The sequence below is a fragment of the Rhamphochromis longiceps genome, linkage group LG22, assembly GCF_057381845.1.
Source record: "Rhamphochromis longiceps isolate RC_006_pf linkage group LG22, R_longiceps_female_GT1.1, whole genome shotgun sequence".
In the NCBI taxonomy this organism is placed as follows: Eukaryota; Metazoa; Chordata; class Actinopteri; order Cichliformes; family Cichlidae; genus Rhamphochromis; species Rhamphochromis longiceps.
Genome location: NC_140577.1, coordinates 1,941,471 through 2,058,199, shown reverse-complemented (window position 1 = coordinate 2,058,199; position 116,729 = coordinate 1,941,471). Strand labels below are relative to the sequence as shown.

The window sequence follows — 116,729 nt, the reverse complement described above, 5'->3', positions numbered from 1 at the left end:
CCAAGTTTGTGTTCCAGAGGGTGATGGGAGTCAAAGAGGAGGTACTGGTCCGTGTGTGTGGGCTTCCGGTAAACTTCAATGTTGAGGTTGCCGTTCTCTTCAATGTGCACGGCGCAGTCCAGGAAAGGCAAACAGTTGTCCTTTGTGTCTTCCCTGGTGAACTTGATGTTTTTATCCACAGCGTTAATGTGCGCAGTGAAGGATTCCACTTCTTGTGTCTTGATTTTGACCCAGGTATCGTCCACATATCTGTACCAGTGGCTGGGTACTCTTCCTTTGAAAGAGCCAAGAGCCTTCCTTTCCACTTCCTCCATGTAAAGGTTGGCTACAATGTGATGCCAGAGTCAGCCTCACACCAAAGATGACCCTCAGAGCGGGCCGTACAGTTTTATACTACAAGAAGAACATGTATTATTATGACTATGTTCTTCCAGAAGCGGCGTGGCAGTCTGCTACAACTCCTCATTCACTCCACGTCTGCTGCTCCCTCGACCTCCTATCTGCTTCTTTTCCTGGAATCAGAGACACAAGGACACAAAAACACACCCTGCGTAGCCTTGGTTATCTAATGTTGTTATTTATTGTTCTTCTACTGATTCTAAGGTCTGGAGGGACACAGCTGAGGGTGAGTAAGTGACGGGCAGGTGAGGAAGTGACGGACAAGGTAAGCGACTCATGTTGTAACTGACGTCAGACGCCGGAGATTTTGGCGGAAAATTAAAGCAAATGGTAGTTTAGATTTGAACAAATTCATTTAAGCTTCAGCATTACCAAATACACTTATCAATTGTCTTATAACTAACACTATTTGTCTAAATAATCTCCAACACCCTGGAGAACAACGAGGAGAGTTTAGAGACTCTCCAAGATTATATTGATCAGTGCTTTCAGGATCTCGTGATGAAGAAGACCCCGTGTGCAGCTTCCCCGGCCAAAGCTGAGACGCCGTCGTCGAAAAGACAACGCCCGGCAGATTCCCCCGGCTCAACATCGCCAGCCGGCAAAGATATTGCCGACATATTGGAGTCAATCGACAAGCGATTGTCCAGTTACGACGCAAGGCTGTCCTTGGTGGAGATTCTTCACCGAGAATTTAAATGCTTGCGAGAATCCCTGGAGTACAGCCAGCAGCAGGTGGAAACGCTTGCTGCTGAAAATGCCACGCTAAGGGAGTCGGTGAAATGTCTCACAGATAATGTTACCCAGCTCAATAGAGAAAATAAAAAAATAAAAGAAACAGTTATCGATCTACAAGCTCGTAGCATGCGTGATAATCTGGTATTTTCTGGTATTCCAGAAGCCGCTGGAGAGGACGCGGAGACCACGGTAAAAAGCTTCATCAAAACCCACCTGAAGCTGCCGGAGGACACTGTGAAGAACATCGTCTTCGATCGGGTACATCGCCTCGGCCCCATTCGGGCTACGGCCGGGAGACCACGTCCTATCGTGGCCAAATTCGGCCACTTCAAACAAAAGCAACATGTGAAAAGCCGCGGCAGGGAATTAAAAGGAACGGACTTCAGCGTGAACGACCAGTTCCCCAAAGAGATCTTGGAACGACGCAGGGTCCTCTTCCCAATCCGACGCGGCTTCATCCAGAAGGGCTCCCGCGCTGTCATCGCTGTGGACCGGCTGTACGTGGACGGACAGCTCCACCGCGACCCCAACATCACTCCGTGGCTGTATTAACCTCACACCAGATAAGAATCAGCTGCACCCTTTCCCTATCCACTCACACTAACTTGCATTAACATCTGTTTAACTTACCAGCATCAAATCGCATCTTAAAGTGTGATTTCATAGCAGAATTAACACCGTCACTCTCCGTCAGTGATTTAATTGGAATGTTTACGTTTTGTTTTTGTTTGTTTTTTCTTCTCGTTTTTTCCCTCCTCTCTTTTCCCCCTCTTGGTTTTATGCTGCTCACCCCTGTCCTTGGTTTCTTTCTTTATTCCTTTCACTGCCTCGATCACCTGCTTCGACACTCATCCACAAACATCCTTTATTTCGACACATACACACCATGCGCTCAACGGCAGCACATTTACATCAGTCAGACAGCGCACACAGTCATATAAGATACACACACACACTTAAGCCAAGCCTACTCATATTAGTAACTATGCATACACAAAGTCAGACTCAGGGAGCATCTCGCCACACATTTTTTCTCTCTCTCCTTCTCTTTATTTATGAACAAGTGACGTACTCTCTCCACCTGGCTAAGCGACGCACACAGCATACATCCCTAGTTATACACAAACATCTATGGGTACACTGAGGTTCATTACATGGAATATAAATGGAGCTGGCTCCAGAGAAAAGAGGTTAAAAATATTTAACCAACTCAAAAAACTACAGGCAGATGTTGTCCTATTACAAGAGACCCACAGACCTCTTAGAGGTTCGAATGAACTAAAAACACCTGAGTTTCCTAATGTGTTCTCAGCTTGTTATAATTCTAGACAAAGGGGAGCAGCAATTTTAATACATAAAAATATTAATTTCACAGTACTCGATACAGTTATAGATCCAGAGGGCAGATTCTTAATCATTAAACTATCTATACGTGATAAAAAGCTATGTATTGCAAGTGTATATGGTCCAAATGTTGATGATCCCTCATTCTTTCACGGTTTTTTCAGTGCACTCTCTGAACACTTAGATGGCACACTTGTTCTTGGAGGTGACCTCAACCTTGGACTAAATGAAGACATGGATAGGCTCAATACAGCGGGAACTCAGCGTAATTGGCAGTCCACAAATATAATCAAACAGTATATGAGTGACTTTGGTCTTTGCGATGCATGGCGCTCCCTTCACCCCACCAGTAAGGAATATACTTTTTTCTCACATGTCCATCACTCCTACTCTCGTCTGGATTATTTTTTGGTCAGCAGCTCACTGCTGAACGACATTTCAGACACTGAGATTCACCCTATAGCTGTCAGCGATCATGGTCCTGTATCTTTAACACTAATGCACAAGAATAACACTACGCCAAGAAAAAACTGGAGATTTAATATATCACTACTTAAAGATGAAGACTTTATTAAATATTTTAAAAAAGAGTGGACTTCATATTTGAACTATAATGACACTCCCGAAACATCAGCTTCTGTTCTATGGGAAGCAGGGAAAGCTGTGATGAGAGGTAAAATAATTTCTTTCTCATCACAAAAAAAGAAAACAAAAATATTCAGGAATTAGAAAAAAACATCAAATCACTAGAAGAAGCCTACGCGTCCCACCAAGATCAGGAAACATTGAACAAAATATGCAAAACAAAACTAGAATTAAATGAGATAATTGATAAAAAAACAAAATTCTTAGTACAAAGACTACGCCTACAAAATTATGAACATGGTAATAAATCCGGTCAATTTCTAGCAAACCAGCTAAAAATAAATAAAGAAAAAACAACTATATGTGCTGTTCAAGATTCATCTGGGAACACAATATATGATCCGATACAAATAAACAACATTTTCAGGGATTTCTATAAAACGTTGTATTCACCACAAATAAACCCATCTAAAAAAGAAATTGATCAGTTTTTGGACAACATAACTCTTCCAAAATTATTGGACACTCAAGCAATGGCACTGGATTCACCACTGACACCAGGGCCCTGTTTCAGGAAGCCGGTTTGGAAAACTCAGAGTGAAAAACGACACTCACGGTTGAGTAACCCCGAACTGTCCAACTCGGAATATTCCGTTTCAGAAAGGCTGATAACAATTAGTTCAATCAAGGCGGAGTTGCTTTAACCCCAAGTGAAGCGCGCGGACGAGGATACATAAAGCCCTGATAAGCGGAGCACAGAGTAAGCGAGTCACCATGGAGACGGAGGGAAAGAAGGCGCGGGCGACGTATTTCACAGCGCTCGAGGCGGAAATTCTGATGGCAGCATATGCCGACAGCATGCACATCATGCAGAAAAAAAGCAACACAGCCGCAGCTGCAAAGGAAAGGGAGCACGCATGGCAAAACATAGCCGACAGAGTCAATGCGTGAGTGTTAATATAAACATTGATCGAGGGATTTCCACCCATTTAACACGTTATTTTATCATATGTTATTTTATTTGTTATTTTATACATTTTATTTTGTGATGTGATGTGAGCGCAGGTGCAACCCAACAGGCCCCAAACGTACCTGGCAGCAAGTAAAAATGAAATACAAGAACATAGTCCAAACAGGTGAGGTGTAATTGTATCATGAGCCATAGTGCTTGGTCTGTGTGTCCTATGTAGATCAATTGCAGTTAGAGGCCACAGTAATTTCCCCCCTGTGAGCACTTATTGAAACTATCTGAGCACATTACAAGTACATACTTGCTTACTCTGTATGCTCAAATGTGTGCTGTCACAGCCAACAGAAAAAAAGCGGAGGCCCGGAAAACAGGTGGGGGTCCTCCACCACCACCACTCACAGAGGCTGAGCAGTTGGCCCTCAGCCAAAACAGTGGGCGCCCTGTGGCTGAAGGCATCTCTGCGGGGACATCCTCTGAGTCAATAACCCCGCAAGACACAAGTGCCTACATAAGGGGTAAATCCAAAACAATACATGGCGTGCACACATCCATTCTGCACAGTCACCATGACCAAAATGAACTATGTCGCAGTGCAGTTACTGTCCTACTGACAGAGAATGACAGTCATCAAACAGTTAGGTGAATAGACAACACTGAGACACTTGGGAACTGTTAACGTGCTGCACGGGTGAGGGCCCAGGGAGAGACTCACACACACCGAGCTGCAGTGGTACGTCTTTATTATGTGCATAGCGGTGTCCGTTAATTTTGCATACATGCGTGTGTGTGTGTCAACCCCCCACAGGGTGAGCTCCCTGTTCCCAGAGACAGAGCGAGTAGTACATTCCGTACCCTCCCCAATGAGTGTAACATATGAACATATACCTCAATGCAACATAGAGCTCATAAAGGCGTTCCCACCCTGACACCTACTGATTTTGCCTTCCCTCAGTGTCGGTTGTCTCCGAGAGCACACTGACAATGAGGTGTATGGTGATTGGTATGTCTGGTAATTGCCATTTGCGCCCACATAAGTCATGAGTGACCTGTATGAACCCCATATTCCCCCAGTTGACGGTGATGGTGTACTGCATCTGGTGCAGCCCCCTGTTGAGCCAGACCGACATGCAGTTGTGAGTACTCGTAATACTCCACAGACTACATGTGTCAACAGTAGAACAGCAATGTTGTTAAATGTCTCCACCACAGGCATATGATGACGACACAGTGACGGCTGCTACAGAGGAGGCCGCATCAGTGCCACACTATGAGGTATACAGTGTACAGTGGAAAATATAACAACTGACTACAATGTGGCACTATGATGACACCATGGACCTACTATGTCCCCGGCAGAGTGATGCTGCAAATGAGGAGGAAGAGGGTCCAGCCACTCCTACAACGAAGCTTTCCGCAGTGGGTTGTCCAGCACACATTCACAACCAACCTAAGTAGGCATGTACTATGGATGCCAATGCTATGTCCTTTGTTGCAATAGCTCCCTGTGAAGCAGCTGTATAGAACATATCTGGCCAGGAGGATAAGGAAGTGTGATATGGAAATGGTGCACCTCCAGCTGCAGATCCAGAAGTCGAAGCTGGAGATTGTACTGCTGGAACAACAGTTAAGGGTGGGTGGAGTGATCATAGATGGACGAATCATGTCAGTGTTCGTACAACATACTAATATTCACATTTATTCATTGTGCACAGGACATACAGGGTGACCAATAAAACAAGTTGACCACAGTATCTGTGTATTTGTCTCGTGACATGTTGGGTTGCCGGGTCACAGGAAATGGTTGTGGCATATGGTGTCTCTGACTGCTCGCCCATCCTGTACGTTCGTGGGTGGGTCAGGATGTTCATCATGTGGATCACTGCTGTCGTCTGGTTCAGCTGGACACTGTTCACCTCTAATCGTGGCAATGTTGTGTAGGATCACACATGCCACAATGATGTCACATGCCCTTTCTGGGGTGACTCTGAGTCCACGAAGGCACTGGAACCGGGCCTTGAGCATTCCGATGGTCATCTCAACTCTGGCCCGTGTCCTGCAATGGGCCAGATTATAACGCTGCTGTGGGCCCGGTTCAGGGTCAGGGTAAGGGGTGAGCAAATAGGGTAGACATGGGTACCCCCTATCACCGAGCAGGTGGCCAGTGAACTCTCCTAGGACAGAAGAATACATGTCAGTGCAAACGTCCCTGTGGCAATTGGTCTCTGTATATTTCACAGTTACTTCGACCCACCATGTCCAAATCTGTTGCTCAGTGTACATTCTCGGAAGATCCGTGAGTCATGGACAGAGCCTGGCCACTTGGCTTCCACATTTGTGATGATGTTGGCAGCATCACATATGATCTACACAGTGCAGAGTACACATATTAGCATCCGTTACCATGATGCCATCACTTGTTGGTGTGAAATGCTACAGGGAATTATGTACCTGTACATTGATGCTGTGGAAAGACTTCCTGTTCACAAAGTCTCCTTCATTTGCTGAGGGTGCAATGATTGGGATGTGGGTGCCATCTATACAGCCAATCACGCCTGGGAACCCTGTAAATTTATGTACCATTTAAGTAGTAGTTCAAGTATCACCACATCATACATTACGTTTAGGTCCTCCTGATACCTGCAATTTTGTGGAATCCCTCTTTGATGAATCTTGTGGGTCTGTGACCGGGGAACACCACAAACGAGTGCAGGAGACGTTTCAGTGCTACTGTGACATTCCTGACTGCCCGACAGACGGTAGCCTTGGAAACGTGCTCAGCGTCACCGATATTGTACAGGAAGCTCCCGTTTGCAAAGAAACGGAGTGCGGTACAAAGAATATGTAATGGACTGAGCGCATGTCCGCGATGTGTCACATGCGTAATATATGGCCTGAGGATGTTATCCAAATAACTTATTGATTGTGCTGAGAAACGGTAACGTTCGCACAGGAAATCATCAGGTAATGATAAGATGTCCAGACGCGCTCGAATCACTCTCTCCCGGCGGAGAGCTCTGCGGAGAATTTGGGCTTCGATATCTACCGGCTCTTCAAGGAAGGGACACGCCATGTCTGACACTTCCTACTGTCAGGTTTCCGACAAAGGGGCGGAGACAGTCAGGGTTAGTTGTGGTAAACCTGCTAGGGGGCAGGTTAGCTTCACGGCGTGTGTCGTCATAGTGACTCACTCAGGCTGCAGCTGAACTCGCTTTGTGAAACCGAAAACCCAGAGTTTTCGTTAACTCAGGGTATACTTACTCAGTTTTTCCACTAAACCGGCTTCCTGAAACAGGGCCCTGGTGAACTCCAGGAAGCCCTGATAAGTATGCACAATAATAAGGCTCCAGGTCCAGATGGCTTTCCTGCAGAATTCTACAAAGAATTCTGGTCAATTCTAGCACCAGTTTTCTACAGAACGTTGTTGGAAATCAAAGAAAAGGGCAGACTTCCATCAAATATGAATTCTGCAAACATTAATCTCCTGCTAAAACCAGGCAAAGACCCTGTATATCCCTCAAGCTATCGTCCAATATCCCTTATAAATGTAGACCTTAAAATAATCTGCAAAGCTCTCTCAAAGAGACTGGAGAAAATAACCCCCCTCTTAATTCATCCTGACCAAACTGGTTTCATAAAAGGTAGGCACTCATCAACAAATACACGTAGATTACTTAATTTGATAGACTACTCATACAGTAAAAACCTAGAAACTACAATATTCTCTTTAGACGCAGAAAAAGCATTTGACAGAGTTAACTGGAAATTTCTATTTGCAACTTTACACAAATTTGGTTTTGGATCCTCTTTCATAAACTGGTTAAAAATATTATATAATTCCCCAACAGCTTGTGTTAGAACAAATGACCAGACATCCTCCAGCTTCTGTCTCTTGAGGGGCACCAGGCAGGGATGCCCCCTCTCCCCATCACTATTTGCAATTTTTATTGAACCACTAGCAGCAGCAATTAGACAGAATTCAGTAATTAAGGGCATAAAATGCAAGAACGTGGAACATAAAATCAGCCTTTATGCGGATGATGTGTTACTCTTTCTCCAAAATTCACAAACCAATATCTCTGGGGTGATTGAATTGATAAACTCTTTTGCAAGAATATCAGATTACTCAATTAACTGGTCAAAATCTACAGTCCTACCGATTAATTGCTCCTTCCATAATTCCTCTTCTACACCACTGCAATCGGGAAATATAAAATATTTAGGTATTAATGTTTCTCCCAAGCTTGCAGATCTAACTAAATTAAACCATATCCCACTTTTAAAGAAGGTAGAAGATGATCTGGCTAGATGGAAATGTCTACCCATATCACTCATGGGAAGGGTTGCCGCTATAAAAATGATGGTCTTACTAAAAATAAATTATTTATTCTCAATGATCCCAACTAAACCGCCACAAGATTGGTTCAGATCTCTAGATTCATGTATGTCCAAATTCCTTTGGAAAAATAAACCCCCACGTATAAGCTTAAAAACACTACAAAAGACCAAGGATAAAGGAGGACTAGAACTGCCTAACTTTCAGCACTACTTCTTAGCCAACAGGCTTCAGTTTATCTCAGGATGGCTAAAACACACCCTCTTAGATGAACCTTGGCTAGATGTAGAACAAGCACTCTGCAATAATCTAGAGATCTCAGACCTACCATTTATCAGCTCAAACATCCAACGACATGAATGCTTTAAAAGCATCAACATCAGCTCTTCTCTGACAGCATGGTGGGAGTTTCTAAAATTGACGGCGTCTTCATTAATCCCATGCAAACGTACACCTATCTGGAACAACCCTGACATATTACAAAACAATAATATGATAAACTTTTCAGATTGGAGTGATAAAGGAATCAAATATTTAGAACATATACTAGAAGGAACAGAATTTATTTCATTTGACGGACTAGTTACACAATATGGGATCAACAAGAAAAGATTTTTAGAATATCAACAAATTAAATCCATAGTAAAAAAAGAAATTTAAACCGGGTCAAGTTGAACTACAAACACCACCAAGTGTGGTTCAATTTCTTACTCTTAAACCCCCCAAATTACTATCCAAAATATACAGAATGCTTTCTAAAACAGATGAATCAATATCACTTCCTATTGCAAAATGGGAAGCGGATTTATCAGTTAACTTAGACCTAAACTTCTGGTCTCAGATTTGCTTAAAAACCTTTCATCTAATTAGAAATCCCAGTCTTCAATTAATTCAATACAAAATATTACATAGAGTGCACTATACAGGTCATCGGATGTTCAAGATGGGCTTTACGTCTACCAACAACTGCTCACACTGCCAAACCAATTCACCGGACAATTATATCCACGCTCTTTGGTTCTGTCCACCAGTTCAGAAGTTTTGGCGCGAGATATGTGAAAACTTATCAAAGTGTCTGAAATGTAACATTCCAACTTCCCCCTTAGTGTGTTTGTTGGGCAGCTTAGATAATGTCACTTCAGAAAAGAATATCACCCATATGGTTTTCACTGCCCTATGCATAGCCAAGAAAACAGTCCTCATGAACTGGAAAAATAAAAATAATCTTAATTCTAACCAATATAGAAATTATCTATTAGATTACATTAGTCTTGATACAGCCTCTGCCACCACATCAGATCAATTGCTCTGGGCTCCTTTGATCAGCTCCATCAACTAGTGGGGGTGGGGGGTCATAGTTTGGTCCCGCCTTCACTGTTGTGATTGGTGTGGGGGTAGGGACAGGCTTAGGGCGTCGGGGGGTTCCCCGGAGGCATCTTCCTTGGGGGGCTCAACCCGGGGTAGCGGTCATGTCCGGTTAGGGGCTCTGTTGGCTCTCCGGTGACTGTTTCCTCGCGGCTGCGTGCAGCGGGGCTAGGGGAGGGTCTGTGCTGACGGACGTGGGTTACTGACCTGGTAGCCTGGCTGCCCCTGGGTGGGTCCGGGATGGGCGTGAGGTTCTGGGGCGCTCCGTCTCTGGGCTGGGACCCGGACCGGGCCTCGGGGGCTTGGGTCCTGGTTGGTGTGTTGCCGGGGTTGTGGGCGGGTGGGTGCATGGGGGCCCAGCCCTGGAGCAGGGTGCCGCCGGTGCGTCGAGCCACCTGGGGGGCTCTTCAACTGGTGGGGGAGATTGTCACATCTTGCAGGAGCTTTCCTCTCCTCAGGAGCTGCCTCTGCAGGAGGGGGAGATACAGGAGAGGTGGAGGAAGATCTCAGCCTGGGTGTTTATTGTCTTATGTAGTCTGGAAGATGAGTGGATGGTGGGGTGGGTGCAGTTTTCTCTGTGGTGGGGTTGGGTGGACTGTCCCGGGCTCTGTGGGGCCGGGCGGCGCTGCTGCACTGGGCCCGGTCTGGATGGGCCTGGGCCCCCTTTCCCTGGCGGGTCGCGGAGTATGGGGGTGCCTACTGGGGTCAGCGGGGGAGCTGGCCCCAGGGAGGGGTCACCTGCCCCTCCCTTCCTTCCCTCCCCATCTCCAGCTGCCTCCCTCTTCCCGCTCCACCACAACCACCCACACATGCAGGGCCTTGGAGTAGGGGTATGTCACCAGGGTGCAGAGGAGGCTACCCCCCCCCCCCCCCCCTCTGTCCCCTTCTGGCTGCCTCTGCCTCAATTTTATCCCACAACTTAGACATTCACATTACTCACACTCTCATTACACATACATATAGGATCTTGGGGGTGGGCACGATACACGGAGTCCAAAGTACCATCAGGGTGTACACCCCACCCCTGGCATCGTTGCCCACCTCTCAATTTTAAATACACGTAGACATTGAGGGCTAGCAGGAGGGACCATGCGCTTACCTGCTGCTCTCTGGCAGGTAGCTCCAAGCCCTCCTGGGTTTTAAATGCACCTTAGAACACATATGCATCAACATTACAATGAGCGGGTGGAGGGAGGTTCGGAGTCTTCTCTCACCCCCGTTCTCTGCGACCTGCTGGAGCAGGGGGGCTAGGACTAGGAGGAGGAGTTGGCCGTCCGACTGCGGTCTGGAGTGTGGAGCCTTCCTGCTGCTGCGGAGTCGGGGCGGTCTGCCTCCCCCCACCGCAGGGAAAAGGGAAACACCACCTGGGTCTGGGTGCAGTTCCCCCCTCCAGGGGCGGGGGCACCTAGACCCGGTTTGTAGAGTACGCTTGGGGAGTGTGATCGTGTGTACAACGTCTCTTTATGTCTGTCTCCACGTTGGTTGAGTGTGGAGTAAGTGCATATGAGAGCATGAGGGTGGGAATGGATGTTTGTGTCTGTGTGTGCCTGTATGTCTGTGTCTATATGTCAGGTTGGGTGTCAGGCGCCACCTCTCTGGGGACATCTCAGGCCCTCCAAGGTTTGGAGGCCTATCTCCCCCTACCACCACTTCCCCTGCCAGTGGCGGACCCCCTCAGACATCGGTGCGTTGGTGGTTCTTTGTGTCCGGGGATGGGCGTCCAGGTACACACCGGCTCACTCCTTGGAGCCTGGGGCTCGCTCGGGCCACTTCGGAGGTGGGGTGCCCCCGGCCTCTCGGCCTGGGGCTCGGTCACTCAGGCACGGCTGGCTGCCGGCGGAGCTCACGGGCGCGTCACTGCAACTCCCCCTGGCTTCTGCTCCGCGGCTGCTGAGTGAGCCCTCATCTGGGACTCTCCTCAGCTCTTTCTGGGACAGTGGCGCGGCTGCCCCTCTGTTGGTCTTCCTTGGTCTCTTGTGTTCTGGGGGCCTCTGGATGTCTGGAGTTTTGATCTCCTCCATACCTGCTTCACGCCCTGGAGGACGGGGCTGTGGCCCCCCCACACCCTCTAGCAGATTATTACATGAAGGAACCTTTTAAAAAAACAAAAAACAAGCGCGTCCATGCTCACAGGTGTACACACGGGTGATCACACCCACAAACTACACCCTTTTTGGCTCCTACCTCAAAGCACACTGTGTTCTGTTGATCTTATGTGCTGCACAATAATGTTTAACATTTAGTATTTACTGTCATATTCCCATATATCATTGTGATGTTGTTTATTCTATTACTCTTGTTCTCTTCTGCTTGCTTTCTTTTTTCTTTCTCAGCAGGTGATCCAGGTGATTGATATATGCATTTTTTTTCTCTGCCCGTTCTGTTGGTTTTTGTCTTTTGCCCTTCTCCCCCGTCCCTCTTCTCAGCTGTTTCTCTTTCCCTCTTTCTTTCTCCCCTTCTTTCCCCCAGTCAAGTCTGTCCCGTATTCAGTAAGTGAAAATAAAATAAACAATAAAAGGTGAATCAAATGGACCATTACGGCAAGGCTGGGATGGTCAGTTTGGTAAAGTAAATCCGTTGGGCATCTTTCTTTGCCTTTAGACAACAATTCTGATGCAAAAGAGCCAAACGGGACAGGCCAAAAAAAAAAAAAAAAAAGAAAAAAGAAAAAAGAAAGAGCCAAGAACCTTCCTTTCCACTTCCTCCATGTAAAGGTTGGCTACAATGTGATGCCAGAGTCAGCCTCACACCAAAGATGACCCTCAGAGCGGGCGGTACAGTTTTATACTACAAGAGGAACATGTATTATTATGACTATGTTCTTCCAGAAGCGGCGTGGCAGTCTGCTACAACTCCTCATTCACTCCACGTCTGCTGCTCCCTCGACCTCCTATCTGCTTCTTTTCCTGGAATCAGAGACACAAGGACACAAAAACACACCCTGCGTAGCCTTGGTTATCTAATGTTGTTATTTATTGTTCTTCTACTGATTCTAAGGTCTGGTTCAGGATACCTAGTTTGGACTCTCTGACCCAGTGTCACAGCTGGTGCAGCTATCGTGTGGTGGCGTGAATGGGGACCCGAGTTGCAGACAGTGGTGGAGATGCGAGTGAGGTTTATTTACAGTGCTCAGTAACAAAAGTGAGGGCGGAACTGAACAAAACCCTAAACTGGGGAGAACTAAAAATAACAAAACACAAAACCGTAACTCACAAGGTCACAATCAGGGAAACACATAAGGAGGTGAGCTGGGAACAAAGAGCAGGCTGTGGAGCAGAAAGCCGCAGAACAACAGAGTAACACAGACGAACCGATGAGGAACACAGGCAGGCACACACTATATATACAAACACAAGGTAATCAGGTAATGACACACAGGAGGGGAGCACAGATGAACCTAATTCACAAGACGACAGGAAGACACAAGCTGACACAGTGATAACAGACACAGACCTTCAAAGTAAAACAGGAAATTCACAAAGACAAGCTCAGGGACACGAACAGAGCACAGGAGGGAGAACACTAAAGCACTAACCACACGAACCAAACCCTAAGAACTAATACAAAATAAGAATGAACACAACACATAAGATGACACCAAAATGAACACAAAACGCTGGGTCAACGACCAGGACCATGACACCCAGAGACTTACAGAAAACCATTTTCATGTGTATGTAAGCGTTGCTGCAAAGTCCCCGTGCACTCTGTGTCTCTAAGCTTTCGACCTTCGAAAGACAGAGTGCCAACTCATATGAGCACATTTGCATTGTGTATAACAAAATAATTAAAACAGCTGCATTCAATTTTCAACCCTAATAAACTAACTCCAGATTTCCCTCAGTAATCCTGATTCATGTTGTCACAGTTCACCTGGTGAAGAGCACATTCCCAAAGGATTCTTTTTTCCCAGAGCATTTTAGCATGACACTCTTTGATTACCTCTCCATCACAGATATTTGTTTTTATCACAAAGCTGCTCTTGACAGTCCTGATAGATTTGAAACCATATTGGAAAAGATTTGTGAGAGCTGTTGTAAAAACTTTATCCCACCTTAATAGATCCATCACTAATGCACTGAACTCTTTAGTAAGAATTGGGAGCTCCCCCCCAAAACTGTGTCGTTTTCCAATCAGCTGTTTGTGTATAAAGTGCTGTCTCTTTGAGACATCTGTTATGTTCCCTGTATGTCCCTCTGTGAGCTCCAGCTCGCTCTTGTTCATTATATATCTGGATGTTAAAGACTTCTTTTTATTCTGAGTCCTGCGTTCGAGTCCTTCCCTCTCTTCCACACCTCGACCTGACAGTTATGTCTTAGACTGCATCTCAGCACCTGTTTGTATCACTTCTGCTGATGCTGCAGACCGCTGTGTCTATTTTATATTTGAATTGGCCTTTTATATTTTCTTCTACTGTTTCTATTTTGTCTTATTTCTGTTTAAGAAAGACATGGTACAGAGAGGGTGGAGCTGCCTGCAGCTGTCTGTGGTGCTGAAGCTTTCAAACATTGTGGGGCGATCGTGGCTCAAGAGTTGGGAGTTCGCCTTGTAATCGGAAGGTTGCCGGTTCGAGCCCCGGCTTGGACAGTCTCGGTCGTTGTGTCCTTGGGCAAGACACTTCACCCGTTGCCTACTGGTGGTGGTCAGAGGGCCCGGTGGCGCCAGTGTCCGGCTGCCTCGCCTCTGTCAGTGCGCCCCAGGGTGGCTGTGGCTACAATGTAGCTTGCCATCACCAGTGTGTGAATGGGTGGATGACTGGATATGTAAAGCGCTTTGGGGTCCTTAGGGACTAGTAAAGCGCTATATAAATACAGGCCATTTACCATTTCATACCAACACTGACTACAACTGTGACCACAGGGGGGCAGCATAGAGCCAGAGAGTGTTAGTGTAGCTGTTCAGCCCTATAGTAAGAAACAAGAAGACAGATGAAGGAAAAGCTTCTTCCACTGGTGTAACACACAGGTTTGTATGAAGTCACACTAACTAACCAGCAGTAACCCACATTTGATCAAAGCAGGGGCAGAACTTTAATAACAGGTTATAATGTGTCATCACAGTTGTTGTCAATCCAAACACACTTTCTGATTGTTGCTGTTTATTGTAAAAGAACAACACACTTGTGGTCTGACCTAATGCTGTAGTGCAACAACAACTATACAAATGTGAGCTCAGTGCAGACTATGCTGACTCACTGCACCATCCTGTGGTACAAAGTGGTATTACATGAGCGTACAGGCTGACATCAGCTGGATGCTAACTTCAGTTCATACGTAGATGTGTTGAACATGACGTCAGAGATGTTTTCTTTATATTCTGTTGATGTTTTGAAATATTTCAAAGTGTCTCCAAGTTAAATGTTGAGCCTTTAATATAGCGACACTTAGAGCTCTGAAGCCGTTTTCTCTCTTTTACTATTCAACCAATAAGTTACTGAGTAAGTTATTTTATCTGTAATTAAAGTCATCAACACTTAAAGCTTTATGTGAAATATTTGTTTTTCAAATCAAAATACAACTTCCATATAAAATGCAAAACTAAATATATATGACTCACATAACACAATTAACATTTAATGTCTTTCTGTCACTTTCACATACACAGAGGTATAAAAATGTCCTTCTGATGTTCCAGCTGATCAGAACCTTTAAAATTCTTATTAATCAAACATATTTTTTGCTGCACTTTTAGAAACAAGACATTTACTGAAGTTTTAGGACCAACAGACTGACGAATAAACCAAGTAAACCAAAGTAAAGACAAGCTGCACTTTGACTTTTATTAGAACAATAAAACTGAAGTACAACCATCAGTGCTGCCTGTGTGTGTGTTGGTTGTAAATGTGTTGCTGGACTGAAGTCTGATTAAACTTGAAGTGAGCAGGAAGCCTGTTGGAGCTGCAACAGCAGGAGGCTGACTGGAAACTTTCAGGTGAGTTGAAGTTTAAAATTACACACATTATATTTGTTACACAGCAGACGATATTTAATATATTTAAGGGACAATTTACATTAAATGAAAGAAAAACTTGTGGTGACCAGGAACATATGCAGATGTGATCTGACAAATGTTCATTAAGGACCCATAAATGTCCATAACACCAATTCTGGGACCAATGATCAGCCTGTCCACCCGTCCCCACCTCTGACTGCTCCAACAACAAAGCACCAGTCAGTTTGTAGCGCCTCCTACTGGCAGAGGGCCCACAGTCCTGTTAACACAAAGCTCAAGGTGGGATCCTGACGTCACGTTCATTATTGAGGTGAGTCTTGTTTTTCTCTTCATGGAGGTCACACTTGTTCACACTCATCCTTCGTTTATATGTTTATGTTAAATCTACACTGACCTGTACCCCGTGCTGTGACCTACATGGCAGCCTGTGACCAGAGATGTAGCAACACGTTGCACAACGATGTTAAAATGCACAAAACATCTTCAGTTTAGAGCTGACACGTTTGGGATGTTGCAGACGATTACAGATTTTGTTCATGTGCATTTTGTCTAAAGAGTGAAACATTTCAAATCTGACACGACATCAAAATATTTATGCAAACAATCAATCTTGTTGCTGAACTTTGAATTAATCTTTGACAGAGGTCACTGGTGGTGATTAGACTCTTATCTTCCAATATTTATTATATTGGGAAATATAATGAATATTGTAAAAATAATGAAAAAGCATTAAACTAAAATTTAATGGGTAAAAAATCATGAAAATATTTGAAGTTGAAAAACCTGAAAAACACCCAGAACTGTAGTTTTAGGACCAACAGACTGATGAATGAACCAAGTAAAGCAAAGTAAAGACAAGCTGCACTTTGACTTTTATTAGAACAATTTGCTGGAACTACAGAGTAATGAAGTACTTCAAGGTTTTGTGTGGATGACTTCCAACCTTACTGTACAGCACAGAGCACAGAGGGACAATATATGTAATCAATATATGATGCAGAATGAACAAGTAAAGACTGTAAGCTGAGTCTGAGGCTCATGCAGGACATTTCATAGTGAGGTGTCTTTGGTTGGATTATTCAAACATTTACATCAAAGCACCAAACTCATCTCTCACAGATGAAGGTCATGTACACATAATTATTATCATAATTATTGTATTCAAGTGACCGTCTCCATTTCCCATCACGGTCACAGCAGACTCCACGGTATCCAGAATAAGGATCTGACCATCCTTCTGCCCAGAACCTGTCAGAGAGATCAAATCTGATATGAAACTGGACTAAACTCATAACTATTGTCACATTCATATAAATATGCGTCTCTTTTGGAATATTTCCAATATTTGCTGTATTTCTTTCCCAGGTTTCTCGCCCACTTTCCCTCCTTTAGACTTTTCTCTGAGAATCATCATGCACACTAAAACAGCTTTCAAGCTTTGATGAATATGAAATCTTCCTGCTGTAAAAATGGAGAATAAAAAGAAGTCAGAGCTGACTTTCTGCTGTTTGAAACTGTTTTGTCAGCTGTTTACAGACATCACTTTGAAATGTGTGTCTATCAGGTCATATTTACTGAAGCTTCTTCCTTCATATGTTCTGAAGTTTTACAAACACCAAAGAAGAAGAGACAGGAATTCTCTGAAACACTTTTTGTTCTGTGAGAAAAGAAACATTACAGCACAAAAACATGAAGACAAATTGAACAAAGTGAAATGTGTCGGTCGCTGCTTTGAACATGTTTCAATCCTGATTCCTTCAAACTGACTTGTTGTAACTGAACGTCATCACAGACTGCAGATGAAGAGAGTTCAAGCACAGCTGTTCATTCAAAGGAGGATTTCTGCTTTTCTTTACATTCAGTTTGTGGGGCTGTTGGAAAATAGCTCAACTCATGTATTGCTGATCTATCTTCCAAAACATCCATGTTTCACTTCTAAATAATAACTCTGGAATAGAAACAAACTAATGTCTCACGTTTCTGTCAGCGCTGATCCGTCCACCCATTCCCATTTATATCCTCCTGATGTCTGTTTGGATCTCAGACCAATCCAAGAGTGTCCTCCAAATTCATTGATAAATTCCTGTTTGAGAAGAGACACAAATATTGTCTCCAGTCATAATTCAGCACTTCTGTTGTAGTGACATCATCTTGTGAACATGTCTGAAGGAAGAATAACTGTGATGAAACTTTTCTTCCATTGTGCAGAAATCAGAAAGAGCCAAAGAATCGATGAATATCAGCTCCTCCTGTAGCTCAGTCAGTGTTGCAGTGGAATCAGTGTTAACAAATCATTTGATTCAGTTGGATTGAATCAGAAAAATAATCTGGATTATGAGGATTTCTCTCATTTTATAACATTTCTGTGTAAATTAAATGTTTGTCAAATGTGTAAAAACTTTACGTTTGAATGTGTCTGCAACAAAAAAGGAGAATCCAAGAAATCCATCAGAGTGGAGACAGGAAGCAGGTCACAGACTGACAGCAGGTCAAAGACACAAGTAACAGATGACTGTCAGCTCCATCAAAGATCACACAGACATGAACAAACACACCCACCTGTTCCTCTTTGCTGTTTATCATCACCAGATCAGCTCCTTTATCCTGACAGGCTCTCCTGCTGTCAGACCAAGTTTTACTCTCAGTGGATTTAAAGTAACAGCTGCTTCCAAATCTCATCCATCGATCTGGACACTTCTCTTAAAGTCAAACACATGTTTTAAAGACAGACTTTGTGTCCTGTTGTATCACATGAATCTTTGGTTCCTGTCATTTTCCCTGTAAATGCTTCATTTAAACTCAGGTTTTCTCTCTTATTCATAATGAACTGAAACTTACATTTATACAGAGAAACTGTTACACAGCATCAAACATTTAGGATTCAAAACAAAGACACAATCAGGTTATCACTGTGTAACACTGATGTTTTCTATCAGTTATTCAAACTTTATTACCTTCTATCTTCTCCTTCAGCTTCTTCACTTCTTCCTGTAACTGACTGTGGTTTTTACTCAGTTCATCATAACGGCTCTGTAACTGAGTCAGGCTGGTTTTTGTGTCTTTAGAGAAAAAAAGATTCAAATTAAGTTAAAATGTTCTACAAATATATCTGTGATATAAGAACTTGGTGTTTGCTTACCTTGAAGTTCATCCTGCAGCTCAGTGTGATTCTTTTTGGTGTCATTGTAAACGTGGTTCAGTTTGTCACATTTAGCATGAAGTCTTTTGTTTTCACTCTTGTTCAAAGCATCTGAAATATTTCAGTGAAACCAAAATAAAATAAAATAAAATAAAATGAGTGAAACGTTGAACAGAAATAATCTTCTTCCTCTGCTTTGTCAAATATCAATAAGAGTCAGAAACTTGCAGCCATTGTTCTTTAACATGTCCTGTGGGTGGAGGTGTTAGAACTACAGGAAATCTGATGAGCTAAATACGTATCAACTGTGAACAAAAACCACTGACAAGATTCAGAATAATTGTGCTTCAGTGTGGAGGAAGAAGGTGAAGAGTCAAACAGCATTTCTACACCTGTAGTCAGAGATGTTATCTATATGCTTTGAAAGAATAGATTCGGACTCATGTGACATGTGCCTGTTCTCACTGAAAATATGTCTTTTTACATTCAGTCAAAGCTGCTCTGAGGCTTCAACACTTCCTCTTTCTGCTTATTTATAATTAATAAATGTTTCTTCCTGCAGCTTCCAGGAACTTCCTGCTTTCAGACGTCCTTTTGCAGGCGTCTCTGTTCTCACATCATAGATTTGTGATGTTTCTGCTGATCCAGCATTAAGTCTGTCACAGCTCCACCAGGAGCTAAAGGTCAGCTGAAGATCATCAACTGATTTAAAACATAGAATCAAACCACCTTAAAATCCAAACATCAGCAGCTGCTGGGAGTTTTCTCTGTGTTGTTGTTTTTGTTATTGTGGAGTCTTTACCTGATAATATAAAGAACCTCGAGGCAACTGTTGTTGTGATTTGATGTAATAAAAAAAGATTCATTGATATATCCCAGCAGATGAATGGAGCTAACATTAGCTTGTTAGCTACCTGCTTAATACACCAAGTGAACTAACTAGTCGCACAATGACAGACGGCCACTGTCTAACATAGTGTGGCTGCACCTGCATCAGTCTGCAGCAGATGCTGCTGCCTGTCTGCTTTGTTGATGTAATCACAGAATCACCGTGTTGAGTGAAGAGTTTGAAGGAACAACAAGAACATTCACTCCACAACACACACAAGATATGAGCCAGGAATCATGCACACAGACACACACCTGCTAATCAGTGCTAAGTAACAGACTGATGAAATACTAGAAGCTCAGTCAGCAAAACCAACGTGTTGGTCAGGCTGTACCACACAGCAGCTCATATTATTGATCAGAGAATTCCATTTAAAATGCCACCGTGCAGTTTTTATGAAGAGGAAACTATCCTTAGAGACCAAAACTCATTTGGTCCTGAAGGGAAACATGTTTTTACTGCAGCAAAGGTGCTCATTTTAACATGGGAGTCTGTGGGGACTGACTCGCTTTCAGCATCAGCCTCCAGTGGTCATTAAAGGAACTGCAGTGTTTGCTGCTTCTGTGTTGGCTTCATGTACTTCCTGTATTTGCTGTGGCAGAAGGACACGTTCTGGTTGTGAAGCTGCATGTTTGTTGGCTGCTGGGATTCAGTATCAGTCATACATTCATTTGCAGGAGAAGTTCAGAGGTTGTATCTTATCTTACAGCATATGGACAGGATGATGATCCCAGCTAACATCAGGAGGCACAGCACTCTTAGACCCAGTGTAGCACATCTGAAAGAGCCCTTCAGGACTGAAGGAGGAGTCAGAGTCTGTGGTCCTGTTAGAAAGCAGTGTGGATGTTGGTCTGTGCTTATTTCCTGTCACTCTGTGATTAACACATAGTGGTCACTACAGGCTGTTGTCTTGTATTTGTGTCAGTGTTGATGGTCTACTTACACCTAAACCACTACATTGGACACTGATGCGTCACTCCATACCAAACACTTAATTTCAAATGTATGTTGTCCACCTAAGTGGACATGTAAAAAACTCTTTGAAAAGTAATTCATGCACGAAAGGCTTAATAGACCTGCGGTTGAGGTTGTATCAGCTTAGCCAAAAACAAAAGAAATATAACATCTGCACTGTGACTAAAGTGTGTAAATAAATTTCCCGTTCACAGAGCTCTACAAACTCTACAGTACATTTGTTTTTATAATTGACTTACCTCCTTCCTCCGATTGAAAATGATCATAACTATCTCTGATCTCATCTGTACTCTCGTAGATATCCACCTCCCTCTGCTCCCACTCTGCTCCGTCCTCCTTTCTGCTGTATCTCACCTTCTTTGATAGATCTGGTTTGGCATAAATATCTGAGGACATGTTGAGAGGACTGAGACGCTGAGCAGGAGTTTAAGCTGTACTCTAACAGTTCTGCAGTACTGACCCTGGTAGATATCAAGCTGTTCTGTACTGATGCTGCTCTCAGTGTTTCTTGTCCAGCCTTCTGTCTGCTTTCAGACAGGAAGAAGCTTTGAGGAAGTGGCAGCATGCAAAGAACCACAGACCCAAACTTTCATTTAATTAATGTGAATAAAAACCTCCAGTGTGGTGGAACACACAAATAGAACATTTCATTGTATTTATATTTGCAAAGCCACTCAGAAAAGTGTGAAAACATTTTGCATGAAACAAAAATAATTTCATTTTTCTTTGTTTAACTAAAGGTGAGCTCATGGTGAAACAAACCACAACCACATTCACACCTCATGCTCACAGTGTGCACAAAGCAGGAAATGTCTCTTTGTCAGTAACACCTTTTTCTTTTGCCTGATAGAAAAACATGTTAAGTTTTAACACTTGCTCTTGACGAAGGAGGTCGCACTTTTCTCCTCCCCTCCTCCTCCTCTCCCTTAGCTTCCCTGCTTAGCCTCTTATGTCCTTCTCTAGTCTCGTGTTTTTTGTATTACTTTCCCTGGAACATTCTCTCACAGTCTGTTCTCTAAAACGTAAAAGAGGAATTATGGATTTGATCAACTGGTCCCTGAATGCAATTGACACCCTTTTCTCAACGAGAAGTCTGGGCTCGGGTGAGCCTGAGTGCTGAAGATATCTACCTATTCGGAACCATGATAACAGGGTTCTTGCTGATCGGAGCTGGCTTGGCCCTGACTTATCGAAGAATTAAGAAAGCGGAACCGGCTGTTCAAACCCCCACAAGGCTGCCCGCTGGGATTGAAACGATGGGACGAGGCGTGAGTTTCTCAAAATGGGCTCATTGAGTGCAGCATGGATAAGATCTCGGAGAAGCTTACGGCTGCCGTGAATACTCAGAATAAGACCTCTGAGCACAAACTGGATCACATCTTGGAGAAGCTCACTGCGGTCGTGAGTTCTCAGAATCGGCTCTTTGAGCACAAGAATGACGACATCACAGAGAGTAAGGTTGATAACATCATGGAGAAGCTCGCAGCTCTCCAACAGGAGATTGAGAGACCAGTGTTGGACTGTTACAGCAGCTTTGAAATTCATATGAGCTGTTCGCACTAAAGTAAAAACCACCATCACTTCATGCGGAGACCCCTTCGGCGCCAGCTGTGGTCTCAAGGCTGGAGCTGAACAACAACACCCTGATAACGACTGTGTTTAGACTGTTCTTCCCATTCCATGCAAGGCCACCTGGGTTGGCTGGAAGACTGTTTACTTAGCCTGGCAGGGCGAAGGACACTGTCTCAGCTGAACTCTGGACACACACACATACAGACACAGACATATATACACATGCAGATGTACACTCATCCCCCCTCCAAACGCCTTTGACGTTTATTCCCCTCCGATGCTGACGGTGGATCAAGGAGACCAGCGCACACAGGCCCGGATGTACTGTCTACACTAGCTGTCTCTCACCCTTTACCCCCCCCCCTGTTTCTTGTCATGTGTTTCTTTGGTGTATTAAGAGTTTTTTCATGTGCAGAGGTGTTTTTTTCTGTTCTCAAACTGATCTCCCTGTTGGAGCTCAGTCTGGGGGGAGTTATTTTTTTCTCCTTATCTTTCCTCATGTGGTGCATTTTCCATGTTATACCTCTCTGACCTGTCTTCCCCATGTGATGTTTTGTGTAATGTATGTATGGTCAGAGGGTAAGATGGTGCTGGCAAAGGTTGGCAGCCTTAACCCAATTTCCTTCGGGGTCAACCTTCAGGATCAATAAGGTTTTATTGAATTTAAGATTTCATGTGACCAAAGTTACTAAATTGTTTTTTCAGTTTTTCTCAGTCCATAATTAAACATCAAAAAGTTTTCACTACGGTACGTCACAGTGTTGTGAACCAAATATTGAGAATGACACCCAAACGACATATCAGCTTCATGTCTAATTGAACAGAATATTAAGTCAGTTTTGTAACATATGGTCGTTTTATGAGTAGGATTATTAAGGGTCTGCCTACTGGCTAATGACTTGTGACTGATTGTTAGGTTAGCCTGTTCTTTCCTCAGCAGTTTACTCAGATACATTCCACATCCTGTTTCAAACACATTTCATCCATCAGGTGAAGTCACAGTGGCTATAGCCATCTTTTACTCCAGTAGTTTAGCCTACACTGTTAAAAAAATCCGTAAATTTAGGGGTCCCTTTACCGTGGATTTGCTACGGATTCGCTCCGTTTTGCGAAATACGGAAAGTTTGCTGTTGCGCAAGGCAGAATTTTCTCCCCCAGCCAGAATATTCCGACGCCATTACTTTCAGTGCGGTCAGTGCCTACCTAAATTTCTGCAAGTCACAAGGAAAGTTGGAAACAGGTTGGTTGTGTGGAATGAGAATGAGAATGGAGTGCCACCTTGTTCCCCCTCGTACATTAAATGGTCTCGATAGGCAGTTGGTAGTGGTGTGTATGTGAGTGGACGTTTGCTGCTAGCTGCGTTAGCATTAGCCAGCCGCCTGCGCTTCGTAAGTACATCAAAAACCATTTTTTCCCTCCCTCTTACATGAAATTTGGTCTCGATAGTCAGTTGGTAGCCGTGTGTGTTTCATGGTAACATTTGAATGTGTGGGTTTTGCGTTATTTTGAAGCGTGGTTTGCCCAACTAAAGTTAACGTTAGCCCATAAGTTGGATGCGCGCGCTTGTGTGTGTGTGTGTGTGTGTGTGTAAATTAGCCACATGTGTGTATTGTTATAGCTCGCTGTGTTACGTTAGCATGCAACTGAACATGGTAATAATTAAAAGGGGTGATAGTTAAGTAGAATCAGATTTCATTGCAGAAAACATTGCAGCCCAAAGAGAGTGGCCCATGCAGCCCAACGCAGATTACTTATTTGAAGGTACCTGAAAAGTGAATATGCTTCACTGTGCTGATATAAATTTATTGTTTTCATATTGATTCTGTTCTGATTCTGGCTATCCGTCAATTGGCAAATTCAATCTCTTAAAAATGTTGACTTGTAACATTTGTGGCTTTAACGCTCGGTCTTCGACTGATTACTTGAAACACTGCCGAACACACAGAAATAATAATAATGTATCTTTTTTATGTGGCCATAGGGATTGCAGAAGGAAGTTTAACACATACAGTAGCCTTGCTGTGCATATGTCACGAGCTCATGTAGACAGAAGGAGCACACAAACATGGAACCGTAATGTGTCTGTACAGTTAAGGTGCTTGTTTAATTTTTGCAGCAGTGAATATGATGATCTTAAAACTTTAAAGTGTCATTTGAGTGGTCACATAGATGAGGGTTTGACTGTAACGTGTCCCTTTGATGGATGTTCTAAGACATTCAATGTAAAGTCATCCCTAACGCATATTTCCAGATACCATAAAGGGTGGGATGTTACCAAGATAGCCCCAGTTCATATATGTGAACTAACAGAACGGTCTTTCCAAGGTGAAGGATCACATGTAGAACCTGAAGAACCTGAAAGTTTTAACATTGATGCAGAACAAAGTGATAATTTCTGCAGTGATCAAGTGAAAGACAACTTCACAGAGAGTCTTGCTCAGTTTTACTTGGGTTTACAGGCAAAATATTTGGTTCCAGCCTCCACAATAACAGAAATAGCAAATGAAATGAGAACTATAAGTGATATTCAACAGGAATATACTGTGGATGCACTAGCCTGTGAACTGGGGCAGTATGGTGTTCCAAGGGAGACTGTAACATCTCTTGGGAATAGTATATACGAGCAGAGCCCTATGCACAAGGCATTACATTATTATTTTAAAAGTTGCATTAGGGCAAGTAAGAACTTCATAAATGTAACCAAGTCTCTGGCTGAACGGCACCAGTTGCTTCAGGCTTATCAGTCTTGTGGTACCTTGTTTCGTTCCCAGGTTCATGTCTCAGACTCAACACGGTTCTATCCAGAGCTCTATGACCAGAACATAAAGACAGTGGTTGGAGAATTTGATTTGAACTCAAGTAACTCAGTTGTCACAGAGAGTGTGCAGGTTAAAGGCACTACATATGCAAATGGAATGCTGGTCTTACTGAGCTACGCAAAAGGACTACTGCAGTTAGGACAAATAGCAAGCATTTTTGTAAAAAATGAAACTACTGTCCTACTTTTGCTTTGAGGGAAAACTGCCAGCTGGATACCTGATCTTGGACTCTATGAACTTGATGAAAATGCTTCTGACCTGTTCAGTTGCCATGATTTGAACAAACTTGATGATTATCATCCACTTTATTCTTACCAGAGAGGTACTCGGTGGCTCATTCCTCTTAAACACACACCAACATGGAACTTGTGAAAAACTATGTCAAGAAAGCAATGCCATCGCTCAGTAGCGATCAGATGGATACACTCATGGCTAAACTGGAGGAATTAGGAGTTCTCTCTGTAGATGACCTGAGCCTTGTGGACCCGGAGGACATTAAAGACACTCTGCCATTCATTCAGTGCAAAAGATTCGTCAGAGCTGTCAAAGCATTGGAAGCAGGTGAGTTTTTGCCCCTCTGTTTTAATGCAAGTTTTCTGAAACTACAAAGGTTTATTCCAAAAATGCAAAAAAAAAGTTGCCATCAGCTGTACATGGCAATAATTACTCTATAATTGGTTTTCATAATTAGGTCCATTTGTATTCCTGGTTGACCCAAACTGGACATTGAGGACCAATGTATTAATTGATTTGCAACAATTGTGATGTGTTTAATTTATGGAGATGTTTGTCATGTCATCCATAGATTCACAAACTCCACCGCAGTTCACCCGGCCTGGCCCCTCATCAACACCTGAACCACAGAGGTTTCAGCTGCCCTCAACACCACCTGAGACAGCCGACTCCCCATCCCAAGACGCATATTCTGTACCATGGCACAAATTTCCCTCAAAAGTCATGGATGAGTTGCGTGAAAAAAAGTACATAATGGGGAAAGACAGACGAGAGATGGTTTGGATCGTCGCTGAAGATTACCTCCATAAACACCCAGGAAGACCTGGTAGACAAAAGCTGAGGGAACTCGCCAGTATGATTGTAGGACAATATCCTGCCTCCTTCAAGCTGACAGAGCCGTTTGGAAACAAACCTTTTGCAAAAGATGGTTCTGAAACTCTCTTTCGTCAGCTGGAACACAGAATTGAAAATATGAAGAGGCCACAAAGCTCACTGAAGAGGCAAGCAGGGGGTGAAAATTCAACAAAGAAAAGGCCCAGGAATTCAGATCTGTATGGATGTGTGGCGTGGGATCCAATCATTGAGGGGGCCGTGTGTAGAGAAGACCTGCTGTCTAAACGAGATGAGTTGAAACGTGCCTTTCAAACCCAGGATCTTCAGGTGGGTCTGCAATCATCCATTACAGATACAGAAAGCTTTATTAATCCTCGAAGGGCAATTCGGTTCCTACAGTCCACCATCTAGACATACAACCATTCACACAGCAATAGTATATAGCAGGAGTAATGCGATAAGGTCTGGGTCCAAGTACAATTTAGGACACATTGTGAAATTGTAGATCGTCTGTAGATCACTATGCCCATAGTCAATTGAAATTGATACCCTGTTTTATTATTTTAATTGGTTAGTTTGACTAACTGTTCGACTGTTTGTCTAACTGCCTCATATCTTTAGGAGTCATCTGTTCGAAAATTGATGACTGAAACATATCCCATTCAGCGTGAAATCCTCAACGATGATGATACCACTATTGCCGTTGTAAAGGACGAGTGGCCGTTCCTGTTTGAAGTTCCTCACCTGTTTGATCATGCATCTAAACTCCTTGGCTTCTCTGTACAAAACAAGCTGGCACAGGTGTGTTGTTATTGTTATTATTATGATTGTGCTGTGCTGCTCCATATGGAGAGAATTTTGTCTTTATTAATCAATCAGAAAAAGATTTGCACCCAAAAAGAGAGTTGAGACCAAAAAAGATAAACTGGCAACCAATCAAATAGAATAACTTGGATGAACAATCAAATGGAATAGATTTGAGACCAAAAATCAGGAAGTGACAACCAAAAAAGCAGGACATTTGAGATCAAAACAGAACAGGTTGCAAATGAAAATGAAATAATTCATTTTTATTTTTATTTTTTTCAAAATTCTCTCCATAGCTCCAAACGAAAATGAGTGTTAGTCTTATGTACTTGTACAAAATTAACACCTTGAACCTTGAACAGGAACTTTCCAAAAAAGAAAAGGGGATCAATGACTTCCTTGACTCCAAAGGGATGAAGATGGGCGAAGGTCCAATACAGCTCATCTGTGGCATTTCAAAATACTTCAAGGAAGACTCTTATAAACTCTTCCACAAAAAAGAGGTAGATGTTGTAGATTTTAAACTGTGTGCAAGATAATTATTTGCATCCAGTGGTGAACCAAGTAACCAACCACAGTAGGAAGTATAGATTCCCCTAATTGTGCTGCTGATATTCTCTATAAACTCTCTATCTATAAACTATTTACATTAATGTTTTTGCATAATGGCTACCTCTGTCTGATGAAGACACTAGCAGATAGTCAATTTGCCAGCAGGTTTGTGTGTACTGGAAACATTAATTCATGTATCATGTCTGTCACCAAAACAGATCTCTGCAGATCCTGAAGTCGAACTCCCAGTGACCCCATGCATCCTAATCAGAGGTTTGTAGTTAAATCTTTTTTTGTATCCCAGCAAGCTGTTGTTAGCTGTTGTTATAAGCTGTTGTTGTGTCATATTTATTAAAGAAATGTTTTGCTTGCCTTAAAATATAGGATTTTTTTTTTTTTGTAAATGGTACATGGTTTTTATCTGTGTTTAAGGTGACCAGCAATTCAAGATTGCTGTTGATGGGTTACTTGTCAATGACCACATCACCTCTCCCATTGTGGCCTTGAGCTACGTCTTCTCCATGTTTTATGTCTGCAACGTCCAATACCCACCGGAGATGGCTTTTACTCTCGAATTCATGCAAAGGTAAGCACTCATTGTTTGGAAATACTTTGTAAATGTGACTTTGCCGTGCCTTTCTGCACCTGACCTGCTTTTTGTCAATCTACACTAAACCCGTTTGTCTGAGATGTACAAGCTCAAAATGTGTCGTCACATGCTGTGAGCTTTTAGATCAGCTGTTATTGGCTTATGATCCCCCTGAATATGGATTTGTTCAGAGATTTTGTAGCTCCCTGTTGAAGACTATTGTTGGAATAAATGTGTCATATCTTTTTAAAGGGCAGGTAACATGCTTTTTGCTTTAAATAGTGTCCTAAGTCAATCAATAACAAAACAAACATAACATGATTCCAGTTGGGAAATGGAGCAAAAACATATTTTTCTCAGAATGGTTTGTTGACACAAAATTCGTTTGAGCTATCTCTTTAAAACCATTAGCACCTGAGACCAGGTTATGTCAGTGGTGGTCAAACCTTTTCATGTCAAAGACACACAAACTGAAATTTATTTGGCTGCAGACCCCAAACTCAAAATATGTTGTTCCAGGGACCCCCCCCCCCCCCCCCGAAGGAAAGACTAAACATATTAATTTAAAAAATACTACATAGTGGATTCATGCCCAAATGTTAATACTTGTACTGATGTGTAACGTGCACTGAATGTCACAGTTTCTCCACTCCATGTTTGAATAACCCCCAGGACAGTCCGTGTTCAAATGTGCTGTTACACCTTTTGATAGGACAATGTCAACTGTGTTTTCTATCCCCTTCTGTGTTCTGTGCATTTATAATATCCCTGCATACACATTGAGGATGCATGCTGTCATGTGTTGGTGATAAGCAGACTTCTCACCCTTGCAAACATTTCTGTATATGCACAGTGTGAATGCATGTGTCTTGAAAAGACAAAGGAAGAGAGCTTAGCCACTGGCACCAGCACCACAACAACATTGGGTTCTAGACAGATGGTCAACTAGAATGATAGAGAGGTTCACACATAGGGGCATATTGAAGAAAACAAATGTAGGATTTTATTGAACTGCTCCACTCCTGTCAAGCCATACTACATGTGCAAACTTTGTCTGCATATCACTATTGTTTTTTTTTTTTTTCCCTCAGAGTTTTCTTTGGGGTCAATCCTGAGCGAGGCTCCAAGGCAGAGAAGAAGGGGAAGAAACGGCACTTCATTCCTCCACAGGTGTGCAAGCTGGTTTCTCAGCTGAAGGAATTTGAATGCAAGCAGAAGGAATCTGAATGGGCCATTTGAGCTGTTCTCAGAGCTCAGAAAATACCTTTTTGGACTGAATGTACACACACACACACACACACACACACACACACACACACACACACACACACACACACACACACACACACACAAGGGCAAATCCAAAAACATGGGGCTTGGGAGTAGAAATACAGATTTTTACAGTATTAGGTGAGTTCAGATGTTTTAACTAGATGCCCACAACACACATGCTGCAGTTTCAAATCCCCCATGTTAAGGGGGAGGGAAGGTGGGCGATATTTGTCATTCCAGTTAAGCTTTTCCTGTCATTGTGGAGTTGGAGGTGTAAGTTTTAATTTTTTTTTAGTTTTAAGTTGTTTTAAGAGTTTTAAAAATCTCTTTATGGCATGTTGCACAGTCATCCTTCTAAGGTCATGGTTGTTATTGCTGCACTGATGTTTTATAGAAAAGTTGTATAATGTAATACTTCTAATGTTCTATTTGTTTTTTGTAGAAAGGTCAGCCACTGGTTGCAGAGCTCTGCCTGTCGGTGTGATATGTGGAGTTGGAGGTGTAGGTTTCTGCATCCTCCTGGAGGGGGCTCCTCATTTTGCACTGACAGGTGAGACAGCAACAGCAATGCTGGCAGTTTTATTGTCTTATTTTGTCATTGTCTTTAACAAATCAATTTGTTATTAATGCCTGTCAGCCTGTGGATGCTAAAAAGTTGCTAGATTTGGCATCTCCCTGTTAAAGGACATGGCTGTACTTCTTTGAGAAAACAGCTGGTTTATGTATGTAAAATTTCTCTGAATGTGAAGGTGATGTTCTGAATGTTTTAATGGTTGTAGTGTAAATATTGCAAATCATTCACCACAAAAAGTGAAATCACTTTAAAGCACTGGCAGCTGTTAAAGGAAATAAATAATTGCTGTGATTCTACATTTGTGCTTTATTGATGGTAAACGGTATAGAGAATGGTACAGAATTAAACATTTTAGGATGACTGAAGTGTCCGTAAATGGTATGGATTGAGTACTTAAATAATACGGAATATTCCATTTTAGGTTTGATGGAACTGTCCGTAAATGGTAAAGAAAAAGTCAGGTAAATCTACGGAAATATCTGTTATAGGGTTTACGGAATTGTCTGTGCAATAACGCCGAAATTTATGGAAAATACGGAATTTTCCATTTTAGGTTTGACGGAAATGTCCGTCAATGGTACAGAAAAACTCGGGTAAATCTACAGAAATATCCGTTTTAAGGTTTACGGAAGTGCCCGTACAATAACGGAAAAAGTGCTGGTAATTAATTACCAGCACTTTTTCCGTTTTATAACGGAATTTTTTTTAACAGTGTACATTCATATTTTGCACTATTGATTGATGCCACTCAGTTGTTTTGTTTTATTTTCTTTTTGTATATGGCTAGAGCACAGACAACAAGAAGTCTGAAAGAAGAAGAAGAAGTGAAAACCTGAACAGAATCTTAATAAAATGCTCCTCCTCATCCTCACTTCATGCCTCATCTCCTGAGCTGAAGTCAGGAGTCTAACACATGAAACGTGCATAGACATACTTGTTTTTTCTTGATATTGTAACAATTACTTATTGTCAGCAGATTAGACATGCAACCCTCTCATCGCAAAGGAACTATCAACATTTCAACCTATCTTCAAACCTCAGTATGGCTGAGCTTCCCTGACTCCTTTCACAAAGTTTTATGACACTTTCCAGAGTAAATAAAGATTGATGTTTATCACTCATTGACAGCTGAGGAAAACAGTGGAGTGTCAGCCTTCCAAAGATAGGAAAAACTGTGGGCAGATCCGGTCCAACCACTGGTAGAAGCATGCAGGCTGCCTGCCACTGTTATGGGGTCCAATCTAAATGTTATGTTTTTGTCTCACTATAACATGTTTGTCATATAGCAGCCACTTCAGCTATAACTATGCACTTGAATATAATCAAAGAACTATGAGTGGTCTGAAGCAACCATCGAACATTTACTCAACAACAGAGAGCCATGCTGTCAAAAGCCTGTAATAAAAACATGTCATGGTTTGGGTCATTGTGACCCAGTGTTTTTGAGTTCTTGTGTTTTGGTGTCATTTTTGTATTATGGTTTATGTTTTAGGTTCATTAGCAGTCTTTATGTTTGCCCTTGTGTGTATTTATGGCTGCATCTCCCTCTGTCCTGCGTTGCGGTCTCCCTCATACCCAGCTGTGTGTTCTGTTCATAGTCTAGTTTCTAAGTCTCTGTCTTTAAGAGATTCCTGCAGTTTAACTAATTGGTGTGTGTTATCTGGCTTCATGGACAGATAGAATTGGGTGTCATCTGCATAGCAGTGAAACTGTATGCTATGTCTTCTCACGATCCTGCCTAAGGGTAGAGAATTCTAACAATTAGTATAACTTGGAGGTGTTGATTCATTGAAACTAATATAATCATCCTGCTGTAAACATGTTTCTGTAAGCCAGAGTAAGACAGTTTTGTACTCACAGAGATTTGGAAGAGAGACACCTAATGTTTAATAATCCACATTCTTCATTTGTTTTTTGTTGGTTTGGGTGCAGACACAGTCTCTAAGTACATGGGGTTTTGGAGAGATAACACAACATGGTAATAAAATTTCTCACAGCGTGTCGTGATTGCGGCCAGAATCAGCAGATACAGCACTCCCAGGTTCACTTCAAAACCTCCGAAACTGCTTCGTTTCCCAGCTGGAAGCTTCTTCTGAGTGTCAACACCTAAAAGGGAAAAAACCCAACTTTTTTATATAATAATATTACTGATTTCTTTTTAATTGAGATTTTTAATACTGGAGCATGCCTTAATTAAATGGATCTGCCTTGTAGTAATAATGATATCTCCAACAAGTTGATCTTGTATATTTGAGAATTACAGGAAATCAGGTAAAATGTTCTACTGGAGGAAAACATGGTTGATATAATTTGGTGCAAAATCATATCTTTAGTTTATTCCCACATGTATTGATTCTTCAACAGTGTCTGACAAACCTCTTTTAAAGCAAAGGACAATATTAATAATGATAATTATGAATAATCTTCATAATTTGCTCACAGGAAGACTTATTTTGAGATGTTAGGTCCCAGCCAAGCAGGCATAGAGACCACTTAATGATGGCCAGTTTAACTCATTGGTGTGTGGCTTGATAGACAGATGAAGGTGGGTATCATCTGCATAGCAGTGGTAATGTCTGCTATACCTTGTGATGATACTGCCTAACAGAAGCATGTATAATGTAAACAAAACTGGTCCTAACACTGAACCCTGTGGAGCTCCATAATTCACTTTTGTGTATGAAGATTCTTCTTTAACATTTACCTTCAAAGTAAAAGTTGAACCTTTTGTACAAACTGGCTTTAGCAACTTTAACCCTGGAGGTAAATGTTCTCTGTTTCTAGTTTGCATCGCACTCGATGCAACACACTTGATCACTTCCACACAAACGTTGCAAGACCAATCTACCAGCAATAGTGTACGAAGGCCACCAATGGGTTACTAACTTGTGTCTAGGCCTGTGTCACTAAATCCTTGGAAAAACCTAATATTATAATTGGCTCTGTTACACCCCGGCCTAGGCAACCGGGGTGCAACGTAGAAAAACAAAGATAAGGAAAATAAAACCACGAAGAAAAACACTAAGGCTCTCCACCAAAATCCCAAAACGAAAGTGTCTCAAAACAAAAGTAGTGACAAAACCCATTTACAGCTATTTACAACAAACTATTTATTTACAACAAAACACCAAACTATTTACAACACGGGGAAGATCGCGAACATGACACACTGAAACACAGGGCTTAAATACATAGAAGGAGCAATCAGGGAATGGACCACAGGAGGGAAACACAGCTGGGGCAAATTAGACCTGACGAGACAAGGAAACGTAAACTGAACACACTAAGATAACACAGACTTTCAAAGTAAAACAGGAAATACATGACAGTCACGGAAAAACAAAACACTGACAACACCGAATCGTAACAGCTCTGAAAACAATACGTCAACTTGTTTTCTGAGGTTATTTGTGCTCCACACAGTTTCTAGCAAGAGTTTGTTTTTAAACTTCTGTTGCACCACCGAAGAGCTCCTGCTGGATAAGCCATTAGAGTCATGCAGCACTTCCCTCCTTCATTGTAAACTTTTCAAATGTTTGTTGCTTCCTACTTACCAGCTTCTTGTATCCCAACATCAGGATGCTGCTCTCCATCGTCTATCATCTGCACCTCGCTGTACTCTCTCTGTCGTCCATCACTGTGGGTCCTTCTGCTGTATTTCACTCTAAAATCTGCTGCAGCTTGAATTTCTGCGGACATCTTGGTGGGTGAGAGTGTTTGACGAGGCTTCAGTGTCTGTCTGGTTTGTTTCTGAGTCGGGCAGCTTTTAATAGACATCAAACAGGAAGTAGCAGCAGACCAAACCACCAACAGAGGGGCCAACTTCATTTCTGCTTTGCATTGTGGTTAGCAAACTTTTTACTGAGAGTTTGTTTAAAATAAAAAAAGAAGCTAAAAAGTTATTTATAAATATAAGTCAGCAGCAATAATCTGCACATAATGCCTTTTTCATGAGTCTTCCTGGTTTCATGACTCTGTACACATCATAAGTACATAGAAGCACATGAGTGTCACAGGAAATATGAGGTCGGGCCCTGTGTCACTGGTGTGTTTCTCTCAGCACAGACTGGCCACCACAGCCTCTTCAGGTCACACACTTTATTTTCCAGCACACACATGAAATGTTTCTGACTGAGCTGCTCTGCTGTTGAGCCCGACTGAGGGAAATGTGTTTTATAGGATTTAGTTCCAGCTTCTCCCAACCGGCCACAGTGAGCTTGTCCACTTACTGCGTGTGTCTTCAGGTCTTAGACACCACCAAAATAGAGATGCAGTCACTCTGTTTTTCAACTGAAGCTTGTCGTGTTCAAAATGTCAGAAGGAATTTCAGGAGAAAATATCTGTCTATTAAAAAGATTTCATTTGCTTTGGTATTTGAAATTCCAATTTTACAGCACTGGACTGTGATGTGATGCCATAGTCAGCCTCACACCAAAGATGACCCTCAGAGCGGGCGGTACAGTTTTATACTACAAGAGGAACATGTATTATTATGACTATGTTCTTCCAGAAGCGGCGTGGCAGTCTGCTACAACTCCTCATTCACTCCACGTCTGCTGCTCCCTCGACCTCCTATCTGCTTCTTTTCCTGGAATCAGAGACACAAGGACACAAAAACACACCCTGCGTAGCCTTGGTTATCTAATGTTGTTATTTATTGTTCTTCTACTGATTCTAAGGTCTGGTTCAGGATACCTAGTTTGGACTCTCTGACCCAGTGTCACAGCTGGTGCAGCTATCGTGTGGTGGCGTGAATGGGGACCCGAGTTGCAGACAGTGGTGGAGATGCGAGTGAGGTTTATTTACAGTGCTCAGTAACAAAAGTGAGGGCGGAACTGAACAAAACCCTGAACTGGGGAGAACTAAAAATAACAAAACACAAAACTGTAACTCACAAGGTCACAATCAGGGAAACACATAAGGAGGTGAGCTGGGAACAAAGAGCAGGCTGTGGAGCAGAAAGCTGCAGAACAACAGAGTAACACAGATGAACCGATGAGGAACACAGGCAGGCACACACTATATATACAAACACAAGGTAATCAGGTAATGACACACAGGAGGGGAGCACAGCTGAACCTAATTCACAAGACGACAGGAAGACACAAGCTGACACAGTGATAACAGACTTACTTAGACTTAGTTCCTCCTACGCCGGGCGGCGCATCGGGCAGCTAGTGATCTCCATCGATGTCGGTCAGCAGCGACTGCTTCAGCTTCGTCCCAGGCAATGTCGACAGTTCTCAGATCGTCCATAAATGTTCGACGCCATGTGGTCTTTGGTCGGCCTTGCTTTCGCTTGCCAGTGCGTGGATGCCATGTCATGGCAATCTTAGCTGGGCGATGAGGGGGTAGGCGTAAAATATGTCCTGCAAAGCGGAAGCGCCTTTCTGCAACAACATCGGCTAATGGGCGGGTGCCTGCTCTTCGTAGGACCTCCTCATTTGTTATTCGGTCCCGGTAGGAAATTCTCAGGATTCGCCCCAAGCCACGTTGTTGAAGCACATTCAGGTGTTGAATAATTGCACTTGTTGAGCGCCAGGTTTCACTAGCGTAAAGTGCAGTAGGGAAGACGATAGAGTTCAGTAGTCTGATCTTGACCCTTACATTCAGGGAGGTCGAGTTCGAAATAGGTTGGAGACGTCGCAGGACACCAACTGCCTTCCCTACTCTGGCGTCGACATCCCGATCAGAGACCCCGTCATTCGAGATGATGCTGCCAAGATATGTAAAATTCTCCACCTCTTCAGCACGTTGTTGGTTGATCATAACAGGAATGCGGGCACGTGCATAGCCAACTCGGAGTACCTTGGTTTTTTTGGTGCTGATTCTTAATCCAACTTTCGTTGCCTCCCTCTGCAGGGCCGTGGTCAACTTTTGGAGGTCTTCCTGAGTCGAGCCCAGCAGGGCGATGTCATCTGCGAAGTCCAAGTCAGTGAGATTACGCGCTTCGTTCCATGGGCACACCGATGCCATCTTGGTCAACTGATCGTCGCATGATGAAGTCAATTACCAACAGGAAGAGACCAACGATGGGTCGAACACTTCCACGATACTCTGAACCAACCTGAGCCACCCCAACGGTTCGAGGCCAAAGACCTGGCACCTTCCATGGATCTTCTTCCTGTCGATATCGGACAAATCAGCATCACTGAAGTCAAGACAGCGATCCGACTCCTCAAGAGTGGAAAGGCCGCAGGCCTGGACGAAATCCTCGCCGAAATGCTGAAGCATGGCGGACCCCATCTTGAAGCCGCCCTTACAAGACTCCTAAACGCCTGCTGGTCAACATCACAGTGATAACAGACACAGACCTTCAAAGTAAAACAGGAAATTCACAAAGACAAGCTCAGGGACACGAACAGAGCACAGGAGGGAGAACACTAAAGCACTAACCACACGAACCAAACCCTAAGAACTAATACAAAATAAGAATGAACACAACACATAAGATGACACCAAAATGAACACAAAACACTGGGTCAACGACCAGGACCATGACACCCAGAGACTTACAGAAAACCATTTTCATGTGTATGTAAGCGTTGCTGCAAAGTCCCCGTGCACTCTATGTCTCTAAGCTTTCGACCTTCGAAAGACAGAGTGCCAACTCATATGAGCACATTTGCATTGTGTATAATAAAATAATTAAAACAGCTGCCTTCAATTTTCAACCCTAATAAACTAACTCCAGATTTCCCTCAGTAATCCTGATTCATGTTGTCACAGTTCACCTGGTGAAGAGCACATTCCCAAAGGATTCTTTTTTCCCAGAGCATTTTAGCATGACACTCTTTGATTACCTCTCCATCACAGATATTTGTTTTTATCACAAAGCTGCTCTTGACAGTCCTGATAGATTTGAAACCATATTGGAAAAGATTTGTGAGAGCTGTTGTAAAAACTTTATCCCACCTTAATAGATCCATCACTAATGCACTGAACTCTTTAGTAAGAATTGGGAGCTCCCCCCCAAAACTGTGTCCTGTTTTCCAATCAGATGTTAGTGTATAAAGTGCTGTCTCTTTGAGACATCTGTTATGTTCCCTGTATGTCCCTCTGTGAGCTCCAGCTCGCTCTTGTTCATTATATATCTGGATGTTAAAGACTTCTTTTTATTCTGAGTCCTGCGTTCGAGTCCTTCCCTCTCTTCCCCCTCTCATGTATTATTTCCCATCCACTAGTCTGAAAATAATAATGCTGCTCTATGTTCACTGCATCTCAGCACCTGTTTGTATCACTTCTGCTGATGCTGCAGACCGCTGTGTCTATTTTATATTTGAATTGGCCTTTTATATTTTCTTCTACTGTTTCTATTTTGTCTTATTTCTGTTTAAGAAAGACATGGTACAGAGAGGGTGGAGCTGCCTGCAGCTGTCTGTGGTGCTGAAGCTTTCAAACATTTCATACCAACACTGACTACAACTGTGACCACAGGGGGGCAGCATAGAGCCAGAGAGTGTTAGTGTAGCTGTTCAGCCCTATAGTAAGAAACAAGAAGACTGATGAAGGAAAAGCTTCTTCCACTGGTGTAACACACAGGTTTGTATGAAGTCACACTAACTAACCAGCAGTAACCCACATTTGATCAAAGCAGGGGCAGAACTTTAATAACAGGTTATAATGTGTCATCACAGTTGTTGTCAATCCAAACACACTTTCTGACTTTTGCTGTTTATTGTAAAAGAACAACACACTTGTGGTCTGACCTAATGCTGCAGTGCAACAACAACTATACAAATGTGAGCTCAGTGCAGACTATGCTGACTCACTGCAGCCTCTTGTGGTACAAAGTGGTATTACATGAGCGTACAGGCTGACATTAGCTGGATGCTAACTTCAGTTCATGTTTAGATGTGTTGAACATGACATCAGAGATGTTTTCTTCATATTCTGTTGATGTTTTGAAATATTTCAAAGTGTCTCCAAGTTAAATGTTGAACCTTTAATATAGCGACACTTAGAGCTCTGAAGCCGTTTTCTCTCTTTTACTATTTAAACAATAAGTTAGTGAGTAAGTTATTTTATCTGTAATTAAAGTCATCAACACTTAAAGCTTTATGTGAAATATTTGTTTTTCAAATCAAAATACAACTTCCATATAAAATGCAAAACTAAATATATATGACTCACATAACACAATTAACATTTAATGTCTTTCTGTCACTTTCACATACACAGAGGTTTAAAAATGTCCTTCTGATGTTCCAGCTGATCAGAACATTTAAAATTCTTATTAATCAAACATATTTTTTGCTGAACTTTTAGAAACAAGACATTTACTGTAGTTTTAGGACCAACAGACTGACGAATAAACCAAGTAAAGCAAAGTAAAGACAAGCTGCACTTTGACTTTTATTAGAACAATTTGCTGGAACTACAGAGTAATGAAGTACTTCAAGGTTTTGTGTGGATGACTTCCAACCTTACTGTACAGCACAGAGCACAGAGGGACAATATATGTAATCAATATATGATGCAGAATGAACAAGTAAAGACTGTAAGCTGAGTCTGAGGCTCATGCAGGACATTTCATAGTGAGGTGTCTTTGGTTGGATTATTCAAACATTTACATCAAAGCACCAAACTCATTTCTCACAGATGAAGGTCATTGAATTAGAATAATATAACTGTGTCCATCTCCCATCACGGTCACAGCAGACTCCACGGTATCCAGAATAAAAATCTGACCATCCTTCTGCCCAGAACCTGTCAGAGAGATCAAATCTGATATGAAACTGGACTAAACTCATAATTATTGTCACATTCATATAAATATGCGTCTCTTTTGGAATATTTCCAATATTTGCTGTATTTCTTTCCCAGGTTTCTCGCCCACTTTCCCTCCTTTAGACTTTTCTCTGAGAATCATCATGCACACTAAAACAGCTTTCAAGCTTTGATGAATATGAAATCTTCCTGCTGTAAAAATGGAGAATAAAAAGAAGTCAGAGCTGACTTTCTGCTGTTTGAAACTGTTTTGTCAGCTGTTTACAGACATCACTTTGAAATGTGTGTCTATCAGGTCATATTTACTGAAGCTTCTTCCTTCATATGTTCTGAAGTTTTACAAACACCAAAGAAGAAGAGACAGGAATTCTCTGAAACACTTTTTGTTCTGTGAGAAAAGAAACATTACAGCACAAAAACATGAAGACAAATTGAACAAAGTGAAATGTGTCGGTCGCTGCTTTGAACATGTTTCAATCCTGATTCCTTCAAACTGACTTGTTGTAACTGAACGTCATCACAGACTGCAGATGAAGAGAGTTCAAGCACAGCTGTTCATTCAAAGGAGGATTTCTGCTTTTCTTTACATTCAGTTTGTGGGGCTGTTGGAAAATAGCTCAGCTCATGTATTGCTGATCTATCTTCCAAAACATCAGTGTTTCACTTCTAAATAATAACTCTGGAATAGAAACAAACTAATGTCTCACGTTTCTGTCAGCGCTGATCCGTCCACCCATTCCCATTTAGATCCTCCTGATGGCCGTTTAGCTTCCAGACCAATCCAGGACTTTCCTCTCAGGTTCAGTTCATTGACAAATTCCTGTTTGAGAAGAGACACAAATATTGTCTCCAGTCATAATTCAGCACTTCTGTTGTAGTGACATCATCTTGTGAACATGTCTGAAGGAAGAATAACTGTGATGAAACTTTTCTTCCATTGTGCAGAAATCAGAAAGAGCCAAAGAATCAATGAATATCAGCTCCTCCTGTAGCTCAGTCAGTGTTGCAGTGGAATCAGTGTTAACAAATCATTTGATTCAGTTGGATTGAATCAGAAAAATAATCTGGATTATGAGGATTTCTCTCATTTTATAACATTTCTGTTATTTCAATGTTTTGTGTTGACTTGGTTTCTAAGGATCATCTGAACTGGTTCCCATTTAATCCTGGTTCTTTAACTGCTTTGAATTCCTCTCCTTCATAATTCAATGTGAATCTCCAGTTTGCTGTATTGTAATCGATCCACCTCCCAAATCCTGCAATCATTTCCTGAATGGATTCTCTAATCTTCTCTCATCGGTTATTGTTCATAAAGTCATTTTAGTAGATGAGTCTAATTTACTTATTGATGATCCCTCTAACAACACTGCCACACAATTGATGAACACTGCAGCATCATTTCATGTAGTGCATCATGTTGTCGGCCCCACACATAACGCTGACCTTCCACATGTCTGACCTACTATCCAATCACAGATGTATCATCTTTGACAGGCTTACAGTCAGTGTTGTCTTCCCAGAGACAAACTGCTGTCACTCCCATGTCTTCTAATGACTGTGGACATTTTTAGATTTCTTCACTGGCAACATCAACAGTATCAGGTCAGAGTTCAAGTCTGTACCTCTTCAACCGCCCCAAGTCTCTCCTCCAGTTCTGTTGTTGGAGTTCAAACTCCTTCCTGCTGCCATCTCCCCCTGACTTCTCTCTATTAGAAACCAGTCCCTTTCATTTCAGCTGACTTTCAAACAGCCAGAGTCTTTGTGAGTGGGATCAACCCTCCTTACATCCCACTGTTTTAAATCAAGTTGCTCATCAGCTCCTTCAGATCTTTGATCAATTCCAACCTGGTTCCAGACAAACCACAGCACTGAAACAGCTTTCATGAAAGTTACTAACCAGATTCTTCTGCGCTGGGATAAAGACTCCATTTGAGTCCTGCTTGACTTCTCTGCAGCCTTCATACTGTTGATGGTGCTCCTCTTATTAACACAGTCAAAGGAGCTTGCAAAGAAAAGCGTCTGGACTTCTTTAAGTTACTTGAAGACGTTTCACCTCTCATCCGAGAAGCTTCTTCAGTTCTAAGGTCAAATGGTGGAGAGTCCCAGATATAAACCTAGTGGGAGTGACCCCCCACAGAGGGACAAAAGGACCCCCTGATGATCCTCTAATCGCCTGAGCCAAGGTGTGGAACTGGGTGTGGGCCCCAATCAGCCAGAGTTTCGGGTGGGTTCATTGTGACCAAAGACCACAACATCACTGTTTCACCAGCTGATAAGGGAAGATGCACCGTGGTCCTAAACACTACAGATTACCACACAAAGATCACTACTCTCCTCAGTGACAACAATACCTACGAAGCCTTAAAGCGAGACCCCACAAGCAGCTACAAAAAGAAAGTTATAGCTTGCCTTCAAGACTTTGAAAAGGACAAAATTATTGACCGCCTCACATATCACCGCCTTTACCCAGGGGATGCCATACCCTGCATCTACGGACTTCCTAAAATCCACAAGGAAGCTGTCCCACTCAGACCCATAGTCAGTAGCATAAACTCAGCCACTTATAACATTGCTAAACACCTTGCTACCATCCTTGCTCCTCTCGTGGGGAACACCCCACACCACATCAAGAACTCCACCGACTTCACCGACAAGGTCCAGAAACTTACCCTGGATCCAGATGAAACCATGGTGTCCTTTGATGTAGTCTCTCTCTTCACTTGCATACCCACCACAGAGGCCGTGGAGACTGTCAGAAAACGACTACAAGAAGACAGCTCCTTGGAGGACAGGACCAACTTCACAAGAAAGGCTCTTGGCTCTTTCAAAGGAAGAGTACCCAGCCACTGGTACAGATATGTGGACGATACCTGGGTCAAAATCAAGACACAAGAAGTGGAATCCTTCACTGCGCACATTAACGCTGTGGATAAGAACATCAAGTTCACCAGGGAAGACACAAAGGACGACTGTTTGCCTTTCCTGGACTGCGCCGTGCACATTGAAGAGAACGGCAACCTCAACATCGAAGTTTACCGGAAGCCCACACACACGGACCAGTACCTCCTCTTTGACTCCCATCACCCTCTGGAACACAAACTTGGAGTAATCAGGACCCTACACCACCGGGCAGAACAGCCTGAAGGAAAAAAGAAGGAACACACACATGTAAAGGAAGCACTCAAAACGTGCGGCTATCCTAAATGGGCGTTCTTAAAGTCAGCAAAGAGGCACAGAAAAGAAGACCAGACACCAGCGAGGGAGGATAAGAAGGACAGACGCAACAACATTGTCATCCCCTATGTAGTCGGTGTATCAGAGGAACTCAGGAGAGTTTTCTCCAAGCACGACATCACAGTGTATTTCAGACCAAGCAACACACTCAGACAGAAACTGGTTCACCCAAAAGACAAAACTCCTAAACACAAACTTAACAATGTGGTGTATGCTGTACAGTGCAGCGAGGAATGTCCAGACCTCTACATTGGAGAGACCAAACAGCCACTTCACAAGTGCATGGCACAACACAGAAGAGCCACCTCCACAGGACAAGACTCAGCAGTCCATCTGCATCTTAAGGATATGTTCACATTTTGGACAGAGAGGACAGATGGTTTGAAAGAGGAGTGAAAGAAGCCATCTATGTCCACTGTGAGCGACCATCTTTGAATATCAAACAGATACTTCATATTAATCAACGTGTGTCCTCATCTGAGTCCCACATGCCTCAGTCCTTGGACCAGTTCTGTTCTCTTTATAAATGCTGCCCCTGTGACATCTGCTTAATGGTTTTAATGGGATCTCCTAGCACTGCTGTGCAGATGACACACACACTAATGCTTTTCTGTCGAGCCTCTCCTGCCTCAGTGAATGCTTCTCTGTCATCACTTCATGGATTTAAACTTCCTTCATCTCAAACTGAAGTTGTGCTGTTTGGCTCAGTTTCTCTGAGGAGGTCAGTCAGTACATCGTCCCCCTCACCAGTAACATCCAATCACCTGTTAAAGATCATTTTGAACCAACAGCTGCATTTTGAGCCTCACATGTCAAAGGTCAGCCAGTCTTGTTTCCTTTAGCTCAGAAATATTGCAAAGATCAAATCTTTACTGTGATTCAATCATCTGGAACTTTGAGTTCATACTTTCTCCTGCCTGATTATTGTAATTCACTTTTCACCTGCATTTCTCAGTCCTCCATAGTTGGTCTGCAGTTAGTGCAGAACTCAGCAGCAAGGCTGCAAACAAAACCTGGCCTGCAGTCTCATATCTCACCTATTCTTGCTTCTCTTCACTGGCTTACAGTGAACTTCAGAATCCTCTTTTAAATCCTGTTATGAACATATAAAGCTGTGCATGAACAGGCCCCTGCTTATATAGCAGAGCTTCTTGGACCTTATCACTGCAGCCGGCCTCTCTGATCATCTAATCAGCGTCTCCCAACTGTCCCTCGCTCTGATTTGAACACCAGAGGCCATCGTGCTTTTGAGCTTGTTGCAGCCAAACTGTGGAACAGCCTTCCTCAGACTATCAGGTCAGCTGACTGTTAACGGCTGAAACTCATTTTTACAGGTTAGCTCTCCCTCAATCTTTTCCCCTTTATTTTCCTCCATAGTTTCTAACTGTTGTGTTTCTGATGGAATGAATGTGCTGCTTTGTTTATGTGTCTGTATGTTTGCACATGTATACTTATCATCAATGTGTGGCTTTAATTCACAGTATGAAGAACTTTGTAACTCACTGTCAGCTCCATCAAAGATCACACAGACATGAACAAACACACCCACCTGTTCCTCTTTGCTGTTTATCATCACCAGATCAGCTCCTCTGGTCTTACAGTGGTTTTGACTCTCAGACCAAGTTTTCTTCTCAGTGTATTTAAAGTAAAACTTGCTTCCAAACCTCGTCCATTCTTCTGGACACCACTTCCCTTAAAGTCAAACACATGTTTTAAAGTCAGACTTTGTGTCCTGTTGTATCACATTAATCTTTGGTTCCTGTCATTTTCCCTGTAAATGCTTCATTTAAACTCAGGTTTTCTCTCTTATTCATAATGAACTGAAACTTACATTTATACAGAGAAACTGTTACACAGCATCAAACATTTAGGATTCAAAACAAAGACACAATCAGGTTATCACCGTGTAACACTGATGTTTTCTATCAGTTATTCAAACTTTATTACCTTCTATCTTCTCCTTCAGCTTCTTCACTTCTTCCTGTAACTGACTGTTGAGTCGTTTTGTCTCTGTAGAAAAAAACATGTTAAAAAATGTAAATATAAATTTTATCTGACATTAGTATTTTCTTGTTAATTTTAAAAACTTTCTTACCTTGATGTTCAGTCTGTAGCTCGTTGTAACTGTGGTTCAGTTTATTGTGTTTGAAGTGAAGTTTGTTGTTTTCACTCTTGTTCAAAGCATCTGAAATATTTCAGTGAAACCAAAATAAAATAAAATAAAATGAGTGAAACGTTGAACAGAAATAATCTTCTTCCTCTGCTTTGTCAAATATCAATAAGAGTCAGAAACTTGCAGCCATTGCTCTTTAACATGTCCTGTGGGTGGAGGTGTTAGAACTACAGGAAATCTGATGAGCTAAATACGTATCAACTGTGAACAAAAACCACTGACAAGATTCAGAATAATTGTGCTTCAGTGTGGAGGAAGAAGGTGAAGAGTCAAACAGCATTTCTACACCTGTAGTCAGAGATGTTATCTATATGCTTTGAAAGAATAGATTCTGACTCATGTGACATGTGCCTGTTCTCACTGAAAATATGTCTTTTTACATTCAGTCAAAGCTGCTCTGAGGCTTCAACACTTCCTCTTTCTGCTTATTTATAATTAATAAATGTTTCTTCCTGCAGCTTCCAGGAACTTCCTGCTTTCAGACGTCCTTTTGCAGGCGTCTCTGTTCTCACATCATAGATTTGTGATGTTTCTGCTGATCCAGCATTAAGTCTGTCACAGCTCCACCAGGAGCTAAAGGTCAGCTGAAGATCATCAACTGATTTAAAACATAGAATCAAACCACCTTAAAATCCAAACATCAGCAGCTGCTGGGAGTTTTCTCTGTGTTGTTGTTTTTGTTATTGTGGAGTCTTTACCTGATAATATAAAGAACCTCGAGGCAACTGTTGTTGTGATTTGATGTAATAAAAAAAGATTAATTGATGTATCCCAGCAGATGAATGGAGCTAACATTGGCTTGTTAGCTACCTGCTTAATACACCAAGTGAACTAACTAGTCGCACAATGACAGACGGCCACTGTCTAACATAGTGTGGCTGCACCTGCATCAGTCTGCAGCAGATGCTGCTGCCTGTCTGCTTTGTTGATGTAATCACAGAATCACCGTGTTGAGTGAAGAGTTTGAAGGAACAACAAGAACATTCACTCCACAACACACACAAGATATGAGCCAGGAATCATGCACACAGACACACACCTGCTAATCAGTGCTAAGTAACAGACTGATGAAATACTAGAAGCTCAGTCAGCAAAACCAACGTGTTGGTCAGGCTGTACCACACAGCAGCTCATATTATTGATCAGAGAATTCCATTTAAAATGCCACCGTGCAGTTTTTATGAAGAGGAAACTATCCTTAGAGACCAAAACTCATTTGGTCCTGAATGGAAACATGTTTTTACTGCAGCAAAGGTGCTCATTTTAACATGGGAGTGTATCATGAGCATGATAATAAAACTCCTCACAGCGTGTTGTGATTCCAGCCAGAATCAGCAGATACAGAACCACCAGCTTCACTTCAACAGCTCTGAAACGGCTTCTTTTCACAGCTGGAAGCTTCTTCTGGGCTTTTATTTCTACGAAGGCAAAATGGAGAGAAAAGAATTTGTTAATTTAATTATTAAACATGTTTTAATCATAATTTGTTTCCCATTTTTTCAAGCGTATTTTATTGGTTTATCGTCAGAAAGACTTTCCACCTGCAGCCGACCTGATGATGAGCTGAACAAGTTCATTCCAGCAGTTTTGATATTTACAGGAGACTTTGTCACATGTTTGTCTTCAGGTGACTTTTACATATGTGAGAACAGAGACTCTGATTGACAGAGAAACGCTTTGATGTGACTCAGAAACAGACGAATGTGTATCAGCGTGTTTCACACAAAGACCAGATCATGAGGACAATGTTGGTTATTATAACATGAATATTATGTCATTAAAACAATATCTCCATGATTTGCTGAAATGAAAACAGAGTTGTTATTCATTGGTCTGATTTCCTGTCAGCTAAAACTAGCTGTGACAAGTGTGCTTCGAGTAGTTTCTGTGGTTATACTCACTCCACAGTGTCGAGCAACACTTCCTTGTTTCTTATATTTCTGCCTTCACCACTGATCTGTGAGATAACTCCTCCAACACTTTTCTGTCAGCTTGTTTCTACACTTACTAAAATAACACACTGATACTTTAAACTAGACACTTTTTATCATTTATTCTCTTAATAAACAGAAAACATTAAAAAATATAGAAACATATAAACCATGATAAGAGCAGAGACTGCACACCTTCACCAAAGCTTGAACTTTCCTCCACACCATGAATAAACTGAGTCTCTGGATCCAAAAGCTTTGATGGATCTGTATTAGTTTGATATTTTATTGAGAAGATGGAAACAGTCTCTCCTGATTCCTGATGCCTCAGTATTTGATACTTACCTCCGTCCTGTGTTGAAACATGGACCTGACGGTCTGTGCAGGAGTCCACATTCTCATGGAGGAGGACCAGTCCCTCCAGTCTCTCTCCTCTGTCCTCTCCTTTGCTGTATTTCACATTCATGCTCAACTCTGGATCCTCATCAATGATGGAAGACATTTTAAGATGCTCAGTTTTCAGCAGTATCAGTTTCCTGTGCAGCAGAGCCGTCACTCAGTCGCTGTGTTTCTCTGTTAACTGGAGCTTTTCTATGTGAAGCTGATTCTGATTCTGCAGTAAATCATAAGTAAACGTTGGTCCTCTGTATTCTGATGCTGCTGTCGCTTCGCTGTCTCTGTCTCTCTGTGAGCTGCTTTCAACAGGAGGTACAGACGTCATGACAGGAAAAGCTAAACCACATTTTGTTCATAGTTAGAATTAAAACTGATAACACAAAGTCCAGATAAACAGAATCAACTTTCTGGGTTTATTCAACAAATTAAACTAAATTTCCTTCAAAATAAAATGTTTGCATTTTATTTTATTTATTTATTCATTCATGGTTTGAGTTTATGAACTCTACTTTTTCACAGATATTTCTTTGTTCTTGTTTTTTGGACAGAGACCATTGAAACAGTAAAGAAAGTGGAGAGAGAGGGGCTGAGCTGCAGCACAGAGCCTGGGCTGAACATGAACCTGAGCCTCTGCAGTACTTTTTACTGCTGCTAGTCTTTCTGTCCTGACAGATGTGATGATCTGATCTGTGACTAAATAAGAACACAGACGTGTTTATATGACAGCCGAGTCACATGATGGAACAAATTTATAGGACAAAATGATAAAAGTGCATCTGAACGGTTTCTGAAAATATTTTTCTTATCTGATATGAAACTCACGAATACGTTGTGCAACATGTAATGTGCCACGCATCCTCGTGTCCTCATTTGACATCATCAGATGTTACAGCCGAGATAAAATGGAGGGAGAGAGGTTGACAGCGAGTCTTGAGATGTGAGAGATTTGTCACGTTTAGTGTGTTTGGAGTGTGTAGTGTTGGGCAAGTTCCTATGAAAAAGTAATTAATTATAGTAACTAGTTACTTCTTCAAAAAAGTAACTGAGTTACTAGATTCTAAAAGTAATTAATTACTTCAGAAGTAACTTTTGTGTTACTTTAAAAAAATGTTTAACTCTCTGGGGTCCAGGGTACAGGGAGTGCAGAATTATTAGGCAAATGAGTATTTTGTCCACATCATCCTCTTCATGCATGTTGTCTTACTCCAAGCTGTATAGGCTCGAAAGCCTACTACCAATTAAGCATATTAGGTGATGTACCCGTCATAATCACAAACAGAGAGCAACAGAATTATCATAAATCCAGTAACTCCAAAAACATTAATAACCTCCGGCCTCTTCAAAAATATCAACATCCATTCAACTCTATTGTCAAAAATCCACCAGTCTCAATCAGTATGGCACTTTTAAATGTACGCTCTCTGTCGAACAAGTCTTTTATTATTAATGATTTAATTTTAGATAATAAACTTGCCTGTTTATTTTTAACTGAAACATGGCTGGGCTCGGATGCACCAGTTGTTCTCACTGAGGCCTCCCCACCAAATTTTAATTTCTCTTTTTCTATTAGAAGTGGTAAGAGAGGTGGTGGGACTGCATCTTTAGCCAACAACACACTCACCACCAAACAAATTTTATTTGATCATTTTACCACTTTTGAATTCCATGCTATTGTTTTCAGCAGCCCTCCAGTTTTATCTGTCACAGTTTATAGACCACCTAAAGACAGCGCTGCTTTTATCAAGGAATTCTCAGAATTTTTAACAAACATACATTCAAAATATAATATGATAATTTTAACCGGTGATTTTAACCTGCACATAGATAATCCTTCTGACCCTGCAACAAAAGAATTCTTAAACATTCTTCACTGTTTGGATTTTATCCAGCACGTCACGCAGCCGACTCACAACAGAGGACACACTCTGGACCTGGTCATCACCCATGGGCTGTCCACCAGCGTGTCCTCTGTTGTTGACTTGGCTGTCTCTGACCACTACTGTGTGTTTTTTAACATCACCGGTTTTATTCAGCGGGAGACCTCGGTGCGAACTGTGAGGAGGCGCTATCTAACCTCTGAAGTGGCTGCAAATCTTACCAGGGTTTTAGTCAAATGCCCCCCTGTGATTTTACCTGCACCCTGCGATTTGATTTTTAGTTATTTTAACAGCAAACTGAAGAAAAGCCTTGACTCCGTTGCTCCACTCACCACCAAAAAGATTAACGTAAAACATGCATCACCCTGGAGAAACGAAGAAGTCAAAAAACTCAAAAGAAATTGCAGGGCAGCAGAAAGGAGATGGAGGAAAAATAAAAATACTATCAACCATCAAATATTTTCCGAGCAACTTAAAATGTACAATAATACATTAAGGAAGTCAAGAAATTCATACTTCGCCAAAAATAATCAGTATTAACAAAAATAATCCCAAGGTCCTCTTTTCCACCATAGATCATTTATTTAACCCTGATTTTAAAAGCTCCCAAAGAAGCCCACAGACTCGCTCTGTGAGCAGTTTGCAGACCACTTCAGGGGAAAGATCAGCGCCATCAGATCTGATATTTTATCTAATCGCGATATGATTGTAAACACATCTGAGGGCTCGATTGTACCTGAGGAGACACTGGACAGCTTTGTCCTGGTTAATGCTGAGAACCTGCAGAAAGTTTTCTCCACAGTGAGACCCACCACATGTCTTTTAGATCCAATCCCTTCTTCACTCTTTAAAACACTTTATGGATTTTTTGAGGCTGAGCTTTTATACATGATGAATTGCTCTCTTCAGTTGGGTGTCTTCCCTGCTGCCTTTAAAACGGCGGTGGTGAGGCCCCTTCTGAAGAAGAGCAATTTGGATTGTAATGATTTTAATAACTACAGACCTGTATCCAACTTACCATTTTTAAGTAAAGTCTTAGAAAAACTTGTTTTTACTCAGATTACTGATTTTCTCAATGATAGACAGATCCTGGAGATATTCCAGTCTGGATTTAGGGTGAACCACAGCACAGAGACAGCTCTCCTAAAGGTTTTAGATGTAACTGGGACTCCCAAAAGCTCTCAGTCCTGGTGCTACTGGATCTAAGCGCAGCCTTTGATACAGTAGACCACGCTATTCTTTTAAACAGACTAAAACACATGGTGGGCCTCTCTGGTGCTGTACACAACTGGTTCACTTCCTATCTCTCTGACAGATCTTTTATGGTGAGTATGGATACATGCTCCTCTAAGATCCATAAAATGACATGTGGTGTGCCTCAAGGGTCGGTTCTAGGCCCTGTACTTTTTAATTTGTATATGTTGCCTCTCGGCAGTGTCATCAGGAGGCACAGCTGAACCTAATTCACATGACGACAGGAAGACACAAGCTGACACAGTGATAACAGACACAGACCTTCAAAGTAAAACAGGAAATTCACAAAGACAAGCTCAGGGACACGAACAGAGCACAGGAGGGAGAACACTAAAGCACTAACCACACGAACCAAACCCTAAGAACTAATACAAAATAAGAATGAACACAACACATAAGATGACACCAAAATGAACACAAAACGCTGGGTCAACGACCAGGACCATGACACCCAGAGACTTACAGAAAACCATTTTCATGTGTATGTAAGCGTTGCTGCAAAGTCCCCGTGCACTCTATGTCTCTAAGCTTTCGACCTTCGAAAGACAGAGTGCCAACTCATATGAGCACATTTGCATTGTGTATAATAAAATAATTAAAACAGCTGCATTCAATTTTCAACCCTAATAAACTAACTCCAGATTTCCCTCAGTAATCCTGATTCATGTTGTCACAGTTCACCTGGTGAAGAGCACATTCCCAAAGGATTCTTTTTTCCCAGAGCATTTTAGCATGACACTCTTTGATTACCTCTCCATCACAGATATTTGTTTTTATCACAAAGCTGCTCTTGACAGTCCTGATAGATTTGAAACCATATTGGAAAAGATTTGTGAGAGCTGTTGTAAAAACTTTATCCCACCTTAATAGATCCATCACTAATGCACTGAACTCTTTAGTAAGAATTGGGAGCTCCCCCCCAAAACTGTGTCCTGTTTTCCAATCAGCTGTTTGTGTATAAAGTGCTGTCTCTTCGAGACATCTGTTATGTTCCCTGTATGTCCCTCTGTGATCTCCAGCTCGCTCTTGTTCATTATATATCTGGATGTTAAAGACTTCTTTTTATTCTGAGTCCTGCGTTCGAGTCCTTCCCTCTCTTCCACACCTCGACCTGACAGTTATGTCTTAGACTGGATGTCAAATAGAAGTGAAGCTGAAACATTTTGTGACTAAAAATAATATGAGACCATTTTTAGATGTTTAGGCCTCTAAATATAAATATAACTTCCATAGTTCAATGTGTTTAAATATGTGGATTTGCAAACTTTTTGTTTAATATTAATATTTTATATCATCATGAAATGTCACCACAGGGGGCAGCATAGAGCCAGAGAGTGTTAGTGTAGCTGTTCAGCCCTATAGTAAGAAACAAGAAGACTGATGAAGGAAAACACACAGGTTTGTATGAAGTCACACTAACTAACCAGCAGTAACCCACCTTTGATCAAACTGCTTTTATACAAATGATGTGAGGATGTAAAAGGAGCGTTTTGATTATTTATGAATGTATTGATTTAATATGACAATAATGGGGGTGGGGCCACCAGACCTGTCAACACTGGCTGAGTAACAAAAATATGAACACCAGACGAGAGTTAAACATTTTCATCATTTTCTTCCTGTGACTGAAAATCTCTTTGATTATCTCTGATATCGTCTGTACTGTCGTAGATGTGCATGTCCTCTTACACTCTGATGCCTCTTCCTTCACCTTTCTGCTTAGATAGCTGAGTCACAGCTGTGCTTTACTAACAGTTACTGCTCTGTGTTCACTGTGCTTGGATAATTATTTTCTAGTTCCTGATTTTATTTTTTTTGTCTCCTCAGTCTGTCATGTCCTCATGTCTGTTTATCCACAGTTAAAGTGTCAAGTTCACATATTGCCATCTGAGTCTCAGTGTGTTTTTGTTACTTCCTGTTTTACTTTGATAATCTCCCATTTTGTGTGCGTTATATTGGTGTTCATGTCTCATCAGTCAGATTCTGTTCAGCTGTGTTCCCCAGGTGTGTCCACTCTGCACTAATCTCCTCCTGAGTAAATATTGTCTGTCTCCCTCTGGTCTCTGTCATGTTGTCCCATCAAGCTGTGTTCCTGTGAATTTCATGGGTTCTGTGTCCTCCCAGTTGTTTCCCAGTTTCTTAGTTTCTAGTTTAATGTGTTGCCTGAGGTTTTGTTAGTGGTGCCAAGATGAAGCTTCATGAAGCACTGAAGCTTTCCATCCAACTGGCCACTTATGAGCCGACGCTTCATGACGTGTCACTTGCTCTACTGTGCCATCAAGTGGACAATAAATGTAAAACAGGCAAAGACATTATAATGACATAACTTTGGTGTAAAGTTTTGAATAGAACGAATAGAATAGAATAGAATAAATAGAATAGAAAGAATAGAATTAGTGAATAATGTTTGTGATGGCAGTACATAAATTCCAAATATAATCTTAATCTGTCTTTATGATCTTTATGATACAACATGTAATTTATTTTTATATCATAATAACCTTTTATTTTTATTTAATAAAATCTTTTCCACTGTGTTTTGCTTCAGTCAGTTTCTCTTTTTTTGAGATGATTTCACCTGATTTAGAAAAAACCCTTTCACAGCTCACAGATGAAGCAGGTGTAGCCGAAGAAGCAACAGCAAGTTTATACAAGTTGGGATGAACATTTTCAGTCCTGCCCAGTACTCGTGGGGATTCTTCAGTCTTCCACTGTTTGGTTCACTCAGGTATGTTTGGACCTGCACTGTTGTGTCTGTAATAAAATTTTGAGTCCTCGTCTGCAGGACTGTGGTGTCCAAACTAGGCCTGAAAAACCAAAACCCCTGCACCACTTTTATATTTCATGATTAAAATTAAAACAAAACACAACATGCAGAGAAACAGAATCAACTTTCTGGGTTTGTCCAAAGTTTATTTAACAAATTATACAGCATGTATTAATGTTATATTTTTATTTATTCATACATGATTTGAGTTTATGAACTCTACTACTCCCATAGTTATTTCTTCAGTGTTGTTTTTGGACAGAGACCATTGAAACAGTACAGAAAGTGGGGAGAGAGGGGCTGAGCTGCAGCACAGAGCCTGGGCTGAACACAAACCTGAGACTCTGCAGTACTTTTTACTGCTGCTAGTGTTTCTGTCCTGACAGATGTGATGATATCATCTGTGCTCTGTGATGTGCTGGTGCATGAAAATGTTTGCAGACTTTAGATTGGTCACTGAAAATATAAGACGTGCTGTGGTCGTTATTCTAAATGTGTTCAGAAATGTGGGAAACGATTGAAATACCCTGAAATATCTAAAGATTCAAAGTTCTAACATGGAAGTATTTCAGGCACCAGTGTTCCACTAAAAAAGTCGGGACAGCAGCTTCATCTAAAATGCAGCGTGGTCTTTCAGTCTGATCCCCCCATGTTTGTATGTCAATTTTTTCTGTTATTTGAGACGTCTGTTGATAAACTGATGGGGAGACTGTGCAAGTAAAGCCTTGTTTTGAGTACATTTTCCTCACCAGTTTCCACTTTAGGCACTGAAAACACATATTAGACACCAGCTATTTATTTTGTGATTTATATAAATATATTTCATATAAACAGTCAACATGCAGTAAAAGAAATATCTAAATATGTATTTGTATGTATTATTTCCCATCCACGAGTCTGAAAATAATAATGCTGCTCTATGTTCACTGCTCTCAGCACCTGTTTGTATCACTTCTGCTGATGCTGCTGCAGACCGCTGTGTCTATTTTATATTTGAATTGGCCTTTTATATTTTCTTCTACTGTTTCTATTTTGTCTTATTTCTGTTTAAGAAAGACATGGTACAGAGAGGGTGGAGCTGCCTGCAGCTGTCTGTGGTGCTGAAGCTTTCAAACATTTCATACCAACACTGACTACAACTGTGACCACAGGGGGGCAGCATAGAGCCAGAGAGTGTTAGTGTAGCTGTTCAGCCCTATAGTAAGAAACAAGAAGACTGATGAAGGAAAAGCTTCTTCCACTGGTGTAACACACAGGTTTGTATGAAGTCACACTAACTAACCAGCAGTAACCCACATTTGATATTTTTTGCTGAACTTTTAGAAACAAGACATTTACTGAAGTTTTAGGACCAACAGACTGATGAATAAACCAAGTAAAGCAAAGTAAAGACAAGCTGCACTTTGACTTTTATTAGAACAATTTGCTGGAACTACAGAGTAATGAAGTACTTCAAGGTTTTGTGTGGATGACTTCCAACCTTACTGTACAGCACAGAGCACAGAGGGACAATATATGTAATCAATATATGATGCAGAATGAACAAGTAAAGACTGTAAGCTGAGTCTGAGGCTCATGCAGGACATTTCATAGTGAGGTGTCTTTGGTTGGATTATTCACACATTTACATCAAAGCACCAAACTCATTTCTCACAGATGAAGGTCATTGAATCAGAATAAGACTTTGTCCATCTCCCATCATCGTCACAGCAGGCTGCATAGTGACCAGAATAAGAATCTGACCATCCTTCTGCCCAGAACCTGTCAGAGAGATCAAATCTGATATGAAACTGGACTAAACTCATAACTATTGTCACATTCATATAAATATGCGTCTCTTTTGGAATATTTCCAATATTTGCTGTATTTCTTTCCCAGGTTTCTCGCCCACTTTCCCTCCTTTAGACTTTTCTCTGAGAATCATCATGCACACTAAAACAGCTTTCAAGCTTTGATGAATATGAAATCTTCCTGCTGTAAAAATGGAGAATAAAAAGAAGTCAGAGCTGACTTTCTGCTGTTTGAAACTGTTTTGTCAGCTGTTTACAGACATCACTTTGAAATGTGTGTCTATCAGGTCATATTTACTGAAGCTTCTTCCTTCATATGTTCTGAAGTTTTACAAACACCAAAGAAGAAGAGACAGGAATTCTCTGAAACACTTTTTGTTCTGTGAGAAAAGAAACATTACAGCACAAAAACATGAAGACAAATTGAACAAAGTGAAATGTGTCGGTCGCTGCTTTGAACATGTTTCAATCCTGATTCCTTCAAACTGACTTGTTGTAACTGAACGTCATCACAGACTGCAGATGAAGAGAGTTCAAGCACAGCTGTTCATTCAAAGGAGGATTTCTGCTTTTCTTTACATTCAGTTTGTGGGGCTGTTGGAAAATAGCTCAGCTCATGTATTGCTGATCTATCTTCCAAAACATCAGTGTTTCACTTCTAAATAATAACTCTGGAATAGAAACAAACTAATGTCTCACGTTTGTGTCAGCGCTGATCCGTCCACCCATTCCCATTTATATCCTCCTGATGTCCATTTAGCTTCCAGACCAATCCAAGAGTATCCTCCAAATTCATTGATAAATTCCTGTTTGAGAAGAGACACAAATATTGTCTCCAGTCATAATTCAGCACTTCTGTTGTAGTGACATCATCTTGTGAACATGTCTGAAGGAAGAATAACTGTGATGAAACTTTTCTTCCATTGTGCAGAAATCAGAAAGAGCCAAAGAATCAATGAATATCAGCTCCTCCTGTAGCTCAGTCAGTGTTGCAGTGGAATCAGTGTTAACAAATCATTTGATTCAGTTGGATTGAATCAGAAAAATAATCTGGATTATGAGGATTTCTCTCATTTTATAACATTTCTGTTATTTCAATGTTTTGTGTTGACTTGGTTTCTAAGGATCATCTGAACTGGTTCCCATTTAATCCTGGTTCTTTAACTGCTTTGAATTCCTCTCCTTCATAATTCAATGTGAATCTCCAGTTTGCTGTATTGTAATCGATCCACCTCCCAAATCCTGCAATCATTTCCTGAATGGATTCTCTAATCTTCTCTCATCGGTTATTGTTCATAAAGTCATTTTAGTAGATGAGTCTAATTTACTTATTGATGATCCCTCTAACAACACTGCCACACAATTGATGAACACTGCAGCATCATTTCATGTAGTGCATCATGTTGTCGGCCCCACACATAACGCTGACCTTCCACATGTCTGACCTACTATCCAATCACAGATGTATCATCTTTGACAGGCTTACAGTCAGTGTTGTCTTCCCAGAGACAAACTGCTGTCACTCCCATGTCTTCTAATGACTGTGGACATTTTTAGATTTCTTCACTGGCAACATCAACAGTATCAGGTCAGAGTTCAAGTCTGTACCTCTTCAACCGCCCCAAGTCTCTCCTCCAGTTCTGTTGTTGGAGTTCAAACTCCTTCCTGCTGCCATCTCCCCCTGACTTCTCTCTATTAGAAACCAGTCCCTTTCATTTCAGCTGACTTTCAAACAGCCAGAGTCTTTGTGAGTGGGATCAACCCTCCTTACATCCCACTGTTTTAAATCAAGTTGCTCGTCAGCTCCTTCAGATCTTTGATCAATTCCAACCTGGTTCCAGACAAACCACAGCACTGAAACAGCTTTCATGAAAGTTACTAACCAGATTCTTCTGCGCTGGGATAAAGACTCCATTTGAGTCCTGCTTGACTTCTCTGCAGCCTTCATACTGTTGATGGTGCTCCTCTTATTAACACAGTCAAAGGAGCTTGCAAAGAAAAGCGTCTGGACTTCTTTAAGTTACTTGAAGACGTTTCACCTCTCATCCGAGAAGCTTCTTCAGTTCTAAGGTCAAATGGTGGAGAGTCCCAGATATAAACCTAGTGGGAGTGACCCCCCACAGAGGGACAAAAGGACCCCCTGATGATCCTCTAATCGCCTGAGCCAAGGTGTGGAACTGGGTGTGGGCCCCAATCAGCCAGAGTTTCGGGTGGGTTCATTGTGACCAAAGACCACAACATCACTGTTTTACCAGCTGATAAGGGAAGATGCACCGTGGTCCTAAACACTACAGATTACCACACAAAGATCACTACTCTCCTCAGTGACAACAATACCTACGAAGCCTTAAAGCGAGACCCCACAAGCAGCTACAAAAAGAAAGTTATAGCTTGCCTTCAAGACTTTGAAAAGGACAAAATTATTGACCGCCTCACATATCACCGCCTTTACCCAGGGGATGCCATACCCTGCATCTACGGACTTCCTAAAATCCACAAGGAAGCTGTCCCACTCAGACCCATAGTCAGTAGCATAAACTCAGCCACTTATAACATTGCTAAACACCTTGCTACCATCCTTGCTCCTCTCGTGGGGAACACCCCACACCACATCAAGAACTCCACCGACTTCACCGACAAGGTCCAGAAACTTACCCTGGATCCAGATGAAACCATGGTGTCCTTTGATGTAGTCTCTCTCTTCACTTGCATACCCACCACAGAGGCCGTGGAGACTGTCAGAAAACGACTACAAGAAGACAGCTCCTTGGAGGACAGGACCAACTTCACAAGAAAGGCTCTTGGCTCTTTCAAAGGAAGAGTACCCAGCCACTGGTACAGATATGTGGACGATACCTGGGTCAAAATCAAGGCACAAGAAGTGGAATCCTTCACTGCGCACATTAACGCTGTGGATAAGAACATCAAGTTCACCAGGGAAGACACAAAGGACGACTGTTTGCCTTTCCTGGAATGCGTCGTGCACATTGAAGAGAACGGCAACCTCAACATCGAAGTTTACCGGAAGCCCACACACACGGACCAGTACCTCCTCTTTGACTCCCATCACCCTCTGGAACACAAACTTGGAGTAATTAGGACCCTACACCACCGGGCAGAACAGCCTGAAGGAAAAAAGAAGGAACACACACATGTAAAGGAAGCACTCAAAACGTGCGGCTATCCTAAATGGGCGTTCTTAAAGTCAGCAAAGAGGCAAAGAAAAGAAGACCAGACACCAGCGAGGGAGGATAAGAAGGACAGACGCAACAACATTGTCATCCCCTATGTAGCCGGCGTATCAGAGAAACTCAGGAGAGTTTTCTCCAAGCACGACATCACAGTGTACTTCAGACCAAGCAACACACTCAGACAGAAACTGGTTCACCCAAAAGACAAAACTCCTAAACACAAGCTTAACAATGTGGTGTATGCTGTACAGTGCAGCGAGGAATGTCCAGACCTCTACATTGGAGAGACCAAACAGCCACTTCACAAGTGCATGGCACAACACAGAAGAGCCACCTCCACAGGACAAGACTCAGCAGTCCGTCTGCATCTTAAGGATATGTTCACATTTTGGACAGAGAGGACAGATGGTTTGAAAGAGGAGTGAAAGAAGCATCTATGTCCACTGTGAGCGACCATCTTTGAATATCAAACAGATACTTCATATTAATCAACGTGTGTCCTCATCTGAGTCCCACATGCCTCAGTCCTTGGACCAGTTCTGTTCTCTTTATAAATGCTGCCCCTGTGACATCTGCTTAATGGTTTTAATGGGATCTCCTAGCACTGCTGTGCAGATGACACACACACTAATGCTTTTCTGTCGAGCCTCTCCTGCCTCAGTGAATGCTTCTCTGTCATCACTTCATGGATTTAAACTTCCTTCATCTCAAACTGAAGTTGTGCTGTTTGGCTCAGTTTCTCTGAGGAGGTCAGTCAGTACATCGTCCCCCTCACCAGTAACATCCAATCACCTGTTAAAGATCATTTTGAACCAACAGCTGCATTTTGAGCCTCACATGTCAAAGGTCAGCCAGTCTTGTTTCCTTTAGCTCAGAAATATTGCAAAGATCAAATCTTTACTGTGATTCAATCATCTGGAACTTTGAGTTCATACTTTCTCCTGCCTGATTATTGTAATTCACTTTTCACCTGCATTTCTCAGTCCTCCATAGTTGGTCTGCAGTTAGTGCAGAACTCAGCAGCAAGGCTGCAAACAAAACCTGGCCTGCAGTCTCATATCTCACCTATTCTTGCTTCTCTTCACTGGCTTACAGTGAACTTCAGAATCCTCTTTTAAATCCTGTTATGAACATATAAAGCTGTGCATGAACAGGCCCCTGCTTATATAGCAGAGCTTCTTGGACCTTATCACTGCAGCCGGCCTCTCTGATCATCTAATCAGCGTCTCCCAACTGTCCCTCGCTCTGATTTGAACACCAGAGGCCATCGTGCTTTTGAGCTTGTTGCAGCCAAACTGTGGAACAGCCTTCCTCAGACTATCAGGTCAGCTGACTGTTAACGGCTGAAACTCATTTTTACAGGTTAGCTCTCCCTCAATCTTTTCCCCTTTATTTTCCTCCATAGTTTCTAACTGTTGTGTTTCTGATGGAATGAATGTGCTGCTTTGTTTATGTGTCTGTATGTTTGCACATGTATACTTATCATCAATGTGTGGCTTTAATTCACAGTATGAAGAACTTTGTAACTCACTGTCAGCTCCATCAAAGATCACACAGACATGAACAAACACACCCACCTGTTCCTCTTTGCTGTTTATCATCACCAGATCAGCTCCTTTATCCTGACAGGCTCTCCTGCTGTCAGACCAAGTTTTCTTCTCAGTGTATTTAAAGTAAAACTTGCTTCCAAACCTCGTCCATTCTTCTGGACACCACTTCCCTTAAAGTCAAACACATGTTTTAAAGTCAGACTTTGTGTCCTGTTGTATCACATGAATCTTTGGTTCCTGTCATTTTCCCTGTAAATGCTTCATTTAAACTCAGGTTTTCTCTCTTATTCATAATGAACTGAAACTTACATTTATACAGAGAAACTGTTACACAGCATCAAACATTTAGGATTCAAAACAAAGACACAATCAGGTTATCACTGTGTAACACTGATGTTTTCTATCAGTTATTCAAACTTTATTACCTTCTATCTTCTCCTTCAGCTTCTTCACTTCTTCCTGTAACTGACTGTTGAGTCGTTTTGTTTCTGTAGAAAAAAACATGTTAAAAAATGTAAATATAAATTTTATCTGACATTAGTATTTTCTTGTTAATTTTAAAAACTTTCTTACCTTGATGTTCAGTCTGTAGCTCGTTGTAACTGTGGTTCAGTTTATTGTGTTTGAAGTGAAGTCTTTTGTTTTCACTCTTGTTCAAAGCATCTGAAATATTTCAGTGAAACCAAAATAAAATAAAATAAAATGAGTGAAACGTTGAACAGAAATAATCTTCTTCCTCTGCTTTGTCAAATATCAATAAGAGTCAGAAACTTGCAGCCATTGCTCTTTAACATGTCCTGTGGGTGGAGGTGTTAGAACTACAGGAAATCTGATGAGCTAAATACGTATCAACTGTGAACAAAAACCACTGACAAGATTCAGAATAATTGTGCTTCAGTGTGGAGGAAGAAGGTGAAGAGTCAAACAGCATTTCTACACCTGTAGTCAGAGATGTTATCTATATGCTTTGAAAGAATAGATTCTGACTCATGTGACATGTGCCTGTTCTCACTGAAAATATGTCTTTTTACATTCAGTCAAAGCTGCTCTGAGGCTTCAACACTTCCTCTTTCTGCTTATTTATAATTAATAAATGTTTCTTCCTGCAGCTTCCAGGAACTTCCTGCTTTCAGACGTCCTTTTGCAGGCGTCTCTGTTCTCACATCATAGATTTGTGATGTTTCTGCTGATCCAGCATTAAGTCTGTCACAGCTCCACCAGGAGCTAAAGGTCAGCTGAAGATCATCAACTGATTTAAAACATAGAATCAAACCACCTTAAAATCCAAACATCAGCAGCTGCTGGGAGTTTTCTCTGTGTTGTTGTTTTTGTTATTGTGGAGTCTTTACCTGATAATATAAAGAACCTCAAGGCAACTGTTGTTGTGATTTGATGTAATAAAAAAAGATTAATTGATGTATCCCAGCAGATGAATGGAGCTAACATTGGCTTGTTAGCTACCTGCTTAATACACCACGTGAACTAACTAGTCGCACAATGACAGACGGCCACTGTCTAACATAGTGTGGCTGCACCTGCATCAGTCTGCAGCAGATGCTGCTGCCTGTCTGCTTTGTTGATGTAATCACAGAATCAGCGTGTTGAGTGAAGAGTTTGAAGGAACAACAAGAACATTCACTCCACAACACACACAAGATATGAGCCAGGAATCATGCACACAGACACACACCTGCTAATCAGTGCTAAGTAACAGACTGATGAAATACTAGAAGCTCAGTCAGCAAAACCAACGTGTTGGTCAGGCTGTACCACACAGCAGCTCATATTATTGATCAGAGAATTCCATTTAAAATGCCACCGTGCAGTTTTTATGAAGAGGAAACTATCCTTAGAGACCAAAACTCATTTGGTCCTGAATGGAAACATGTTTTTACTGCAGCAAAGGTGCTCATTTTAACATGGGAGTCTGTGGGGACTGACTCGCTTTCAGCATCAGCCTCCAGTGGTCATTAAAGGAACTGCAGTGTTTGCTGCTTCTGTGTTGGCTTCATGTACTTCCTGTATTTGCTGTGGCAGAAGGAGACGTTCTGGTTGTGAAGCTGCATGTTTGTTGGCTGCTGGGATTCAGTATCAGTCATACATTCATTTGCAGGAGAAGTTCAGAGGTTGTATCTTATCTTACAGCATATGGACAGGATGATGATCCCAGCTAACATCAGGAGGCACAGCACTCTTAGACCCAGTGTAGCACATCTGAAAGAGCCCTTCAGGACTGAAGGAGGATTCCGAGTCTGTGGTCCTGTTAGAAAGCAGTGTGGATGTTGGTTTGTGCTTATTTCCTGTCAGTCTGTGGTTAACAGACCTGTGGTTGTGGTTGTATCAGCTTAATGTCAAAAAAGGGCCGGTTGCCAAAAAACAAAGGAAATATAACATCTGCGCTGTGACTGAAAGAAGTTCCTGTTAATCAATAAGTGACGTACAAACTATTGTGGGAAAGAATTTAAATTAAAAAGGTTCATACAGCAAATGGAGAAACAGATGTTTGATGGGCTGCAGTAATTTGGCATTAAAAGCTGACTGTAACAAACTGGAAGTACATTTAGATTCATAATTGACTTACCTCCTTCCTGCGACTGAAAATGATCATAACTATCTCTGATCTCATCTGTACTCTCGTAGATATCCACCTCCCTCTGCTCCCACTCTGCTCCGTCCTCCTTTCTGCTGTATCTCACCTTCTTTGATAGATCTGGTTTGGCATAAATATCTGAGGACATGTTGAGAGGACTGAGACGCTGAGCAGGAGTTTAAACTGTACTCTAACAGTTCTGCAGTACTGACCCTGGAAGATATCGAGCTGTTTTATTCTTGTCCAGCCTTCTGTCTGCTTTCAGGCAGGAAGAAGCTTTGAGGAAGTGGCAGCGTGTAAGGAAACACAGACCGTGTGATTAATTTGCATAAAAATGTCTTAACTGCATTTTGTGTTTCTCTTAACTACAGATAAAACTCTGTGTTGTACAATATGTGTACTTTGTTGAGCTTTTGACTGAGTTTGCATAAAGCAGAAAATGTATAAACTCTTCTTTTTCTAAAGACGTTGAACGTTCACACATAAAAGCACAAACACAGTCACACCTCAGTGTCACAGTTGGTTCGACCCAGGAAATGTTATTTTGTCAGTTACAGTTTGTTTTCTTGCTGTTGCCTTATAGAGAAACAAACTGTAGAACTGTTGAGGTTCATCCAGTCGATGTGGAAAGTTTGAACCACGTCTCAAACACTCTTTAAATGAACAACAATTAAATTTAGCTTCACTGCTGACCGAAGATTTTAAAAAGAACAAGATGTTTGTGTTCATTCATTTGTGTTTTTCCCTTTTTAGGTCACTCTGTAACTTTTCCTTTCAATTCTACATTTTGCACTTTCAGGAAAACTGATGCAGTTCATTTTTTGTGTTCTTTGATTTGATTTTCAAAGGAATACAGAAGTACTTGTGTGAAAAAGTGTCCAACATAAGGAGGAAAAGTTTTTTGAAATTACAGTGCACTTAAATGTTGCACATCTTACTGTGAGGTCACCAGGAAATACTCCTTGTTGTTGGGCCGTCCTGGTTAACACACCTCTGCAACATTACATGAGAGTCGGGTACTCGGCCTCTGGATTTGTAAATCTGGGCTGGTGGGTTCAAACTTCAGGAGATCACACTCCTCAGCCTCCCTGAGAAGGTTTATGTCAGAATATTGAAGGAGAAACTCCATCCAATTGTGAAATCTCAAATTCAGAGCAACAATGTGGTTTCCATCCTGGTCATGCAGCACTGGACGAGCTCTTCATTCACTCCAGGATGTGTGGGAGTGATGTCGTCCAGCTTACTGTAGGTTGGTTGAAGTTGAGTGTGAAGTAGTTGGGATGACATTTAGCACCTTCAATTCTGAGGTTCTCAGCTGGAAAAGGGTGTTGTGCCTGTTTAAGGCTGGAAATGAGTTTCTTCCAAGTAAAGAAGTTAATGAATCCTTGAATTTTGTTCTCGAGTGAGAAAAGAAAGCAGCAGGATGTTAGAAGCCAGATTGGTGCAGTGATCCTGTCTGTTGGGGTGAAGAGAGAGCTGAGCATGAAAGTGCTGCTGATTTATCAGATGAGCTACATTCTTACCTTCACCTCAGTAATGAACACAAGCTGTGAGTACTGACTGAAAGAGTGAGATACAAGGGGTGGAAACAAGCTTCTACCTAAAGGTGTCTGTGGGCTCAGAGCTGGAGCTCCTCCACACTGAAAGCACCTGACTAGGATTACACCTGTGTGCTACTTAGGTGTTGGAGGTTTGTCCAACTGGAGGACACACATTGTCTTAATCATTCAATTCAGTTTTACTTCTACAGCTCCAAATCACAGCAACAGCCTCAAGGTGCTTTATGTTGTGAGGTCGACCCTACAATAACATTACAGTAACAATTTTGCTGTTTGTGTGTTTTCCAGTGAAGTAGGAGAAACACTGCAGTGTGGGAACAGGAACTAAACACAATCAGGTCTGCAGCATCAAATCATTTCACTTCCAATGTTCAAAATCAAACATCTAACATATTGGAATCAAATTCCTCACAGCGTGTCATGATTCCCACCACAATCAGCAGATACAGCACTCCCAGGTTCACTTCAAAAGCTCTGAACCAGCTTCTTCTCACAGCTGGAAGCTTCTTCTCGGTGTGAACATCTACAAAGATAAAACAAAAAGTCCATTTATGAAGCACTAATGAGAGACTTTGGAGCTTTTTATTAATCCTCACTGTAGGAATGATCCCAGTAGAAAGTAAATCAGATTTACCAAACAAATTAGTCGAGTTTGTTAAAAAGTTACAGGAACTCAAACAAGGACAAAGTAACATTAGTCCATTCCAGCTGTTGTGATCGGTCGGTGCATTTCTGGCCACTTCTTGGTCGCAGCTTTTGAATAGATCAGTGAGAGAAAAACAATCCTCCTCTCAATATAAGGACTAAATGACCAAAACTATCCTGATGGACGTGAGGGAACGTAGAAAGAAGTGTAGAAACCTGAGGGACAAATATGGAGGAGAGTCCCAGAATATTAGTTTGTATGATGATCATCTGCACGCGGGTCAGAGCTGTGAGGAAAGTGTAATGCTGAGGAACAACCATGAACTGTGGAAACTTTAAAGCTGATTTATAACAGAGTGGTGCTGGGTGTGTGTTACTCTGTGTTTGTGCTTCAGTTACACTCAGTTAGCTTTCTGCTAGCTGTTTCCATCAGTTTGCTTCTCTCCTCTCTACACTCACTCATACTGCATTTTGATGCAGCTGAACTCACAATGAATCTGCATCTTTCTGTTCCTGTTGTCAGACCACAGAACAACTATGACCTACTGATTTAAACGTGCTGCATTAACTACAGGGGGAAGCTGCTAACACACTGGAGCTGCATACCAAGCTGCTGCTCTGCACCTCTGAAAGACGCATTTTTGGAAGCACAACATTGTCGGACAAACTCGACATTCACATATGTTTAAAACAATGACTGTGTGGACAATCTGGCTGTATTTACAGTCATGTTATCACTTGGAGAGGAAGCAGAAAGAGCTGTGCTGCTCCTATTGGCTGCTTCTCTCTGCCACTCACAGACCTCTTCCTGAAAGCAGAGCAGCAGCTGAACCAGTTGGACTTGAAGCCACAGACACTGAAACAGTCAGACGGTTAGAAACGGAGCTCCTAACTGGGAGTAAACAGGCCCAGTGCAACAAATGATCTGTGTGCCAGTTTGGACTGGAAACATATTCTGGGCACATGTGACACGAACACTAATATGTCTTAAAGTGGTCGGATATCAGAGCTTTAAAAGACACTGAACAACACTTTCATCACCAACATTTTCTTTGGTTTGGTCACTTTGATGATTTCCTGCTTACCAGCTTCTTGTAGGCCAACGTCAGGGTGCTGCTCTCCATCATCTAACACCTCCACCTCACTTTGCTCTCTCACTCCTCCATCCTCTTGGGACCCTCTGCTGTATTTCACCCTGAAATCTTCAACACTTTGAATTTCTGTAGACATTTTGAGCTGAAAGATCTTTGAGCAGCTTCACCGTCTGTCTGTGTCTTTAAGTCCGACAGCTTTGAAGAGAAAACAAAGAGGAAGTAAAACAGGACGAGTCACAGTTCTTCTGACACGTCAGGAGGCATCAAACTGTCAGTTATGTACAAATGAAAACAACATTCAACAAGATCTGAAGTTCAGTTACAAGAATGTAAAACACTGGAAGAAGTTTTGTTTTTAATATTTTCTATCACAGAGATAATAAGCTTTAACTCAGCAGCTGCAGTATGTTTGTAATAACACGGCTTTGTTAGACGCTGCCTTCTACAAACTGTAAGTACATCGAAGCAGCAGAGAGAAGAAGTGTTTGTGACACAGGAAATATGTCAGAGTGAACTATTTATTCATCTTTATTTTTACCAGCACAGAAACTAACAGGGCAGCGTGGTGCTGCAGTGGTGAGCACCATCACTTCTCAGAAAGAGAGTTCCTGTTTTGGGTGGAGTCTTTCTGTGTGGAGGCTCATGGTCCTGGTCTGTGAGCCAGCGTTTGTGTTTGACGTCTGATTCTGGTTCATTTCATGTTCTGAAGTGAAGTTTTGGTCATGATTGTTGTGTCTCTGTTTGTGTCCCAGGTCTTAGTTTGTTATCTAGCCTCAGGTTTTCTGTTATCATCCCTCCTCTGTGTCCCCGCCCTCTTCCTGTGTTAGTATCTCTCTGTGAAGTCAGTCTTGTCTCCATGCTGATTGGCCTGTTCCCCAGTCGTGTCTCTGTTTCTCTCCCTCCCTCTGTTCCCTGTGTTCAGTCAGTCTGTGTCTCAGTGTGTGTTTCTGCTGTTTCCTGTTTTACTCTGACAGTCTCTCGTCCTGTGTGCATCTTGTTTAGTTTTGCTTCCTGGTCTCGTTAGTTTGATTATGTTCAGCTTTGTTCCCACCTGTGATCTGTTCCCTTGTGTTTCTTCTCACAGCCTCCTTCATTCCCTCCAGCTGTGTGTTCGTCTGTTTAGTATTTCTTGGTCTAGTTATGGTGTTTTTGTAGTCAGTAATAAATTGTCTTTAAGTTTGGTTTCTGTCTCCGACTCCCACATTTTATCTGCTATCCTGCCTTGCCTCACACGGCGGTACATGACAGGAGATCTCGAGCACTAAAATAAAGCAGCAGACTCCGACCTACAAGTGGCAGCAAGTAGCCGTTTCCTTTCTTGAGGAAAAGCTGAAGTGGAAGCGTTGGCTCACCCCTGGTAGGAGCACATTTTCAGTGGTACTCACCGGGCTCTAAGGGGTCCTCAAAGACGCCGTGTTCGTCCACCTGCTGCCCCGCCTGCACCTGATGCTCTGCAGCTGAAAGTGGGCATCATCCACCCATCTCTGGTTGCTCACGGTTGTTGATCAGCCTCTCCGCTGCCCGCTCATTGGCCTGCCTCCTCATGAGCTCTTCCACCTCGATCCTCAAAGAGTTTCCTTTCTGGGGCCATCAGAGGCTCAATTATCCGGTTTCCCTTTTTCCTTCACCAAGAAGAAAAAAGTGCAGATTTCCTTCTCACGTGGAGCAACAACCTATCACCAGCTGCCGACTCCACCTGGATGATGCCGTTTTGCTCGCCGGAGATTTTACGGGCTGGCTCATCACAGGCTCTTCAGCTGGAATGATGTTGCATCAGCAGCTCCAAACTCTCCTGTTTCCTCAGGCCGGAGGAGACGACGCTCCTACTATCCTCCCTCTGTGAGTAAAACTGACGATTAGACTCTGCTCTTTGTTCCCACCTGTGGTCTGTTCCCTTATTGTTTGTATTCATTGTCTGCATTCCCTTGTGTTGCTTGTTGTTGGGTCTGAACATACGACCCTGCTGGATTCAGACCACGAGAGACTGCAAACAGAACACAAGAGCCACTGGTACGGTTTGCTTGCAAGGGGAGATTGCCTCCCAGAACTGACACAAGCTCCCTGTAGCCAACTCCAAACTCCCCTCGCAGCCTTTTATTCAGAGAACACACACTGTGAATGTGTTTGTATGTGTGTGTGTGTCTCTGTAAACGTGACTTCCTGCTACACAACATCTGTTTACAACCGTTTAACAACATCCCTATTCATAAAAGGGTCGTCTCCCCCCACCCTGTATATGGCTTAACCCCCTTAATGGTCCACCATATACAAGCATAGGTGAGCCCATGAAGGGCAGGAAGTGGACGTTCCCGAGCAAATAAGCAAACCAGACTCTTTACATGGAATGTGCCTGCAGTTGAACACTATAGCTGTAGCCTCCCCCACCATCCTACATGCAGGGAGGAGAACAGAAACAAGAATATCTTCAATCATGCAGTTTAAACAAGGTTCACAATTCGAAGCACAACAATGACAATTTTTAACAAAGTCACTCCAACACTTGTCATGATCTCCCTCATCCCTCCAGCTGAGTGTTCTAGTTAGTGTTTCCTGGTTTACTTGTGGTGCTTTTGTAATCAAGAACACCATAACTAGCGCAGCAGCCAGACCCTGAACTTCAGCAGGTAACTGATGAGCAGTCAGGCTGCAGCCTCCGTCTCCACCTGTTCATGCTTCTATGATAGAATCACTGGGTAGACCAAGAACAAGCTGGAGAAATTAGATCTCTTGGCTGGCCTGGGAACACCTTGATGTTCCCTTGGATAAGCTGGAGGAGGTGTAACTTCCGAGTATCCTGAGTCCTCTGAGTTATCCAGCCAAGCCCCAGCAGGGCTCCTGTCTGCCTCCAAGTCTCCAGAGAAACTCTGCCTTTGCAGCCAATCTTCAAAGCAGCCCCTCCACTGTTAGCAACACGTCCGACCTCCAGAGACGTTCTTTCATCTCCTCCGTTTTCATACTGTCCACATGTTCTGAGCCTCTTCTCCTCTCTGCTTCCGGGCCAACCCCACCATTGTTTTTGTTCTTTTACGTTTCTGCTCTCTGGTTTTCATTTTAGTTCTGGGTAAAAATCTTCTTACCGACTGCTGTTACCGTCAAATCTGAGCTTCTCTTGGTCGACTCTAAATCAACATTATCCAGAACCAACAGTTTCTCTATAACGATCAATAACTCGCCGGTCTCCGTTTCTTCCTCTGTGAAAAGTTTGGCTATCATCCTCGACAGTACTCTATCGTTCAGTTCACACATTAATGATGTTACTCAGTCTGCATATTTTCAATTGTGCAACATTAATCGTCTCCGTCCTTTCCTCACTCCACATGCCGCTGCCGTTCTTGTTCACAGTGTTGTTACTGCTCGGATCGATTACTGTGATTCATTTCTTTGTGGTCTTACTCAAAAATCCATTAATGAGCTTTAATGTGTCCAGAACTCTGCTGCTCGTATCATCACCAGGACCCCTTCTACAGATCTCATCACTCCCAGTTAGATATCACATCATTGTCAAAATACTTTTGTACACATTTAAGGCTGTTCATCATCTATCTCTGATGATGATCCCGTCTCGGTGTCTTAGATCTCCTTCTTCTCTCTCTCTAGCCCCGCCCCCTGTCTTGCCACCGTGGCTTTCAGCTGCTCTGCTCCTCGACTCTGGAGTTCACGACCTCCTGATTTAAGAAATATCTCTTCCTTCTCTCTCTTTAAGTCTAGACAAAAACTCACTGGTTCAAAATAGCTTATCCCACATAACCTCTCCACTCTGCTATGTTAAATTAGTTTTATGCCTTATGACTTTATGATTGTGTAAACTGCCTGCTTTTCTGTTGCTTTTATTATTCTGCTGTGTACAGTGTCCTTGAGTGTTCTTCAAATAAAATGTGGTAAAATGAAAGTGATGATGGTGGTACTCTAATGTTTCCATTACTGCCACCATCAGGCCAAACTTTGCTATGATTATAATTATTTAAAGTTGTAGTTATTCTGGGACCACTAACTTTTGTACATTTACATATTTTACACTATTTAACCGTTTTTGTTTTTAAAGAAAAGCAGAACGATGTGCAGCCAGAGTTTATTTCAATGTTTAAATGAACACACTGAAGTTACAGGTTGCAGACATGGTACAGAGAGGGTGGAGCTGCCTGCAGCTGTCTGTGGTGCTGAAGCTTTTAAACATTTCATACCAACACTGACTACAACTGTGACCACAGGGGGGCAGCATGGAGCCAGAGAGTGTTAGTGTAGCTGTTCACCCCTATAGTAAGAAACAAGAAGACTGATGAAGGAAAAGCTTCTTCCACTGGTGTAACACACAGGTTTGTATGAAGTCACACTAACTAACCAGCAGTAACCCACATTTGATCAAAGCAGGGGCAGAACTTTAATAACAGGTTATAATGTGTCATCACAGTTGTTGTCAATCCAAACACACTTTCTGATTGTTGCTGTTTATTGTAAAAGAACAACACACTTGTGGTCTGACCTAATGCTGTAGTGCAACAACAACTATACAAATGTGAGCTCAGTGCAGACTATGCTGACTCACTGCAGCCTCTTGTGGTACAAAGTGGTATTACATGAGAGTACAGGCTGACATTAGCTGGATGCTAACTTCAGTTCATATGTAGATGTGTTGAACATGACGTCAGAGATGTTTTTTTCATATTCTGTTGATGTTTTGAAATATTTCAAAGTGTCTCCAAGTTAAATGTTGAGCCTTTAATATAGCGACACTTAGAGCTCTGAAGCCGTTTTCTCTCTTTTACAATTCAACCAATAAGTTACTGAGTAAGTTATTTTATCTGTAATTAAAGTCATCAACACTTAAAGCTTTATGTGAAATATTTGTTTTTCAAATCCATCATACAAAAAATTAAATACAACTTCCATATAAAATGCAAAACTAAATATATATGACTCACATAACACAATTAACATTTGATGTCTTTCTGTCACTTTCACATACACAGAGGTTTAAAAATGTCCTTCTGATGTTCCAGCTGATCAGAACCTTTAAAATTCTTATTAATCAAACATATTTTTTGCTGAACTTTTACAAACAAGACATTTACTGAAGTTTTAGGACCAACAGGCTGATGAATGAACCAAGTAAAGCAAAGTAAAGACAAGCTGCACTTTGACTTTTATTAGAACAATTTGCTGGAACTACAGAGTAATGAAGTACTTCAAGGTTTTGTGTGGATGACTTCCAACCTTACTGTACAGCACAGAGCACAGAGGGACAATATATGTAATCAATATATGATGCAGAATGAACAAGTAAAGACTGTAAGCTGAGTCTGAGGCTCATGCAGGACATTTCATAGTGAGGTGTCTTTGGTTGGATTATTCCAACATTTACATCAAAGCACCAAACTCATTTCTCACAGATGAAGGTCTTTGATTCAGAATAATATGACCGTGTCCATCTCCCATCACCGTCACAACAAGCTGCATAGTAAGCCAAACTGTCACTCTGCTGTCCTGCTGCCCAGAAGCTGTCAGAGAGATCAAATATGATATTAAACTGGACTAAATTGTTTCTGCTTTTCTTTACATTCAGTTTGTGGGGCTGGTGAAAAAACATTTCAACTCATGTTTTGCTGATCTAACTTCTATGTATGGTTCTGATAACTTCTGGAATAACTGCGACAGCATTGTAATATGAAATAGTCTCACGTTTCTGTCAGCAGTGATCCATCCATCCATTTCCATTCATGTTTCTGAGAAGTGCGTTCCAGACCAATCCAGGACTCTCCTCTCAGGTTCAGTTCATTGACAAATTCCTGTTTGAGAAGAGACACAAATATTGTCTCCAGTCATAATTCAGCACTTCTGTTGTAGTGACATCATCTTGTGAACATGTCTGAAGGAAAAATAACTGTGATGAAACTTTTCTTCCACTGTGCAGAAATCAGAAAGAGCCAAAGAATCAATGAATATCAGCTCCTCCTGTAGCTCAATAACAAACTCAGCTAACATTTCATTTTACTGAGTTTCATTTAACAAAAACAAAGAAAGAGAGAATTATATTACCAACCAATTTACCAATAAACTCTACATTTCAATCAAGTATTTTGTTCCATAAATTCCTCTTTGCTTTAGAAATTTGTTAAATAAAATGTCTGAATTTGCAACATTACATTTGAAATGTTAAAAACATAAACTCTCAATATGGAAACAAAATAACCAAACACAGAAATCCATCAGAGTGGAGACAGGAAGCAGGTCACAGACTGACAGCAGGTCAAAGACACAAGTAACAGATGACTGTCAGCTCCATCAAAGATCACACAGACATGAACAAACACACCCACCTGTTCCTCTCTGCTGTTTATCATCACCAGATCAGCTCCTTTATCCTGACACAGTTTTCGACTCTCATACCAAGTTTTTGTCTCATTGAACTTAAAGTAACAGCTGCTTCCAAACCTCGTCCATCGATCAGGACACTTCTCTTAAAGTCAAACACATGTTTTAAAGACAGATGTAATTTCACTGAGTATCAAACTGAAAAAATCTGTATTGTGCATGTATTATTATAGTTATATTCTCCTTTTCCCCCAACATGATTTAAATTCATTTGAACTCAGCACAAAACATTTATAATTAAAAATGATTCAGTCAGGTGATCAGTGTGTAAATCTGATGTTTTTAACATTTGTTTAACATCTCTAACCTACTACTGTGTCCTGTGGCTTTCTTCATCCTGTAGCTGTTTAGATTTTTAGATAATAATCATATCATAACTGATCTATAGCTGCTGCACTGACTGTTGTCGGCTTCATACTGAGAAACAATTGATGAAACAGTCAAAGAACTTGATAAACATGTTTTTAGTATTTTGTTTTTCTTACCTGCACAGTTGTTGTTTTGGTTCTGCAGCTGCTGTTTTATCAAAGTAACTAAAATATGTGTTTAGAAATTTAACAAGAAACAGACTGAAAACATGAAATCTACAACCGTGAAACACAACAACATCACAACAATGACTGAAAATCACAATCACACTTTTGTATTCACTGTCTTTGTAATTTACATGTGGATGTTTCTCCTCTGGTGGAAACAGAAGTGAAGCGCACAGCTGAAAATAATAAACTCATAAATGTCACTCTGCCAGGAAATCTTACTGCATTATCAAATATTTATCAGCCAATCATTTAAACTCATCTGAAAAATCAGATATGCATCATAGAGAACAGCAGGAAAAGAAACAATAACACGTAAAACTGTTTTCAGCATGAAATGATGTTGGTCTGGCTGAAAGCAACTGAAATATTTAAACAGGTATCACAGCAACATCAGAAAAGCTCAGTGAGAGATTCAAACAGAAATAATCTTCTTCCTCTGCTTTGTCAAATATCAATAAGAGTCAGAAACTTGCAGCCATTGTTCTTTAACATGTCCTGTGGGTGGAGGTGTTAGAACTACAGGAAATCTGATGAGCTAAATACGTATCAACTGTGAACAAAAACCACTGACAAGATTCAGAATAATTGTTCTCGGTGTGGAGGAAGGTGTTAGAAATGCAGTCAGAGATGTTATCTTTAGGTTTTTGAAAGAACAGACAAGCTGCCGTGGGAATCAACACTTCCTCATATCAAAGGTGTTTCCATGTGATCAGGTACTTCCTGTATTTGCTGTGGCAGAAGGACACGTTCTGGTTGTGAAGCTGCATGTTTGTTGGCTGCTGGGATTCAGTATCAGTCATACATTCATTTGCAGCCAAGATCCCATCTTTGTAGCTCAGACTGCTGAAGACTCACACTGACTGCCTGCAGCATCTCATATAGCACACACAGCATCAGTGTCTATGATACAGTAACAGACTGAACTTTGACCTGTTGTTATGACTGTCATCATATTTGTGTCATTTTGTGTAACTGCTGTGTTTTTCTGTCCTTCATGCAAAGCTCTGCATGCTGCGCCTCAGCTGTGACTGAATGAGAGGATGATAACGGGCATGTGCAGGTACTCTGCTGTGATTGGTGCACCAACATGCAGCCTAATGATTACATAAAGAGCCAAGATGGCCGCCGTCTGCAGACGACTCATTCAGCTTTTCCTTGTTCCAACCTGCCACACCTGTGCAGCTCTCACTCTGTGTTTCCTGTTTCACTCTGAAGGAGTTTGTAGGGCTGAGCTGCCTTTGACTGGGAACAGTTTCTCCTGTTTATGTCAGTTTGGGAGGTCAGCTGAAGCTTATTTCTCTGATACTATTTTTATCAGTTGCATTTGTTGATCTCTTTAATAATTAGAGTATATATTGACAATAACACCCAGTCCAGTCAAAGGAGTCCCTCAAACCAGTGTTATCCTTATGCCAACAACAAACAGGGATAAATGGGGAGGGTTGTGTCAGGAAGGGCATCTGGGGTACAATTCAAACATATAGATAATCACTAAGATTCCTGCACTGGTGGTGCTGTTGCTCAGCAGTTTGCCAACAGTGAAAGAGAAGGAAAGGCTAAAATATAGAGGTGATCTCAGATACTCTAAACATAGAAGTAAGACTGATAAATGGAATGATGTGGCTGATATATCCAAATGAAGGAAGGTAGATTTGTGGGCAGAAGACCAGATAGAAGGGAAGCAAGGCCTGGAGCACTTACGTTCACACTGCAGGTCTTAATGCTCAATTCCAATCTTTTGATCAAATCCTATTTCTTTTGTCTGGTTGTTCACACTACAAATAAAATGTGATGGCAAACGCGCTCTAGTGTGAACTGTTCACGGCCCTCAAAGCTGCCCGCATGAGCAAAAGAAGACGTCACACACAACGCGCTCTGTTTACGGAAATAAAAATGGCGGCTTCAGAGCTAGTAGGTGTTGTTGCAGCAGTCTATCAATTTCTGCACAGTCGTAACCAACACAATTTTCACAAATTAATTACAGAAAGAAGGACACTGAAAAAAAAAGAAGAAAAAGACAGCCTGTGATTTAACAATGGCCTTGTTTGGAGCAGTGGCTGCTACCTCCGTGCAGAGGTGTATATGGACACGGAGTCGTTTAACTTGAATAGAATTGTTTCACCATATGCCAATCAAGTCCAAAACCTCAGTTTCTGTCCATTGATTCGCTTCGTCTCCAGTTTCTGCTGCCATGCTTCCTCGTTTGTCCTCTCTGGCACTGATAATAGGCGTCTGTCTTGTGTCAGTGACGTAAAAGACGGATGACATGACCATTCAAACAGCAGTCGCTTTCTAAAACATCAGATATGTATCGGATTCAGTACCACATACGAAAGTGATCCAGGTCCCATTTGAAAATATCGAATTTGTGCTGTTCAAACTGTCATACCATGATCGGATACGAGTCGCACAGGGTCAAAAAAGTCAGATTTGATGAGCTTTCGTGTGCAGTGTGAACGTAGCCTTAGACGAAGTCAAGCAGTTCTGCCAATAAGGAAGGATAATCTTGAAAGAAGAGTATCTAAGCAGTGTTGTGGAGGTGACGGGAATGCTCTACACAATCATGGATTTGAAGCTGCAAGTTAAAGGTATGATGTTGATATTGTCAGTGAGTGAACCCCACAGGTTGGAGGTCAGTTAGAGGAGAGAGGAATTCTGGAGTAAGGTGGATGCAGTGGAAGAGCCACTTTGTCCAAGAGTGGTGATTGGAGCAGACTTCAGTGGACATGTAGTTGAACAGAGGTGTTGGGTAGGAATAATGTGAAGAAGAGAAATGTAGAAGGACAGATGGTACTGGACCTTTTAAAAGAAAGGATGGAAATGGCAGTGGTGAACATAAGTTTCAAGAAGACACAGGAACACAGGCCGGTAGAGAGGAGCACACAGAAGGACGAGATCTTATTGTATCTTATCTTACAGTGTATGGAGAGGATGATGATCCCAGCTAACATCAGGAGGCACAGCACTGCTAGACCCAGTGTAGCACATCTGAAAGAGCCCTTCTGGACTGAAGGACTCTTAGTCTTTGGTCCTGTTAGAAAACAGTGCAGATGTTGGTTTGTGGTCATTTCGTGTCACTGCCTTTAATAGACCTGTGGTTGTGGTTGGATGAGCTCAACTTCACAAAAGAATCAGATACCAAAATATATCTTTATTGTGATTAACCCTCAACCAACCAAACTATTTATGCAAGACGTCAACTGACTAAAGTTATAGAGCGGGTCATTTATGACCTTACATTTTAGAGTAATATATTCTAAGTGGCTCTTTATTTTTTTATCATACACATACTGTTTTTATTAGCTGTCAAACATATTCTAACCTGATATCATTACTTTTGTTTTATTAAAAACCCCCAAAAAAAGAAGAAGAAGCGGTCTTGTTTAGAAAGAATACGTTTTCTGAAACTGCACTTGTGTCTGAAAGCTAGCAGCTGTTCCTGCACACAGAGCTCAGCAGCAGGCAGATAGTATTTGAGTAACAGTTACAAACATTGTCTGAACATCCCTGAAAGCAGCAGCGTTGTCCATAACCATCCACTGTGCTGGTTTATCATTAAGTCTAAATGTGTTTTCTATGCAGAGCCAACTGTATAAACAGGTAATATGAAGAAATCATGCTGCATAAGAAAAGAGCAAATCAGGTAAAAGGTTCATACAGCACATGGAGATGATTGATGGGCTGCAGTTCATTGGGATTAAAAGCTGACTGTAACAAACTGGAAGCAAACAGATTATTACAGGTGACTTACCTCCTTGTGATTGAATTCCAGTGTGAGCAAAGTCTGCACTGTCGTAGATACACGTAGTATAGATATCCACCTCCCTCTGCTCCCACTCTGCTCCGTCCTCCTTTCTGCTGTTTCTCACCTTCTTTGATAGATCTGGTTTGGCATAGATATGTGAGGACATGTTGAGAGGACTGAGACACTGAGCAGGAGCTTAAACTGCACTCTAACCGTTGTGCACTGCTAACTCTGGCAGATACAATGATATACTGTCCTGACACTGATGTCACTTTTGGCCGGCCTTCTTCCTGCTTTCAGAACGGAAGAAACTTTTCAGAAGCAACAAAGAAGCACAAACCCACAAAACCTCGGCTGTGCTGAGAGGAGCATTTCTTTGTCTTTATATTTGTAAAGCCTGAGACAAACTATAAAAACACTTGTTTAACAAAAGAATAAGTGCATTTTGATCTCAATAAAAAGTGAGCTTAGAGATATGGTAAATGGTCAATGACCTGTATTTGTATAGTGATTTACTTGGTCCCTAAGGACCCCAAAGCGCTTTAAGCATCCAGCCATTCACACACACATTGACACAAGCTACACTGTAGCCACAGCCGCCCGGGGCGCACTGGCAGAGGCGCCAGCACAAACAAATTCAGCCTTTCGCTTGTACTTTCTCAGCTCCACTTTTATTTCTGTTGCATTTTAGAGAAACACACCATTTTGACTGCTTAAGATTGTAGATGCTTTCATTAGATCATCTCTCAGTCACTGAGCACTAAAACAATGATGTGACTGTAATGTTCCCATTACTGCCACCATCATGCCAAATCTTATTTAGGTATTTTTCAGATTTCCTTCTCCTTTTGTTCAAGACCTGGCAAACATGGGGACCAGCCAATGGTATCAATTCCTTTAAAAATGTATTGATTTATATATATATATAAAAAAAGATCTAATATTGATTTTCACCTTTTACCATTTCAGACAGATTTTTTCAGATTCTCTGAGCCTTCTGATGTTATTATGCACTGTAGATGATGATTCTTCTGTAATATTTACTTTATATAAATTTAATTTCTAAATTTAAGTACTGAATAAGTAATCTTAAGGAGTGTGTGATTTCATGATGTTTGTAATTGTAATGTGAAGGCTGTGTGCAGGCATGAATGGTGAAATGGAGGACCCAAAGTGCAGACTCCGGAGACAAACTGAACTCAAAAACAAATTCCCGAGGTCAACGGCCCAACAACACAAAAGTCCAAAAAACAGTTCAGGAGGCCGACCGCAAAGCCAGTGATGGCGATAGAGCAGGTCCCGAGGCCGGCCGCAATGAGGACATGCGTGGGAGCCGCAGGAGGTGGCGCTGCAGGCACCGGCGTGGGAGTCGCAGGAGGTGGCGCTGCAGACGACGGCGTGGGAGCCCCAGGAGGTGGCGCTGCAGGCGCTGGCGTGGGAGCCGCAGGAGTTGGCGCTGCAGGCGCCGGCGTGGGAGCCCCAGGAGGTGGCGCTGCAGGCGACGGCGTTACTCAAAAAGTAACAAACTTCCAAATAACCTTACGCAGACAGACAGAACACAGCAAGCTGAGGGTAGTTTGCGACACAGACAGATGTATACACAGGGCTTAAATACACAGAGTGGGCAATCAGGGAATGAGAGACAGGAGGGAAACACAGCTGGGGCAGCTCAGGCCTGACGAGACAAAGGAAGCAAAACCAGATGCATTACATGAGACACAGACTTTCAAAGTAAAACAGGAAACATAACACAGAAACACAGACTTGACACAGGGTACAGCAGACCGGGAAGACAGCAACTATGGATCACAGACAGAAAACCAGACGACTACAACTCTAACAAAACCCACACAGAACCTAAACTAAGAATAATCCTATAACCCATAAGTCACAGCTGGAATTTAATAAAATCAACAAAATCAAAGAACCAAAACAAAAACACTGGGTCGATGACCCAGCACCCTAACAGTATCCATCTTTATTCACGTGTTATATACCTTATGGGAAAATGTAATGAAAACTATAAAATGTGCTGTTATAAAGTCAGATTGTATAAAAACAGAACTTATTTCTTATTATCTTTAAATATTTAATAATTTAATCGTCTTTATTATTATTTTTTTTAGTTTCAATATATATATGAACCAAAACTGTCACCACAGGGGGGCAGCATAGAGCCAGAGAGTGTTAGTGTAGCTGTTCAGCCCTATAGTAAGAAACAAGAAGACAGATGAAGGAAAAGCTTCTTCCACTGGTGTAACACACAGGTTTGTATGAAGTCACACTAACTAACCAGCAGTAACCCACATTTGATCAAAGCAGGGGCAGAACTTTAATAACAGGTTATAATGTGTCATCACAGTTGTTGTCAATCCAAACACACTTTCTGATTGTTGCTGTTTATTGTAAAAGAACAACACACTGGGAGTACAGAGTGTGTATGGGGAGTATGTGTGCTGCATTTATTTGTGTGTGTCTCTATGATAGGTGAGTATTTGTATCTGTGTACATGAGGGTAGGAATGCATGTTTGTGTCTTCTTAGAAGCTTGGAAAGAAAAGCGTCTGGACTTCTTTAAGTTGCTTGAAGACGTTTTCACCTGTTCTCTCTGTTGAAAATGTGAACATTGGCATCCTCGAAGGAGTGTCCTTTAGATGCAGATGGACAGAGTCTTGTCCCGTGGAGGTGGCTCTTGTGTCTGTTTGTCTATGTCTGTCAGGTCAGGTATTAAACTTCACCTCTCTCAGTACATGTTGCTCCCCTGTGGTTTCTCCACTGGCTGCTGGCTGAGCCCCGCGCCTATGACTCTACTCAGCTCATTTCTACAGTGGGATGCAAACGTTTGGGCAACCTTGTTAATAGTCATTATTTTCCTGTATAAATCGTGGTTGTTACAATAAAAAATGTCAGTTAAATATATCGTATAGGAGACACACACAGTGATATTTGAGAAGTGAAATGAAGTTTATTGGATTTACAGAAAGTGTGCAAGAATTGTTTAAACAAAATCAGGCAGATGCATAAATGTGGGCACCACAAAAAAAGAAATGAAATCGATATTTAGTAGATCCGCCTTCTGCAGAAATTACAGCCTCTAAACGCTTCCTGTAGGTCCCGATGAGAGTCTGGATTGCGGTTGAAGGTATTTTGGATCATTCCTCTTTACAGAACATCTCTAGTTCATTCAGGTTTGATGGCTTCTGAGTATGGACAGCTCTCTTTAACTCACACCACAGGTTTTCAAGGTTTTCAGGTCTGGGGACTGAGATGAACGTTCCAGAACGTTGTTCCTCTGCATGAATGCTTTAGTGGATTTTGAGCAGTGTTTCGGGTCCTTGTCTTGTTGAAAGATCCAGCCCCGGCGCAGCTTCAGCTTTGTCACGGCTTTACAAGTAATGGCGTTACCAACGGCGTTACTTTTTTCAGTAACGAGTAATCTAACTAATTACTATTCCTATCGTTACAACGCCGTTACAGTTACTAACAAGAAAATGTGGTCCGTTACTATTTTTCAACAAACAGACGGCTGAAGCTGTGTTCAGCATCTTATAATTATACCCTGGACCCCAGAGGGTTAAACATTTTTTTAAAGTAACGCAGTAGTTACTTTTCAAGTAATTAATTACTTTTAGAATATTGTAACTCAGTTACTAACTCAGTTACTTTTTTGAAGAAGTAACTAGTAACTATAATTAATTACTTTTTCAAAGTAGCTTGCCCAACACTGGTAATGACATGTTCCTTAATAGAGCTACTCAGTCAGTATTAAGACTTTTTGGAATACACAAGTTTTATTCGCCACAATGAGTCCAGGACAGGTATTATATGTTTTTGGTAGAATGCCTCTGAGTGATTATAGAAATCAGTTGAAATCCTTTATGCATTCTTGGTGCATGCAGAGGTGCCTCTAAGTTAGGCAGATAACTGGTTGGTGCCCAAAGGCAATAGAACCAGCAGGGGGCCCCGTAGGACTGACAATAATAATAATAATAATAATAACGGATTGGATTTACACTCAACAAAAATATAAACGCAACACCTTTGTTACTGCTCCCATTCCCCATGTGATGGACGTAGAGACCTAAAATTCAGTCCAGATACACAATATAACCATCCCTCCCAAACAGTGGTCACAAATCAGTCCAAATGTGTGGTAGTGGGCACATCTGCCATATTGAGATAATCCATCCCACCTCACAGGTGTGCCACATCAGGATGCTGATCTGACATCATGAGTAGTGCACAGGTGTACCTCAGACTGCCCACAACAAAAGGCCACCCTGGAATGTGCAGTTTTTTGCGCTATTGGGGGTCTGGGGACCCAGAACCGGTCAGTATTTGGTGTGACCACCATTTGCCTCATGCAGTGCAACACATCGTCGCATGGAGTCTATCAGATTGTCAATTGTGGCCTGTGGAATGTTGGTCCACTCCACTTCAATGGCTGTGCGAGGTTGTTGGATATTCGTGGGAACTGGTACACGCTGTTGTATACGCCGGTCAAGCACATCCCGAACATGCTCAATGGGTGACATGTCCGGTGAGCATGCTGGCCATGCAAGAACTGGGACATTCTCAGCTGCCATCTGCCCTGAACAATGTGAACCATGATTCATCCGTGAAGCGCACACCTCTCCAACGTGCCAGACGCCATCGAATGTGAGCATTTGCCCACACAAGTCTGTTACGGCGACGAGCTGGAGTCAGGTCAAGACCCCGATGAGGACGACGGGCATGCAGTTGAGCGTCCCTGAGACGGTTTCTGACAGTTTGTGCAGAAATTGTTTGGTTGTGCAAACCAATTGTTCCAGCAGCTGTCTGGGTGGCTGGTCTCAGACGATCTTGGAGGTGAACCTGCTGGATGTGGAGGTCCTGGGCTGCTGTGGTTACACGAGGTCTGCGGTTGTGAGGCTGGTTGGATGTGCTGCCATATTCTCTGAAACGCCTGTGGAGACGGCTTATGGTTGAGAAATGAACATTCAATGCACGGGCGACAGATCAGGTTGACATTCCTGCTGTCAGCATGCCAATTGCACGCTCCCTCATTGCTTGTGGCATCTGTGGCATTTTGCTGTGAGACAAAACTGCACATTCCAGGGTGGCCTTTTGTTGTGGGCAGTCTGAGGTACACCTGTGCACTACTCATGATGTCAGATCAGCATCCTGATGTGGCACACCTGTGAGGTGGGATGGATTATCTCAATATAGCTGATGTGCCCACTACCACACATTTGGACTGATTTGTGACCACTGTTTGGGAGGGATGGTTATATTGTGTATCTGGAATGAATTTTAGGTCTCTACGTCCATCCCATGGGGAATGGGAGCAGTAACAAAGGTGTTGCGTTTATATTTTTGTTGAGTGTATATAGCGGTTTTCAAGGCACCCAAAGCGCTTTACAATACCACTATTCATTCACACACTGGTGGAGGCAGCTACAGTTGTAGCCACAGCTGCCCTGGGGCAGACTGACGGAAGCGAGGCTGCCATATCGCGCCATCGGCCCCTCTGGCCAACACCAGTAGGGTAAAGTGTCTTGCCCAAGGACACAACGACCAGGACAGAGAGCCCGGGGATCGAACCGGCAACCTTCCGGTTACAGATGCGCTTCCCAACCCCCTGAGCCACGGTCGCCTGTGGACAAATCAGACACAGCAGCAATGTACAAAGTTTGCAGTGACAGTTAGCGACATGACCTTACTAAGGGGCCCCAGCTGTCTCCATTCAGTCATACTGCAAGGGTCATTTATGAATCATTCTACACAAACATAAGCACTGATGCCAGCCAGTGAAAACTAAGGTGAGATAGACCCTCGGGCAGATATTCTTTTGGACACATGTACCAGAACAAATACAGCATCCCACGTTATCTTTCGCTGTCTTACACACTTGCTATAAATGCTTAAACTGCTGCCACTGTCATTATTGAAACCTGCTGCTGAAATCAAATTTAGAATGAGACAACACATTTTAACAGTAAACCATGAATTAAGAGACAAGTCAGCTTATTTTGCCTCATGTTTCCTAATGTCCTTCATCCTGAATCCTTCCATAGCTGCTGTGTTAGAGCTTCACCAGGTGAGGTCTCCACAGCATTGGTGTTGTGTAGTGATGTTTCGATGCTTACCACAAAACACACACAGATCACAGATGAACATCCTCCCCACTCCGCCACCCAGCAAAACATGCAGTGTCTACCTTCTTTAATATATATGTTTGTGTATGAGTTCTTGGTATTTTTGTTCCTGGTGAGTCTCTGGGAGTGTACTCAGAGCCTTAGGATAAGTTCAAAACTTGAAGGATTTGAGGAGTCTTTCTTCAGGTAAAAGACAAAATGCAGTACACACAGTATGACATTGACCCTTAGACAAGTGCTTGCTAAGGCTAATGCTATTCTGACACTTTCACCTGAGAAAAAGTGACCCAGCAGACAGAAGTAGACAACACATCAGTACAACAGTGCAATTCGAATGATTCTACAACTCAACCAAAAGCTCTTGAATCCAGTCGAGATTTTCCATCTGCCTAATTTCAGTCAATTTACCAATTACTATGAAAATGGGGTCCTAGAAATTACAGCAAAAAAAAAAGGAGCATGTTAGATCACTGGGATTCAGTACAGTGAAAATGCCTTATTGTTGTGACCTTAAATAGTTAAAGCCATGAGTATGTTATTTACCACGTGTGGGACCTCGGTGCTAATGATTAACAGATTTTAATCAGTGTGGTGTGGTTTGAATAAAGTTGGCAAAATGTTGCTGGAAAGTTCTGTTTTCTTTTTTCTTCTTCAAGAGGCAATAAAGAGCAAGGTAGGGACTGAAGAGGATGCTACTCTTCAGTCTTTGGTATGCAGTGATGAGGCCATCATACTGCTGATGCCTGAAGATCTGGACAATGAGTGCCAAGCCCACCATGACTGAGTGGAGCTCGGAGACCAAGAGAAAAATGGCAGAGAGCCATTGAGCAAGAGAAAAGCCATGCAGAACATTGACAACTCAGGTGAGCTTATAGGGAAGAAGATTTAAGTGTGAATCTGTTTTTCCCCTGTGAATATCACTGGAAGCAGTGATATTCTGATGCAAAAGGATGCAGGAAAATGTTCTGTATTCCTAATGTTGGACCTCACCAGCCTTTGCAGCCCTTACATTCTAATGAATGCTCTTGGTCCTCTTTCAACATTTGTAAAATCGTCTATCAGCAACCTCGGGGTAACCTTTGATTCTGCTCTTACTTTGGATGTTCACGTCAAATCTCTGGTTCGGTCCTGCTTCTATCATTTAAGAAACATTTCTAAATTGAGCCCCATAGTATCTCATACTGAACTCATACTGTGACACTGTTGCTTATACAGCTGCAGTGGCTCCCCGTTGAATTCACAGCCCATTTTAAGATACTAGTTCTGACCTCCAAAGCTCTTCAAGCACAAGCACCAGCCTACATCACTGAACTTTTACAGTGCTATGTCCCTAGGAGGTCCCTGAGGTAATGCAATCAGGGCTTGCTTGTTATTCAGCACACAAGGCTGAGAACTAAGGGAGACGCAGCTTTTGCCACTGTGGCTGCCAGACTGTGGACTCAGTGGTCACTTTTTTAAAAAAACAACTAAAACATCTTTTTAGAATTACATTTTGTTAACTTTTGTCTGTTTTTGTTTTATACTTTGTGAAGCACTTTGTGATCTTTTTATATAGAAATGTTCTATATAAATATAAAATTTTACTTACTTACTTACTTACTTACAGTAAAATACGGAGAGTGTCCTAAACGGCCAGAAGAGGGAACGATGTGACACCAAGGGTGAAGAATTAGTCTGACAGACAGCTCACCCAAACAGAGAAAAACATCTTTGCTAAAGGCTTGAATTTTGTTGTCACGCTAAGACAAATCCCGCTAGTAGAGCTGATCACAGCCACAGAAACAGCAATTTGAAACAACAATATTGCAGAAGTGGAAGCAGAGCAACTACGAACACAAGTTTCGTCTCAGCAATGCAAAGCCCCCAGCATCCAACATCACCATGGAGGAGAGGAAGGTAATGACAATAACATTATCATCCTTCCGGCAGACAAGGGTAGGTGCACAGCTTTGCTAAACCAGAAAGACTATCATGAGAAAATTTTGTCACTACTCACTGACGAAAATACTTGGCTGCTGGAAGAGGGTGATGTCTGAAGCAGTTAGAACAAGACAAGGCATTGACCAGACCTCATACCACAGGCTGCACCCAGGGTATGGGTAGACTAGACAGACTAGACACTGAACTAAACCAACAGGGAAAACGAGTGCACCAAAACAAAACCTAAGAACTAAACCCTTAACCAGAATAATCTGAAACATGGAAAATAATATTTAAAACAGGATAACTAAAGAATCAGAACATAGACCATCGTATAGATAAATACCAAAAATACAAGAGACAAAAATGCTGGGTCAAAATGACCCAGAACCGTGACACATCGTCTCTCTTAAATGACAAGTTTAAAGGTAGGTGAATTAATTTACAGTGCTGTGAAAAAGCATTTGGGTCCCTCCTGATTTCTTAGTTTTATCCATATCCTGCAAAGCACAGTGGGTAAAATTCCTCCACAGTGACGAGAGACTCACTGCCAGTTAGCACTAATGGTTGATTGCCAATGGTTGCACTCCAGTTATCAGGTTTGGAGGAGGATTACTTTTCACACCAGTTAGGTTTGGATAACCTTTTCCCCTAGTAAATGAAATCATAATTTAAAAGCTGCACTTTGGTCCAAATTTTATGCAAATGTAATTGTTTTAGATTTTCCTAAATTCAAAACACAGTCAGCATAATTTTCGAGTCATCAACCATTTGAGTATATTTCAAACGTAACTGTACAAAACTGCCAATGGAACCAGTGTTTTTCAAAAATAAAAAACTTAAAATGCACTGTTCCAGATTATTACGCACACAGAGTATCAAAAAATTTTATAGGTTGTAAATGGTCATTTGTTGAATTTGCAGCATTAGTAGATCAATTTTACTGAAATCAAAAGCTATTTCAATCAAAAATATCTCAACAGGTCAAGTTACACATTAACACAGGAGCCCTTATTTGATATCAGCTTTACAATTCTTGCATCCATGGAACTTGTGAGATTTTGGAGAGTTTCTGCTTGAATGTCTTTGCAGGATGTCAGAATAGCCTCCGAGCTACTGTTTGGATGCAAACTGCCCCACCCTCATATTTTTTGCTCGAGGATGCTCCAAAGGTTGTCAATAGGATTTTAAGTCTTCTCTTTCTACCATGGAAGAAAGTGGTCAGTCACTCCACATACTTTGCAGAGGTCATTTTCACATCTTCAGGGACCCTAAAGGGCCGATCAGTTCTCTCCCGTGATTCCGGCTCAAAACATGACTCCACCACCTCCTTCTTTAGTAGTTTTTCCTTTAATTGGGCTCAGCTGGCAAACTAATGATCATAGCTGTCTGAGATTGATTTCAGTGATACAAAGAGCCCTGAGACACAATTCAATCCATGGGTTCAATTGAAAAAAAGACTTGTTTAATCTTTATGACACGTAAACACAATTTGCATAATAATTTGGAACGCGGTGTAATTACGTGGCTTATCTTTATCTAATATTAAAATTGGTTTGATTTCATATAAGTGACAAATATGGAAGAATATAGCAATCTGATCTTATTTGTAGACTCCCACTCCATTTTGTGTTGATTCAGTATTAAATGAATGTGGATGTAAGACAGTTCACTGATGAACAGTAGAGAACAGCAAACCTCCAGCTCTGCGCCCAGTCTGAAGGATGAGGAGGAGGGGCTGAAGCAGAAAACCTGCGCATGAATAGCAGACACTGTGTCCAGTTAGTCCTGCTACAAGCCCTCACAACACCCAAACTCAAGAAGATAAGGGAAAGAGATCTGAGCAGCACTTCAGACATTACCGCTACTGCTGACGAAGACAAACATGTCCAGAAAAGCTGTGCTGGGTTTGATTCTTCTTTGTCTGCTTCTCGTCTTCTTCTTCTCTTCTTTTTCACCATCATCTTCTAAAGGTGAGTTTAATAAGTAAGATGTAAATCAGTTCTTTTGGATGTATGTCCAATGTCAAAGTTATACATGTAAGTACAGAGAAGTGTATTTCTGTTAGTCTGTGTTATGTTAGGTACTTCGTCTCCTGCACTGTAAGCTTAGTGTCTGAATTGTGAGCGACTGGTGTCGTTGTAGTTATGAATTGAACAGGTGGAGGACAGACAGGTGTTAAGTTAGGGTGTGTGTCATGAGAGGAATCCATCAGGATTCCCCACAACAAAAATAACTAAACAGCAGAACCTCCATCTGAATTTAGCGAAGAAGAGAAAGCTGAATAATTTTAAATTTGTAGCACAATGTTTATCTCATTCATCACAATCTCACTGGTCCGAGATCAGTGTTCCTTAATAGGCACTGAAGTTGGAATCATCCAGTAACAAACTATACATCTGAATTTTAAATATAAATATTCAACTGACAGCAGCTAAAATAATTTGAGGCTATTTTAAAAGTCTTTCATTTAACAAAAAAAAAGAAGGTAAAATCTTCAATTTATTGGGGCAAATCTCTGGTACCATGGCTTTATGAATATGGACTCTCAGAGGTGAAGCTCACATGAAATTATGGATAATTGAAATTCCAAAAATAATTGGATGTCCCACCTTTGACAGCTGATTTGAAAGACTGTAGAAATCACAACGATGCAGGTAGGGGTCAGATATTTTTCCACGTATAAGGCATAAACTATTGTTTGAAATTGCAATAATTAAGCTAATGGTTTCACAGATACTAAAGAACATAACCAAAAACAAAAATCCAACTTCAGCCTGAAATTCAAGTCATAGCTAGTTTCTGTTAATATAAAATGTTGTACGTTCTCATTGTCTGCAAATTCATTTTTAATACAGCGGTCCCTCGTTTATCGCGGGAGTTACGTTCTAAAAATAACCTGCGAAAGATGAAATCAGCAAAGTAGTGAACTTTATTTCTTACAATTATCATAGATGTTTTAAGGCTGTAAAACCCCTCACTACACACTTTATACACTTTTCTCAGACAGGCATGAACATTTTCACACTTTTCTCTCTTGTTTAAACTCTCAAAGATCAAACTTACGTAGAAAAATAAATCCAGTATTATAGAATGAAACTAAAGATCGAACCCTGTTTTTAGGTCCAGAACATGGAAATAGAGCAGCTGCAAGAGAGTTCAACACTAATGAATCATTAATGAATCAATGGTACAGAAGTAGAGGAAGCAAGAAGAATGAGTTGAGTAAAGTTTGACTCATCTGACTGTTTGGTTTCACTTAATGCGCCTTATAATCCTTTGACGTCGACACTGTTGTGTTTGTTTTCTTCTGCTAGTGAACATTTATGTAAATTTGACAAGCTGAACACATTCGGTGCAGTACAGGAGACACGACACGAGATTGACTGAAAATGATCTACAGCCAATCAGGACACAAAAAAAAAATCTTTGAGATCTAATTATTGTTTTATGAAACTGTTTTAAAATAAAAATGCTGCTTGATCTCACTTTAAACATGTGATCATATTTCAACATGAAATGATGAAACACCGTCAGCCTGCAGACTCAATTCAAAACCTCGCTTTAACCCCCAAAGACCCAAACTCTTTCATGGGATGCATTTTTAGTCACAATTGAGTAACGATGCGCAAAACTCTTTATTTGGTGTACAAAAAATGAGAAACAACAATTTTGTCCCTTTGAGCAATATGGCTCATTTGAAAGAGCAACATTTAGTATTGTGGTGATGTCCTATGAGGTTAAACTATATTTAGTCCAATTTTTAAAGTTTAGAAAAGTCATTTTGAACCCACCTTCACTCGAAATTGTCCATACTTTTAACTACTGATCGTTATGTAATTAGTAGTCTGTCTAAACCTCCATATGTGATTTTATTTTTAGTGCAGTCCAGCTCAGCTTCCAGGTTCAGGTACCGTAATGGTACCGTAGATGTGGTGTGAAGTGGGTGACTCATCCACTCTGAGATGCATCATGTAGGGTCTAAAAGGAACTTGAGCTGTTGACAGGAGGCTGCAGGAATGAAGACATTTTAAGACCTTGTTGTTCTGCATACATCAATAAAGTGCCATGGGTGCACGTGTATATGTGGCATGGAAATATGTATATGAGCAAATTATCAACATTGACATCACGACATCAGTACTTCTACTTTGTAACTGTGATACTGAGCAGATTGTGTAAAAACTCAGTTTCTGTTTGAGGAAGGGAGACATGTTTTCCAGCGTGACATCATCTCATAGACGATTCTTACGCTGTGAAAGGTTGAAGTTGTTATTTGACTTCTGTTTGTGGGCAGTTGATTTTCTAAAAGTTTCTCCTCATGTGATTTTCAATAATATTATTCATATTTAGCACACACTGGATTCTGGTTTGTTTGGCATCACAGACGCTTTAAATCCAACCTTTCTGTTCTGTGTTGTTTCTTCTGTCTTTCAGAAATAACAACCATCAGAGCTACGGTCGGACAGGATGTCGTTCTGCCGTGTCACGTTTCAAAAGATAGATCCATCGCAGGCGTCGTGTGGACCCACACTGACACGAAAACACATTATGTTTTTGTGTACTACAGCAATAGCTCTGAAATAATCAGTCAGCAGGAAGAAGTACTGAACTGGATAAGCATAGAGAGAGAGAAGACGGATGGCGATTATTTTGTTTTCTGGCAACACAGGGAGTAACAAACAAATGGCTGTGAGCCATTTTGAAGATTGTCATCAAGCTGACAATGAATCCAATGGGTGAGTTTGTAGAAGAACAGAAGTTTCCGGAGCCTGTACTGGAAAACAAGTTTGCCAATCCAGGGCTTGTTTTCTTTTTTTGAAGGGAGGTCTTGTCAGGACCCTTACTGAATACTGGGTGCAAAGGTGTGCAGTCTTAGCACTAAATTATCCAACAACACCAGATTATCATTTCCTCATCTGGCTTCACATTGAAGTAGTTTTCTAATCAGTAGGGCAATGCTAGCTTTATTAATCTATTAATTAATCTGCTTTGACCAATCAGAAATGTGGCCCGTCTAGTGTCAGCAGAGTGACTGATTTTACAAACAGGCTGAAAGCAAAAAAGCAGATATACTCAGATATATGTCAGATTTTCTAAACAAAAGCCCAAAGTTAGCCCAGAAATGTGTTAGGATGTCCTACAATGCTGACTGTTCAAGTTAACAGACTTTTGCAGAATACGTTTCAAGGCTGTTCCTGACAACTAATTTAGTCTTATTTAGACCATATCTACCAGTCGGCCCTTTCATTATTCCTGTTTGGGTTCTTCCTGGCTTCCTTCCACAGTCCAAAGACTCGCTTGCTTTGTTAACTAGTGATTCTAAATCGGCTGTAAGCATAAATGTGAGAACGAATACGTTTGTGCTTCTATGTGCTGGCCTGTGATAAACTGGCTACCTGTCAAAAGTGTTCAAACCACTGCAAATATGAAGTGCGTTGCAGGGGGGTTGGAAGTCTTTCCCCACTTAATTGTAAAGTTGAACCATACAGCTCCAGCTGCCCTGAAAGAACATCAACAAGCTTGTCCTCAATTTTTTGTCTATAACATCAGGATTGATCCCTGGAGTTGAAAAATGAAACTACGTGCTATACAGGGAGTGCAGAATTATTAGGCAAGTTGTATTTCTGAGGAATAATGTTATTATTGAACAACAACCATGTTCTCAATGAACCCAAAAAACTCATTACTATCAAAGCTGAATGTTTTTGGAAGTAGTTTTTAGTTTGTTTTTAGTTTGAGCTATTTTAGGGGGATATCTGTGTGTGCAGGTGACTATTACTGTGCATAATTATTAGGCAACTTAACAAAAAACAAATATATACCCATTTCAATGATTTATTTTTACCAGTGAAACCAATATAACATCTCCACATTCACAAATATACATTTCTGACATTCAAAAACAAAACAACAACAAATCAGCGACCAATATAGCCACCTTTCTTTGCAAGGACACTCAAAAGCCTGCCATCCATGGATTCTGTCAGTGTTTTGATCTGTTCACCATCAACATTGCGTGCAGCAGCAACCACAGGCTCCCAGACACTGTTCAGAGAGGTGTACCGTTTTCCCTCCTTGTAAATCTCACATTTGATGATGGACCACAGGTTCTCAATGGGGTTCAGATCAGGTGAACAAGGAGGCCATGTCATTAGTTTTTCTTCTTTTATACCCTTTCTTGCCAGCCACGCTGTGGAGTACTTGGACGCGTGTGATGGAGCATTGTCCTGCATGAAAATCATGTTTTTCTTGAAGGATGCAGACTTCTTCCTGTACCACTGCTTGAAGAAGGTGTCTTCCAGAAACTGGCAGTAGGACTGGGAGTTGAGCTTGACTCCATCCTCAACCCGAAAAGGCCCCACAAGCTCATCTTTGATGATACCAGCCCAAACCAGTACTCCACCTCCACCTTGCTGGCGTCTGAGTGGGACTGGAGCTCTCTGCCCTTTACCAATCCAGCCACGGGCCCATCCATCTGGCCCATCAAGACTCACTCTCATTTCATCAGTCCATAAAACCTTAGAAAAACCAGTCTTGAGATATTTCTTGGCCCAGTCTTGACGTTTCAGCTTGTGTGTCTTGTTCAGTGGTGGTCGTCTTTCAGCCTTTCTTACCTTGGCCATGTCTCTGAGTATTGCACACCTTGTGCTTTTGGGCACTCCAGTGATGTTGCAGCTCTGAAATATGGCCAAACTGGTGGCAAGTGGCATCTTGGCAGCTGCACGCTTGACTTTTCTCAGTTCATGGGCAGTTATTTTGCGCCTTGGTTTTTCCACACGCTTCTTGCGACCCTGTTGACTATTTTGAATGAAACGCTTGATTGTTCGATGATCACGCTTCAGAAGCTTTGCAGTTTTGAGACTGCTGCATCCCTCTGCAAGATATCTCACTATTTTTGACTTTTCTGAGCCTGTCAAGTCCTTCTTTTGACCCATTTTGCCAAAGGAAAGGACGTTGCCTAATAATTATGCACACCTGATATAGGGTGTTGATGTCATTAGACCACACCCCTTCTCATTACAGAGATGCACATCACCTAATATGCTTAATTGGTAGTAGGCTTTCGAGCCTATACAGCTTGGAGTAAGACAACATGCATGAAGAGGATGATGTGGACAAAATACTCATTTGCCTAATAATTCTGCACTCCCTGTAGATCCATTCTCTTCCGCTTATCCTTTTTCTAATTTTGCGACTATCCTCTGTCAACCCTACGATATGTTTGTGTGGGAATATCACACACAGCAGTTAGTGTATTTCACCAGTTTCTGAAATACTGAAATGTACAAACTGCTGTTGCATTAAAGGACCAACAAGATCTAAAGGATGTTGCAGAAATTGTGATGCAGTTGTTCGAAGAACTGATTGATTAGTAACCCAATAAGAAGTGATCTGCTTTTCTAAAGCTGCGTCCACAATGGAAGTTATTCAGTCACTGCACATGCTTTGCACACACACATCCCTTACTTCGTGTGTAGGTAACTCTCAAATGTATTTACTTCCTGGTCATGCATCAGTCAGTGATATACTACTGTGTTATTGGTAGTTGCTTCAATTACTCGTCCTCACAGTTGACAAAAGATTATCTCTGGACACACCCACTCAGAATTTCTACAGGTTACTTTGCTTGTACTCATTTGAAGTGGGCGTAGCTTAACACTTAAAACCCAAAGTGGGCTCAGATCCAAGCCTTGTTTCGTAGTACAGGTGTCAGATTGTTTTTGTGAGAAAGAATCATGTGTTTGTAATTCGATATTTCTGTGTTGATGAGACTGTCTCTCTCTCTCTCGCCTCTCTTCTGTTTCTCACCTGCAGCTGAACCAACAGATGATGGATCAAGAGCGTGTGCTCCACATGCATTGTTTCAGCCACTTGCTTTTACTCTTGGTGTCATTGCAGATGTTTTGAGATGGAAGGCTATCCATGGAGCTGGCTTACTGCGACTCCATGCATGGCCTGCCTGCGTACATGCTTGGTAAATCTTTTTGAACAGTGTCGTACTAGTGCTGGGTGGTATACCACTTGTAACTTTATTTGTGATGTTGAAATTTCAACATAGTATTGAATTGACAAAAAGACCACCATTGATGATAAAAAGGTTGACGAGTGTGTTTAAATGAACTCAAATGGATCTTGTGTACTTTTTCATATCTCAAATACGTTTTAACATATTGTTTTGAAAAGCGGTCCAACCCATTTTTCTCATACATTGAAATCTGAGGCAATGTCTGAACATGAATATTTCAAAGACTATGTAGAATAAAAGCCTAAGTTTTCACTGATCTTCCTTACAATCAAAGTAAATGAGAATCTGTCATGTGGGACATCAACTTATTTTCAAGTATAGTTAGTTAAAATATAAAGAACAAGTCTCGCATTTGCAAAGTTCCATATCTGAGCACACACTAATGACAAAAACAAATAAAACTATAATATGAAAAATACAACTATAATAATTTTAGCAGTCTGTGAGGAAATAGAATAACATTGGGTTGACTAGAAACTGCAGAATTTTGGGGGATTCGATTATCTACTGACATTTTTTGTTTGTTTTTGATAGAAATTGTTGCCTTTGGCTAACATGTTCATGTTGATAAAGTCTACATGCCATGTTGACTTAGGTAAATAGAAAAGTAGGGCCATTGCATCTGAAGTCAGAAAAACGAATTAGCCATGTTTAGCCACCCAACATAATGGCCCTTTTATACAGAGAAATAATAAAAATACTTTGATATACACTCTGGTTGTACCACCGAGCACTATATCTGTCACTGTGGGATTGTGAAAACGTAATGTTTAAATGTTAGCTGTCCCTGTTTATTAAGCATTAAGGCAAATTTACTATATGGACCTCGACTCTAAAAAAATGTGGCATCACTGGGTTGGTTGGTTGGCTGCTGCAAACAGACTTATATTAATTTATGCTAGCTAACTAGTAACTTAGTGAAAAACAATGAAAATGAAACTAAAAAGCAGTATAAGAGGATCACGTTTGTACTGACCGTGGCTGCAACAATGAGTCTTCTGTTAAAAATCAAGAAGATTCAGTTTCACTCTCTGTCTCTGAAGCAGTCGGTGCTTTTCATTGTTACCTGCACTGAAACAGTTAGCCATAATGCACAAGATTTTTGAGGATTTAAACACATATTTCTTAAACTCAGCTTCATAAACAGCCTTAAAAGATTTTTTGAGAAGGGCTCCATGGTGTAAATTTTTTTTTTTTTTATTTTAAATTAGCCTCGACACATGTAGTGTTTCATGTGAACTGTAGCATTGGAAATCGCTGATTTATGTGCAGCTGCTGAGCTTTGTGACAAAATACTCGTTTGTTCTTCTTAAGTAACAGGTAGCTTTAAAAATGAAATTCTGAAGCAAAATTACTACTACACATGTGACTAATCCAGACAGTAAGTGTACCAGTGTTACTCTGTCCTGATGTTTTTTCTGAAAATGACTAAAAATAAATGCTTACAGCAATTTCTCATTTCAGTCTGTAGACAATCTGAGTGTGCTCTGATTGTATTTCATGTTAAAATGTGTTTACATGTTGAAATGTAGTCATTAAATGTTTAAATGTCAAATGTATTTATATGTGTCAAAAAAGACAAAAATGAGTTGCACTGGATATAAAGTGTGTCTTTCTGTTTGACTGATATTTGGATCTTCTGATGATTAATTCGATGTAAAAATTAAATGCAACATTTAGTCAGATTCCAGGTTTGTCATCGCAGAAGTGAAATTTAATTTGTCTAAATGAGAAGCGAACAACCCTGAACAACACATTTTCCCCCATCTTTTTAAAAATAAACATAAATAATATGTCCTCAGTCCACCGCATTGAAGTAGAGGCTCAGTCTTTACCTGTTTCTATGGTGAATCTATTTATGACGCCTTTCTTTAACTATCCATGGAAGCACTTAGTTTTGAGTGAATCAGGCCTAATCATCTTTCCTAGAACTGAAAACTAAAAACATACAGCATGGAGAAACATTTCAGTCTTACAATTCAGTGATTTTTGAGCAGTGGTCTAAAATTCAAAGACATCCATGTGTGTTCAACAACCATAATGTGCTGTCTGTTACAGCAATTACTGCACTAATCAAAAGTCTGGATTCATTTCTGTTTGCTGAAGTTTTAAAATCTTAAAGAAAATTGCTTTTAATCTTAAGATAATGCAGGAGTCCTGGCTCACATGTTGTTTTGATGTTAAACGTGTTGTTGTGACTTCTATGCATTGTTATTGTGATCTTGTCAACATGTTTAACTTACTGGGAATGTGATTATAGTTATGTATTAAAACATATACTACAAGTGTACCTGTTTGTGTGTGACACCAAATTCTTTTCTGCAACTCAAACCTCCAACATGTGGACTGAAGTGTTGTCCAGAGGCTGCAGCGGCTGTTTGTCAAATGGTCAGTAACTACCTCATTAAAATGATATACAAGACTTAATAAATGGGACCACAGACTGTCCATAAGAGATTGACAAAGCTCATGGTAAAGTGTCTTAAAACTGCACACCTGCTGCTCTCTGGTAGAAAGCTCCATGCCCTCCCGTGTTTTAAATACACCTTAGAACAGCACGCAGCAACACCACATATGTCCGGGTGGAGAGAGGTATGGGGACTTCACACCCCTGTTCTCTGTTTGCAGTCGGGGCGGGGGGCTGGGAGGAGGAGTTGGCTGTCTGCTTGGGGTCTGGGATGCTGGGCCTCCCTGCTGCTGCAGAGCTGGGGGTGGTCTGCTTGTCCCCAGACAGGGTGGATTGCCTGTCTGGGGATGATAGTACCTGGATAGTACCAGTACCCCTCATGTGGTATTGAGTATTTGGTGCACATGAGGGTGGGAATGCATGTTTGTGTCTGTGTGTGCCTGCTTGTCTATGTTTATGTGTCAGGTCAGGTCTTAGACTCCACCTCTCTGGGAAAATCTCAGGGCTCCCCAGGTGTGGGGGCCTATCTCCCCTCACCACACTCCCTGCTGGTGGCTGATGCCCTTGTCTGTCGGTGCATTGGTGGTTCTCAGTGTCCGGGTCTGGGTGCTCAGCTATGTACTGGCTTACTCCCGGTGGCTGCTTGGCGGGGCCTCAGGCCACTTCCAGGGGCCCTTCGGGGTCCGGGGCCCTCGGTACACTCTGGCACAGCTGGCACATCACCGCAGGCCCCTGTGGCTTTTCCACCATGGCTGCTGGGTGACCCCCCCTCACCAGCTGGGGCTTGCCTCAGCTCTTTCCAAGAGGGTGCCATGGCTGCCCCCCCAACATTTTGAATACAAGCACGCTCACGCACACAGGTGACACACACACCATCTTTTTAGGCTGCTGCCTCAGAGCATACGTACGCTGTCGGTCTTGCATGCTGCTCAGTAACATTCAATACTTATTATTAACTGTTACTTATAGTTATCTCGGTTGTTGCTCTGTGGTTGTTGGTCTCCCTACTGTGTTGTTCTCTTTTTGTTTCTTTTCTTTTTTTCCCTTCCAGCAGGTGATGCAGCAGATTCTTTTAGTGTCTTTAATCACTTTACCTCCTCTGTTTTTCTTTCCCTCCCTTTCTTTCTTTCTCCTTTAACTTAAAATAAACTGAATAAATAATAATAAAGTGGGCCAATATGGCAAAGCCATAATGAGTGTTGGGAAGGTTACTTTTAAAATGTATTCCACTACAGATTACAGATTACGTGCCCCAAAATGTATTTTGTAATGTATTCCGTTACGTTACTCAATGAGAGTAACGTATTCTGAATACTTTGGATTACTTAATATATTATCATGCTTTTACAACTACATGAATGTACTATTGCTGTGCGATTTATTACTATTACTGAAGGCTGCTCGCCGTACCAATACCTACTAGATTTCCAAATATTATAAAATGAGTAACAGTAGGGTGGATATTTTATCTGTTAATAATCATGTGGAACTGCACATGATTATTTGCAGCTTGCAGATTGTTAATGCTATACATCAAGTTTAAATAGAGCATGTTAATACATGGGGATCCTGAAGGCTGCTCCAAAGATGATCAGATTATCTTTCAAATATTTGTTCAATTCAAATGAGTTCAAATTATATTTTTTTAGAAATCTACTACATCATGTATAATTTATTTTATGTCGTGTAATTAATGACATAAAATAAATGTCATCAATTACAGTGTGATTAATATTTCCATTGCAAATATTAATCACACTTAAATTAAGAGGGGGTGGCAGTAAAAACTTCGGAGCTGTGATGCCATCACGTTCACTGCCGTTCCAATTGTAAAACGATCGTGCTGCGTTCTTGGGAGGTCCGGACTCCCGTGTGAACTTCGGACTAGTGAAAACCGGAGTGCGGACTCCTGTATACACGAGTATTTAGAAACAGCCTAACGGTCCGCAGTCTATGATCTAAACTCAGCTAACGTTAACAATGTTAGCTTGGTGATGAGTAGCCTTCATTAATAGTAATAAAAATCACACAGTAATAGTACATTGAAGATACTGAAGTTTTGACAATCCCATTTTTCTTATGAAATGGTGTCGGAATTTCCATTTCTGCCCGTGCACTGCTGGCTCTGGGTCCATTGTGTAACTGACGCCACCAACATTAACAGGACTCGGCATGTAGGATGAAGGACCCAAATGCAGGATCCAGAAACGGAAAGTTAAAGTGCAGCTTTTAGTGCAGGAAAAACTCTTCATGAATACAAGGAAACAAAACAAGAAACTCAAAGCACTACCTAAGAAACTGGGGAAACTAGAACACTAAACTATGAACAGAGAACTGGAAACCTATCATAACACAGAGGTGAAAAGACAGCATGGTGAGGATACAACGCAACACTGACAGAGGGAAACACAAGGCTTAAATACGCTGAGAGATAATGAAGGAATGAGACACAGGAGGATAACACAGCTGGGAGTAATCAAACATGATGAGACCAAGGGAAAGCAAAACTAGAAATACTGACATGAGACGGGGGACTGTCAAAGTAAAACAGGAAGTACAACACAGAGACGCGGACTTGAGACCGGACTAACCAGGGAGACGGAGAGAACAAGGAGACAAGACATGAGATGACGGGGAACATGAAAAAGGCAAAATAACTGTGATGGCTGCACGTACAGCCACACAGTGGTATTATCCACCATGTTAGTGTAGAGCACATGTGTCAAAGTCAAGGCCCGCGGGCCACATCCAGCCCGGCGTACATTTATATCCGGCCCGCGAGATCATTTTATATAGATATACTATTATTGTTATGCATGGCCAGGTGATATGAGGCGCTAATAATATACAAACTACAGATAATGCCATACCCATAATGCAGCGCTGCAGCCTCCTTGCTGACCGCTAGGCTAACTGGGAACATTCACGCGTCAATCAAGACAAACTTCTGTTATTGCGAAGCTCGCCGCTCACAATGGTGGAGAGAAAAGTTGATTCTGAAAGCAGAGCCTTTCAGCGCCAGTGGGTGCCTGAATATATGTTTACAGACATGCTGGTAAAGCCATGTGTCTTATTAGTGGAGCTAATGTGGCTATAATGAAGGAATTTAATTTAAGACGGCACTACGAGACAAAACGTCAGGATAAGCTGAAAAGTACAGACATGTATAGACAAGAAAAGTATAGACATGATGGACATTGACAGCAAAATCACAAAGTGAAGCTGTTGTGACAGCAAGTTTTATTGTAGCAGAGGAGCCAAATGAGCCCGGTACCGCTCTGAAGAGCTGCAGGATGAAGCTGTGCGACGTCTTGTGTCCAGACAAAACGCAGATTTTGGCAAATGTGAGCCTGAGCAGAAATACGATTGCTGATTGGGTTTGTGAGACAGCCACTGATTTAAGAACACAGTTGTGTGAAAGAAGCAAAAACTTCACTGCATACTCGGCTGTGGATGAAAGGACAGACATGATGGACACTGCACGGCTGGCCATCTTCATCCGTGAAGAGGAAATATTGAACATTAAATCGATGCACGGGACAACGACAGGGAAAGACATTTTTGAAAACGTATGTCAAAGTGTAACGACATGAAAGAGTAAAGATGCAGGAGCAGAACTGTACCGGTGAGTTAACAGCACATCACTGCATCACACACCAGGAAAGGCTGTGTGGTAAAGTCCTAAAAATGGAGCATGTAATGATCACCGTAACGCAAACCGTAAATTTTATCTGAGCTAAAAGTTTAAATCACCGTCAATTTCAGTCTTTTATGTGGGAAATAGATTCAGAGTTTGCTGACATTCCTTCATACAGAGGTCCGCTGGCTGAGTTGGGATAAAAATTCTCAACAGAGTTTTTGAGCTCAGCAAGGAAACCTGTCAGTTCATGGACATGTATGATGCGGTGAAAGCGTTTCAAGTGAAGCTGTCACAAATGCACCTGTGCAACCTGCCTCACTTTCCCTGTTGCCAAGTAATGTTGAACCAAGTCAGCGGACTTTGCTGAGCTGCACCTGTGCAGATTCAGATGGAGCTGCAGTGTAATGATGCACTCGGGGAAAGTACGACACTGAATGGTCCGCACAGTTTATTAGTTCCACTCCTGCAGCAACGCCCAGCTCCGTCTACATGCGGCTCCAACCTTGTGTTTGCTTTCATTTATTTTTTCTGGGGTTTTGGCAGCATGTTCATATTTCTAACTTGCATAATTTTGACAGGATATATTTTTATGAAGAGCAACATATTTAAAGTTAAAGTTTATTTAATTTTTTAAGATTATTTAATCTGGAATAATATTCCTGTCTGTTTGTATTCATATTTATGTTTAAAAAACATGTTTTAGTGTGTTCAATAAATGTTTATCTTGTTTGGCCCGCGACCTAAAGTGTGCCTTGAGTTTTGGCCCCCTGTGCAATTGAGTTTGACACCCCTGGTGTAGAGGCTTGTACATTGCATTCACATTTGTCTTTCTTTAAATATAAGAATTAATTTACAGGACAATAAATAACTGGTTTTGGTTTAGAATTATTTCACATATCCACATAACACTGCATTCTAAAATAAGTGCGCACATTTTAGTTTACACTGTTATGTATGATTTAATCTTCTGAGTTACCTTAGTTGCAGCTGCTAGGGTGGCTGTAGCTCAGGAGGTAGAGAAGGTCACCTACTGATCGGAAGGTTGGTGGTTTGATCCCTGGCTCTTCCAGCCTTGGGCGAGATGCTAACCCCAAGCTGCTCTCCAATGTATCCATCAAAGTACAAATGTGTGTGAATGTGGTTAGACAGCACTAAGTTTAGAGAAAGTGCTTGTGAGAATGGGCGTGACAGGGTGAATGTGGCATGATGTATAGAGCGCTTTGAGTATAGAGCTCTGTCAGTGCGTCCCAGGGCGGCTGTGGCTGCAGTGTAGCTTGCCATCCCCAGTGTGTGAATGTGTGGGTGACTGATTTTTGGACTTTAACCTGTGCCAAAGTTTTCTTCGCTGCTCGGTTTATCACAATAACAGAAACCAAAATCCGAGGACTAATAATATAACAAGCAGAACCAAAACCGACGAATAACAATACTCAGGGAATACAACTTAAACAGACACAAAGCACTGGGTCTGTCATGGTCAGTGGCTCTGTGTCTGAGGTGTGTTTGGGATGCCCCGGTGGCCACACCCTCAGGTTGGGCCGTCACCATCGCACCTGCATCCCATTCCAGGTGATTACCAGGAGGATTATTTAACACTGCACAGATGGCTGCACCACGCCAGCCCGTTAGTCACCCCTTACGTATTGTGTTTGCTTTTGGATCCCACTTGTGTGCATGAACTGCGGTTCATGACAGGGTCATCGAGGACCATGACAAATTCGGTCTGCAGATAATCGGAGTGTGCTCTGACTGTATTTCATGTTGAAAATGTTTACACGTTGAAATGTAGTGATTAAATGTTTAATTGTCGATAGAAAATGACAAAAATCAGTTGCAGTGGATATAAAATGTGTCTTTTCTGTTTGACTGATATTTGGATCTTCAGTTGATTAATTCAATGTAAAAATTAAATGCAACATTTTTTTGGATTCCAGGTTCGTCATCATAGAAGTAAAATTTAAGTTGCCTAAATGAGAAGTCAACAACCCTGAACAGAAAAACACCTTTTCTCTTCTTTTTTTTTTTTTATTATTTTTTTTTAAGATAAATTATAAATAATAGTCCACAATGACGCACAGTCGTCAGACCACTACATTCAAGTAGAGGCTCAGTCTTTACCTGTTTCTATGGTGATTATATTTATGACGTATTTCTTTAACCCTTTAAGTCCTACCATAGAACCACGTCCGCCAGAGCTTATCTTTACATTTTCACATGCTGTGGAGCCATTTTTGGGAGCATTTCAAGTTGCTATACATCAATACAACCATTATAGCCCAAATTTTAATAATATGTTTGCATTAAGTCCATAGTAACTACATAAATTGGAAAAAAGTGCAATAAACTACAAAATTATTTATTTTTTTTTTTTTTTACATATATTTCTGGTTGGAGAAATTTATTCGGTTTATCCCTCAAAAGTGTAAATACAAAAATGTTGCACAAACAGTTTCCAACCACAGGAAATTTATTTTGAGTGTCTTCATAGTTTGAATTAGTTGTATAAAGTGCTTTGAGTGCTCAGAGTAGAAAAGTGCTATATAAGAACCAGACCATTAACATTACCTTGTTTTATTTTGCATTGTTGCCTTACAGCAAGAACATATAGAGTTTAAATCCACCAACTGGCTGAGGCCTTTCTGTGTGCAGAGTGTTCTCCCCGCGTATATAGAATGTGGGGTCTTTCCGGATACTTGGGCTTCCTCCCACAGCCCAAAGACATGCAGTTAGTGGGGTTTGGTTAACTGAGTATTCTAAATTGCCCATACACATGAATGTGCTTGCAAGTGATTTTCAGTCTGTGTCAGCCCTGCTATAGTATGGCGACCAAATGCTGCCTACAGGCTTCAGGTACAAGTTCATAAGCTTTTTGTAAACTAAACAGTCCTCTGTCAACAGACCAGAACAAGCTTCATGAGTCTTATCTGTCAACGTACACAGCAACATTACACAATACACATCCTGAGGCCAGTGCAGCGAAGTCGCCATGCATTCAAATGCAATGAAGAAACTATGAACACTTGATTCAGAAAAAACTAGAACAAGGTGAATGTCATTGCCCACAAACAAGCTCCTAAACACCTGTGCACCAACAGGTGTAGGCCAAGAGCTCATCAGCTCTATCTGATGCAACGTGATAGCTGTTCCATCCTCCTGAACTGGAACTCCCTCTCTCTTTCCTCCTTCACCAACTGACGGCGTGCCAGACACATTCTAAGCTTTTCATCCATTTTAGAATTGGAGAAGGGTCAGCAAATACACAAGCAGAGACAAACGTCAGTAGAGCTAGCAGGCTACAGTTGTCTTGTCCCACCTAATTAAGGCACCACTACACCTCTCTGTCACAGGCTAGCCAACAATTAAACAGCTTAATGGTTAACCGAACACCACAACATCTTTCGTTGACTGACTTATCTGTTGTGCCATTCTCCAAAGTTGATTCTGTTCATCTGGACGTAGCATTTTCAGTGACGTTTTGTCACTCATCCAAGTGACTTCTTCAGTCCGACTGTCTTTGCACTGCCTTCCAGGGAGTGGAGAGGTCCTATGGTGTGGTTGTTGTTGCTGCAGTTTGGAGATGTGGGAGCTGTGGCGAGGTAGGCCGCAGAAGTGCATTTATCTTTGTTGTTTGTTCTTTCTTTCACCTAGACACACAACACTGGGTTGTGACCTTTTTTTGTTCTTATTGATAAAGCGCCATTGCCATCTCTTTGTGTTAAACTGCTAATTAAAAAAACCTATTATTTACCATGCTGCTCTGTTTGGTGTCCTTTTCTTTTATTCCCTGCTCCCCACATCTTCCCCTAGACCTTATTTGTGGGTATGTATCAGCATTCATTAAAATGTAACTCTTACGTCAAGTTAAACCTAAATCCCAAGTATTTCAAAACAATTCAGCAAAATTTTCCTGATGGCAGTTGTTAATTTTTTTTTAATTCCACATAAAATTATTCTGAGCTGAGTCTCTTTAATTTAACTTCATTTTATTTATATAGTGCCAAATCAAGTGAGTTGATATAATGAAATATTATTCCCATCGATCCCCTTTCTCTTATCCTTGTCAGGGTCACGGGTGGGGGGGCTATCCCAGCTGTCTTAGGGCGAGAAGCAGGGTACATCCTGGACAGGCCACAGAGCTAACACATAGAGACAGATAACCAATCACAATCACACCTATGGGAAATTTAGAGTTTCCAGTTAACCTAACCCTACTAACTGCATGTCTTGTGGGAGTAAGCCGGAGTGAACCCACGCAAACACAGGGAGAACTGAACTCTTGCTGTGAGGCAACAGTGCTAACCACCATGCCACTGTGCTGCCCTGCTTATTTCATTTCAGACAATTTAGTCCAAAACATTAATAAAGTATTTTGAGTATTTTGAGCTGAATAGTCATCAAAGATCAATGGTCAAAGGTACAGGATGTGACACTATTTGCCAGCTATAGGTCAATATTTAATGCAGCAACAGAGATCTGTCTTCACAGCCAAAAAAGCAAATAACTTCACAAAATACATACAGCTCTGAATGCTATCGTGTGTAGGCACAATAGACATCTTTGATAAGCAAAACAAAATGTAAATGTGGAAATCACAATTAACCTCCTAAGACCTGAACTCTTCCACAGCAGCATTTTTAATTTCTCTTTGATATTTGGGCTGATTGGGGCCCGATAAATGTAAAAACAAAGAATTACCAGATTTGTTTTTATGAAAAATCAGAGCCACATATGAAGATATTCGTTTAAAATTTTGATAGAACAGTAGCAGAATAATGTCCTTGTAAATGGAAATCAGGCCCTTGAAGAGTAAAATTGAGTATTTTGGTCTAAATAACCCAAAATGTCATGTCCACATATGTGGACGCCAGGTCCTAGGAGGTTCAAGTTATAAATAAAAAGTCAATAATTCTGCATTCTTCATTTTCCATGGACATAATGACCTGAGTTTGTTTCTTATGAGACATGAAAATTTCAGAGATACACACATGGAGAGGCTTTCTGTAACCATAGTTACTCTCTCAAGTGCCAGTGAATGGGCTGTCTGTAGCTCCGGGAGCAGAAAAGGAAAGGACAATGCTGCTCTTAAACCCTGAGTGTGCCCTGAGCAACATGCATGCTTTCATGTCTACAGCATAATAGATTTGTGGCCATTTCTCACTATCCTGTGCTATCTGAAGAGCCTAATTTAAACAATGAGTTTGATTTGAAGTTATATGAGGAAAAGGAGAGTGTAACCATCTCATGTCCTCTCCTGCAGCAGCAGCAAGACAAAATTCCTTCTCCTCCTCCTCATCTCCCCTTGCTTCTTGCCTTTTTCATTTTTCTTTTAAACAAAGCATAACACCATTGTTGAAATCCTTAATTTATTTAGCCACCACCAGATCAACCTGTTTTGCAACACAGGCCACTCATTAGATTTGACCCTGGGACCTGACAAACTGATGCGAAAATGTGGTTTCAGGTTAATCTCGTTCAGGGCTCGCAAAATCGCTAGCCCGACGTCCTGGGGCTAGCGATCTTTCCAGTCGGGCTACCAAAATCTATCTCTGCCCTGCCTGTCGGGCTATTGTAGGAAGGAAAAATATATGTCAATGCTTTTGCATTCTTTCGGAAATGTAGCTGGGTAATTATGTCATTGGCATCGGTGAGCCACTGCCAATATGTGACATATTGAAATCGCGTTTGAATTTGCGCTTGTTTTTTTGCTTTCACTTTGCAATCGTGCGAACTGTGTATAGAGAGCGACAGCACTGATCTGTGAGTGATGATAATTTGTGCACCAATTCCTCTGACATCGTCTTATTAATCGTTAGCTTACTATGCAAACATGACAAGTGAAATCTCCTGCAGCTTAAACATGTGAGAGGTTGATCGCGCAGAGAATCGCTGAGCTTATGTGAGTGCGCGTGTAAAAGCAGCAGGATATATATTTTAGTTCTGCTGAGCCAAATAAGACAGGTCAGGGTGAAGAAGTGACAGCCAAAGAAAAGCTTACCACAAAACGGAGAAGTTATGACAAATCAGACTATAAGGCAAAAAGAAAGTGCAGCTTTATGGTTTCATGGACAAAAGAATTTCTGTGGCTGCGATATGATGAGCTAAATAACCAGGGCTGCACATAAGTGGTCCGCAGGTGCGCATTCGCTGTCAAAAAAAAAAAAAAAAACGTGCACAAGATATGAAGTTGCAACGCGTGTTTGCGTACATAAGATTTTCTGGAGGAGGACAGACATTTGTTTAGAACTCTTAAAGATGTCGAAGAAGCTCCTTTAAGCAATTACTGTGATGTTCCTCCACCTCCAAACAAATGTCAGAAGGAGTCCGAACCACAAAAGAAGCGCGTATTCTCAGAAAAGTAGTTGCAGGAGGTGAGCTGGCTTCAAACAAATGATGAACGCACAGAGATGTGGTGCAGAATGTGCCGTGAAAATCCCACGCTAGCGGACAAAAACAGCCTTTTATATGGACGCAAACGCGCGTTGCAACTTCTTATCTGGTGCGTCTTTTATTTTGACAGCGAATGCGCACATGCGCACAGTGAACTACCACTGGCACAATTTAGCAGTCTTTGCAAACTTCAAAAAGCAAACGGCCTCAATCTTGGTTCTACTTGTCTCTTACCCGTGACTTCAGTGGAAATTTCAGATTCAGGATCTGACACAGACTGATTCATGTCCTACACAGTTCTTACAAGTTCATAGAAATTTCTGTTCAATCAGAACCAAGTATTTGAGTTGATGATTGTTTTTATACAATGTTGTAATTTTGTTTTTCAACAATTTTTTGATTAATGTTTTGTTTCCTTTACAATATTATACTTTAATGTATAATATTGTAAAGGAAACAAAACAGGAAACAAAACATCAATCAAAAAATTGCTCGCTTTTTTATTCGGGCTACTTAAATTTATTTTGGGCTACCAAAAACTGAAGAGTCCCTGCCCGAAGGGCTACCAGGGATTTTGAAATTTTGAGAGCCCTGTCGTTGAAATGACGTTAACGCCACAACACGGCAAATCTCCGTTAACGAGCTGCCCCTGATCGCCCCGTGCATGGGGCTGGAGGGCCAACACGTTAACGAGCTAACTGCGCTAACACACTAGTTCCCACCAATGTAATTGAGCATTGCATGGCACATCCAACATACTGTTTTACTTTAGTCCATGACTCGCTTACCTTCAGGGTCATACGTCACATGAAAACCAAAATAATTCCAAACGCCAGATCTGAATGAGGGTGGGGGAGGTTCATGTTGCAAGGAGAGCTTAACTTCTGTCTCGCTAGCTTGCCCTGCGCTCTTCCTTCTGACGATGCTGTCTGTGTTGAGCGCTCAGTGGATCTGCGCTCGACAGTGCAGCCTAGGCGGAGTAGTCGAACACAGATTCACTGAGCGCTCAACACAGACAGCATCGTCAGAAGGAAAGTTGATAAAATAAATTACAAATTTTGTATTGTTCGATACATATGCGTACCAAACCGAAAGCACTGTATCAAATGGTTCGATATCGATACGATTAAAATTAATTAATTAAAATTAATTAATTAATTTTAATTAATTAATTACAATTAATTAATTAATTAAAATTAATTAATTTTAATTAATTAATGACAGATTTACTTTATTACTGACAAATTTTAAATTATTTAATGATGCGATCGTGGCTCAAGAGTTGGGAGTTCGCCTTGTAATCGGAAGGTTGCTGGTTCGAGCACCGGCTCCGACAGTCTCGGTCGTTGTGTCCTTGGGCAAGACACTTCACCCGTTGCCTACTGGTGGTGGTCAGAGGGCCCGGTGGCGCCAGTGTCCGGCAGCCTCGCCTCTGTCAGTGCGCCCCAGGGTGGCTGTGGCTACAATGTAGCTGCCATCACCAGTGTGTGAATGTGTGCGTGAATGGGTGGATGACTGGATATGTAAAGCGCTTTGGGGTCCTTAGGGACTAGTAAAGCGCTATATAAATACAGGCCATTTACCATTTACCATATTTATCTAAATCATTTTGTCACTCCTGGCCCTCCAGAATACTAAGGTGAAGTTCAGCCTTCACTTTATATTGGAAAAATGTGGTACAATTATCTCTGTCAATGTGCGCTGTGTGGCAGGCAGAGTAGGATCGAAATCCAGGACTCAGAAACCAGGGAGGTAAATAAAAAAAGCTTTGGAAAAAAAAAAAGATGTCCCCAGTTTTTCTTTTTTCCATTGGCCCCAATCCTCTCTCATAAGAATGTATACGTGCACTGGGACAACCTGGTGCTGTGTTTTTGGTGCTTATTTTCATATGTTACTGTTGCGGTAATTCACTGTCTCGGTAGTGCTACAGAATTTGAATTTGAATTTGAAAATTTGAATTTGAATAGGAGTGACTACAAAGGGAATGTTTTTCAGTATAAAAAGAAGAAAAAAATCAGCAGTTTTACAAAACGTTTTGTTTTGTTTAAGTGTGTGATATATACAGTACATTAAATTACAAAATGCAAAGTGTGAATTAACATGAGAATGGGAATGAATCAACTTATTGGCAGAAATTTGAACCAAAATCTCATTGCAGTTTTACAGCAGCTGAATAAAGTGTGGGTGTTCACCCATATGGTAGCAAACAAAAATATTAATGATGTATTGTAAAAACAAACAATACAAGATTGATCTCTGTGCAGACTAGAAGCTGTCTAACTGTACCATCTTGTGGTGCAAAATGGTATTAAGCATGAACTGGCATTAGCTGTTTAGGGAATTCTAATTCTATGCCTTAAAAATAACATCTGAGCTGATTCCCTTATATTCTGTTAAATGTTTTAACCGGCAGCGCCATGTGAGGACATTGATTTGTGAGCTCTGCCCTTGAACCCTTGGATTTACCATATAATTCTTAGAAAATTACGTGATATTACTTCACATATGAGAGCAACAACATATTAGAAAAGAACCATCCCAGTCTATGGACAACATGCCCAAAAAAATTAAAGCCAACAAGATGGAGCAGGACACGAGAGCTAGTTGCTGGCCCAGCTAGCCTAGCATGCCCAAATGCCACGGAGACAACTGCGGGCGAGCAGCAGGCAATCCTGAAGGAGCTGCAATGAATGAAGCAAGAATTGCTGGAGAAAATAGATGAAAAGGCTGCAGAGACCCAAACAGAGCTGCATAACGTCGTTGAGACACTCAATAAAAGATTGGATAAGGTTGAAAACCACACATCTGAGTTGGAAAAGGGAGTCACTGCTAATTCCGACTCTATGGAATCGACATTTCCAGCCTGAAAAAAAGAGCTTGCCCTGCTGAAGGCCTGGTGCGAGGATTTGGAGGCTAGGTCACAGCGCTGCAACGGCCGCGTTATGGTGGTAAAGGAGGGATGAGAGCAGGGGAAACACCCATCTGAATATGCGTCGGAAATGCTGAAAAATGCTCTTGGTCTAGAAAAAGTGCCGACTCTAGAATAGGCGCATTGGACCCTCTGCACCAAGCCAACTCAAGATGACCAGCCACCCGCGCATTTGTAGTGAAATGTCATTAGTTCACAGAAAAGGAAATATTTCTCAGAAAGGCAGCCGAGGCTGGGGTGATAACAACTGTAGATGGTGATTGTATTCGCGTACTGCCGGACTTCACCCAAGCTGTGAATAAACAGCGTGCCACCTTTACTGAGGTGAGGAATCTACTTCACAGTTGCAACGGAGTCCACTGGGGTATCCAGTGACACTGAGGATTACTACCGCGGACGGACAAGAAATGACCTTTAAAGACCCAAAACGTGCGCTTAATATATGTCCAGGGCCAGGACTCGCTCTCCCTTTTTTTTTTCCTGCACTGACAATACATAGTTTGGAATAACTATGAATGGCCGAAACAGGTACAAGATAATAACAACAATTAAACTCTACAGAGTCCCATTTATGCTTGGGATATGTGTTGTTATATCACTTGTTGCCAGTTATTTATTCCAAAGTTCGGTCTAATACTCTGCGTTTTGGTTTGGGTGTGGACTGGGTGTAAGCACTTAAGCATTTAAATAGTCTGAAAAATGAGAAGATGGACTGGGATCACTGGAAGGATAGCAGTCTCCTTTTGAGACCGGTTTAGTTTTGTTTTGTTACTGTTGTTGTTGATGCTACTATTGTTATAGTTATCAGTGCCTTGCTTCTCTATGTTCATTGTACATTCCCCCCCCCCCCCCCCTTTTTTTTTTTTGTTTCACCTATCATCCAAAAGGTGGACGAGGTGAAACGTCTTCAAGCAACTTAAACAAGTCCAGAAGCTTTTCTTTCCAAGGTCCTTAGATAACACATGTAATCAATATATGATGCAGAATGAACAAGTAAAGACTGTAAGCTGAGTCTGAGGCTCATGCAGGACATTTCATAGTGAGGTGTCTTTGGTTGGATTATTCAAACATTTACATCAAAGCACCAAACTCATTTCTCACAGATGAAGGTCTTCGAGCTGTAACCAACATAATGTTCAACTGCCTGTTTCAAGTTCCCTTTATCATCACAGCAGACTCCATAGGAATCATAACTCGTACTCTGCTGTGCTGGTGCCCACAACCTGTCAGAGAAATAAAATATGATATTAAGCTGGAGTAAACTTTTTTCAATCCTGATTCCTTCAAACTGACTTGTTGTAACTGAACGTCATCACAGACTGCAGATGAAGAGAGTTCAAGCACAGCTGTTCATTCAAAGGAGGATTTCTGCTTTTCTTTACATTCAGTTTGTGGGGCTGTTGGAAAATAGCTCAGCTCATGTATTGCTGATCTATCTTCCAAAACATCAGTGTTTCACTTCTAAATAATAACTCTGGAATAGAAACAAACTAATGTCTCACGTTTCTGTCAGCGCTGATCCGTCCACCCATTCCCATTCATATCCTCCTGATGTCTGTTTGCCTGTCAGACCAGTCCAGGACTCTCCTCTCATGTTCAGTTCATTGATAAATTCCTTTTTGAGTAGAGACACAAATATTGTCTCCAGTCATAATTCAGTACTTCTGTTGTAGTGACATCATCTTGTGAACATGTCTGAAGGAAGAATAAATGTGATGAAACTTTTCTTCCATTGTGCAGAAATCAGAGAGAAATCCATCAGAGTGGAGACAGGAAGCAGGTCACAGACTGACAGCAGGTCAAAGACACAAGTAACAGGTGACTGTCAGCTCCATCAAAGATCACACAGACATGAACAAACACACCCACCTGTTCCTCTTTGCTGTTTATCATCACCAGATCAGCTCCTTTATCCTGACAGGCTCTCCTGCTCTCTTGCCAGTGCTTTGCCTCAGTGGATTTAAAGTAACAGCTGCTTCCAAATCTTGTCCATCGATCGGGACACTTCTCTTAATGTCAAACACATGTTTTAAATACAGTTTCTACTCAGTGCTGAAAGTTACAGCCTTTACTTGACTCACAGAGATGTTTTCATATCGTGATTCAAAGGTGTTTTACCTTCCATCTTTTCTTTGAGCTGCTTGACCTCTTCCTGTAGCTGACCCGAGTGATTAGCCAGAAGGCTGAAGTTGTTGCTCAGTTCATTGTTTCTGTTCTGCAGCTGCTCTTTGTCCAAAGTGACTAAAATATCTAGTTGAAGAGCAACGAAACTGATTTAAAACTAAATAATATCATCGACGGAAGTTTTTCATTTTCCTTTCAAATAAATGAAACAAACATTAGCATGTTAGCTCCCTAATTATCTCAAGTGAACTAACTAGCCAGCATAATGATAACAGACCGCCACTGTCTAACATAGTGTGACTGCACCTGTATCACTCTTCAGCAGATTCTGCTGCCTGTCTGCTTTGTTGATATAATCACAGAATCACCGTGTTGAGTGTTGTAGGTGGGGAAGAAATCAGCCCAGATGTTTGTTAATTTATAATGTGTTTTTTATCAAAAACGCTTCCCCAGCGCCCATCTGCTGTTGCTTGTTCTGACACTGTCAGAGAAACTCTCTCCTGCTCGCTCTTCCTGTCCCTGTCAGCTACTCCAACCCTTTTCTTCTGTTCGAGCCATTGAAAGCTACTGAAATAGGGAAGCTGTGGTTAGAATGATGGTAGCTGCAGTGTTGGCCAGCCTTCCCTGCCCCCTGAGCACACTGCACTACCCCTCCCCTGCAGCAAGGAAGACTGTGAGAGTGTGGTCCCGTTAGAAAGCAGTGTGGATGATTTTTTTGTTTTCCCTGTTCTAGCCTAACTTCATAAAGGGAATAGATGTTAAAAACAAATAAACGTTACATATGTTTCTGCACTATGTATTCAAAGCCCAATAAAAGATCATATCCTACCAGAGGAAACACTGCAGGAGGAGAATAAGAACTGGACAAAAGCAGGTCTAAATTTCAAATAGTTTCATGTAGAGATGTCAAATGTAAATAATAATAATTTAAATTATAATAATAATTTTTAATACATGTTGGAATTAAATGTCCTCACAGCGTGTCGTGATTGCAGCCAGCATCAGAAGATACAGCACTCCCAGGTTTACTTCAAAAACTCTGAGCCAGCTTCTTGTTGATGCTGGAACGTTCTTCTGGAAGTGTTCATCTATGCAGAAAATACACAAAGAGTCCACTGATGAGGCACTAAAGACACTTTGGAATTCATTTTTCTTTACATTTAGTTAATTTCCTTTGTAGGAATGTTAAATCGAGTGGATCTTGCACATCACAAAATGTGTTTTTCTAATGTGGCTGGCAATGTTGAGACATGACTACATTTTAGACACATTTGTGGTCAGCAGCAAAATATATTTTGACCAACAGAAATCAGAAAACTGATATCTTTTTAGCGTGTTTCAGCTGCTGTTGGACAGGTGTGTTTGATTTCTCTTGAAATACTTCAGAAGACAATGTTTCCATGGGAACAGGATACCTAGCAGTCCTGATGTAACAGTTATTAGCTTTATCATATGCACACATGAGTGACGTACAAATGTAATAATAAGGAACAACCATGAACTGTAGAAACATTAAGGGCTGATGAGTTAAATGAGTTCTATTGGTTACTCTGTTCTTTAGTACAGTTAAACTCTACAGTTTAAACTACACTTAAACACTTTTGAGTTAAAAGCTTTTTCATCTGTTTGTGTTTCTCCTAATCACATATACTGACTTAACAAAGAATTTGTTTAGATATCCATCTGTTCCTTGTCGGACCACAGAACAGAAATACTGATTTAAACGCTTTGCATTAACTAACGGGTTAAAAGAGCTGTGCTGCTCCTATTGGCTGCTTCTCTCTGCCACTCACAGACCTCTTCCTGAAAGCAGAGCAGCAGCTGAACCAGTTTGACTTGAAGCCACAGACACTGAAACAGTCAGACGGTTAGAAACGGAGCTCCTAACTGGGAGTAAACAGGCCCAGTGCAACAAATGATCTGTGTGCCAGTTTGGACTGGAAACATATTCTGGGCACATGTGACACGAACACTAATATGTCTTAAAGTGGTCGGATATCAGAGCTTTAAAAGACACTGAACAACACTTTCATCACCAACATTTTCTTTGGTTTGGTCACTTTGATGATTTCCTGCTTACCAGCTTCTTGTAGGCCAACGTCAGGGTGCTGCTCTCCATCATCTAACACCTCCACCTCACTTTGCTCTCTCACTCCTCCATCCTCTTGGGACCCTCTGCTGTATTTCACCCTGAAATCTTCAACACTTTGAATTTCTGTAGACATTTTGAGCTGAAAGATCTTTGAGCAGCTTCACCGTCTGTCTGTGTCTTTAAGTCCGACAGCTTTGAAATGAAAATATTGAGGAAGTAAAACAGGACGAGAGTCACTTTTCATCTGACACGTCATGATACGTGTAAGAGTCAGTTATGAAGCACTGCAAACAACATCCTGCAAGACCTCCAGTTCCATTATATAAATTAAAAATGCTGAAATTCCATTAATACAGTAATTAAATCATTAAAAATGATAAATGACAGAAACTTGCAGTAGCTTAAATACATTTGTGGATTTCAGTGGGATCGGGAAACCATTTAGTGCTCATTAAAATACCTCCAACAACTTGTTTTTAATATTTTCTGCTTATCATATCACAAACATACAGCTTTAACTCAGCAGCTGCAGTATGTTTATAATAACACGGCTTTGTTAGACGCTGCCTTCTACAAACTGTAAGCACATCGAAGCAGCAGAGAGAAGAAGTGTTTGTGACACAGGAAATATGTCAGAGTGAACTATTTATTCATCTTTATTTTTACCAGCACAGAAACTAACAGGGCAGCGTGGTGCTGCAGTGGTGAGCACCATCACTTCTCAGAAAGAGAGTTCCTGTTTTGGGTGGTTTTGAGTAGAGTCTGCTAGTGTGGGTTTCCTGCTTCCTGCTTTCCAGGTTCCTTGTAATCTGGCTGTACATGTAAACTAAAACACAGAGAATAAATCAAGCCGGCGTAAAGCCTTTCTTTAAACTGCCTGCTGAAACAGTGAAACATGCTGCCCACACATAGTCACAGAGTTTTTTTTGACTGTGCAACTATGTCTCCTCTCTTTCTAAACTTCAGTCCCCTTCTCATATATCTCATAGAATAGCAGATTTACAGGACAGCTCCAAGTACCTATCCCACAGGCCAACAGGAGCCCTAAAAAGATGTTCAAAGGTCAGCCACAGCCAAAAACCACCATAAAGTACGAGGTGATAAGCCATCTGAAATGAAGGAATATGATCTTGAATAGATTCAGCTTCATGAAAGCTGTTTAGAGCAGGGCTCATTACCTTTAATACCTTTAATACATGTAATCTTTGACACCCACTTTAACTGGCCACGTAAGTGTTTTCCAACACATTCACACAAACACAGAGACACACTAAAGTGTGACTTTATTTATCATTTTTTTAAAAATGACTCTGCACAACAAACTGCTTGCAGTGTTTATAAAATATGTGTTCAAATATGGAAAAAGATAGAAGTCATACATGCATTATATGTTTTATGCAGTTCAAACAAGGAAAACACTAAGTGGCACATCATTTTCATGATGTTATTTTATTAATGAAATAAAAAGCAGTTTTTCTGTGATCACATGCTGAGAAAGCCCTTCTTTGCTCAAAACAACAATACGTCTTCTAAACCTTTCTTTTAAGTTCAGCTGGCATGTGTTTCCCGAACACAGTGTTGCTTAGTCAACAATGTTTTCCCTGATATTTAATGAACGATCATAATATTAATGGTGAGCTGTGTTCATTGAATGAGGCACCAGAGTTGGTCCTGCAGACTTTTGACATTTCAGTTCACACAACTGTGTTATAAACAGTGGCCATTTCCGAATGTGTGTTTAAAACAGAACACCTGGTTTCAGTTAGCTTCATGTTTAAGCATATCTGAAAAATCTCTGCCCACAAACAGCCTCACAGGAGTAACAAAATAAGAGAAGTATGATTTATTACATCTGCAAGAGAACTGAAAGAGAACTATGAATCATGAAACTCTTAAAGACTGTAATCAGATTGGCCGTGTAGCACAGTGGAACAGTGGTTAGCATGTTTGCTTCACAGCAAGAAGGAGTTCAGTTCCACCATCACAAGTCTTTCTGTGTGGAGTTTGCATGTTCTCCCTGTATTAGTGGGGGTTCTCTCTGGGTACTCTGGTTTAGTCCCACAGTCCAAAGACATGCAGTTAATGGGGTTAGATTAATTGGTGATTCGAAATTGCCCACCAGTGTGAATGTGAGTGCAAATGGTTATCTATCTCAATGTAATAACTAACTCTACCTTTCTCAGCCTGCTTAAGCTCCAGCTGAAGGATCTTTTAGATATCAGTGCTAATGAAGATATCGACCCACAAGTCTTATGGGAGGCTACAAAATGTTTCATTCGTGGCTTTTCCATCTCATTCTCCTCCATGCTGGCAAAAACAAACTTGCTCAGGTGTCCAATTTAGAAAATCAGATAGAATCTTTACAGAATCTGCAAAAACGTATCCAGTCGGACGATCAGTCTACACTCCTAGCTTCACTGAAGGAAGAATATGATGCAATAACCTTGTCCAAATCAGAGTTCATAACTAGACAGAAGAACTATTTTGAATCAGAGCGTCCTAGTCGTTTGTTAGTACTTATGCTTAAAGAATGTGAAACAAGGGCACATATTCCAGCTATAACTAGGGATGGGTATCGTTTAGGTTTTATCCAATACCAGTACCAAACCGGTACTTTTGAAACGGTGCTGGTGCTTAAACGGTGCTCGAACCAGTGATTAAAGAATGGAGAACACAAAATGGGTCCAAAAACCTCTCATGTTCAGCTGTTTTTTTGTAAAAAGATAACAATGTTAGCCTTTACTGCAGCTATAGGGCATATATGGTATCATTCTTGGCTGGAAGCTTAAACAATGGAAAAAACACAAACTTTGTCCAAAAACCTCTCATGTTTAACGTTTTTCCACTTTTTCTTTGGTCATTTTAGCCTTTTTGGCCAGGGTGAAGGGAGTATCTGCCATCAAACAAGAAGACAGCCGCATGTAGCTATGATGATGTTTGCTAGTTCACCTTACATGCATTAATGTAATAACGTGGTTAGCCTACTCAACGTAAATTACACACGAACAACATGAAGCTACTCACGCAGAGAAGAACGGCTGCTGCTGCATCATCATCCTCATCATTTCTGCTACACTGGCAGGGCTAGGGGCGAGGACTCTCCTCTTCGGGTTTTTGGGGGATGTTGCTAACTCCGGGTCCGATAACAGGCACCACACCCGCAGTAGATGCGCTCGGTGTGAGGTCTCGCAGCAAGCTATCAAATATGGTGCATTTCTCGGCTTTAAAAAAACCCCGCTACGCGTCGCCAGGTGTTTCATCAGATTCGAGGAGTTACCTCCTTTGACAGTATCACAGTATCACCTTAAAGCAATTGTTGTAGGCTGCTGAGTTTGCATCTTTTGCTGTGAAGTACAGCCAGACTTTGACCTCTTCACCTTGGGCATTTTTAATCTGTAGCTCTGCTCTAAAAGAACGTACGTACCTGGCCCCGCCTACTATCCTTGGAAAGGTAAAATGATTGGCTAGAATCCAAAGTGTATCACAGCTCAGGGAAAAAAAGCACCGAAATGTGCGCTGCTTTTCGGTCTGGTTACTACCGTTTATGTCAAAACCGGTGCCATAATGACACTGGATGCCGGTACCCATCCCTAGCTATAACAGCTGCAAACGGTAAAATTACGACAAATCCTCAGTCCATTAATGCGACTTTCTCGTCATTTTTTGAAAATCTGTATAAATCAAATATCAATTTTAAGGATACTACCTGTAATCGCATTAACTCTAGATGAGCTGCATAGAGCGCTGAAAGACCTTAACCCTTTAAGACCTACCATAGAACCAAGTCCGCCAGAACTTATATTTATATTTTTACATGCTGTAGTACCATTTTTGGGAGCATTTCAAGTTGCTATACATCAATACAACTATTATAACCCAGATTCTAATAATATGTCTGCATTAAGTGCATAGTAATTACATAAATTGCAAAAAAGTGCAATAAATTACAAAAAAATTGAAAATCGTTTTTGTTTTTTTAACATATATTTCTAGTTAGAGAAATTTAAGAGGCTTATCCCTCAACACTTTAAATACAAAAAAGTTGCACAAAATAGTTTCCCACCACAGGAAATTTATTTTAAGTGTCTTCATAGTTTTATTTTTGAAATACACCAATTTTTATATACTGCAGGAAAAACGAAAATAAATATTATCATGCAAATTTGCAAAAAAACAGCATATGCATCAAAATAAACTATTTCCAGCAGTGCAATATGAGTTCTAAGCATCCCAGAAACGACACAGAAAGTCATAAAGTCAAACATAACTACACCAGTATAGGCTTACAAGGCCCTGATGGTAAAAAAAACAAAAACAAACGAAATTTCCGCGAAAATGACGTCACTTCCGGTTTCGGGCAGGTCATGGTGGACATAGGATAGTTCGCGCTGATGGATGTAGGAAGTATTACGAACAGCTGATCGGATCGGCAAAGCTGTTTCTGTAATATTATGTTTTTGTTGCTGCAAGTGCTTTTTATGCAATATTTGCAAAGCTATATGTGGAAGGAAACCGTGACCGAGGACAAGCTGATGGCATAAGATGTAAGTACAACTCCTCCGGTTTCATATGCAAAAGAATTATTGCGCTAGCTTATGTGGTTGCAGAGCTACCGGGATTTAAAAATAGTTACGCAAAACGGAGCGTGCTGCTCTGACCGGCTCAATTAATTTTGCAATCCGGAACGGGTCTTTCCCCAGAGACCAGAAAACAGAACTTATTACCATTCTCTTTAAAAAGGGAAAAGACCCTCTTGAGTGCTCTAGTTTCAGACCAATATCTCTGCTCACAACTGATCTCAAAGTATTCGCAAAAGCTCTCGCATTGCGCTTGGAAAGAGTTATCCATGTTTTAGTCCATGCAGTCAGTATTAGTACGGCGAGTAACCTTCAGTAAAAGTAATAATTCACACAGCAATAGTACATTCATGTAGTTGTAAAAAGCTTGATAATATATTAAGTAATCCAAAGTATTCAGAATGCATTACTCTCATTGAGTAACGTAAAGGAATACGTTACAAATACATTTTGGGGCATGTAATCTGTAATCTGTAGTGGAATACTGGTCTATAAAGCTCTGAATGGTTTAGGACCAAAATACATCAGTGACCTCCTGACCCAGTATGAACCTTCCAGATCCCTCAGGTCATCTGGATCCGGTCTTTTATCAGTTCCCAGAGTCAGAACCAGACACGGAGAAGCTGCATTCAGCTTTTATGCTCCTTATATCTGGAACAAACTCCCAGAAAGCCTCAGATCAGCTGAAACACTCAGTTTATTTAAATCCAGGTTGAAGACTCACCTGTTCTCAGCTGCATTTGAATAAAGCACCAAATCTGCACTGTTTACTTTTAAGCTTAAATTTCAAAACTTACATTTTAACTACTGATTTTATCTACTTCTCTTTTTTTTCCATTTTAAAACATGCTTTTTATTTGTTTTATCTTTTAAATGTCTCTGTAAAGCACTTTGAATCACCTTGCTGTTGTATTGTGCTATATAAATAAACTTGCCTTGCCTTGCCTAATGTCCCCGCCTACAATTAAACACATTCACTTAATGAAAATCGGGGGCATCTGCTGTGGCAAATAGGCAATGGCGTGTCCAGCGGGGTGGCCTGGGGGGGCACAGGCCACCCCCCAAACCAGACTGGCCACCCCAGGTGCCACCCCAAAGGCAAAACAATAAAA

At 41.4% G+C, this 116,729-nt stretch overlaps 5 protein-coding genes and 1 long non-coding RNA gene across 20 annotated transcripts; 3 read left to right on the top strand and 3 right to left on the bottom strand.

The window, feature by feature from the left end:
• The first annotated feature begins 3,632 nt into the window (after window positions 1-3,632).
• LOC146643060 (uncharacterized) lies at window positions 3,633-7,254 on the top strand. Of its 2 annotated transcripts, XM_085395261.1 has the most exons (7): window positions 3,633-4,013; window positions 4,132-4,202; window positions 4,375-4,551; window positions 5,108-5,169; window positions 5,246-5,308; window positions 5,393-5,452; window positions 5,535-7,254. In XM_085395261.1, exons 1-7 carry the CDS (start codon window positions 3,841-3,843, stop codon window positions 5,760-5,762), a joined length of 834 nt encoding a protein of 277 aa, XP_085251387.1. In that variant the 5' UTR covers window positions 3,633-3,840; the 3' UTR covers window positions 5,763-7,254. The 2 variants fall into 2 exon arrangements, with proteins under 2 accessions (XP_085251387.1, XP_085251388.1); XM_085395262.1 differs by lacking the exon at window positions 4,375-4,551.
• A 9,299-nt stretch (window positions 7,255-16,553) lies between these two features.
• Window positions 16,554-33,641, bottom strand: LOC146643058 (CD209 antigen-like protein A). The gene is made up of 8 exons (XM_085395274.1): window positions 33,497-33,641; window positions 31,938-32,048; window positions 30,735-30,748; window positions 28,158-28,172; window positions 18,641-18,722; window positions 18,246-18,385; window positions 17,663-17,769; window positions 16,554-16,934 (listed from the first exon to the last, which is right to left on the bottom strand). The coding sequence occupies exons 1-8, from the start codon at window positions 33,639-33,641 to the stop codon at window positions 16,793-16,795; spliced, it is 756 nt and encodes a 251-aa protein (XP_085251400.1). The 3' UTR covers window positions 16,554-16,792.
• On the top strand, window positions 23,305-30,238 carry LOC146643059 (uncharacterized). 9 transcript variants are annotated; one of them, XM_085395254.1, is made up of 8 exons: window positions 23,305-23,501; window positions 25,399-25,641; window positions 25,886-26,475; window positions 26,770-26,949; window positions 27,318-27,458; window positions 27,726-27,780; window positions 27,940-28,093; window positions 29,188-30,238. In XM_085395254.1, the coding sequence occupies exons 2-8, from the start codon at window positions 25,440-25,442 to the stop codon at window positions 29,333-29,335; spliced, it is 1,470 nt and encodes a 489-aa protein (XP_085251380.1). In that variant the 5' UTR covers window positions 23,305-23,501; window positions 25,399-25,439; the 3' UTR covers window positions 29,336-30,238. The 9 variants fall into 9 exon arrangements, with proteins under 9 accessions (XP_085251380.1, XP_085251378.1, XP_085251382.1 ...); XM_085395252.1 differs by having other exon boundaries at window positions 25,033-25,641; XM_085395256.1 differs by lacking the exon at window positions 23,305-23,501 and adding an exon at window positions 23,525-23,649.
• A 4,357-nt stretch (window positions 33,642-37,998) lies between the features above and the next one.
• Window positions 37,999-66,748, bottom strand: LOC146643057 (C-type lectin domain family 12 member B-like). Of its 5 annotated transcripts, XM_085395265.1 has the most exons (8): window positions 66,109-66,748; window positions 64,715-64,918; window positions 63,397-63,507; window positions 59,409-59,498; window positions 59,261-59,323; window positions 58,863-59,005; window positions 54,794-54,900; window positions 53,670-54,065 (listed from the first exon to the last, which is right to left on the bottom strand). In XM_085395265.1, exons 2-8 carry the CDS (start codon window positions 64,857-64,859, stop codon window positions 53,948-53,950), a joined length of 777 nt encoding a protein of 258 aa, XP_085251391.1. In that variant the 5' UTR covers window positions 64,860-64,918; window positions 66,109-66,748; the 3' UTR covers window positions 53,670-53,947. The 5 variants fall into 5 exon arrangements, with proteins under 5 accessions (XP_085251393.1, XP_085251392.1, XP_085251391.1 ...); XM_085395267.1 differs by lacking the exons at window positions 53,670-54,065; window positions 63,397-63,507; window positions 64,715-64,918; window positions 66,109-66,748 and adding exons at window positions 37,999-38,651; window positions 60,979-61,095; window positions 61,417-61,754; XM_085395266.1 differs by lacking the exons at window positions 53,670-54,065; window positions 54,794-54,900; window positions 58,863-59,005; ... (3 more) ...; window positions 64,715-64,918; window positions 66,109-66,748 and adding exons at window positions 37,999-38,651; window positions 39,380-39,492; window positions 43,456-43,598; ... (2 more) ...; window positions 45,387-45,497; window positions 46,356-46,682.
• A 2,966-nt stretch (window positions 66,749-69,714) lies between these two features.
• LOC146643055 (CD209 antigen-like protein C) lies at window positions 69,715-111,200 on the bottom strand. Of its 2 annotated transcripts, none has more exons than XM_085395273.1 (6): window positions 111,029-111,200; window positions 109,926-110,036; window positions 108,943-109,074; window positions 108,694-108,833; window positions 108,327-108,439; window positions 69,715-70,218 (listed from the first exon to the last, which is right to left on the bottom strand). In XM_085395273.1, the coding sequence occupies exons 1-6, from the start codon at window positions 111,171-111,173 to the stop codon at window positions 70,098-70,100; spliced, it is 762 nt and encodes a 253-aa protein (XP_085251399.1). In that variant the 5' UTR covers window positions 111,174-111,200; the 3' UTR covers window positions 69,715-70,097. The 2 variants fall into 2 exon arrangements, with proteins under 2 accessions (XP_085251399.1, XP_085251398.1); XM_085395272.1 differs by lacking the exons at window positions 108,327-108,439; window positions 108,694-108,833; window positions 108,943-109,074; window positions 109,926-110,036; window positions 111,029-111,200 and adding exons at window positions 70,400-70,506; window positions 71,038-71,177; window positions 71,578-71,625; window positions 74,549-74,664; window positions 75,382-75,582.
• Window positions 85,274-93,557, top strand: LOC146643056 (uncharacterized). Its single transcript, XR_014909221.1, has 3 exons — window positions 85,274-85,405; window positions 87,870-88,171; window positions 91,251-93,557. It is a non-coding gene; the product is annotated as an uncharacterized LOC146643056 (long non-coding RNA).
• Window positions 111,201-116,729: the final 5,529 nt, after the last annotated feature.

What these genes read in the sequence shown, in the direction of transcription:
- LOC146643060 (XM_085395261.1), top strand. Translation starts at nt 3,841, where the DNA reads ATGGAGACGGAGGGAAAGAAGGCGCGGGCGACGTATTTCACAGCGCTC. An exon ending in AGCCAGACCGACATGCAGTT is followed by an intron (nt 5,170 to 5,245) that starts GTGAGTACTCGT and finishes TCTCCACCACAG; the next exon opens with GCATATGATGACGACACAGT. An exon ending in CATCAGTGCCACACTATGAG is followed by an intron (nt 5,309 to 5,392) that starts GTATACAGTGTA and finishes TGTCCCCGGCAG; the next exon opens with AGTGATGCTGCAAATGAGGA.
- LOC146643059 (XM_085395254.1), top strand. Translation starts at nt 25,440, where the DNA reads ATGGAACTTGTGAAAAACTATGTCAAGAAAGCAATGCCATCGCTCAGT. An exon ending in AACTCTTCCACAAAAAAGAG is followed by an intron (nt 27,459 to 27,725) that starts GTAGATGTTGTA and finishes TCACCAAAACAG; the next exon opens with ATCTCTGCAGATCCTGAAGT. An exon ending in CCCATGCATCCTAATCAGAG is followed by an intron (nt 27,781 to 27,939) that starts GTTTGTAGTTAA and finishes TCTGTGTTTAAG; the next exon opens with GTGACCAGCAATTCAAGATT.
- LOC146643058 (XM_085395274.1), bottom strand. Translation starts at nt 33,641, where the DNA reads ATGTCCGCAGAAATTCAAGCTGCAGCAGATTTTAGAGTGAAATACAGC. An exon ending in TGTTGGGATACAAGAAGCTG is followed by an intron (nt 32,049 to 33,496) that starts GTAAGTAGGAAG and finishes TTTCCCTTTTAG; the next exon opens with GTGTTGACACTCAGAAGAAG. An exon ending in GGATCAGCGCTGACAGAAAC is followed by an intron (nt 16,935 to 17,662) that starts GTGAGACATTAG and finishes TCTCTCTGACAG; the next exon opens with GTTCTGGGCAGAAGGATGGT.
- LOC146643057 (XM_085395263.1), bottom strand. Translation starts at nt 61,573, where the DNA reads ATGTCCTCAGATATTTATGCCAAACCAGATCTATCAAAGAAGGTGAGA. An exon ending in TTTTCAGTCGCAGGAAGGAG is followed by an intron (nt 61,096 to 61,416) that starts GTAAGTCAATTA and finishes GCTTTCTAACAG; the next exon opens with GACCACAGACTCGGAATCCT. An exon ending in GCTGAAGGAGAAGATAGAAG is followed by an intron (nt 59,006 to 59,260) that starts GTAATAAAGTTT and finishes TTTGACTTTAAG; the next exon opens with GGAAGTGGTGTCCAGAAGAA.
- LOC146643055 (XM_085395273.1), bottom strand. Translation starts at nt 111,173, where the DNA reads ATGTCTACAGAAATTCAAAGTGTTGAAGATTTCAGGGTGAAATACAGC. An exon ending in GCTCAAAGAAAAGATGGAAG is followed by an intron (nt 108,834 to 108,942) that starts GTAAAACACCTT and finishes TTTGACATTAAG; the next exon opens with AGAAGTGTCCCGATCGATGG. An exon ending in TAAACAGCAAAGAGGAACAG is followed by an intron (nt 108,440 to 108,693) that starts GTGGGTGTGTTT and finishes CTACTCAAAAAG; the next exon opens with GAATTTATCAATGAACTGAA.